The sequence below is a fragment of the Amphibalanus amphitrite genome, unplaced genomic scaffold, assembly GCF_019059575.1.
Source record: "Amphibalanus amphitrite isolate SeventyFive unplaced genomic scaffold, NRLGWU_Aamphi_draft 000093F_arrow, whole genome shotgun sequence".
Classification (NCBI taxonomy): domain Eukaryota; kingdom Metazoa; phylum Arthropoda; class Thecostraca; order Balanomorpha; family Balanidae; genus Amphibalanus; species Amphibalanus amphitrite.
In genome coordinates, this window is record NW_024881589.1 from 1 (window position 1) to 144,179 (window position 144,179).

General features: G+C 50.2%; 5 protein-coding genes across 5 annotated transcripts in view; 4 read left to right on the forward strand and 1 right to left on the reverse strand.

Moving 5' to 3' along the window:
* Nucleotides 1-1,828: 1,828 nt before the first annotated feature.
* LOC122380192 lies at nt 1,829-44,151 on the forward strand (the record flags this gene model as incomplete). Its single annotated transcript, XM_043363148.1, has 36 exons — nt 1,829-1,917; nt 3,293-3,358; nt 7,505-7,735; nt 8,042-8,235; nt 8,618-8,789; nt 8,993-9,135; nt 9,526-9,768; nt 10,027-10,173; nt 10,576-10,741; nt 11,203-11,423; nt 11,835-11,973; nt 12,259-12,398; nt 12,658-12,780; nt 13,090-13,192; nt 13,636-13,807; nt 15,124-15,230; nt 15,428-15,463; nt 15,738-15,901; nt 16,221-16,512; nt 16,949-17,172; nt 17,555-17,619; nt 17,946-18,009; nt 18,383-18,519; nt 19,022-19,257; nt 31,460-31,596; nt 32,350-32,554; nt 33,172-33,311; nt 33,654-33,778; nt 34,139-34,316; nt 34,682-34,880; nt 35,039-35,149; nt 35,550-35,725; nt 36,434-36,552; nt 36,886-37,091; nt 41,693-41,905; nt 43,384-44,151. Coding segments are annotated over 36 exons (5,548 nt in total), but the record flags the coding sequence as incomplete, so codon positions are not given.
* Nucleotides 20,173-22,214, reverse strand: LOC122380190. Its single transcript, XM_043363146.1, has 2 exons — nt 21,702-22,214; nt 20,173-21,359 (listed from the first exon to the last, which is right to left on the reverse strand). Exons 1-2 carry the CDS (start codon nt 22,023-22,025, stop codon nt 20,274-20,276), a joined length of 1,410 nt encoding a protein of 469 aa, XP_043219081.1. The 5' UTR covers nt 22,026-22,214; the 3' UTR covers nt 20,173-20,273.
* Nucleotides 44,152-44,572: 421 nt separating the features above from the next.
* On the forward strand, nt 44,573-83,477 carry LOC122380191 (spondin-2-like). Its single transcript, XM_043363147.1, has 6 exons — nt 44,573-44,951; nt 70,777-70,985; nt 76,496-76,600; nt 80,450-80,629; nt 81,737-82,127; nt 82,543-83,477. Exons 1-6 carry the CDS (start codon nt 44,753-44,755, stop codon nt 82,737-82,739), a joined length of 1,281 nt encoding a protein of 426 aa, XP_043219082.1. The 5' UTR covers nt 44,573-44,752; the 3' UTR covers nt 82,740-83,477.
* A 20,705-nt stretch (nt 83,478-104,182) lies between these two features.
* Nucleotides 104,183-119,828, forward strand: LOC122380239. The gene is made up of 6 exons (XM_043363224.1): nt 104,183-104,392; nt 108,501-108,647; nt 117,059-117,567; nt 117,946-118,173; nt 118,499-118,653; nt 119,053-119,828. The coding sequence occupies exons 1-6, from the start codon at nt 104,305-104,307 to the stop codon at nt 119,384-119,386; spliced, it is 1,461 nt and encodes a 486-aa protein (XP_043219159.1). The 5' UTR covers nt 104,183-104,304; the 3' UTR covers nt 119,387-119,828.
* A 16,901-nt stretch (nt 119,829-136,729) lies between these two features.
* LOC122380230 (homeobox protein Nkx-6.2-like) overlaps nt 136,730-144,179 on the forward strand; it is a 16,086-nt gene continuing 8,636 nt past the window's right edge. The window contains exons 1-2 of the mRNA XM_043363215.1: nt 136,730-136,769; nt 141,436-142,191. Of these exons, the coding sequence (XP_043219150.1) occupies nt 136,730-136,769; nt 141,436-142,191 (796 nt within the window). The remainder of the gene's footprint in view (nt 136,770-141,435; nt 142,192-144,179) is intronic.

Genomic DNA, 144,179 nt, shown 5'->3' on the forward strand with positions numbered 1-144,179 from the left:
GGAGACAGAGAGACAGAGACGAGAGACAGGAAGACAGAGAGGAGACAGAGAGACAGAGAGACAGAGAGACAGAGAGACAGAGAGACAGAGCCAGAGACAGAGACAGGACAGAGGACAGAGACAGAGGACAGAGACAGAGACAGAGACAGAGACAGAGACAGAGACAGAAGAGAGAGAGGGAGAGAGAGAGAGAGGAGGAGAGAGAGAGAGAGAGAGAGAGAGGAGAGAGAGAGAGAGAGAGAGAGAGGAGAGAGAGGGAGAGAGAGAGAGACAGAGAGAGAGGAGCGAGGAGCCGAAGAGATCGAAAGTGGAGAGAGGAAAAGAGGTGAGGCGTGAGATGCAGGAGTGGGAAGACGGGGCAGGGTTAATGGTGATGAGAGAATGCGGGATAAGTGCCATGGCACCGATCGGTAATTAGTCCGAGATGAGCGTAGCGCTTGTAGTTATTGGTGCTTCACCACCATATAAACGATGCATTAGACACTAATTTGCCGGTAAGGTTTGACAACTGGATAATAACTATCAGCGGGGTCTTTTTCACTGGGTAATTTATCTCACTGTGCATTTAGCAACAGCAGTTGTGTTGATGTGGCATATGTGGATTTACACCTTTTGCAATGAAATAATGCACCATATATGCACCACATGCATCACCGCAGCGTTTGGTCTATGCCACAGATCAGGGTCCTGGCATTCTAAATTGACGTGAATTCAAGACAACCTAATTTGTAGGACGTTTTATTCAATTACTCACGGGCCCTTACACCTCTCTGAACGTGGCTGTCTCGCAACAGCGGTAGATGCCTTGAAATATTGATCATTGCTCGTGGCAGTTGGCTTTAACGTTTTTTAAACGGTAAATACTTCAGCTCAGTATTGGATAGATAAACATTATAAAATTTGGTCATTGGTCAACATAAAGTACCTTTGCATAGCACATACACCTATCCATGCATCTGGGGTATGTGAGACAAGTCAAGTGGCCACATGGACGGTAGACCGATATGTTAGCCTACTGCACTGCCCTCTCGGTAAATCGAATTAGCGCACGTGGCGCCCGTCCTCGATCGAGCTTTGTTCTTTTTCTCCGCCGTTCATACACATCTTCCACCGTCATCATCACATCACCGTCAAAACCCGTAACCACAGCTGTCTATCAGTGCAGTGCAGCAACGTGCCTTCAAATCAACCCCCCCCCCCCCGCCCCCGCCGCGCTGTCGTCGCCGCGGCCATGTCCGCTCGCTGCATTTGACCGGGCGACGTCCCTGGTCGCTGCCCGGCGGCTCCCAGCTGCATCGGCTGCCGGTCCATCCATCTCCCAGCCGCGGCGACCGGGTGGCTAATCTGCGGCATCTTCCAGCTAACCGGCCGTATCCATTTCGGCGACAGCCGGGCGCTCAGCCGGGGATCGGCGGTCCGCTGGGCGTTACTCATACCGTGCGTGGGAGAGGGGGATCAATCGACATGACGGGTTAGGGGTGTGATGAATGCTGCAGGGAAATGAAGATTAAGTGTGCTGCATAACTGGTGAGGAGAAAACGGAATAAAGGCTAGAAAGTGATACAGCAAAGGAAGAACGGTGCAACAACTCTATCCGCTTACATGATTACTATGGATATGAACGTTGGAATTCACTACCTTGCTGTGAATTCCAACGTTCTTTCTTCTTCAACCCAAGCATTTTACTTCAGTCACATATGGTACGCTGTGACCAGGATATATTGCGCTGTGACCAGGATATATTGAGAGGCACTGTGCCAGCCATTCCAAACTACCCAACCACCATGACCTGCACTGACGTGCGTGCCCATCACTCATTGTTTCACAGGAAGCGTGTGTGTCGGCACGGCTCGTGTGACCAGAACTACGGCTGTGTCTGTGACCCCTGCTGGGCTGGAGACTCCTGCAATGAATACGGTAAGACCCATACCTACTACTGTGTCTGTGATCCATACTACTGTGTCTGTGACCCCTGCTGGGCCGGAGACTCCTGCAATGAATACGGTAAAATCCGTACAACTGCATCACAATTGTAAGTGCACTAGACTCCTGCGATGAATACGGTAAGACCCATACTACATACTGTGTCTGTGATCCCTGCTGGAGCGGAGACACCTGCAATGGATACGGTAAGTTACGAACTAGGACTGTATCTGTGACCCCTGCTCGGTCGGAGACTCCTGCAATGAATACGGTAAGTTACGAACTAGGACTGTATCTGTGACCCCTGCTGGAGCGGAGACACCTGCAACGAATACATAAGACCCGTCCTAATGTGTGACCCCTGCTGGATCCAAGATTCCTGCAATGAGCCCGAACTAAGACTATATCTGTGACGGACACTCCAGCAATGCATACGGTAAGACCCGAACTTCTGCTACATCCGTGTTCCCTCCTGCAGATAAGAATGAATACGGTACGTCGCCGAGGGAAATTATAAAGTTATTCTGAATAATGCATAATTGGATACCCGTGTACTCGTCCCTGTTGACCAAGGAAGTGTATATGAACAGAAGTGGCAGTGTTACCAGGATGAAACATGTTTAACGTGCATCCCATCGGGTCTTTCCCTGCAGCTCACACTGCTGCCTTTGGTGTCAGGAAAACAGCGCTTCGGGCCACAGCAAACCGTGTACTATCTGCTCTGAAATACCACTGCCTTTTACAACCCTGTGCGGCTCTCACACTGCCGTATGACAGGCGCGGATACAAGGGGGGGCCATGGGGGCCATGGCCCCCCCCCTTGGCCGATTTTTTTCAAAAATAAAATAAAAAGTTAAAAAGTTAAAAAGCTGAAAAGGGGGCCTCCTGAAAATAAAGTGGCCGAAATCCGATGAGTTTTTTTTTAACCTACCCACTTAGTTATTTCTTAGAAGACTAGCTGAGAAGACTTCTTTGTTAGAAGATTGGTAAAGCTTTTCATAACTTGGAGGTCTCTTATACTCACAGAGATGACCACTTTTACAGGGCCTCCTAACCTGCACAGAGGGCCTCCAAGCCTGCACAGATGTTGAGATGTTGCCTGAACAGCTAGATAAGCTCAATAGACGCAGTTTTTTTTGGGGGGGGGGCCCAACAAGTGGGAAGATGGGGCCTCCAACAGGTGGGATTATGGGGGGGGTCTCCTGGTTTCTAATGGCCCCTCCCTTGGAGATTTTCTGGATCCGCCCCTGCCGTATGATTTAATTTGTTCCGTCGGCCAGTGACCGTAACAGAGAGCAGTCGGCTCGCCCACCTCGTGTGCCGCGAGTGTCCACATGACCGCTCACATGTGTCCACACACCGTCCACAGTGGACCAGTTCGGGCCGACATTCGCCACCAGGGAGGCGTTCCACAAGGTCTCCGACACGCCTGAAGGTGAGCCAAGTGGTCGAGAGGAGCATATCCAGTGTGTGCTCGAGCCCTGACCTGTGTTATGTGGGTAGAGGTCTTTGTTATGGAAGTACGAGTAGATAAACGGCTGAACTATTCAGACTAACATGGAGTCTTTCAAAACAACTCACCTGATAACTACGCAGCATCCTACGACGTCCACAAACTCAGCACAAAGTCAGTTAAGTCAGCCTCCTATATAGGACGTTGCGTCGCCATCTTCTGGGTCCATGCAGCGGCAGTAGAGCGATGCATTCTCACCTTGAGTTTCTTATTCTGTCAGTGCACCTGGCAGGCTATCAGCACCGGGATATGAGCTCACAGCCTCACTGAGAAACACTCAAGCCTATCCATGGTTCTCGGAGACCATGCAGGGGTCGTTCTGGTCTTGTATGAGAGCCTCAATTGGGGAGAACTTTGTTTACAGTTGTTGGTCTCCAGTTTGGTAAAGTTCTCAGGTTTTTTTCCCGTAACGTTCTCGAGTGAGAATGGTGTGCTATCTTGAACGAGAACTTTGCCCGGATAAGGTACTCTTATACTGCGGGATGATCTCCCATGAGAACCTTTACCAGGTCATGAGATCATAAACGAACACAATTCCCGCTCATAATATGATCCTGTATGGTCTTCGAGAACTTTACAACTTAAGAGCGCCGGCTTTCCTGGCACGGCATTCGCGCTCACGACCCATCCCCCCCCCCTCCCCTCCCTGTAGAGCGCCAGCTTTTTATGGCACAGCATCCGCGTTCTCGATCCTTCCCATTCCCTCCATGCACAAACAAGGTAAAGAACAGACATGTATATTTATTGTGTCAGATGTCAAAAAACTCACTCTGGAACAGAACATGCGATGCAGTCATTCGATGCGAACATTTTGTTTCAAAAGCTGCCCAAACCCTTTCGCTTGCCGCCCCAGTCAGTACCGACCGGCGTGCTGAGTTTCAACTGAGTCGTTTAGCAAGAGACCATAATATCTCCCGGTGCACGACAGCTCAGTCCCTTTACTTTACTTTTAACACGGAATGCAGGTAAGTGCAAAAATGCATGTCAAGCGGCGCTCCCCACGGTCCACAGACTGTGCGAACGATGTACAATTCAAACGCTGTTAAGTACAGGCACGTACAATAGTTACACAGGCACAGACATTACAAAGTTAATACAGGTAAAATGTATGGGCTGGCATGTGAACACTACCGACGGGAGTCCATGCGAGACCGAAGTCTAGCCATAGGAGCGGCGGAGGCGACGACAGCCGGTTGGCCGCTCTAGACAGTTTGCGCAGCTGGTAGCTGCATCTGGCTGGGGAGGAGCTACTCCAGCATGGCAGCCTGCTGACTGCTGAGCCATGGAGCGCCATCAGACGCTCCAGCTGCTCGTTGTCTCCCATCACTGCACCGGTACGAGCGATCCGACACGACGGTGTTAACTTATGTGCGTCTCTGAATCGGTGTCGCGCACAGGGTCAATCTCACTCGCGTACTGGCCACGCATATTATCGATTACACCGCTATTTCACAAAATTTTCACTGTGGCCGGACCGTCTCGGCGAACACGCCTCACCTCACCTCGCGGCACTCAGCTGTGTTGACACCAGCGCCGCTCGGACGATACTGACCCTCGGCCGCTCGGCCCGGCCCGGCCGGTCAAGGTCGTTCAAGGTCACGGCTGTCAAGGCGCGACACGCGTGACCCAGGAGCAGGACACAACAGGGACATTTTGGCGTCGTGCCCGATGAGTTGCCTCACTTCGGTGTCCAACATTGAGAGCATTGTCTCTACGGCTTCTTGCTCTGAAAGGGAGAGTAAGACAAATATTAGAGAAACGGCAGAAACGCTTAATTTCTGAGCCATATCCTCAAAGCACACGAATTGGTATTTAAGCAGATTTTGCTAACACTGGCAAACAGATGGCAATCGCAACCTATATCCCAAAAATGGGCAATGGCACACAGATTTTGCCACCTCCCAGAGTAGGTAATTACCTTTGCTGTGGTTACTTTCAAGCTGTTAAGTGCACACAAAGACATACAGAAAACAAACTCACCATGAGACGTTCGCGCTGTGCGCCAGACACCAACTCGCCAAAGGAACAACCACGCTGCCGGCAGCCGTCGCAGTGCTTTCGAGAAAGGAAGGACCGGAAGCACTGAGGCATTATAGAGATGCTCCTTAGGGATATCCATTTAAAGTGCTTTGAACTGTTAAAATCGATAAACATCGTGTCATATACTAAGGCTCTTTTTCATTAAAAATTATTTCTTCTACTGAAAAATACATGTTTCATTTTTATCAATAATTGCTATTTTCCTAAGCGAAAATGGTATCGCAGCAATTCAAACTGCTCTACTCTTAACACAACGCCACCTACGCCTTTAGTTTCCTTCTGTGCTGACATCTGTCGTCAAAACACGTCAGCTGCGAGAACTATAAGGAAAAAAGTGAGAAGTTTACCATCCTTTCTGACCGAATGACTGCTGGTTCGAATCTCACCGCAGACCGACTGTTTGCGTTACACGGGTAGCTAGACAACTTCCAGTACTAAACTATCTCGGTCAAGACCAAATCCACTCCTGAAACCGAAGTGGAGACCATGCACAGTTCTCGGGAAAGACCAATTCCTCAAAGCGGCAAAATGGAAACCATCGAAGGTACTCAGGTGAGTACTATCAGTATAAGTTCTAAAATGTGTTTCTCAGTGCTGTGAGCCGTAACAGAGACAGCCGGGAAGGGTAATCCCATCCAGACCAGCCTGTCAGTCATGAGGTGTGGGCTGGCGTGGGCTGTCACAGACAGCAGGCGAGCGTTATCAGCTCAGCCAGTCACCCGCGGAGACATGGGTCTGTTCATGCATACATCGGCAACCCGGACATGGTGCTGCGTCCCTACGATCGTGAAATTGTCATGGGCCAATCAGCAATACACTTCCTGATGTCAATGCTCGGAACCGTTGGTAAATCAAATATGTGCAAAGGAGTCATGGAGGCCGGCAATAGATAACGAATCTACATTTGCAAAAGGGATGAAACTGCCCCTTTGGTGCATGCCTGGCCATCTACCAATGCCTACAAATGGATTAACAAAAGTCCCCAGACATCAAACTCTGAAATTCGTCGTCTGTTTGATCTCAATCAAGTTGAACTCCATGCCCGTTTTGGGTCAATACCAGTTGGAAAACAAAGGCGTTCCTAATACAAAATACATCGCCGACATTAGCCCGGTGTATAGCCGCTCGATACGTGTCCAGTGCACGGCGGACGGGTCACCGTCGTAACGACATCGGGCCGCGAACCTGCTGCGGCGCCGACCCGTGCCTTCGATCGGGGCACCGGCCGGGCTCTGTCCGACCAACAGCCGCGCTGTCCGGCCTAGTCCTGTCCGACAGTCGCTGTCTGGTGGCAGCCGAACCCTGTCCGGCCGCCTGGTCCTGTCCGACAGTCGCCGTCTGGTGGCGGCTGGACCCTGGCCGACAGCTACTGCCCAGTGGCAGTGGTCGGGCATGTCCGGCAGCCCCTGTCGACAGCAAGTGCCCCCCCCACCCCCCCCCCCCCCACCCAACCCGGGCCGGCAAGGCCAGCTCACGAGGCCGACACGGGACACCAGAAGGGTCAATGTTACCACAGTTACAGGCATACCACCAGTTTCAACCCCGGTCGTAAGGCAGTGGCAAATGGGCATAAGCGGACTCGCATTGTGTGGCTGGCGGAGTTTATTACTGGGCACTGACCACCCAAGGGTGACATTAGCTTTATGGTTACCTGCGAACCACATGGAAAACAGGACAATGCAAAGTACCCGACCTCAAATATTACACGTAGCGGGTCATCCACGTAGATGTTCAGCTTTGAAAGAATCACTCGTAATTTGCTCTGTATAACATAACGGACTGCAGAAAAGCAATAGATCATTGCAATATAAGTATCATCGACCTGAAAACAACACACCATTGCATGCTAATCAGCAACATTAATATCTATGTCATCTCTTTTACGTCATAATTTGGCGCTTATGTCCACACTCTACTAAGATGCCTAAAATGAAAAATACCCACGAAGCTGCCAAACACTGCCTCCATAATACCCCGCTATCTCTGCGCACACTGACTCGTGCCGCCTCGCGCCGCGCTCCGCGGCAGGCCTGTCCTACTCCCTGCAGGTGAATGACGAGGACCTGGGGCTGACCTGCCCGCTGGGCGTGTCGGGACCGCCGGCCCGCTGTCCGTGCTCGGTGGTCGAGTACCGGCTCATCAGCTCTGAGCTGGGCACGGACGCCGTCCACCTGGACCCCGAGACGGGCGTGGTGACCATCACCGACCGCACCAAACTCGACTGCTCGCGCCGATACCGGCTGCACATCGAGGCGCACGGTGAGGACTATGAGTACGGTTGGGTCAGCTCATACGGCGGGGTGTTGGCTGGGGTACAGTTGGGTTAGGCATATGGTGAGGTGTTGGGTAGGGTACGGATGGTGGGTCTGATGATAAATGGGGTTCGGGTCAGACGACATGGAACGTTTTTGGGAACAACCTTATAATGAAGAAGGGACGAGCTTCTTTTAAGGCATCATCAAGTGCATAGGCACTGTCGTCGGTACACAAAAACAACGCTTCTGAGTGTGGTCCCACCTTTGCACCACTCGACCCTGACCTCCCCGGCCGTCCGGCTGACGGCAGCTACACCTCCGGTGGACGCCGACGTCCGACCGCGCCGAGACGCCATGAACCTGACCCTGTACTGCGCCTCTGACCTGGACGCCGAGCTGCGCCGAGCCATGGAGGAGGCCGCCAGCCTGGAGCAGGCTCCATCCGACGCGCTGCTACTGCCGCCCGAGAACGCCCTCGAGGAACTCGACCGACACAAACGAGACGTGAGTGGCGACATCGGACCGGTCTCCTTCGGGTTCAATAGGCCGGTGACAGGTGGATGTTAGTGTGACAGGCTAAGTACCTACATACTACGTAGGCAAAGAGGCCAAACAAGTATTTCCATTTTTCAGCAATGCGTGTCTTTGCCAGAGGTATGAGCGAAGCCATGCGCTAAGGACCACGACCTCTGTTCTTTTGATTTTTTTTTGTTTATTGTCATTGGCTTTGTTCAAGGCTTTGGTTTTCTGTTATCTGCTCTGCTTTCGTTCCATCATGTCTTATTTCCTCCACCAATGACCTCTGCCCTCAGAACATGTCGCCTTTGTAGTCCCGTGGCATCTCTCTATCCTTCGCTCGTGACCTCTGCGCTCTGCCCGGCTCCAGGCGGCTGGAGCGAACCCGGAGGACACGGCCATGAGCCTGGTGCGCACCATGGGGGTGGGTGTGACCTCGCCCAAGATCGGCGCCGTGCTCTCCTGGGAGTTCACCATCCAGCTACCGACCATCACCGACATGGACATGATCGTCGAGGCGTTTGTCGCCAACCTCGACTCCGGTAGGTGGCACCTCCATGCTGCGGCGGCATGGTACGATGATGCTGAGGTAGCATAAGATCTGTGGTAGTAGGTCATGCATTGTCTTGCACGCTCGCTGAAAGTTCAAGTTCAATTTTATTGACTCTGCGTTTCTGATTGGGACAAACACTATGCCGATTTCACGGTTCAATCCAAGTGATCAAGCCCCTTTCCACTTTCGCAGGTCGTTCCGTGTTCAAAATTACCGACATGTCCGTGACGTCCTTCGGCTCCGGCGTCACCAGCTCTATCGCCGCCGCCAGCACCGCCAATGCCTTCACGGGCGTCAGCGGAGAGACCTTCAAGAACAGCTTCAACAGTGATGTTGTGAGTTGTTGTGTTTGTGTTCATCCGTCACTTCTAGATCGGAACGATAGCTGGCTCTAAAAACGAGTGATCGGAACTTGATCACGGCCCTCCAGTGAAACCCGTGTGACTTCTGCTCTGTTCTCCCTGCAGACCGTGCGATCCAGCTAAGCCCTGCTCTCCTCGAGACTGTGTCAACCGACTGCTCTCTGTTGGCAGCCCCTGTTTTCGACCAGCCTCTGTAGCCCTGAAGGCTTTGTGATCTAACTGATGCATGTTCCCTCTCCCGCAGACGGGAGAGGGATCCAGCTGGGCTCCCTGCTGCTCTCTGTTGGCAGCCCCTGTTTTCGACCAGCCGCTGTAGCCCTGAAGGCTTTGTGATCTAACTGATGCATGTTCCCTCTCCCGCAGACGGACAGGGCGGTGATCCAGCTGGGCTCCCTCAGCAACACGGACACGGCCGGCAGCGGCGTGGCCGATGCCAGCAACATCAAGATCAGCCTCAGCGCCATGGTGATCCACAACCCAGACGTGGTGCCCGATCCGACGGAGACGGAGAAGGAGTACGTCACCATCGGCGCCGAATACAGTGGCTCCAACTACATCCTGATCTCGAATGACGCCTTCTCGCCCAACTCCCAGGCCACCGACATTGTACGTGGCGCCGGTGGTATCGCTGGGACTTCGTGAGAGCGTTAGAAGACTAGGATTGCGTGGAACTACTTTGTCGTAGTTGTACCGCACTGAGACTTACGCTAGCCATCTGTCCCAATAAGTTTTGTTTTTCATATGCATTATTTCTATTTAAGCTACGACATTGATGTGACCATTGATCTCATTGAGCGGAAACGTCAGGCGCTCTTGGTGGACGATCTGGACTCGTGTTGGTCACCATCCCGTCCGTGTCTACAGGTAACCGGCATGGGCACCCTGACAGCGGTGACGGCCGCCGTCTCGGTGAACCAGTACTCTGGCGGGTGGGCAGAGGTGTCGCTGCCGGTAGTAGCCGCCATGGGCACCGTCCAGGTGGAGGCTCACATCGCAGGAGTCGCGGACGAGGTGAGGAATGAGAGCTATGAACTTAATGACATCTTGGTGAAAAGCCTCCAGACAAGACCATAGGTAAATAATTGTGCCGAATTATGGGTGCTCGGACGCAACCAATCAGCCACCGCCATAGCGGTGACCTTGACCCGCGCCGTCTGCCGCGACTACAAAGCCAAGACGGCGCGGAATTGGGAGCGCTCGAGCACCCACAGTCCAGCAGTTCTCCACCTATGGACAAGACGACTAAAGAACGTAAAAATGCTTAATTCGAGAAACGAAGCATTGCGAGCTATCAGCAGACTGAAACCTAGATACACACAGCTCCTCGTGTCTTTTGAGTTCACCGTTAAAGACGTTTCACCCGTTCTCGTGAAGCCGAGTACTGAGCGACCTCTATCATATTATCCCTTACAGGACGCCCTCAGCATCGGCGGCTCGTGGGTGGAACTGGGCGCGGATTTTGCCGAACCCAGTGGAGCCTTCAACGGTGACGAGTACCGCACCAACCAGGTGATGAGCAGGAGCGGCGGCGCCCGCCGGCTCTCCAGCTTCGAGTTCGACTTCCTGCAGACGGGCGACAGTGAGTGGACTAGGAACTGCAGGGGCTGAGATCCACTGACGTATAAGGCCAGACGGACCAAGACCTCGAGTAGACATGATGAACGGGGATCAGTTGGCTCATTGCAATCTGCAGCATAGGCCAAGCGTGTAATCTGCGGAACTTATCTCTCCATGGTTGGGGTGACACTTGACATCCTATCACCGGTAATATCACACTCCACAGGTTTGGACTGGAAAACACGCCCATGGGTCATCATGTGAAACGCACGTAACCTTCGATCCCCTCCCAGTCCTCGAATGACCCATGGTAACCATCACGAATACTTCTGGTGATCGCCAGATCCCGTGCTCCGTGACCTTCAAATCCCGTTCAACCGTGATCCTCAGGTCCCGCCTTCATGACCATTAGATCCCGTTTGACCGCCAGACCCTCAGAGCCCGTCTCCTTTGAACCTCAACTCCCGTCCCTTTGACCCCCAGGCGCCGCATCCAGCGCCGATGCGGGCCGCGCGATGACCATCAAGATTCCGGTGTACGCCACAAAGAATGCCCTGGTCGGCTCCAGCGGCCTCCTAGTCGTGTTCGTCCGCGTCAAGGATCGTCTCACAGGCGCGTTCGTGGACGCGGGCGCTTCGGTGAACATGCCGGTCACAGTGCTGGCCGGCACCGCGCCCACCGCCGCCGGATCCATGACGCTTATCGTGAGTTGGACGTGCCAAGAGTTGGGTGTCAGAGTCAGTTGTCGTGAGCTGGGTGTCGAGAGCTACTCATGTCACAAGTTGGATGCCGCGAGCTGTATGCCGAGAGAATGTAAGTTGTCACACCATAAAAAATTAAATATATTTGATTGTTTCTAACTTACTGTGCGGGCCGAGCGCCAATCGTACCCTACTAACATGCCTCACATGTTATAGGTAAGTATATGTATATAGATTGACAATTGTTGATAAGCGTTCAGGAATGCCTTTTGACAAATGCATATCTAACTTTAAAGGCCTTCCTAAACGCTTATGTCTCACATCCACGGTCCACCTACATTGCCTAGCAGTACACTGCCCCTCAATCGCAGCGCCCAGCGTTCGCTCCGCGTGACCCTATGTCCTCACCCCCAGGACCGGAGCACCGTGGTCAGCACCGGCCTGGACGTCCCGCTCCGGAGCGTGGTGGAATACAACGTGGTGGCCACCGTCAGCACGGGGGACTCGTACATCGCCAGCGAGACGCTCACCCTGGACACCTCCGCTGCTGCTGGTCAGTGACGAAGGGGAGGGTGAGGAGTAGGGAACGGGGTGCAATGAGTTAGAGACGGGGAGTGTAAGGAGTGAGAGACGAGGAGTGTAGTGTCCACGAGGAGAAGCAGTGGGAGATAAGTATGAAAGGGAGGCATATTGCAACCTATTTTTGCTCAACCAACAAGTCCTTCATCAGTCATCACTCTTAACAAATATTTTAGGGAAGTTTTAAAATGTTTTCTTTTCTGTGCAACAAAACTGAACTAGCGGGGCGATCTGTTTTGACCGTGCTCCTGATCACCAGGTCTGCGCGCCTGCGACGTCGAGGTTCTCGCCCTGGGTACCAACATCCTGCACATCGAATCGGCCACGATCGCCTTCACGCCTGAGAACGGAGACACCTCGGCTGTACTCACCATCACCGGACTGAGAGGCACCGAACTGGTGAGGGCGGGGGATGTGTTCCAAAGAAACCAGGCGGCTGGTCGTTAGTTTTATTTTTTTTTCTGTAAACAAAGCACGGTGGTGTGACCTAGCTAAATTTCGGTGAGTTCAAGTCGCTGAACAGGGCGTCAAGCTCATGATGTTTCTGAGGCATTGTGATGAAGCCTGAAGGCAAAGATCACTTTTTCCAAAACTAGGGTATGTACCCTTATCCCCATTCAAGGATAGTCCCAACTTCACCTGACGTTTCTCGCTGCAGACCACGAACCCCAAGGGTTACGAGGTGACGTTCCGTGTGGCTGTGAGGGCAGACGTTAGCGGGGCCGGCACCTACACCCTCGGAGGCACCTCCTTCACCCTGGACAGCGTCAACGCCACGGGGGTGAGTCGGCAACGTGAAACCGCCTTCGAAGTCCTCACTGAATGTGAGATGGATCTGATATGCGGAGGTGAAGCAAATATAGACTAGAGCGCAAAATCCTTGAACCTCTGTGGCGGCAACCCATGCATGCATTAAATATGGCGTTTTCCTGTTTAAAAACGCTTTCAAAGATTGCAGGAATGTTTTTAAAAGCTTTCAAAGTTTGCAGGAATGTTTTTAACACTTAGAACGATCGAAAGCTGCAAGCATGCACCAAATCTCGGCAACACCCTGTATTCATAGCCAGTAACACGCCGGCACCTTTTTCAGGAGCCGACGGGCACCCAGCCGACGGTGACAGTGGCGGCGGCCGGTGGCACTGCCGCCTACATCGGCAGCCAGTTCGGCATCGAGCTCACTGTGGAGTACCCAGGTCAACGAACGGTAACGGGATGGGACTGGGACGGACACGGAATAGGAACGGGACATAAATGGGATAGGAAGAGATCAGGAGGAGGAACTGCATGTACTCGTAAAGCGCTAAGGCGAGCTACTTCCATAGTTTCATGTTTGATAGCTATCCGCTTGTTGAGACCAGAGGCGGATCCAGCTCAGAGGTTGGGGGGGGGGGGCAAACCATAACAATTTATCGATTCTTTCCATGCATCGTCCATAGGCGTAATGTTAGAATTATGCCGTTTGGGGGGGGGGGGGGGCAAATGCCCATTTTGCCCCCTGGATCCGCCACTGGTTGAGACCATGCAAACAGCAATGAAAGACGTCATAGATATCTGAACCGTCTATAAACGATGGTGCTTTCTTTGCATGTGCCCGCACCTTTAGTTCAGCGAACGCTGACCTTTTCATGTGCCACAGTGGAGGACCTGGCCTCCACCGGCGACGCCGACTTCCAGGTGGAGTTCGTCAACGACCTGCGCCTCTCGTACGAGGTGCGCATGTGCTCGGTGCACGTGGTATACGTGGGCCGTGACCTGCCCTGCGCGCGCAGCAAACTCACCGGAGACCTCCCGCTCACCTTCTCACTGTCGTAAGTGTGGAAGTAGTAGCTATAGGCTCACCTTCTCACTGTTGTAAGTGTGAGGAGTAGTGGCTATAGTCTCAACTTCTCAAGGTCGTTAGTGTCAGAGTAGCCGTTTTCACGAAAGGTACTTTGGCAAGTGCACGAAACTGGAACAAATCCGACCAAGTCTTTTTTCATTAAATATCATCACATCATTCACATTAACCCGCGCACCGACGGGGGTCTGCGCCAACTTCGCACCGACGGGGGGGGGGGGCGGATAACCGCCCCCCCTGAGATCTCGAGAACGAAGCAAGATAGCGACAAGCGGTAAACGGCATCGGATACGCACGGCCAAGATCTACAATTTTTACTAAGATCATTTTCAGGTCAGGTCAAAGATGACGTCACAGGGGTCGAAAAAGTCAAAATGGCGGCGCTAGATATGGAGAGAGTTTTTCTCGAATAACTTTCGAATTAGTCAAGATAGGAACAAACTAAGGGCATCATCGTGATCCTCTCGTCAATCCGCATCGAATGATATATATGTTGACCTCGAAAGGTCAAGGTCAAAGGTTGACCTCAGGTCACGTGACCTCGAGGTCATCATGTATATCATTCGATGCGTCTTGACGAGCTGAACACAATGAGACCATCCACGCGTCTGTATCTTGTTCCTGTACGGAGTTATTGGCCAAAAACCTTTGGTGACCTTTGATGACGTCACATGACCTCACAGCTGCCCAACAGCAAAACAGACCTCAAGGTAGTGAAGGTTGATCATATATGAAGTCATGTATGGTATATGGGGCCATTCCGACCCGTTTTAGTGGTAAAAACAGGGAGTTGATTTTTCCCCCATTGACTTATAATGGGGAGGTCGCGAAATTGACCTGACCTTAGGTCACCGATATCAAAATTCCGAGATATACAAATTGTAGCTACTAATAACCTAATAATATCCTGCGACTTTCAAAGGCCTCCGACATCTACTGTAGCTCTTGCACGGTGACAAAGTTGCAAAAAAGTGACTTGAGGTTGGGTCATTCAAAGTGACCTGGTGACCTGACCTTAAAAGGTAGGAGGTTCAAACTTGCACACCATGTGTAAAATTGATGAGGTTATAGTCATACCAAATTTCGCGGCGCTACGCGTCGCGGTTTTCCCGCTATTCGCGAAAAACCTCAGGGGGGCGGATATCCGCCCCCCCCCCCCGTCGGTGCGCGGGTTAATATTGGACCCTTTTCATCCATCGCAAAACATCATACCAATATTAAAGTTGCCACCACGCATAGGCTGTGTGTGATCGCGTTGTCTGAGCAATCCCTCGGCCCTTACTACAGGAACACCACGCGAACCAACAACGATGTGGTGGCCACCACCCTGCCGCTGACGTGCGCCACCCGCCGCAACTCGCAGGAGGCCCTCCACCGCTCCGTAGTGCTCAGAGGTCAGTGACCTGAGACCTCTTTTGGATGGCATTCCCTTTGGTCGCTCTACGCCAGGGGCAGCAATGCTATGGTCTTTGCGTCTAGAAGTGAAGTGTATACATTTTTGATATATATATTTATTGGTGAAGATCTTCCGCTGAAGACTTGTATCGGGCATCGATCCACAATAGTGACGAACTGACGGCTCCTGTTTCAGCTGTCGGAGAGGTCGTCGCTGGACAGACACTGTCAGGTAATCCAACAATATGCTCACCCCCGCGTGGGGTCGACAATAAAGTTTTTGAGAATGTGTATTCACATTTATGCTTATCAATGAGGAGCTAACCACGTCTTATTGCGTGCCTACACAATAATATAATGCAATCACGTGTAGGCCTATTGACGGCGTCTATTGGTCGTTAGCCGCTGATAATCTCTCGGGGCTATTTTTGAAGCAGTGTTCGATTATAAATTCGTATTTCTCCTGGTCCAGTATCGGTGACCTCCATGACGCCCCATGGCGACAGAGACGGCGTTCAACCCGGGCGCCGGCCTGGTGTTTGACGACAGCACACTGTACGCCGGTCTGGTGAGCGACATGACGCTGGCTGCCGCGCTCACCGCCTACACAAGCACTGCCGGCGACCCGACCGTCAGCATCAGCAGCCCGGGCACCCTGACCTACGGCAAGGTCAGTCATGGCGGCCGGCGGATGAGGGGGTGATTGGGGGAAGAGAATCGACTTTATTTTGATGGTGGAATCATGATATTTCTAAAACATGGAAAGTCGTTAACTCATACACCCTAGGAAAAATGAGTGTAAAAGCGTTGTTATATTTATTCCTTAATGACGCGACACCATTCTTTCTTGTAGTCCACGCGTAAAAAAGGGTGCTTCATTGGCTTCGAAGGGAACCTAGCCAACAACATACATTTGGCATATGTAAGCTTTCTGCGTAGCCCCGAATGACATCGTCCTCGCTACGTCCCTCCGCCCCTTCCTCCGTCAGGTCCACATGGTGAACGTGATCGTGTACGTGCCTCCGGGGGCGCACAGTCCCATGCTGAGCATCACAGCCACCTCCTCGAACCCGGCCGCCTTCCGCGTGGATCGTATCTACCTGAGCCGCGTGGGGCGCAACTTCGGCTGCCTGAGCACCTCCAACCGGCTGGTGAACCTGGACCAGCTGAGGGAGACCGACCCGGCCGCCGTGCCTGAAACCTATCCGGCCTTCTCCGTGGACTCGGACGAAGTGCTGGGCAGCAGCGTCACCATCACACTGGGCCCCGTCAGCAACGTCGGTACGTGAGGAGAGGACAACCAGTGTGATACCAAGGGGGGGGGGTGTCGTTGATACGTAGGGAGGGCCAGAATCGGTACGCCAAGACGGCGTGACGTCGATGCGTGTGGGGTAGCGTCGAATCGATACGTGAGGTGGCAATGGGGTAACGTTGGTAAGTACGTGACGAAAAAGCAGCGTCTATTCATGAGGAAGGTGAAATGTAGCGTCGGTACCTGAGGAGGGGTGACGGCACGTGAGGACGGGAACGGGGTAGCGTGAGGAGGGATACCATCGCTAGCTTCATGACAAGGGGTGGTGGGAAGCGTCGGTGCACGAAGAACGTTGTAAGAAGCGTCGGTGCTCGAAAACTCGTTTATATCCTTGCGGGCAGCCCATACCGCCACCACAGGCACCTACCCGACCCATGACACGGACCGACCCGACATCATCTGCAGGTCCGGCCGCCAGTGTAGGCATTCTGAACACGGTCGACACGACCAACGTGATGGAGGGCGACAACCACATCGTGCTGGCGGTGGCCGTGCAGGGCATCATCGGCGCCGACGGCGTCGTGCCCGCCGACGGCGCCTTCGACCTGACCGTGTCGGGCATGAAGGACTCGGCGGGCACCATCGCCGCCACCACCGGCACCATCACCCTGTCCGGCTCGGACACCCAGGTAAGGCTGCGGGCGACCGTCGATACAGGGGAGGTCGAGGGACTGCCAGCCGTTTGGATAGCGTGCACGTAGTTTTCCCAGTGGTGGCTGCGTCTCTCAGCGGAGCCCTCTCCCAAGCATGTGACATCCAAAGTAAACTAAACCAGACATCATGGAAGAGTGCATGTTTGGTCCATGTTTCCTTTCACTGACCTGCCATTTTTATAACAGCATTTTGCATTATCTTGCAGCCATTCATCTGCTCAGGACGCCAATACATGACTTTTTTACTGAGCCCACGCATTAGACGACCACTTACAAGGAGCGTAGGCCCGCTCAAGGCTAGGCCCGTCCTTATCACACGGAATGCAATCTGACGGTCGCCGTATGCGTGTGTTGACAGTACCTGGCCACCGATGGAGCTCTGAGTTCAACGTTCACACCCCGCAACGGCAGCACCGTCTACAGGTAAGCACCAAGTAACGGTGTCTACAGGTAAGATCCAAGTAGCGGTGTCTACAGGTAAGATCCATCCAAGTAGCGCCGTCTATAGGCAGCAGTAGGCGAAGTCTTCGTAAGGGCTGCGATCGGCATACACATCAGCATTCACCTTTTTGCGTCACTTTCAAACAAAGCACGTAAAGGCGGAAGATGTGGCACATGATAAGTGTCTCTCTGATATATCAAGTCTGTATAGTTATTTTTTCCTCGGCGCCGTCGCTTTGCTGTTGACTGACATGTGCCTATCGAGGGAATAGAGTGACCAGGCATAAATGGATTTTATTTTCCCCCAGAGGAATTCCGAAGGTTGTTGATCTGGTGACCACTCTACCGGAGGGCTTCTACGGCACACTGAAGGTAACATCCGCTGGGGTGGGGCATTCGACACTCACCAACACGCAGTGATAGTTGAAGATCCCACTTTAAGGTTTCACGCTAATAATCCATCCAGCGCAGGGCTTATCTTATCAAGAATATATCCTAATCTAGGCTCTAGCCCGGCCAAATGAATGATAAGCCTAGATCGCCTAAATGATCCTACTAATTAGTTATTAGTATAATAATAATAATAATAAGCGAGAAACCGCGCATGAACTATCTAAATTGCAAGCTTCTGGTTGAAAGAAGCACAATTGTTGCATCACTATCAACACATGACATCCCGCATGTCCGTCAAGTTAGGATCGCATTCGTATTCGTATTCAGCGTCATCGCGCCGCGCTTTCCTCAGGTACAATGTCTGCACGGTGCTGCCGACACAACTCAGTGGGAGGTGAAGGGGGCGGCAGCCGTGCGGCACGGCCAGAACGTGCACGGCGTGTGGTCGGCGGAGGCCAAGGCCACCATCACCCCCGGCACTCTTGGAGGGTGAGAAACCGGGACGCGCGGAGGGAAGGAAAGGGAGACAAAGGGAGAGAAGAGGGAGGTGAGGGAAGGGACATGAGGGAAAAGGTGGTAGCGAGAGAAAATGATTGGGGGACTAATGGAAGAGGACCAAGGGGATAGAGAGGGAGGGAGATGGAGAGAAATACGGAAAGGAGAGGAAGAGAGAGGGACAAGAGGAAGAAGGAGAGAGAGAGAGAGAGAGAGAGAGAGAGAGAGAGAGAGAGAGAGAGAGAGAGAGAGAGAGAGAGAGAGAGAGAGAGAGAGAGAGAGAGAGAGAGAGAGAGAGAGAGAGAGAGAGGGAGGGCGAATGGACGGAGAGAAAGGAAAGGAGGGCATGTAAAACTATAAAAACCGAGGAGGAAAGGAGAGGTGAGCATCGGTCTATATATCTAACTGTCTGTCTGTCTTTATCAGCCTGAGTCTGTCTATCTGTCTGTATGTGTCATTCTCGCTCCCCCAACCTCCCTCCCTCCACTCCCGCCAGTATGGAGCTGAGCGCTCAGGCTGACCTGGTGCTGCGTGATGTGACCCGACTGGAGACGGTGCCCACCGCCACCACCGAGGACAACCAGCTGCGGGTGGCCTGCGTAGCGCTGGTGCCGGCAGTCTCGGACGTCGGCAGCTCCATCACCATGCAGGCGGTGCTGATGGACAGCGCGGACGCCGCCATCGGAACACCGCTGGAGGCGACGCTCACCGTGTCGTCAGATAGCCCGCCAGGTGAGAGGAATCTCTCACCGACAGCCCGCTAGGTGAGAGACGGCTCTCACCAACAGCTCGCATGTGAGAGGAGACGTTCACCGTGTCGGCAGACAGTCCGCCAGGTGAGAGGACACGCCCAACGAGAGCCCGCCAGGTGAGAGGAATCTCTCACCTGGTGAGAGACGGCTCTCACCAACAGCTCGCATGTGAGAGTAGACTCTCACCGTGTCGGCAGACAGCCTGCCAGGTGAGAGACGGCTCTCACCAACAGCTCACCATGTGAGAGGAGACTCTCACCGTGCATCTGCAAACAACCCGCCAGGTGAGAGACGGCTCTCACCGTGTCTGCAGGCAGACCGCCAGGTGAGAGGCAGCTCTCACCGACAGCCCGCCAGGTGAGAGGATAGGAGACTCTCACCGACAGCCGCCAGGTGAGACCAGATGACAGCCCGCTAGGTGAGGGGTGACTCTCACCGACAGCCCGCTAGGTGAGATGGGACTCTCACCGTGTCGGCAGACAGTCCGCCAGGTGAGAGGAACTCACAGTGTTGGCAGACAGCCCGCCAGGTGAGAGACACCCACCGTGTCGGGTGAGAGGAGACAATCATCGTGTCGCGACTCTTCTCACAATTTGGTTGCTCACTGCGAGTTGTAGGTTACGCAGGTGATATGTCGCCGGCGCAGTGGATGGAAAATGTGTATCGTTTTCAGGTCGGACTGATAATCCCGGGACTTTTTGGCAATCCCGGGATCCCGGGATTTTAGAAATGCAATCCCGGGATATCCCGGGATCCCGGGATTGAGCAGTTTTTATTTTAACCTGTCTACAAAGCAGAATTTTCTTGCAATATCGTATGTATATGGCGCATCCTTACCATCATAAACACAATACCAGGCATACACCTTCACCCCGAACAAATATAAGAGCATGAATGACATTGATCATTGTATTTCTTGTTTATATTTCGAGTCAGGATACAGTAGACGTGCCTACGGATTGTGGTCGTCTGACCAGCAGCATGTCCTGGTCACATTCACTTGTTACGGTAGTAACACTTGAGGAAGCAAAGTGCATCAACGACTTCGTCGCCGAGACTCGACCGCACTTTTGTGACGATATTCCCGACAGTGGAAAACACTCGTTCCGATTCAACGCTCGTAGGAACTATGCCCTTCAGCCAGTTGTAGGACAGCGCTTCCATGCCTGTCCTTCCTGAGATAGGTAAATTTTCCAATTCTTTCCTTATGGCCTTCGTCATCATCAGAGAAGATTGCGAAAAGTTAATCCCAGACGGGCATGAACTGGTGCCTTGCTCTGGAGCTCTAACCTCATCTAGAGCTTGTTGAAGCATCGACTGAAGAGACGGCGCTGATTCAGGATCATCAGCGTCCATCACTTCTGTATCTACACCTACTTCGGTATCATGCATCTGTTCTCCCAATCTTTCCATCATGTGGACAACTAAGTCCTGTGCTTCCTTGCGAGAGGCACTAGGAAAAATATCTTTCCAGTCTCTGTCTGCCGACATTTTGTTATGGAGCGATTGTAGGACTTTAGCCGCACGTGACCGTCTCTGTCGGATGCGCTGTTTCAACGCATCAGACAGTTTACATGCAATCGCGCAGTCCTCCTTGTAGTTGTCAAGCGCGCTTAACATAAACTTTAGAGCAGCTTCAGCCTCCAATAGTCCACTTTCTCTCCTGCATAGCGCTTCTGCTCCGAGTTTCATGATTCTCAGGCAGCGAATGAGCGCAGGTATGGCGGCGTATTCATAATCATCGATCATTTTCATACGTTTGTCTCCTATGTCAATGAGTGCTTTGTGGACAGCTGCTTTGAGGTTATCAAATCGTTCTAGCATGTCATACAAACTATTCCATCGGGTTTTACAGTCTAGCACTAGCATCAGTTCCTGCCCACGCTCCTCTCTGACGTATTTCTGAAGGACTTCATTTCGTACGGGCGATTTTCTAAACCAGCGGACAATGTTTCTAATGCTTTTAACGACTGGAGAGAGCGAACTATGTAGTTCGTGGTGACCAGTAGCACCAGTAGTGTTTTCTTCCACGTTGTCGTCCTCATCCTCGTCATCACCGTCGGATTCATCTGACGAGTTCACCTGCAAGGCGACAATATCCTTACCTTATTAATCTATATAAGATGTACATATATTAAGGGGTCATCCTGCTGTGTTGGCTCCTCGGATTACTTGTAGATGAAGATTTACGACTCTTTATGCTTTAAGGAGAGTAATTGCGCGATGCGGATGAAACTGAGCTCGATGCTCTTAAGCCTTGTTCTCTGGGTGAAATGTTGTTTGTTCTTTGACTCTTATTAAGTGAAATCGCACAGTAAATGATACGAACTTTGGTGCACAATTTTCTACCATTTCGTCACTGTTATTCTATTTTCACGCTAGGTGCCTATATCAGATGTATGCATAATTGTATACTAAGCTCACCTGGTTAGGTCCACCACCACCACGGTCGTCATCTGCTTGTTCAGAGGTCTGCCCGGCGTCACCCGAGTACAGAGCGTCGACAACGGCGAGGTGAACACCGTGTGCGAAGCAGAGTTGGTGCTCACATGGCAGTGACTTCCCGAATTTCACCATCACCGAAGCTCCGTCGGTTGTGACGCAGGTGACGTGCTTACTGAGTTCAAGGCCAAATTCTGCCAGCTTGCCCTGCAGAAGATCCAGACATTTCTCTGCTGGCATCGATCCGTGACAACGCGCGACACCGAGACCCCACATGTTACCTTCGCAGTGGACAGTCACGCTCATATAGCGACGGTTTTTCAGGGACGTATACTCGTCGATCGTAAGTGAGAACCGTTTGCCATTTGACAATTCTTCGGCCAGCTTCGCCTTCACGTCACACTTCAGGCGAGCACAGTGTTTGAGGACACGCCGGCGGATCGTGTTGTGATGGGTTGGAAGGTTTTTATATCCTTTAGCAGCCAAAAGTCCGCGTAGGTCCGGTGAGGTACAGAAAGCTGTAAAAGGTATCCCATCTCTCGCGCACATTCTAGCTAGGATAGCATCCTGGGCCTCGTTTCATAAAAGGAATTACTTACGGCGTTCCGTCAATTATGCCAGATTTGGCGTATTTGATGCCAATTCGGTTTCATAAAGCCGGAGACCGGAGTAATTCACGCCATCGAAAGTACGGAGCTTCATTTACGGCAAATGCTCGATTCCGGACCAATTGATGCCATTTGGGTTTCATAAAACGACGTAATTAACGCCAAATATTTTATCAAGCTCTTGATATCAGTGGTGTAAACTACGCACAAAAATGTTGCGTGATTTTGAATTAATGTGAAGATTCGAAGCTAATTTTTAATATACATTCGCGAATCCTCGTATCTGTGGAGTTACGATTGTGGAGCTGAGCCGTCCTCTTATAACGATAATTGGCTGCTACATGCCGTACTGGAATTCATCTGCCGTAAATTTTGAAGAGTACACAATCCTGACGGGGAAGCTTGATGCATTATTCTCTTCGCTAAGACCCTCAGCTCCAGTGGTGCTTGTAGGCGATTTTAACTGTGCTCTGCCACCACTGTCACCAGAACTGCGCCCACCGGGCTGGCACCGTCTTCGGGGTTTCTCTCCGCTGAGTCTTCTAATGCAAGACTTATTGGACGACCACGGACTGACAGTCGCCGAGTTCCGGTTCTCGCAACCAGTGGCGTACACCTATGCTCGAGCTGACGGCCAATCGCACATCGATCACATCGCTGTACCGCAATGTCTGGTGCCTCAAGTTCATGATTGTCGCATCGTAGTCCCCTGTGTGGACAACCTGAGCCCACATCTTCCGGTCCTTTGCAGCGTGGTGCTGCCGTCTGCTTCAGCTGGCACCAGTCTCGATGTCTCCAGCCCTCCACTGAATATGGGTTCCATCCATTCAGAAGTACTAGATTGGAGTTGTCCAGAAAAACTGCAGATATATTTGTCTTCTCTGGACGAGCTTATTGGTGCTTGTCAGCTCACCAACGGTGCCACCCCGGATGAGATTGACGAAGCAATTACACGATGCATACATACCGCTGCGCGAATCGCCGGATGCTCCAAGTCGCGACGTCCCCCGAAGCCCTGGTGGTCGCCTGATGTGGCAGTGGCGCGGGATCGCACTCGTTTCTGGCATCAGATATGGGTAAACTGTGGCCGTCCTACCCTCTCAGCAGTGGCACAGTGCTATCAGGCTGCAAGATCTGCTTACCGTCACGCCCGCAGACGTGCAGCAGTGACGCGGATCGAGAGCGAGGCCCACACTCTCCGACTGCTCCGCCGTGACAAAAATCTGACAGCCTTCTGGCGACGTGTGCAACAGATACGGCGTAATGGACTCAAGTCGGCCTCTGATCTATCCGCCGCCGACTTCCGCACCCACTTCCAGACTGTGCACCAAGATAGTCACAGGCAACTGACTCTGGACCAGCTCCAAATTGCTGAACATGTAGATTCTCGACTAAGGAGAATCCGTAACGATGCATCCGAAAGAACGGTTTCAGCTGGACAAGTAGCAGGCCTCATTCACCGGTTACAGCGTGGGAAGGCACCTGGTATAGACGGCATCACGGCGGAGCACCTTCTCTATGGTCAGTCGCCTTGTCTCCTGTCAGCCCTGGCGCACCTTCTCTCTGTCTGCCTGTCCACGTGTAGCGTGCCAGCTACCTTCGCTGACAGCGTTATTGTACCCGTGTTGAAGAAATCTCAATCGGACCCTAACTGCTTGGACAACTATCGACCGATTTCAATCACAACCTGCGCATCTAAGCTGCTCGAGCTGTTAGTGCTAGACGAACTGAACGCCTCATTTGAACCTCATCATCTGCAGTTTGGTTTTATCTCCAATCGGGGCACCATGCAAGCGTCTCTGTTGGCTGGAGAGACCATACAGCAGAATCGAGCCAGGGGTCTTCCTGTTTTTGTCGCAAACCTTGACGCGAGGAAATGCTTTGACCGAATATGGCATGACGGTCTGTTCTTCCGTCTGGAAGATTATCTTAGCGACCACTGCTGGTGCCTCATGGTCACCTGGTACCGCCACCTCTCTGCAAGGGTGACTTTTGGTGGCGCCACATCTGAAGCGTTCCTGGTCTGCAGGGGCACCAGACAAGGGGCCATCTTATCGCCAACCCTTGCAAACATCTTCCTCTTACCTCTTATTGAGGTCCTAGATCGCAGCGGTCGTGGAGCATATCTACACAGCCAGCACGTACCCGCTATCTGCTACGCTGACGATATTCTCCTTATATCTGCGAACGCGCGTGACCTCGGTGCAATGCTGCAGATGGTGGGAGAATTCGCGGCTACTTGGCGCCTCGACTTCGTTCACCCTGAACCGGGAAAAACCAAGAGCCATTGTATTATATTTGGACAGGAACTATTCACGAGCACACCGAGGTGGACACTGTCAGGACAGCAGCTGCAGATCCGGCAGACGACCGAGCACCTCGGTACGGTGCTTGATGACAACCTCAGCACAGACAGCCACGTGGCTCAGCGCATCAGGCGTGCTTGTGCATCATTCTATGGCCTCACACCCCTGGGCAATTTCACCAACCGCCTGACTGCTGCTGACAAAATCTTCCTCTGGAAGACAGTAGTGCTGCCGGCACTGATCTTCGGCTGTGAGACGGCTCCCCTCAGTTCCGCCGACATTGAGCGTCTAGACTCGCGACAGGCTTCGCTGATCAAGGCAGCGCTGGGTCTGCCGCGTTCTGCGCACCATACGGCTCTTTTGATTGCTGCTGGGGTGCCTCGCATCGGTGAGGTGCTGCGAGGTGATGCCCTTCGCGCATTCCGTAATGCTTTCCGCGCTGACCACCGTCTTCGCCAAGCCTACGTCACTGGACTGGCCAGACTTGCTACGTACCCCGAGCAGTTGGATGGGTCGTTTATTGGCCACGTATATAATCTGTGTGGTGGGAATTTCGCCACTATCATGCACATCGCTGCTGGGTACGTCGATCACGACATAGTCCGGGCACCACTCCAAGAAAGCGGTCTTATAGACAGTTTGAAGATGGTTTTGGCAAGCAACTGTCAGGCCTCGCGGCGCCTGTTAAGACTACTAACCTCCTGAGTTCTGATTAACTGTGTGTGTGGGTGGGTGGGGGGTGGGGGGGTATGTATCTTTTTGTCGCATGACGATGCTGAATAAACAATAATAATAATAATAATTATAATGTTGAGCCCGGTGAGGAAGAAAGAACAGCCAAAATGAGAAAAAGAAACTGCAAATCTTCTGTACCAGTCGCTTTTTGTGGCCACTATCGGAATTTTGTTTATTCGCCGCGCCGCGCCACTTTCGTAGTTAGGCACTTCTGCTTAGCTGGCTTTCTGCCACGACACGTGCCCCGTCCCCAACCCCGTCAGAGGGGATGAAGACCAGAGCCGCAGCGGCGGCTGCTCGTGAAAAATCTGTTTAACACTCAACACACATAAAACATGCATCGATCTGATGAATTCGTCCTCCAGTGGAACACTTCCTCTCTAGTGAGCCACTGGGGCGAATTCAAGAACTATATATTAAATAAAAAACCGTTGATAGCCGCCATTCAGGAGACCCATTTTCTGGACTCAGATTCCTCTAATTACAACTTTAACATACGTGGATATACTTTATATACAAATAACGTAAATGAAAAACCCCGCCGAGGCGGCTCGGCCCTTTATATTGCTAATAACCTCTTGCACCACGAAATCCAGCTCCGCACCACGCTTAACGCGGTCGCAGCTCAAGTCAAAATAGCGCAACATGACCTTGCCATCCTTTCCCTGTACCTTTCCCCAAGCCACCGCTTTTCCTCCTCTGAACTCCGCCAATTGTTTGTCCAGCTTCCCCACCCCTGCCTAATACTAGGAGATTTTAATGCCCACCACAGATCCTGGGGCTCAACAACGAACAACGCGCGCGGAACACTAATTGATAAGATAATGGATTCACTTGATCTCATTTGCATTAACAACCGCACACCCACTTTCACCAGACGCAACCAAGGTCAAGTCATACACTCCGTCATCGACTTGGCCTTCACAGACACTAACACCGCGACACTTTTCACTCAACACGTCGGAGATGATACATTGTTTAGCGACCATTATCCCATTCACTATCAACTTAATGTCCCTTCAGGACAAGCCAATTTTACATTTCTTCCTCGTTGGAACTTTAAGAAAGCTGATTGGGCCTCCTTTCAAAAACATATAGATGAACACACTCCCACCCCTCCCCCTGACATCAACACCTTTTTAAACGTGATTCTCGCTGCTGCTCACCAAAATATTCCCCATACCCACCCCCCACGTGAAAACAAAGCTGCCCCTTGGTGGAACGCTGACTGCAATCGAGCTGTAGCTCTGCGGAAGCGTGCCTTACGAGTCTTCAACAAATGTATTTGCGATTACCATGAAAATGCCCTCCGGAAGGCCCGATATGATGCTTCACAAATAATACTTAAAGCAAAACAAGAAGGATGGCACTCCTTCTCTAACAGCTTTAATAGATTTACTCCCCTTTCTAAAATCTGGTCGCTAATTAGAGTTTTTTCGACAAGGCGCAGCACAACTTACAAAATTCCTCATCTCTACATTAACAACACCCACTACACCACTCCCCTTCAAGTTGCGACACAATTCGCCCAACATTACGCACGAATATCTTCTGCTCAACAATACACACAAGTACAACATGACAGCTTTAACACAACACTCGACACCCTCTCCTTCGACTCAGCAAATACTGAAAATTATAACAAGCACTTTGACTTGTTCGAACTTAGACACGCCATATCTCGATGTGGTGAAACGTCGGTAGGGCCGGATCAGATAGCCTATCCTTTCTTCAAAAACCTTTCTGAATCCGGCCTTGAAAACCTTTTGATAGTAATCAATAATCTATGGGAAAACAATTTGTACCCCGAGAGCTGGAGAAACAGTACCATCGTCCCCATCCTTAAACCCTCCAAACCACCCTCCTCCCCCTCTAGTTATAGACCTATATCCCTAACCAGTTGCGCTGCTAAATTGACAGAACATATGGTCAATGGACGGATTAGGGCATATCTAGAAGGTAACTACCTCCTCTCTCCACATCAAACAGGATTTAGGTCCGGCCGCTCCACGGCAGACAATATAGTCCACCTCATTGATGACATCCAGAAGGGCTTCCAAAATGACATGTATACATTTGCAGTTTTCATTGATTTTCAAAACGCCTTTGATAAAGTAAATAAACAAGCCCTTCTGATCAAACTTCATAAGACAGGTATTCGCGGCCACATGGCCCATTATATCTCTAATTTCCTCAAAGATAGAACATTTAACGTACGATGCGGTAACACATTTTCTCCCAATCTTAATCAGGATCACGGCCTCCCTCAGGGCAGTGTCCTCTCCCCAACCCTCTTCCTTATTATGATTAACGACCTTTTTCAAAACCCACCTAGTAGCCTTAAGCATTCTATTTTTGCCGATGATGTGGCCATTTGGGTAACGCGAAGAAACATTGACTCGGCTTTTGCCTCCGTTCAAAACGCAATGGAGGATATTCATAGCTGGTGCGATAAATGGGGCCTAGTCTTGTCGCCCAGCAAAACAGTAGCACTTATATTCTCCCATAAGTCCCGTTTTAAATTTGATACCGAACTTAAAGTAAAGAACCAAACTATCAAATACGTTAAAACGTTCAAATATCTCGGCATCACACTAGATAGTAGACTCTCCTTTAAACATCACTTTGAAGACGTTAAAATGCGTTGCACTAGGCGCCTCAACATACTTAAGTGTATAGCAGGAAAGGATTGGGGTGCTGATCGCAGCACCCTCCTTAACCTATACACTTCCCTAATCCGTCCTATCCTGGATTACAACAGTTTTCTATTTGATGATATAGCTTCTAATCAGATCGAATCACTTCAAGTTATACAAAATAAGGCCCTGCGTATAGTTACAGGAGCCCAATGCACCACAAATATCAAGGCTCTCCACGCAGAATGTAATATTCCTCTTCTCTCTCACCGCCGTAAACTCCAACTCCTTCGCTTCTATGCGCGCACTTTCTTGTCCCCTTATTCGCCTTCGCACCGCATTGTCTCCAATCGATATACGGACGACCCTCCCACAACGGCCCAACTCAAATACCCGATAATCGCCTATCGCATAGAAAGGACACTCAGTGATTTCCAGTTGGATTTTCCATCTATTTTTCATCGGCCACCCATCTCTTCTTTCTTTCTGCCAGCCATAGAGAATATTGCATTCCTGTACGCAGAGGCAAAATCAAAAGTCACAAAAGAAGAAAGCATTCAACTTTTCTATGAGCATAAAGAAGAACATAAAGACTATGCATACATATATACAGATGGTTCAGTTTGTGACGGGAGGACGGCAGCCGCTGTCACATCTGACCATCATAACAAAACAAGTAGGCTACACGACGACCATAGCATATTTAGTGCTGAGTTGATAGCCATTCACTCAGCACTCAAATATGTCTCATCGAAAAACATAGAAAAGGCTGTGATCTGCACAGACTCAGCTTCATCGGTAAAGGCAATAGCTCACAGAAAAATGGAAAAAAAAACGAAATCGTTTATAAAATAAAAAAGATGATTATTGGCTTTACCGATGAAAACAAACACGTCATTCTCCTGTGGATTCCGTCCCACGTTGGAATACAGGGGAATGAAAAAGCGGACAAGCTAGCCAAAGAAGGTCTTCATCTCCCATCTCGAAATCATCTCGCTCTCCCCCTTCCGGATTTTCTGTCTTCGCTCTTCCGTGCCTTCCAGAGATACCGCCAAAAATGCTGGATAGATGATCATACACCACATCTCTTCTCCATTAAACCGAAACTTTGCCATTTCTACTCTTCCCATCAAAACACAAGGATCAAAGAGAGAGTCCTAGCCAGGCTCCGGCTCGGCCACACACAACTCACCCACAACTACATCCTGGACAGAGCACCTCCACCCATATGTCACCACTGCCGCGACCACCCACGCTACACCATCTCACACTTCCTCCTCCACTGCCCACACCTACACCAACACCGCAGACATATAGTACAATACATTAACACACATGGGCTCTCTCTCGACCTTCCGACTCTCCTGGGCGACACTCATCCGGATATCCACGACCTTCTGTTCGTCTTTCTCGCCGACGCTCGGATCATCAAGAGCCTTTAGCGTGTTAGGGCCGCGGCTGCCGCCCCTAAAACGCTAATCAGAGCCCTCGTCTCCCGGCTCACCCCCAAACTCACACATTAATTAATCGCGGTTACAGGGCTTTTTCCCTTGCGCCGTTTTGGCTTAGGTGCGAGGTTTTTGCCCTTTGCGTTAGGCGTCGGGTTTTTTTATTATTTAGGACTTTTTCTCCCGACCATTACACCCCACAACAAGGCCCCGCCGGGGGGCTGGAGCCTAGAAGGTCTTATACCTTCTGTCAGTGCGATGAAAGCTTCCCGGCTCCATTACACTGACACCAGCTCACAAGTGTTCATGTCTATTATGTATTGTTAATAAAAGTCATTCCCACTGTTGTGTTTGCGACTCTAGACATCTCGACTCTTTGGCTATACACGTAAGTACCTCCCTTAGCTTTGATTCCACATTAAGATAGGATCCCACGTTGTTTTTGCTACCGGGTTCACATAAACCGGTTTAACGTAAGACTTGCTGCCCGGCGAAAATTGCCGGAGTAACTGCCCCCTGCTCGGGTATGGCACTAGGCCGACCGAGCAAAAAAAAAAAAAAAGAATGGCTTTCTGCTGTTTTTAATATATTGTTTTAATAAAGGATGGTCATCAATATCAATTTTGTTTTTTCATACATAATTTTTAAGATTTAAATTCAACATAATTGTTTTATAAATTCTCGTAAAAAAATAAGTGTTGACATGAAATTGTAATTTGTAGGACGCTTGATAAATTACGGTAACTACGCAAATGTGCTTAGTTACGGAGGTGTAAACAATTCCAGTTGTGGCTTTGTGAAACGGATTTATTTGCGCTCCGTAGTTTGAAAGGGTGTGAATTACGGAAAGGTGTAAGTTACGGCAGAGTTTTATGAAACGAGGCCCTGGTCGTCGTCCGTTTTGGAAACATAGAAACAATCTAAGGTCTTCATTCCTTTTAGATGCGGTGCCGTGGTTTAAAGCGCTCTCACCTTGACCTTCGCCGGACACGTTTTGCGGCGTCTCTCCGAATCGGGATGGTCCAGCAACACTCATACCACCATGCTTGCTCCTGAGGTGGACGTGAAGTCCTTTGGTGGAACCTCCAGATATTTTCAGTACCTTTTTACAAAGACGACACTTTGCTGTGTGGCCATCTTGACTTCTTAGATAATGTTCCCACACCGCACTGCCTTTAAATTCAGCAAAATCCGACATTTTGGCAAAGTTAGCTATAGCTTATCACAAAGGCACGTAATTAATAATTATTCACTAACGGTAACCATGCCCAGGGCGCCCGGCCAGCCTCATGGATCGTCCAGCCACGGGGCGCTGACAGTAACTGAGCCACTAGACGTGCTCCCACAGTCACACAGAGAAGACGGCCGACCTCCTCCCACTCGATGGACTCGAATTCGATAGTCGGCATAGTATGTCATCGTGCAAAATGATCTGTTAAACCGAGTACGCGAGGGACGTCGCGGGGAGCGAGAGATGAGCCGAGAGAGAGCTCGTCTCTCGCCACATTGTGAAGGCTGAGACGGTGTGAAACAATGTCAATTAGGTATATATGTAACCAATACTTGTGCATAACGACTTTGCACGGCGTAATTATGATCTTTGGACATAAAACTGCACTGTAATGCGTTGTTACTCACTTACCTTTTTTTACATACCTACTATCAGCTACACTTTATGAACGATGTTTCTGTACGGAAAATATCGGGATCCCGAAATCCCGATGCTTCTAATCCCGGGATTCGGGATTAATACAATCCCGGGATCCCGGGATCCCGATCCCGGGATTATCAGCCCTAGGTCGGACGTACTCGTAATGTCGTAATCTATGTGAGATATCCACGACCACGCAATTGGTGGCAATTTACAGTAAATGCTTTCGCAGAACATGACTTGTGAAGTTCACCTGTCCTGAGTCCAACAACGGAAGGCAATACTGCTTATCCACTACCAGATTTGTCCCCTCTACACTTCTCAGCCTGACTGACCTCTGTCTATATTCCCCACAGCCACCGACGCTGCGTCCTTCAACACCAACCAGACCGTCGACCTGAGCGGCAACACGGTCACGCCGTCTGCCAGCATCGGCCAGTACATGTGGGTGCCCTTCCGGCTCATCGTACCGCCCGGCATCCACGACTCCGAGGTGAGGGGCAGTCAGGGACTTGGGTGAGAAGGGAGGATATTGGAGACAGGAAAATGGAATATTTTTAGGTGTACAGTGCTTGCATAAAGTAAAACGTAACTTATTACAATGCATTTGCAAATACTACATCCGCGAAATATTGAGATGTTGAATGAAAATTTCGCTGGTTATTTGATAGCTTCGCTCAACTACAGTTAGTACATACAAGATCTCGCAGAGAAAGCTTTTATTGAAAATTTTACAGTTGTTTGCGACTCCGGTTGTGCTTCCTGTGATAAGCCCGGACGCCACTGGCTCCGGCTGCGGTGACGCGGTCCCTGGTGACGGACTACTGACACCCCTCTGCGGACCACTGACACCCTCTGCGGACCACTGACACCCTCTGCGGACCACTGACACCCTCTGCGGACCACTGACACCCCTCTGCGGACCACTGACACCCCTCTGCGGACCACTGACGCCCCTCTGCGGACCACTGACACCCCTCTGCGGACCACTGACACTCCTCTGCGGACCACTGACACCCTCTGCGGACCACTGACACTCCTCTGCGGACCACTGACACTCCTCTGCGGACCACTGACACCCCTCTGCGGACCACTGACACCCCTCTGCGGACCTCTGATACCCTCTGCGGACCTCTGACACCCCTCTGCGGACCTCTGATACCCCTCTGCGGACCACTGACACCCCTCTGCGGACCACTGACACCCCTCTGCGGACCACTGACACCGGCCGTCCCTCGTGCCTCAGCTGGCCATCGTGACGGCCACGGACACCGCCCGTGCCTTCTACACGGTGCACGGAATCCGCTACGGTGCCAACATGGGCGCCGACGTGTTGGGGGCGCCGCTGCTCACCGAGGAGCTGCTCAACTTCACCCACACCAACCGCAACCTCACCCACAAGAGCCAGTTCGACTCGCTGCTGGTCAGCCTGGGCCACATCACCAACCTCGGTAGGTGGCCCGCCCCGGGGGATCCTGGAGGATCTGTGTCAGCGGTCGGAGGAGACAGGGATATAGGTGTCCGGCGGGTGACAGGGCTCTTTCCGCCGCCCCGGGGACCCTGAGGACCCTGTGTCCGCGGGAAGGAGACAGGGATAGAGGTGCCCGGAGGGAGACTGCAGGCTCTTCCCGCCGCCCCGGGGACTGAGGCCTGTAATGGCGGGAGGGGACGGGGCTATAGGTGTCTGTAGAAGAGGAAATAAACCCCAGTCGCTTCGTACAGTCGAGTTGGTGATGAATGGGTTATGATGAAGCATCCATTCTTACTTCTTTCCAATTTACAATATTTCAAATTTCCTGGCCTTTTCAACAAGCTGTTTAGCTCAGCGAGGTTTTCACTCGTAACATAATCTGTGCAATCCGTAACAAGAAGCAACTGTGCTAATCAAAGCAAGGGATCAAATAGCCCGGTGCTCCTTTTGAGGTCTGGTATCTTCACCCCTTTTCGGGTTTGTTACGCAGTACGCTACTCCCTGTTGATCTCAAGCCCTGTTTTGACAGGGTACACCTCTCTCTCAGGTCTGGGCGGTGAGCGCCCGCTGTCTGACCGGGTGCACCTCTCTCCCCAGGTCTGAGCAGCGAGATTTACCGCGGAAAGGGCAGCGATGCCGAGTGGGGTATGGAGCTCGAGGTGCAGATCCAGGTCACGGACCATCCCCAGCTGCGCGCGACTAGCACGGCCACCAAGCCGCTCTACATCTCATTCAAGGTGAGGTCGCCTCTCTCGACCTCTCCTGTAACAGTTCATCGTACATCGGCGAAACGTACATTTCTCACATTAATTCTAACATTGTTAGCATCTTCAGTCTTTACTGGTACCGGTATCACCTAATGGCACCATGGTCTCTGTTGAACCGTACTTGCCTGACTTAGGTATAGCGTTGCCGTTGGAGCGTCTGGCAATGACCGGGGATATATGAGCAGAGGGGATATAATGCATGCTGAAAACGGATCGCAATGCTGAGTGAATAGAAAAATCCGTTCCCGATACGCATTTACCTACTCGACATGTATTCGGGGTTCATGGTCTCGTCTACCTCGTGTGCCGCAGCTGGGCGACATTATCGTGGTGGAGACCCAGGACGTGACGGCGACACTGGCCGGCTCTGAGAAGGTGGACCTGCAGACCAACCTGACACTCAAACAGCCGGAAAAGACGCAGTACGATAAGGAGATGTAAGCACGGTGGCGGTTCCAGGGGGACTTTGCGCCTGTTCTGTGCTAACGATGACAAAGTGCAACGAAATGTTGATGATTAGTTCATATATAACTATATGCACCTAGTCTTTTATCCTTTCTAGTTTATTCTGGTCTGTCTGTAGCTCAATCTGTCTGTAGGTACTGAGATCAAAAAGTGGCAAGTAGTGAAAAACACAGTGCTGCAATTATTGACAGCTATGACTCTCCCCTCTCTCTCCTCTCTCTCTCTCTCTCTCTCTCTCTCTCTCTCTCTCTCTCTCTCTCTCTCTCTCTCTCTCTCTCTCTCTCTCTCTCTCTCTCTCTCTCTCTCTCTCTCTCTCTCTCTCACACCGACAGTGACCAGAAGGTCGGTATGACGGTGATGGTAAGCCACAGCAACACATCCACTCTGGAGGCCATCGACGCGCGAGTCGTCATCATCTTCCCTCCCTACATGAACTACACCGAGGGCGACGTGGAGACCAACGCCTCGTCCATCACCGTGCTCTTCAAGGGCTCCAGCGTGGCGCTCGTGGTGGGTAGACGAGAGCTGATGTTGGCATACGGATTCCGGAGAGAATATTGGCATACGGATTCCACAAGCAGAATTACAGTAGGTAACTTAAGGACACGAAGGTTAGACTGAAGAAAGACACCTAAATTTTTATTTGAAACAATGTACGTAACGAGTGACAACACATACGGATTCTTATTTTCTAGCAACAGGTTATTGCGTCTAGATAGAAACTGTCTTCGACGCATTTCTATTTCTGATTTCCTGCGAAATGAAGTAAAAAAGCAGTGATTACTGATTTACAATGATACTGGATAAGTGTGAAAACAGAGTGCGTAGGAACGCTCCAACCCTCAGCCGAAAACTCTCCGATCCAATGCCGACAGGTGGGCGACATCTACTTCACCGACATTTTCACCGTCGACTTCAACGCGTCCATCGACCCGAACTACGTGCGAGGTCGCGGCTCGGGCTGGGCCAACGCCACCACCCTGGCCCGTCCCATCTGTAAACCAACGCTGGACACCAACGCGTACGCCCGCTGCGGCCCAATGACCTACACCATGTACGAGGTCAGCAATCCGGGTGAGTGATTAGGGGGGATAACACTGCTCACATAGTCAACTGGTATAAACAAATGGAAACTAAAGCAGACAATACGAGCTAGACAATCGTACCTTAGCCTATTTATCGTTTATCTGACCCCGGTTGTCTAAATGTACGGCCTGTCTTTTCACGCGCAGAATGTTTCGAGCCGCTGCTGGCGACGCTCGTTGACTGCAAGTTCTCAGTGTCGGCAGCCATCGAGAGGAGCACCTCGTACGGTCCGCCCGCCATCAAAACCACCGGGCTCGGTACGTAAACGCTGAGCAGCTCATAGGATCGCGTTCCAGTAAAACCATCAGTCCAGGGCTAGGCAAGTGAGCAGCTCCTATGATAACGACTCCAACGCCAACAAATACACCGACATTGTTATGCATATGCGTGATGCACACGTCCGCTAACTCTTTTGGTTTCATCGACCCGAAGTTTGAGTCATTCCTGTAAAAATATACGTAAGTCTCAGAAATGCGTACCGTTCATTGTTCATATGCACAGTTGTAGCAACACAACCCAGCCGGTGTCAGGTGTGACCAATGATCCGATCAATCTTGACCGCTGAAGCACCACTCGCTGCGTCACACCCTCCACTCTTTATGACGTCACCACTCCCTGAGACGACCACACACTGTAACAGCACCGTCACGTCGCCAGGCTGGCGGCCGCCGGTGCGGGACGATCCCTCCTGGACCAGTCAGTACGTGGAGGTGCGCTTCGGCGTTCCCACGCGGGTCTCCGGATGGAAAGTCATCAACGACGGCATCCGCAAGGTCACCCAGGTCAAGCTGATGGCCAGCGACGACGGCCTCTTCTTTCAGGAGAAGTATACGGTGAGTTTCGAGGGTGCGAGGGAAGGGTGACCTGAGGACCAGTCGAGTGTGTTGGTTACGGGGTGATGACGCCACCGTTATATCAACGGGCGGAGTGAGTCATGGCCGTAGTTTCTCACGGGTGAGAGGGACCAATGGAATCCGGATTCACACCTCATACAGCACACCGACGTAAAAACGCAGCAAGTAACCGCAGGTTGTTTGAAAATCAGACAAACACTATTCGTACCAGCTGGCGGTGATAAACCACCAAACTTTAAATAGCTCCTGGCAGGGCTGCGGAGTCGGAGTCGGAGTCGGAGTCGGAGTCGGTCGGAGTCGACAGTTGTGACCGGAGTCGGAGTCGGAGTCGGAGTCGATTTTAGAAACCCGAGCCGGAGTCGGAGTCGGAGTCACCGAAAATCTGTCGACTCCGCAGCCCTGCTAGGTCTGTGGAGTCGGAGTCGGGAGTTGGAGTCGGTCGGAGTCGACAATTCTGCCCGGAGTCGGGGTCGGAGTCGGAGCTGGTTTTTGAAAGCCGGAGTCGGAGTCGGAGTCGGAGTCGCCGAAAATCCATCGACTCCGCAGCCCTGGCTCCTGGTTCACTCTGCTATTTTTTACATTAAAATTCCGCTAATGCATCAATTACAATATTTTTAACTGATGCGCTCTTTTAGACGATGGGATACGAATCTAGCATCATTTCTTCACGGAATTATTTCTCACCAGGGCACGGTGACCGAGGGGATGGCCATGGAGGCCCTCGGGGACAGCAGCTTCCGCGCCAAGAACGTGCGTATCGTCATCAGCGCCGCCGACGCCGACGCCTCCAGCTACATCCAGATCAGGTGGGACATGGGACCAGTCCCCAGCTCAGGAAGACCCATTGCCTATGCCTTCAAAGTATAAGCCGAGCTGTTGGATGGTATGGAATACGGATGAACTCTCGAGAATCCAATTTATTCAAAGTAGTGAAGTGATTGCATATATTTTGTACGGTTTCATTATCGCTGACCAATGCCTTTCTAAAAACTTAATTGTAAACAGCAGGACGAATAAACTTATTACTAAAACGACGGCTCGCGAGAGTAGTATCATTAACCTTCCCCCTCTCCAGGCACCGTTTCCCCTACTCCCCCTCCCCCGCCCGACTGACTCTCCCCCCGCCCCCGCTCCGTCAGAGCCGAGCTGTACGGCTGCCATACTGACACCGTGGCGGACAGCACGTGTCCGGACATCACCGACAACACCATCTACAGCAGCGAACCCTATAAGTGGCGACACTTTGCCGTCGACACCACCAACAGCATCATTTACTACTGCGACTACGACATGGCCAAGGATGCTATGCTCTGCTTCGCCTCGCGAGATGACGTCGTCTGGATCGGTAGGTGGCGCTGGCGATAGCCGAAACGACGGTATAGATGACGACATGGGCGTGCAGCAGTGGAGATGGTCCGTACTTGCATACCACTGCACTGGCCCGTACTTACCTTTTTCAGGCTCCCGGGACCGATGGCACTAGGGCAATGCCTAAGGAAGGACAAGGCGCAAGGGCTCTCGCAAAATGATTGTCCAGCATTTTCTTTTTACGATATCACCGGATTTTTTTTTTTGTATCAAGAACAGAACTCCAAACCAGCAGAAGCCAGGTCACGTTATCAAGCAACGTCTTTGCTTGCACGATATTTTTTATCCGGTATTCGGGCTAGCCTATTATCGTTAGGATTCCGGGGTAACCGTCCAGAGGCCGGACTGGTCAGTAACTGTCCAGAACTCCGGCCCTCCGCGCTGACCCGCTGCCGCCCAGACAGACCCGTTAGGCGTTACCTCAGTATCCTGGTGCAGTCATACGGCGTCCTTCCAGCCCTGCCAGACGGCGACTGGAGAATGCATGAATCGCGCCGCGCCGGTCTGCGCCTTACGTTAGCCGTTCAGCCGTGCGGGCGGGGGCGGGGGCGGGTGCGGCCGATATTGAGGCCATGGACTGTCTGCTGACGGCGGTGTGGTGCGGCGCCGACTTTGCGCGCGGCTGTGACCAGACAGTAGGCAGACAGACGGTCGCACCCTCTCCCCTGACACACGTGCAGCAGCGCCGAGCGGACCAGCGGACAGGCGCCCACACTGGCCGTTTTCCTGGACAGCCCACGCTGGCTGGACGATCACAGCACGGTGATAGCATCGCGGGACTATCGGGGCAGCTGGGCAATGGGGCATGGGCATGTACTGCTACCACTGACATTGCCCTATCGCCACTGAGTTCCTTTGTTTTATAGTTTGTGCCATCTTGCATTATTAAATTTTTATTTTATTTTTTCAATTGTTAAAATGCTTGTGCTGCGAGAGTGCCCACTGCTTTTAAGTACATAAGTACCTATTAAAATTACAGACAAAACAGTAATAAAAGTCAAAAGATCTATACCAGTAAAACGCCTTTTGGGCGAAGGACGAGCGAGCGAGATAGTGAGCCCTGCACGTGCGGAAGGGCGAGAGAGTACTTCCAACGGGCTTGTGCAAAGCACCCTTCTAACCGGTCGCTAGCGGTGTGCCAAATTTGAACGCAATCGGCCCAGCCGTTCCTGAGATCTGGAAGCGGCATTCTGCACGTGCGCACGTGCAAACGGGGTCCAAAATGACTCTTGCACGGCACCCTACTAACCGGTCCCCAACCGTGTACCAAATTTGAGCGCAATCGGCCCAGCCGTTCTCGAGATCTGAAAACGCCCCCTGCACGTGCGCACGTGCAGTAGCACCCTAACCGCAACACATGGGAATGCATTGCCTGGTGGGTGCCTACCTGTATGCCAAGTTTCAGCGAAATCGCCCCAGTAATTACCGAGTTACTGAAATGGGAACAAATTTGGCACCTCTTCTTTTTGTATTTTGCACGTGCAGTGGGGGTCACTCACATAGATCAAGAGTATCCGACCTTTGGTAGAAGGGATGCAGCTTATACCCTATAAAAATTACCGCAAGACAATCGCTCAAGCCGCTGCTGAGATATGGGCCTCTCAAAATCACTACTTTTGCAAAACAGCTTAAACACCCTTGACTTTTCACGTGGCACGTGCCACGACGGTCACTGAGATGTGTCAAAAGTAGTCAATTACGGGGTAGAAGGGATGGGGCTACCCAACAAAAAAGACCGCAGGCCAATCGGTCCAGCGGTTGCTGAGATATAAGCCTCTTAAAAGCGTTACAGGCCGGGCCGGGCCGGGCCGGGCTGGGCCGGGCCGGGCCGGGCTGGGCCGGGCCGGGCCGGGCCGCTCATACTGAGATTTTTCCGTTATATTGAAAAGACTTCGCTTCGCTCGCTGCGCTCGCTCGCTCGTAAAAAGTGCGCAAAGAAAGAATTGCAGGCCAAAAAGTTGCTGTGTCTCCATCACATTCTATACCCGACAAAATCTTAATAAATTATTATGTTTCTAATCAGCCTAAACGATCAGCAGCCTGCAATACGTCCGTAAGTTCAAAACTACAAGAACATCGTAAAATCATCCTGACGTCTCTTTATACTTGAAGAAGAAAAAAAAAGTCTACGTGAACAAACGACTCATAGCGGTTTCCTAAAGCAAAGGCACCACAACTTAACGGTCAATTTGTTCAATCGTTAACACAGCACTTCATTCAGCTCCTTTATAGCTCGTTATCCTCTGCACTCATACCAAACGAGCATCTACCCCATTATGCTAAGGTAATGGTGCCGTTATGCAGATTACGAGTGGCCGCGCTCAGCCCTGCCCAGGTAGGCACTCCCGGTAGGCAGCTACTGTCAGTGGTTGGGTGGAGGCGGTGACTGCTGAGCTGTTTATACCCCCATCACTATGGCGGAAACTCGACTCCCTGTGGCAGGTGGGTATCACTGGCACAGGTGATGCTCGTCGCAGTTGAGGGGATGGCGCCGGTGGTTCGTCAGACTGGTGAGAGCTATTGCGGGCTGTTGCGATGGGGACAGTCCACACTCAAAGACACAGAAAGCCAGTGAACAAACCGAGCAATGTCACCTGAAGCTAAAACGACGGCCGACGAGAGTCACCTGAGGCTCAAAAAAGGACCGGTGACTGTCCCTCGTGGTGGCTATATATGCTCGTTAACTGCCGACCGACCCGGCCTACTGTTCACGGCGGCAGGTCCAACAACCTCTGTCAATTGAACGACCGTGACGGACAGGTGAGGTCGGCGGGTCAGACCAGGGTCAGACAGTGCTGCGTCGTCAGCTCTCATGAGCAAGCCGCGTGGCATGCAAGTTGCAACAAAGCCGAATGTTGACCGAACGAGGCAGCCTATTCAAGATCAGCCCCAGCATCGCCAGAACGCGAGGCTGGCTGATGGGTCTGCACTTTGAAGTGGGTGATCGGCCGACAGGTAGCCGCCAACCGTCTGAGAAGTCGGCGCCCCTGGGTGACGCCGGCGGCACCAGCCTGCCGTCAGGGGTAGTCATAGATGAGCAACGGTCTCGGCATGTCTGAAGCACTTCCAGGACCAAAACGGGCCCGGCTGCTGACTCTATTGACCACATACATATCAGTAGACAGTGCACACTCGACCACAACAGTTTGCAGGAGGGAGTTTCCCTCAGCCACTCAGCCAATGTTTGTAGGTGAATCAAAATCATGGACAGCTGAAGTTTTCAAGTCTTAATGACTATAAAAGTGAGTGAAGGGATTACTGCGGAATGCTTTATACCTCTGCGGTTCTGGACTTTTTGATTTAAATATTATTGATAAAAGTTTATATGCAGGAAATCATTTGTCGTGACGCAAAGCTTACAAATGGTTTTTCAAAGGTAGCTTCAAATGGTGCACTAACTTCTTGAGATTCAAATGTGTGTTTCTAAAAGAATGCCACCTTTTAAATATAAAGGAAATCATTCACGGTCTGTCCATAAGCAGGTCACCGATCATGAGCCGCCGAACCCGTTACAACGTCACCGACTTACCGGTCAACCAACGCCGTCATCTCCCCTGCATTGTAGTACAGCGAAAGGCCATTCATCAGACCACTGTGACACCATTTCCTAAACCATCCCGACCGCACCTGCTGTCGCCTCGACCGCGCATGACCCCCGGTGGCGTCCGCAGTGACCCCGTCTGCAGCCCCCTCCCCCCAGTCGGTGTGGGTGGTCCCCCCAGACTGACTCGGTGGTCCGAGATGAACCGTTCCACTATGGCCTCGTCGTGACAGCCAACACCGGTCACCTGTCCGAAACTGTTGATTCGCTTTGTTCTCAGGCACGCGGCCCGGTGTTCGGGAAGCGTTACTCATTGTTGTAGCTGAGCACTGCACGCCGCAATGCGGATGAAACTGGCCGGTTTGTTGTGGTAAACATCGCTTTTCCGGATCCGGACTCGCGTCGGCTATGTTCATCCGTCTGGGTGGCAGTAAATGATTCAATCGGCACATGCTAGGCTCAGAATAGACAAATAGAGTTCACTGGAAAACAAATAGCATCACAGGCTGGTGTTTGTTAATGCAGTCAGCGATCCTTGCCACCTGTCACTGAACAATCCAGCGTATAGAGGTATTCAGAGGAAGAGTTGTTGAATCTTGTCACAACAAGCGACGGGAATAAACTCCCGGGAGACACGTGTGGGAGCTGTCTGTATATAATGTCCAATGTCCCGGTGTGAGACATTTTTGTTGATATAAATTCGTTTGCTTTGTAGCTAGCAACTATTGCTAGACGGAAGACGTGAAGAGAAAGCAATCGTCAGAAAGTTGTTCTGTTTCTTCGAAGATTTCATTACGGAGTTCTTCCACACTTTTGTCATATTTGTAATTATACCAAAACTAGAGCTTGCGCTCTCAGTGCTATTTGCTTTCTCTATTCATCTTTCTCCCGTCTCTCTCTCTCTCTCTCTCTCTCTCTCTCTCTCTCTCTCTCTCTCTCTCTCTCTCTCTCTCTCTCTCTCTCTCTCTCTCTCTCTCTCTCTCTCTCTCTCTCTCCCCCTCCCTCCACTGACCACCTTCCACCCTTTTCTTCCATAGGTCAGCCCAAGTACATCGGTCAGCTGCTCGGCCACTCTGGCGGCAAGATGTACGCCCGGGACAGCAAGCTGACGTCGACGCTGGCCTCCAACGACGGCGAGCACTGGGAGACGGTGGCCGCCGCGGACGTGCCGGCCGCGCTCGACGACGTCATGGTGGTGAAGGGCACCACGTCCAGTGACTCGGAGACCGTCAGCCAGGGCGACTACCAAGGTCAGTAGCACGTTCACCGACTCACTACATACCAAGGTGTTTAAAAAGTGCATCACGTCCAGTGAAACTGTGACCATTTACCAGGGGTAGCCTCCAAACGCTGCTTTATCAAAAATAAGCCGAGCGAGCAAACTCGTCCGCTGGCGACCAAACGTCATTACATTAACGAGACAGACAGATTGCAGTGGAGTGTCTCTGCTCCTTGCCAAAACAGAGCCGCCGCGACAAAAATGGCTTGTGTTGACAGTTTTTCGGCACGCGATCCCAAAATACCAAGACAAATGACGTGTAACGAACTGACCTGTCCAAAGTAAAGACATTCCATTATCGCTCAGCGTCGTTTCATTATTTTAGTCGCGGGCATTAGTTTGAAGCCACCGCTGCCGCGCCGTGTGAGCTTTGGCCGCGACCGGACCCGCTGAAGGCAGACGCCGCGCTGCCGAGTGGGGATGAATCACCGGCCACCGTTGACCCATTCCGGGGGCCGGTGACATTGACACCGGTGGACCGGTGACCTATTGGTGTCACCGGTCACCCGCCACTCGGTGACAGGTCAGCACAGTTGGCACGGTGGCCCTCCACAAAACCGTGTGAGCCGGCAGCGTATATAACTAACGGCGCGCGCTGCTGACTCACAGGCTCGGTCCCGTTTCCGGGGGGGGGGGGGAGGGCGGGGGGACGGGTGATGACAGTAGAGTAGACATCGGCAGTCACCGCCAAGGTCCCCAAATCGCTAGCGTCATGACAGATCATTGCCGTGATCTCTTATTGAATTCCTCAAAACAAAGGTGTGTTCAGGCATCATAAATGGCAGAGACGGCTATAAATCAAAATACAATTGCTTCTTCGAACTGCTTCTATTGATTTAATTTAATTTATCGATCCACAACGATCTCCGTTGCTTTAATTCCCGATAACGACACACTGCGTATGGGCTGTTAGTGAGAGTAGTAAAGTAATCTTGGTTAGTGACTCTGTCCTTACGACACGGGTCACCGTTGGGTCATTTATGTATGCGCCATCAAAACACCGCTGTGCCCCAACCGACCCGTGACCCCGACGCGACCACGCATCAGGTGGCGACACGGTTGTTTGGACACGCACATGTTTCATTCAGAGTGCGTGCAGTCGAGAGCCTTACCGTGCCACCGTAACGGTTGAAGATGCTGTTTGTTACCGATCAAATCACGCTCCTGATTCCTGACAGGCCATCCGCATCAGATCGGGGATGCGTAATAGGAGAGTGGTAAAAATGTTGAGTACCTCGCCATCTGGCCTTTTTTGTTTAAGTCACACTTAATTAGTGCTCATATTTATGGACGGAACATTGACGACCGTCTCCAGAAATGTGTTTTCCTTTCTTGCATAGGCTCTTCTCAGCGAACTCTTCTCTTTGAATCTCCCGAGCGACAGCACAGCACAGCGCCAATATATCACGCTTGCCCCTGACCTAACAACGTTCGTTCTCTGTCCGTCAGGTGACTACTTTGGTATCCAGAAGGCCGGTACCTACCTGGTCAAGTGGGGCAAGTGCTGCAACTAGTCGCGCTACCCGAGCGCACCACTATACCCATGCCTCGCCCTACCCCGGGCGCTCTCAGCCAGCGAGAATGACCGCATCGACAGACGAGCTAGCAGAGGACCGTCAGAGCTTGTCGCAGAGGACATGGTTCTCCCTTACCCCATTGGATGTCGCCCCGTGTGCAATATGATCATTGTTCCTCGACAACGCGTACCTGTTACGTCAAATGCTTCGAAGATTTAGTTGCTTAGCATCAATGTTTTCAGCTACCGATAAGTGTTTTATTGCCTATACAAGAGCTTTAAATGGAAATCCCACCCGAGCTAGCCTGCCCTTCGTAAAGTATGGACGGACCCGCTGAAAAACTGCGGACTTGTTGGCATTATCCGGCCGGTACAATTGCTGTTAAGAACATTTAATAATTATATTTGCTCTAATAGCTACACTACCCCGAAAATAGCTTTTCTACCAAGTGAGAGCAGCAGCCACAAATGTTAGACTAGATATGGAGTTACAAATCTAGTAGATATGTGCAGAATAGTATATTGATACCACCGATGTGGGTGTATGCGCAGGATTCAGGCTAATATCAGAGACTCAGACGTTGGGCTGTCATCAGATACTAAAATGGAGAGCAGCTCACACGGTGGTGAAACAGTGCCTTATTCAGATTTAGTGATCTCATTTGTATCTAAAGTGGTTCTAATAAATGTTATTTCACGTCTGATGCGTGTCTCTGTCGAGTTCAGCGCGACAGCCTGGTGAGATGAAAGATTAAGTAGTTAAACACAAAAAGCTTATGTCAAATGCAAATTATGCTGTAAATGCACCCTTCATTAGAAGTCACCACATTCATTTTTGTTCGTTTTCATTGCTATTTTCAAACTTTGACAAAATTTGTAAGCGATGAGCTACAAGCCGGTTTAAAATGGATAAATATCGCAGAACTAACTGAAGAGCAGTAACTGTCATCACTCTCTGTGCGCGACAGTCGGCGACTGGGGGCGACAGTCGCTGCCGCCACGCAGTCTGCTACTGCCGGGGAGCCACCATTCGCCGCCGGCTCGACTCTGAGCACGGCACCGCGCGGTCAATGCCAGAGCCGGCCGGCGGGTGCGTCGGCGCGGCGTCCCGACTGTATAGCGAGCACCTGAGCGCGCTGCTCAGACGCTCCTCGTCGCTGGCAGACGATGAGCGCCCGGCCCGGCGGCTCCGAGCAGCAGTGAACCCGCCGGCCCCCGCTGACTGACCGTCCAGTGCTGGTCACTGCGACTGTCCCCGACCCGACCTGACCCGACCTGACCTGACCTGAGCCGGCCGTCGCCATGACCGTCGGTCATCTGCCCCTCGCCACTCTGGCGCTGCTCTGCGCTCTCGTTTCGGCCAGTCCGCACTCGCGCGACGCCTGTGCTCCCGGTAAATTGGTCGTATACAAGGCAGTCATCAAGACGTTCTGGTCCAAGGAGAGGTTCCCGAAGCAGTACCCGCTCTGGCGACCTCCAGCTCAGTTCTCCAAGTTCTTAGGTAAGTGCGCACCCGTGTGCTTCTCTGACTGTGTAGTGTGTATGGGATGTGTAAACTGTAAGGCGTATTAATTACTTTCTGGTGTAATATTTGTTTGCCTCATATATTTGGGCAAAAGAAAAGATGGCAGTGTCAAGCTCCAAAACACAACCATGCAAGAGAACAGAATCTCGACGGCTGGAGACTGAATCCTTGTAAGTTTGCTTCGTAAATAATATATAAAAAGAGTAATGTTATCAATTTCTACCGTCAGGAATACCTAGAAATAAAAATAGCACAATGCGCACAACTAGGTGAAATAAATACCTAACACGCAAATGTACCCAGGCTTCAAGGAAAATTATTATCAAAAGTATGAAAAAGTATCAAAACTTTATCAAAAAAGTATCAGAGTAAATAAAACTCTGATATTGCATTTGTTTCATTCAGTCATCAAACCAGCAGGCAACATACTACGACACTTGATCTCTCCTTTTACACTAAACTAGCCTTGGATCTATAGTTAAGTCTCTCTGTGAGACGTGCTCGGTAGTCGGCTTTAGTAGCCCGTCATCTATCAGCCATCAATTAACTGTTAATTACAGGCCCCTCCTGTCGATAACAAATGCGATATGGCCTCGCTCGGGCAGTGATTCGAACTATGCAAATCACTGCATGAATGTAATTTGACTTTGCCATTTGTCACGTTGCTAGTGCCATGCTTAATGGGCTTTTAGTTGAATATTCAGTGGTAATAAGTGATTAACACTCCCCAGCCACGGCGGGTGGTGTTATCCCTCAAACGTTGTTCACAATGCATTAATGTGGACGAAATTGAGAAAATATTATTATATCATTTTTATGCAAGCCAAGCAAGAACAAGTTAATTTCGGAAAAATGAGAATCCAACAGTAAGACCATCTAGCATGTATCCAGCCTGAAAGGTTTAATTACACTTAACATAATTTAATTTTGATCTGTCTCGTTCCTAGCATTCACATTTTCGTCACCTTCATTGCCTATTATCCGTTTCAAACTTCAATATTTGAGGCAGTCAGATATTTGCGTAACAAAGCGTCTTTACAGTTCGTTTCCCTTTCCCTTTGACGTTAGAAATGAGTTAGGATACTAAGAAGATAAGTTGTGGTACGTATATCTACTCATGAAGAATTCGCATCCCCCCTCACAAAAACATCAAATTGCGTTAGTTAAAACTAAACTGATGCACTTCCCCGAGCGTGGGTAAATTTGCCTGACTTACCCTACCCCTTTGACCTTTGCCTTGCTATTTTAGCTCTATCATTTTTATTTTGGGAACAAAAGGCAAAAGCAGCTACCTACTTCTTGTTTTCAGACACTTTTCAGGCTTAAATTTGTTTCAGATCACACAAGAAATATTGGTAAACAAAACAAGTAAACTAAGAAAAAAATACTTTGGCATTACTTCTTTTAAATATTTAATATTCAAAAAGCTAGGTACGTATAATTGAGCGTCAATAACACTGTCGGTTTTCATGCTGTTTCAAACAGAAAACTCAATCGAATACAACTCGACGTCACTTTTACGGCCTTGTATCCTGAATCTACATCAATAAAGTAAAAACAAAAATCCATTGTAACCGATATCAAGGGACCGGTCAATATCATTTTCAATGTGGTCGGTCACCATTCCTCACTTTCATTGAAACCTGGCGTGTCAGGAAGTGCCGTTCTGCAGAGTCGGCTTCAACAGACGAGAAATATTGGCCAGGAAGGCCCGGCACCCGATCAATTTGTTCTCGGGTCACGACGCGACTTTGGATAGCCGCCGAGACGCTGTCATGGGTGGAGATCCCCGACTAACCCACATAAGCACTAACTTATCGAATTCATGAATCGAGGGTTCAGTCTCTTGGACTGAGTCACCAGGCCCAATTTACCGATAAGAGACAGAAAGATCACCTACATGTCCGAGATTCCAATAATTTCCATGTTTATGGTTTGCAAAGCGAATCAGACAACGGTATGCAGCTGAACTGAAGTCGAAGTTTTCCAGGGCGAACTGTCATTACAGACTTCACGTGTTTCACAACACTGGAAACGCCTGTATCCAAACTGGCGTCTGGCTATGTGGATGAATTCCTCTGGTTTGTTGCTACAGGGTGCAGACCGGGCCAATGCCCGGGGTAGTCACGGCAGCCGGCCCCGGGCCAACTTTCAACAGCCCGAGCTGCGCGCTCCTCGCGTTCTGCGAATTGCCGGCGCGAGTGCTCTCAATGCGAACACCCCACGGGGCTGGGCTATCAGCCAGGCGGGCCGGGATCGGTCTGGGTCGGGCCTGAGTCAATCGACGCCCGTTGCTACCGGCCAGATCCGCAGTCGGAATGAAAACTAATGTCGGAGCAGTCGTGCAGCGGTCTCCGGTTCCTCACTACCACATGGCAATGATTACGGGTTCCCTAAGTAACGGTCAGATGTAGATATAGTTGCACTGCACATTGCAACTACAAACAGACCACGATTGGTGCTCCTCGGGCTCCTGGCCGTCTCGATTTATCTGGCTGCCCAAGTTCGGAGCTAACCGTGCAATCCTTTTAGACTGCCGCCGCGATTGCATTTTCCACTCCTAGTTGGGGATGAATACTGCAGGATTATGAAATATTCGTAAACAAAACTAGTGACGTAAAAACGTATTCCATCTCGTGGCGCTGCTTATGCACTAATAAAACATTAAACAAATCATCTATGAATGCATCGTGAGATGTTTCTCTTATGATTGTAGGCTTGCTTCGGTTTCGACCTGCAATGCATGAAAACATTTCGCTACCTCCTTGCATTTTACCCTTGTATTGCTTGCTAAAAACGTTTACATAAGATGACATCCTGATGTTAGTGATAAGATGACATACATTGCCAATGTACCGATAGATATGTATTTATGCACATTGAGACGTCATTTACCAATAATAAGAAGCATTAGATGCTAGGCAAGCCATTTATCATTCTGCCATACCTATCTGACAATGATTCAAAACTGTTCGCAAATAAATCCATCCACCTTCCTAAAATGGCTGCAAATATTTGTATGTGAGACGTTAGGGCGGTTTATTATAGCTTATATAAGAGACAAGATGCATGCTTTAGGAAGGCTTGACTTAATACATGTCTAAGTAGTTCGAGTTGCTTCGACAATCTTGCTCGAAGCTTAAACCGAATTGATGCATGCAATATTTAATGCTGACCTTGGCGGTAAGTAACTTTTGTATTTATCCTATGTATAATGCTTATGTAATTTGTACCCAATTTCGGCGTCTATTCATCATAGCTGTAGAGATTATGTTTTATAATACATAATTGATGACTAATATAGCCGTCGCCCATGACAACAAAGCAAAAAACTTCATATATTTCATGGCTAAAATGTAGCACAACGCCTTTACCAGCGCGGCAGTCTCGGTCCCTTTGCGCCACACCTTGCCGCTGACCTCTGCCTCTCTGTGGCGTCAGACCGTCTGCAGATGCCGCCCCACTCCCCGGGTCAGGGGAGGAGGGGGGAGGTGCAGCAGCACCCCACACGGCCAGGCAGCGGCGAGGGCAGTCGGCTGCCGCCGGCGCCCACCGCCCACCCCGTCGTCTATATTTATTATCCGTCTGCAATCGTGCATCGGTTGCCGACTGAGCACGGTTCCGTTATGTCCCCCCGCCGCCCCCAGGGCCGTCTGCGGGGGTCGGGGGTCGGCAGAGACACACGGCTCCTGTCTGGGTCGCGGGGTCGCCCGGGGACGTCCATTGACATTCAGCCGGCACCTCGTCTGACAATGAGACACAGTGCCGAATCACGGCCGGTCACAGAGTCCCTGAGGCGATAGTGTTGTTCATGATGTGCATTATCGTCATCAACAGCATGCAAGCACCACTGCCTAAGACAAGCAGTGTGTTAAGTAATGTTTCTTTTTACAGCATTTTCCTAAGGTTCTCTCGGAAGCATTATGCCAGATAGGGCAGCAAAAACTATGTATTTCATACGTTTAAAGTACTATATACTGATGCTGCAAAACGGGCGGTACAGGGACTGGAGCCGCGACTCGCAGTCAGCAACAGCTCAGACCATCTAGCTATAGTGACTGCAGATTACAGATTAACGTGCCAAATGATTTGCGACGTATCCAGTCTCTCCGGTCGATGGAGCGTCTGATTGTTCACTGAACCTTAATTAGCGGCCCGTGTATAGCGTCATTCATAGACTAATTAATGGCGCTATGCCTGTACAAGATCTTGTCTCGACAAGGTCGCAGCGTCTATTCAAATAATCACCGGCGTCTCGTTCATGTACGACATGAATTACGAGTCATTGGGAGGTCCAGACTGGTAACTTGGTAGCCAAATAAACTACACACCGTAACCTGTGATCAGAACAACACGGTGGCGAACAAGGGTTACTATCGGCCACTACAGGGCAGACCATCAAACTGGTGCATTTGCTTGCTCAATCACTCGAAGGCACGGACTTCTGCACACCTTTCTTTCAGACCCCAGCCGGCACTCACACAGATACGGTCGACCCCAGCTATCCATGTCGGTGGTGACTCAGGAGCCACCCCTGTCCCTGACCGGAGCCCGCGGTCACCCAGGGTCTCCAGGGGCCGCCGGGCCGCGCATGGGGCGCTCCGCGTGGGTGTCGGTGTCGAACACTGGCGACATGACGCAACCCTGAAGTACACCGCACGGTACCGCGTCCGGCCGGCCGGGCGGTGCCACAAACGGGCACCCGACACATGATTTATGGTCTGATTGGCCATCTGAACGGCCGCCGGCCCCGAGACATCGGTCCTGGACGCGGTCATGCTAACCTCCCTCCGAGGACACCGTGCCTAATGTCTACATCCTGATCTGGCATTGGCCGCTCGTCGTATTTCACCGGCCGACTCGGCGAGCACGGTCCAGCATGTGTTTGTACTTAAGTCGTGGCCATATACAGTCTCCGCTCCTTTGCGCTGCCGCCGCCGCCGCCGCGTATTCGTGATGACCGTCGTCGCTCCGGTTGGCTGGGACTTGGCCGGCTCCGCTTCCTCGGGGGCGGGCCGCGTCACGCCCACACCCGAGCCGGTCCCGCCCGTGACCCTGGTCCGGTGCGGCTCGTCTCCTGGCACGCGCACGGCACATCCCACGCCGCGGCGGCCGTCAGCACGTCCCAGCGCCTGGCGGGATCTCACACCGGCTCCGTCGGCACACGTCAGCCCGCATTCCAGCGTCTTCTGACAACAAAACTGTCCGTGCGCCGGCTCCTCCGACCTCGCGCGGCCTTCCCCGAGTAGCGGCACGTGCGCAACCACCGCGCCGGTTACGTCTCGATACACGGCGGCGGCGAGTATTTTTACCGCATCTCCCCAGGGGTGGGCCGCTTCTGACGGTGATTCAGAGTCGATACGCGGCGCTGATCGACGGAGACAAAGTGCTGCTCGGATTAGTGGGATGATTCAACCTCACAACCATGGTGAGACGGACCAGCTCGGCGAGCGTTCAGACCTGTCAGAAGCTCGATGCAGACTGGACCACCTGTCCAGCCTGAGCAGCTGAGTGGACTCACGGAGGCGCTTTGTTTGCAGCGCATCAATTAACCTGGTATGCGAAAGGGGTTTGTTTTCTTGACGTGCACTGCTGCGGTGTGGCACTGGTGTTTGGTGGTTGGTGGGTGATCAGGAGTCATGACATCAATTTACCGGCTATAGTCTATGAATGGCATGCACCCAAGGATGTTGCAAACGAATTAGTGGAAACTCTGGCAGGAAGAAGCTTTGGAAAATTCAAACCCACTCAATCAGACAAGTTTTTGCCCACCTATCCGTTAGCATTTTGCGTCAATATACATATTTTGTTATCATTCCGAGTGTTTATTGGTCAAACCTTGCCAATAATGAGTAATTTGTCAGAACAGATGAGACCAACGACGGGTGCCAGGCAAACAAGCAGACAAGATGCATGAAAAGAAGCGGAAAAATAAGTGCCCAGGCCAGCTCATTCATTAGCGCTGTCGCTTCCAACGTCAGGTCGTTAGGCAATAGACCGACAGGCGTATAGCAATGTGGTCGTAAGCCTTTAGACAAAATTGACGTGCACTTTTGTCTTTATGAAGAGAAAATGTTCAAAATATTTATTGAGACCAGGTTCTGTGTTGATTATAGGACCCAGGAGAACGGGATTTGGAGGACAAACGACGTGACCTACGGAGGCAGAGGTCACAGACTGCTTATGTTCGGATGGTTTACCGAACAGCTACGTCGCATCGACACTGTTGTCGTGAGACGGCGGCATTTCGGGCACAACTATCATTTTGTTTAGTCTCAGGAACTCACTGGACTGTAAATGTTGAGCTTCTGGCTTCTGCAACCTTGGGAGGACTGTTTGACATATCACGGTCCCAAAGCGGACAAAATCCAAACGCGACTGATTTTCAAACGCCCTTCCCAAGGTCCGCAAACAAACATAACACGTTTAGGCTGGTCTTAGACCGATGACAACGTGATGGAATTAAACGAAGAATAAAGGTCCAGGTGCAGTTGGCTTACTGCCGAAGTCTTCCTTTTTGAAGCTTCATGCATCCAAAATTGGCAAAACCCTGATAAAAGTTGCAGCACCAACTCTTCCGTATCTTTTCATTGAAGCCGAGCGCCCATGACGCGGCCATTCCACCCGTCGGCCCGATGACCTGACCCTCCCCTGCCGGCCGATGTGGCCCAGTTGGCCGTATCCCAGGGCAGGGGCAGGGGCGCAGGGCCACGAAATGGGCCGTCGCGCCCCCAGACGCTGAGTCAGTTAGGGGCGGCAGTCCAGTCCGGTCCCGTCCAGCCCTGCAGAGCCGCGCTGCTGGCCGCTCTCTGTTGCCACGGAGGGTTGCCGACAGACCACCCAGAGGAGCCCCCAATGACAGACGGGCCGCGGACCCGCCCCCAGACAGGGCAAGGCGCTGGACCGTGGCGGCGAATAGCTCCGAGCGGGCCACACCGGCCGTGCCCCGCCTTTAGTAACTCTGCGGTCCTCCCGGGCGGTCACTCCTGCGGTCCTAGTGTGTCACTCCATGCGTGGATTATGTCGCATCTCCGTCCAGCCGTGAGCTAGTGGTTTCCGCCCCCCTGCCTTCAACTGACGCACGGCGGAAGGATGCTCGCACGGGTGACCCTGGACTCCGGCCGGTGGAAGGTTGGCACCGCTCGGCGACAGTAGACACGGCTGACGCAAACCGGACTAATTGAAAATTCGCCGGCCCAGGGGAGAGTCCATGAATATCCGAGCTGGATCTGCCGCCGCGGAAGTTGCGCCCATTGTTGTTTTCTGCCGAGCTGTCAGATGGGTATCGGTAATCGCTGGTCAGCACTGTCGTCACCACCCGCGTCCCGCCGGTCACCAGTCGAGCCGATATGAGAATCCAGCCCCATGTGAATTCAACAGCCGCATCCCGCCCACTCATTTCATTCCAAACCATCCCACAGCATAGATTAGCATTACCTGACCCGGCTATACCCGGCTAGACCCGGTATATATCCTAAACATCTGTGTGTGATGATATACGGAGATCACCTTGGTCTTTCTTGCGCTAATCGCAACAGGCACGGCATTGTCTGCCAAAGCGGCAGCCTATTGGTCAGATACAGCTGCCTCCGTGTCACCGTCTGTGTCACCGCCGCAATCCGCACCTAACCCCGTGTCAACGGTCCTATCTGACACCTTGACACCGGCGCCATTGCACCGGGCGACCTGTCGACATGCCGGCTCCCCATGCCACGGGGCGGCCATCGTCCCGGGCGGTATGTCGACATGTCGGCTCTCTGTGTCACGACGGTGGGGACAGATTGTTTAGGCGGGGGTGACAGCGATCCCCCGATAAGTCGTCACGTGCCGTGCCGTGACCCGCCGAGTGCAGGGCCAGGAGTGCCGGCCGACGACACGAGTACCGACAACGGCTTAGCCCGGTCCGCTGCTGTAATGGGCAGATACCGGTCAAGTTCGGAGGACCACCATGGCGGCTCAGTATGCAGCGTTGACTGCTAGTGGATGCTTGAACGCAAGCAGTGGATGGTGAACGGCTGAATGGCGATGCAGATGTTGAAGGAAGACTGTCTGCTCTGCAGCTCTGGTGACGGTGACGCCGCAATGGTTTTATCCTCCATTAAAATGATCGTGTGCCCAGGTGAAACGGAATTCAAACATTTACCATGCATAACCATAATGTTAATTATTTGTTTTAAACATGTTTACGATAAAATTGACTCTCACTAATACAAGTATTATTAGTTGAGCGTGATGTGTGTAATTAAGTTTGTAATTAAGTGTTTTGTATCATTTCACAAAATAAACAAAACCCAACACCTAACTGATTCCATTCGAATTTTTTAGTAAGAACCTTACGAGTACACACGCTTGAAGATCGTTTAGAAACAAATGTAAACATCAGCGAACTCCACAAGAAGAACGGCCAAACCAGACACAAACAGCTTTAACTCCTTATACACTATGTTTGGACTTTGGACTTCCTTACATGTCAGCGTTTAACGTTGAGGAAAAAACAGCCGCACCCACGCGCCCCGTACCCGAACTTGCCCTTGACATCGTCACCGAATCCTGGCCGCTGTCTTCGCTACCACTTCCTCTCCACACACACTCCACACAAAATATTTTCACCGCCGTGACCGTCCATTCGATTCGGTTAGTTTCTGTTTGTCAATCAGCGACCGTGACCAGTGTCCGTGCTCCGCGGTCCTCCCCTCCCCCTCAGCCCGTGTCGAGTTACGACACAGGCACTCTGAACCAGACAGAGGGGCGGACCCGTCATCACAGCGACCGCGGCAGTGCAGACTGCGCGGCGTCGCGCGCGACGGTCGTGACCTGTCTGCGGCGCTGGCGGCCGCGGCAGGTCACGGTCGTGGTCCGAGGTCAGGTCACGTTGCCATGGGAGCCGCGGCAGGTCACAGCCGTGACCCGAGGTCTGATCTTGCAGCCATAGGGGTCGCGACAGGTCACAGCCGTGACCCGAGGTCAGGTCTGCGCTGGGTTCCTGAGGGGGTCGAGCGGTCAGCTCGGCTCGTGACCGTTGGCGAGCCGTCTGATGCGGCCAGCCTCCAGACGCTCACGCCCGGGCCATTGAGAGGCAGTGGCGACCCGAGCGGTCCATGTCCAGCCAAAGGGACCTTGGCGGCGGCCGTCTGCGCCGCCCCCGCCCCCGCCCCCGACACCAGCTTCACTGCCGGCTCGGCCGAGACCCTGAGCTGCTTCCAGCCGCAGTTCCAAACCATCAGGAGCTTCTTCGCTCGGCATGCGGTCACACCGAGGTGTTTTTGAACACCCAATTCAAATGTCCTCTGAGTAGGTCTTCCTTGCACTTGTGCTGCCCGGCAGTGACACAGGTGACGCCAGCCGACAGCCGGGTCTCCTCTGCCCCCCCCCCCCTCGGGGCTCCTGTTTGGGGGTGACCTTCAGTGACCTTACCGAACGCACCGGGACTCCATTTAGAGGTGAGCTGCCTGTGTGGCTTCCCGTCCCTCCGGCTTCTCGCCAGAAATGGTGCGAGTCATGAATGTATGATTGAAACGAATGAATGGCTTTCGGTAGGTTATTTAGGTAGTTATGTGAGAAAGGAGGCAGGTGTTTAACATTCGCTGTTTGTTGTGTACTGTGTGTGCTGTGTTGTCTCATTGCTTCAAGTCAGCATTGAATTATTCAAATGAACTCAATCGAATTCAGCCAATCACGTCCTTCCGTCCAGCTACCTTGCCCTCCTTGGCTCATGCATTCAAAGAAATCACTCATTGTGGGCTGTATAAGGTAAGCGGCCTGATTGCCTGACTCGACGCTCTCACTGCCGGGACCCATTCGTTCATATGCTATATTTACCGGCGGTGACTTGCACCGACGGCTGGCATTGTGCAGCGCCTGGGCACCTGGCTGGTCAGTGGTCACCGGTGCCACCCATTGGGGTCAGCCCAAACCGCCCTCCCCCACCTGGTCCATATGCGTCTCCGGCCGCCACTCCAATTCGGCACGCGTCCATTTCGGACGGTGAGCCGTGGCTACCCGGCAGTTGGCACTGACATTGATCTGTTCCGGTCAGCGACAGTAGGTGGGTGGCTCCAGGGGCACCTATAGCACTCCCCTGATGCACCCATAGACCGGCCCTAGACCTGGTCCACCTTCTATTCCGGAGGTCGGTCGGGACTGCGGACCAGTACCACGCGAAACGTGAGCCATCCGTTATTCCGATACATTTTCTCGTCTTGATGGCTGCATTTTTTTGGTCTTCACCACGACAGTAACAGCCCTTTCGTGTCACCCTGCCCGGTCGCCACGGCCATACCTCCCCTGTATTTCCTCCCCCGTCGGATCACGGTAGCTGGTCGCAACGTCAGCAAACGGGTGTCAGCAACCCGACCTCCTCCGAACAGCAAACATCGCCGGGTTCAATGGCTGGGAAATTCGAGAGCACGACACGAACTGTATAGTGCACGCCGGGTGCACTAACACTGATTGTGAAAGGTGAGAACACATCACCGACGGAACAGTGTACACTCTGTGCACGTGAACTGAGATGAACATTGCACAATGCACAAGTGCATTGCAAAGCATTAACCATTCAGACGTGCTGAGCAGGCACCCTGCAGTCCACAGCTGCTTGCGTTGCTGCTGTGCTTAGTAAGTTCGATTTGTTGGTAGCTTGTGTCATACCTATAAAGAGCGATCATTCAACTATGAGACCTGTGTATAAACTGGGGGCATTGATCGTGCCAATCATGGTCAGTTTCTCTACATCTGGTTTGAAGATTTGACTTCGCTTCGCGCCAGCCTAACACAGTAACACATGAAGAAGCGATGACGGATTTCCGACACCCACCGTCGTTTATACCAAGGCCGCCCGTACTTCCGGTGACAAGGACACATGGACCCCTCCGTGCCCGCGACCTCTGGGTCGCTGTCGTGTGTTTGGGCTTCCTCCGGGACGGGCTGTTTACTGAGCGTGCCTCAGAATGGGGTAGACAAGGACTGACAGTGACATCCAGACTCTCGGTGTCTCGCTGTCTGGATGGCCGACGGTCAGTGCCTGACTGTGACGGTCACCAGGTCACGGTTACTGGGCCACTGTCAGTAGGTCAAGGTCACCAGTTCACGGTTATTGGGTCAGTGTCAATAGTTAGGTCACAGTCAGCGGAGTTATTAAAGGGAATAGTTCACTTCACTTTCCTCAAATTAGTTTTTTTTTGCAATGGATTTATGACTTTTGTGTTTATAATGATAAGAAAATAAAATAAAACCTTTTCATAAAAAGGATTGTTTTCTATATTTCAATGTAGGAAGAACCATATACTATATACCTAAAATAACGTTTGACGCGGAGCCTTATTATGCGTTGACCAATCACATTGCGTAGTTCCTGTTCAAACCTACCTACGCATGCTGCATTTGCTGCAAGCAATAAGCTGATCGGCTGACGATGACGTGGCTGCATTCCTCAGCAAGGCACGCATTTCTCTGCAAGGCACTCTTTTCGGAACGAAAAATGGAATATCTTCATCTAGGGTGATCGTTGGGCCATAGAATCTTCTGATTTGTGCCAGTCTCAGCTCAAGCTACAAAACTGCTATTCCAGCTCAAAACCCCACGTTAAAAGTGAACTATTTCCTTTAAGAGGGTAAAATATGCGGCAAGTTTGGAAGACAAAGTACACAGGGGCGAACCTGAATAAAACAAATACAAAATTGGCAGTTTAAAACCCAGTTTAAAGCGTAGAGCAAGTTATCTTTGATGCCTGAAAGCAGAATAACAGCCGTGAGAATCTTAGTATAGGAGTCTCATATCTGTACGAGTAGGCATAACGGTTCTTTCGAAACTGGCAGTTGTGACGCTTCTTGCACGCGAACGGCGCACCAAGTCTTTTGATTGACAAGCGGTCTTTACTGAAAGGTAACCCCATCTGATCAACGTTGCAAAACATTTCAAAAATGGGACTGCTTCATTCAAAGTTCGCGTGTGAATCTTTACGGCAATGCCCTTTATTGGTGACCAGAGCGCAAGGCGTAAATCCGTTATGAGGGGTTTATGTGGAAATCTGTGCATCGAACACAGAACGCTGTTGGCTGATATGAGGGTATATCCTTGGGTTTAATTTGAGCTCTATTTATGATATGTCTCATGTCAAAACAGAAGCATTCTCCCACCTTTTGCCGCTATAAAGGTGCGTTACTTTCGTCCTCGTTTTTGTTTACAGACATGCAAGAACAGTGAAGTGATAAAAGATACAAATGAGTTCAATGCAATAACAGCCACATGTGCCAATAAATCAAGGAAATAAATATGAATATTGATAGCAGCCATAGTCTAGTTAGATTTCACTTCCAGTCGCTGGCATCCTCCACCGTATCCAGCCAAGATGTATTTCTCCCACAACACAGTAAATATCATCGCGGGAGGCATACATTAGAGCCGTCAGGAGTTCGTGCCTCAAACGGCACAACATGCGCCGTTACCGCCGCATGCGCCACCCACGCCTCGGTGAGTGATAGCCGCCGCCACCAGTGGGAATCCTCGCCGCATTAACTGCGGTAATGGACATGCTGTAGTTAGCATACTATCTACATGTTATGCAGAGGTACTGAAAAGAGCACACGTATACTGTAAATGACACAGAGGGCAGCTCATCCAGCATCTTATATCCGCTGTTTGGCGGCGGGGCTGGGTGCTGTCCTGGCCGTGGCATCGTCGCGCCCTGGCCGGGCGCAGCTCTGCACGTAAGGAGGTCGAGTTCAGGCTTAGTTTGGGCGGTCAGCAAGATCGTCATCAGTCGCTGAGATAAATATGCCACGGGTCCTGATGGTGGATTGGTCCTTTTGTCTCCGTCGAGAGCCTCCGGTACTCAACTGCACCCATCCCCGTTCCCGGGGCACTCCGGCACTCCCTCGGCACTCCTGGGGGCTTCCGAAACTCTCCCCGGCCTGGGCAAGTCTGACCAGCATTCCGCTTCTGCCAGCGACATGAGGATACTGTTTGTTTACGAATTCAACCCGTCTGTAGGGCTACCATCAAAACCCGTATAGCAGCAACGATAAATGGCAGGTTACCATATAACTTGGCCCGCCGGTACCCAAAAATTATAGGATAATTGAAAAACGCGCGTCCCACTTGTTTGGTTTTGGGTAATACCACGGATTTCTCCGCATTTGTCTTCGACGCCAATTCAATGAGTCACGTCCCCAGTCCCAGTGCTGTCTGGAGCACTATGATGCCTTTATCGGTCGTCTCTCATTTCAGCCGTTTACGTTTCAATGGTAATGTTAACGCCAATTCATAACTGTAGGTGTAATACCTATTCTTCAATTGATATGATGATTTCACCACCACAATCACCCATTTCAATTTATGCAATTGCAATATCTACGCTCTTTACGAACATCAGTTCACATTTAGCTATAGTGTTACGGCTCTTCCATTTATAAGGGCTACATTAAATCAGGCATATATGACCAATTTCATGCAACCAAATGAGCAGCCATGGCCCATGCACTGCAAAGAAACAGGTAAGCGGTTCCGCGTCAGTCAACTGGAACGATGCTGCTATATTCTGTCTTATCACCTCGTAATAATAAACAAAACAAGATGGGCGATAGAGCAGTTGCTATAAATTTATGGCGGCCAGTTTGGGTAGCCAGTAGCAGCATATGGTCGTTCGCTGAACGGACCCCTATTAACGCTACCGTGTCTAACTAACAGTACAATCTTCCGTGTGATTTAGTACCGTGATCGGATCGCTGAGCTGCTCCCGTCGACCGTGGCGGGACCACCACCGGAGTCTCCGAGCCCCGGGGTGGGTAAGGCGAGACGACTCCGGCCCTTCTTCTTCTTCTGCGCGGTCGCGGACCGCGCCTTAAGGCGCGGCCGGCGGGGGCGGGTCGGTGGCGACCTGCACCCGCCCCACTCTCTTCAGATAACTGATGATGTGTTGGGCCGGCCCCGAGAGCACTTCCGCCAGGGTCGGACAGTGCCCCCAGAAGCCGGCCCTCGCCGCCACGTGTGCAGGGCACCCGGCCAGGAGGTGCTCCACGTCCTCCTCCTCCTCGCCGCAGGCTCGGCAGGTCGGGTCTTCGACCAGGCCGAGGCGATGAGCTGTGGCTCGCACCAGTGGGCAGTAGCCGGTGCGAAGCTGGGACAGGGTGGCCTGGCCCCACCTGTCCAGCTCATCGTGGCTCGGAGTAGGTTCTCGATGTGGGTGCCGCTGCGCCCTTGCGGAGGCCAGCTCCGATGTCCAGCGACGGATGGCTGTCCGCGCGCTGGAGAGGTCGATCGGGGCCTCCTCTTGAGCGCAGTCGGCGGCGGCTTGATTGGCGAGGCGGTCGGCTGCCTCGTTGCCGGCGAGGTCGGCGTGGCCCGGGACCCAGTGCAGGGTGATATCCTTCCCTGCGGCTGTCAGCGCGTCTATTAGGCCCCAGACGCGCTGACCGATGGCCGACTGTTGGTCGTCCGGGCCGCGGCTAAGTAGCTGGAGCCCCGACCGGGAGTCTGTGCAGAGCAGCACTCTCTTGATGAGTGCTTTAGAGGGGGCCGGTAGCTCATGGAGACACGTCAGGGCCTCCGTCATTGCCACCAGCTCCGCCCTCATACTGCTGCACACTCGACCGGCCGGTGCCACGCACTCTATTGTGCGTCCCTCGCGGTGAAGCTCCAGGATCGCTCCACCGCCGCCTTGGATGGTGCCTTCCTTGGCGGATCCGTCCGACCAGATGGTACAGTCTGGATCGGGGACGAGGGCCAGCGCCGCTAACGCCGCCTCCTTTCTCTTTTCCGGCAGGTCTGTCCTCCTTGTGGGCTGCGGCAGGTCCAGCACGAAACGGACGGCGTCTCCACAGTGGTGCCAGGGTGGTGCGCCCTGGTAAAGTGCCAGGGGCTCCACTGGGAGGTCGCTCAAGCCCGCCCTGTCGCAGACCCACCTACCGACCCGACGGAAGCATGGCTTGAATGAGAGGGTCGCGTCTTCGTCTGCCGGTGGCGGCGGTGGCAGACCCGCCTCTTCGGCAGACGTCACCGCGCGCCTCCATGCCTCGTGGGCCCGGTAGCGGAGTCTCGGTGGTGGTGTCTTGTCCAGTAGGTTGCGAGCGGGGTCTCCCGGAGGTAGACGGACTATGCGCGCGTACTCGCCGGCTGCTAGCTCCTTGGCACGGAGTGATAGCGGAGGGAGGCCTGCCTCCGCCACCAGGGTCTCCTTATCCGTGAGCTTGATGCAGCCGGTAATCAGGCGCGCACATTTCCGCTGCTCTACCTCCAGGCGCTCGCGGACAGCCGGTGCCGCATGGGTGAAGTAGATGGCCGCCCCGTAGTCGAAGAGGGAGCGCACGTAGCTCTTGTAGGCGATGCGGAGTGTGCTACGGTGGCTTCCGTAGCTCCTTCCGGCAATCGCTGACAGGCAAGCACGGCGCTTTGCCATCTTCTCTCTGAGGGCGGCGATGTGGGCGGCGAAGGTCAGCTGGCAGTCCAACTTCAGGCCGAGGAAGGTGGGCGTCTCCTCGTAGCCTAGCGGATGGTCGCAGAAGCTGAGCTGGGGCTTGACCTTGCCGCCGCACTCCTTGGGGTCCAGCGTGAAGGTGGTCATCACGCACTTGGATGGACTAGGTTGGACCTTCCAAGTCTTCACCCAGCGGCTGACCTCGTCCAGGGCCGGTTGGAGCCTGTCCGCACACTCCTGCAGAGAGCGGCCCGTCGCGAGAAGGGCCACATCATCCGCGAAGAGGGAGACCGTTGGGCTCGAGTCTCCGGCCCGGAGTTGGTCGTCGATGTCGTTGCAGTAGATGAGCCAGAGGAGAGGGGCGAGCACGCTGCCCTGCGGCAGGCCCTCCTGGAAGACCCGCCACCGGGAGGCTGACGTGCCCCATCTCACTCTAGCGCGCCGGTCGCTGAGTAGGGCCCTGATCCAGCGTGTGGCGCAACCCGGCACACCCAGTCGCCGCATCTTAGCGTACAGCGCATCCCGCCACACCCGGTCGTACGCTCGCGCGTAGTCCAGGAGGACGAGGATGGCTCGCTGCGGTTTCTTGGACTCGAAACCGTCAAAGATGGTCTGGGTGACTCGGGCTAGCTGGTCCAGTGTAGAGTGGCCCCTCCGAAAACCGGCCTGGTTTCGGTTCAGCTTTCCGGCGCGCTCGAGCCAGTGTTGGAGGCGATGCTGCACGAGTCGTTCAGCGAGCTTTCCGATACAGCTTAGCAAGCTGATCGGTCTGTAGCTGCCGGTCTCGTTGGGCGGTTTCCCTTTCTTGGGAATAGCGACTATTTCCGCCGCCCTCCATGACGCGGGAACCTCCCCGGTGCGCCAGCTCCAGTTCAGCACCTCCAGCAGATGGCGTTCCGCTGAAGGGCTGAGTTGGTGGAGCATGTCGTTGGTCACTTGATCGACCCCGGGGCTGCGTCCCTTCCGCAGTTTCCTGATGCCGAGCAGGAGCTCTCTGCGGGAGAAGGGCGAGCAGAAGGCGTCACGACCGCCGTTGCAGCACGTCTGGCTCGTGGCTCGTCTAGCCTCGATCTTGATGGAATGATCTGAGGTCTTGTCCTTGGGCAGGCGGGACACCTGCGCGTAGGCCTGGCAAAAGAGATCTGCCTTCTCTTTGTCAGTGACGGCTGGTCTCGTCGGTTGCGCAGGTTGTCCCTCCGTGCCCGGTCTTGAGATGGCTACGGCCGGCTTAGCTGGAGGACGCCGGCCGTCCATGGTGCGGATCAGGTGCCACATGTCTCCGTCCGGCTTGAGGTCTGCCGCCTTTTGACGGAAGAAGGCGGTCTTCTCGTTGTCCACGACTTTGTCGGCCGCTGCCCGCTCCTCCTGGTAGCGCAGGACGTCCGCGCGAGAGCGGCTACGGGATGCAGCTACCCGTGCCTCTTCCCGTCGATCGGTTGCGTCCTGGCAGGCTTGGTTCCAGAAGGGCGGGCGTCGCCCTCGGCCGCTTCCGAAGGGGATGCTGGCCCTGGCCGCCCGCAGGATAGTGGCTGCTAGCCTGCTGGCGGCCTCGTTCAGGGAGGTTGGCTGGGCCGACCAGGCGTTGATCAGCTGATCCAGCTCCTCCCGAAACTTGGGCCAGTCCGCACTCCGGTGGGAGAACCGGCCTCGGCCTTCCCGTCGTGGACGTTGCACAGACGAAGACAGTGTGACGAGGATCGGCAGATGGTCAGAGCCGATTCCTCGCTGCGTCACCCAGGTGACGTCTCTTGATCGCAGGAGGTCCCTGGAGGCCAGTGAGACGTCTGGTGCAGAGACTCCGCCGGTGCTGGGATTTTGCCTGGTACACCCGCCGTCATTGAGGATGGTCATGCCGTTGTCGACGGCCCAGTCCTCAATGGCCTCTCCGAGTGCTGTCTCGGGCTGGTAGGTGTCCCAGCTGAGGCTGTGTGCGTTGAAGTCACCGCACACCACGGCGGGGTGCTCCAGTCTGATCCCGTCCGGCTGGAATCCCTGCTCCTGGGTGCCCTGGCCTGTTGTCCAACGCGCTGGAGGTGCGTAGATGTTGTAGACCGACAGGCCAAGGGTCTTTGACGCATGCACCGTCACCGAGACACAGTAGGTGTTGGGGTCTGGTCGGGTGGGGCGGTACGGAGAGGGGTTGACACTGTACGGGATATCGTCCCTCACCAGTGTCAGAACACCCCCTTGACCCTTGGGGGCGGGTGGCGGTCCGGCTACAGGACGTTGCCGCGTCGCTGCGCCTGTTGGTGCCGACCCCGACCCCCCTCCGGGTCCCGCCTCCGTTTCGCCGTCTCGCACCCCGGCGTCTCTTCTCTCCGGGCTTGCTGTGCCAGCGGAGGACGCCACTTGCTCAGGGTGGGCAGCGACTGGAGGGGGTTTCGCACCGGCCCTCACCTCGCACCGCCTCTTGCTGCGACAGCCGCGGCACCAGTTCTCGCGGTCGTTCTTAAAGCGAGTCCGACACGCGGCTAGTGCGGCGGCGGCAGGCTGTGCGGCGGGCGAAGCGCCGTCGGGTCGCTCCGGCCTGCTGCTGGCAGGTCTCGGTGCCGGGGGCCCTGGTCGCCCCGGCTCCGGTGCGTCCCGTTGGCGCACAACCAGACCGAAGATGCCGGTTGGGGCTCCAAGGGTGGCATTCGTTGGGGCGGCTGTCTGTGATCCTCGTGGAGGTGGTGGTCCTCGTGGAGGCGGTGATCCTCGTGGAGGCGGTGGTCCCCTTGGACCCGTGGTAGTAGTGGCCAGGGAAGCGGGGGGCACTCTCGCCCCGCACCGCTTTTTCTGTAGGCATCCCCGGCACCACAGGTCCTTTTGCTGGGGACCAAGACGCGCCCGGCAGGTCTCGCCTCTTGGTGTGCCGCCCTCATCGTTGCCTCCCATGGAGCCCGTGTCTTCCTGCCGCCGCCGCCCTCCGATGACCGGGCTGGAGGTCGGGGCCCCTGGCGCCCCTCCCGCCGCCGCAGTCACATCGGGGGCGGCGACAGCTGTCGCCGATGGTCCGGTGGTCCATGTCCGGCGAAGGTCGCACCCCCTGTGGCTCCTGCACCCCCGGCACCACTGCGTGCGGTCCAGCAGTGATGTCCGGCATGCTCGGGGGAGCGCAGCTCTGGGGGGCAGGCTCGTCTTCTCCTGGGTTTCCCCCGTCTCGCAGGGCCTCTCGGGTCGGCCCGTGTGGACGGGGGGGGCCCGCCCCCAGGCCAGCAGTTCTGGTGCTGGCCTCTGCTCCCTCGAGCGTCTCCGCCGGTGCCTGTGGTGGTGGTGGGCACGGCGATAATACCGGCGTCGGGGGTGCTTCCGCCTCAGGGGGAGGGTCCTGAGCCGGCGTCCAGTCTTCGCGCGCGGCGATGTTGTAGCCGGGGAAGGCCGGCGTCTCTTGGCTCGCGCTGAGCTTGGTTTCCTGCAGGAGGACCAGGTGCGGGCGCTCTGAGGCTAGCCTTGCTCTGAGCTCGGTGAGCCGGGGGTAGATTCCGTTGCAGTTCAACTGCATGATCCTGAGTTCCCCCGGCCCACCTTCCCGCCCGGTCTCCGGCAGGTCGCGCTGAGCTGTCTGTCGGCGCCGGCTCCCCCGGCGTGCCGCGCGCGCTGAGGCATCGGCTTCCCCCCGGCCAGTGGGGCCAGGGTTCGACTCGATGTCACCGGCTCGGAGTCGTATGAGGGCGAGGTACGCCGGTCTACCTCGCCCCCCGGCCGAAAACCCTGGTTCCGGTCCGACTGCTGTTTGGTGTTCTGTCGTGGTGGCGGCAGCTGAAGAGAGTCCGCGTTTTGGAGGCACTTCGCCCCCTCCGTCGAGGGGGGCATCGACCCCACGGGCAGGGGGCCTCCATGTCGACACGACTCCGGCCCTCCCCCTCCCCCTTCTAGGAAGGGAGCATCGTCTGCTGTATACGTACCTAACGGGGATTGAATATATATGCGAACACAAATGTCTTCATGACCTGACTTGAAAGCCTCACTCCTGTCCAATAGGCATTTCATATGCATTGTGCAATAAGCATGAGCAATTTTGCACATATCATTTCATGACGTTTTAGCTGAGAAAAAAAAACTAGAAGATAGGCCCACAAACAAGGAACTGAACGTGTGGGTACGCCTAAATTTCAGCTGACGTAACGACCAATCTCCGGACGAATAATTGAGTCATGTTTCCTCCAAACAGCATGCAAGACATGTGATCATCAACCCTGGAAATAGACCCGCCTGATCTACCCACGGCGCCAGTGGCTGCCCACAGCAGAATGACGCGATGAAGGCGGCGGGCGCAGTGACTCCCCCCAACCGCAGGCGTTATGGGTCCGGGTGGCCGATTGGGTGGGAGGGTGATCATCACACCACAGGAGCGGTGATCTCAAAGTGCGATCAGTAGCGGGGCGACCCGGATGGCCAGAGGCGGGAGCGGCGTTTGTCACTGCCGGAAACGGCGGCACCAGCCCAGCTCCGTGGTCTCAGAGCGGTCGGTGATCTGATGACTACAGGGGAGGGGTGGCCGCCAGGGCCGGGGAAGGCTCGGCCGCGGAGGCAGCCGGAGCAGGGCGGATCTCAGTAGCGCCGGTGTGTGGGTAGAAGAGGTGTGAGCTCAGTGGCCTGGTATTTGTCGGCTTCTGGTCTGACGCCCCTGTAGGACACGGCTCCGCAATGCAGGAGTGGCCTCCGACACGGGGCCGGAAAGAGAAGACAGGTGCACCCGCCTGCCCATTGCAGGCTTCCCTGGTCAGAATGAGGAGAGATATAATCAGTCTGCCAAAGCCCTGGTCAATTGTGATGGGTTTCATGATTTTAGATTGCTGAGTCCCTGGTCTGGTCACATTGGTGGCCGGTCACTATCCAAACATATCGGTCCAGACGTCATTGTTGGCTGTCCACTTTGTTGAAGGCATCCGTCTCTGGATGATCAGAGATTTAATAGGATGACAGCGATAGTGCATTTTCTTCGATATTCTAGGCCAAGTACATACCTTGGAGATTGGATATTTTGAGGTAGGGAGTGTCAGCTGGCACATCAAATATGACGGCCTGGAACGCAGTGAGCTCATGCTGTTAAGTTTTCATTATGCCGCTGACAGTGCAACACAGCTTTCCGAAGATATAATTCCAGTGTGAATTTCTTGTTGACGCCTGACGGACTTTGAAACAGAGGAGCGAGTCAGAAGTTGTTTTTGTTTATAAAAGGGTCGACCATGACATGTAACATGTTTTCCTTAATCTTATCTCAAGATGTCTGGTAAATTAAAAACACTGCTTGATTCGATATCGTTCTGATTTGAATAGGATGTTGTTGCCCGTAGTTACAAGCAGCCTGGAATGCTTAGCTGACATTTGCAAACATGTTTCACTTTGTAGCTATGCTAAATAAACTGAACATGATATGTCGGGACGAACTTTCTACATACCTACATAAATGCTGAGAGTCCCCGAGCAAGAAACAGGTTATGCATTGACACTACATACATACGAGGGGGTATCGAAAAGTTCTGATCATCACCATGAATTAGATGTGATAGAATTTTGATTTTTTTACATGATGTTGATAACTCCTTTACAAGTCACCACACACGACCGCAAAACTATTGCATCGTTTCTTGAGCTGCCTCAGGCGGTCATTGTAGGACCCTCGCGCTGTCCCGTAAATCACTACTCCACCTGATCAATGACGTCATTTCTGTCCTTAAATCACCGGCCATACTGTGGATTCTTCATCTCCCGTAACAATCAAGAGTCAGTTAATACCCGGTCAGGCGAATTTCTTAGATGCGGTAGGATTTAATGTCCACATCATGTTGTTTCTTCAATCGCAGCTCAGGACGACTGGGCGGGGACGCTGTCAGTGCGGATAAAACATCTTTCTTGGGCTTTTTTGAGGCGATTCTGCTTGAGGCCATCTCACAACTTCTTGAAAAGTGTGCAGTAGTGCTTGCTTATCATTATCCGACCATCATCAAGACAGTCGGTAATGACTATCCTACGCCAGATCCAGAACACTGATAGCATTGACCTTCCATATCGGCTTCTGCATCTTCGCCTTTTAAGAAGGACAGATGTGCCTTGCTTAAACTTCTTGATCATCTTTTTGTCTCTGGATCATACATATAGATCCAGCATTCGTCACAAGTCATCAAATGATCGAAGATGTCTTCAATTTCCTAAAAAAGGCCTAGTTTTCATTTCGAAAGGCCAAGACGCATTTTTCTCTTGAACAAAGTAGACACACGAAATTGTAAGCGGGCTGACTCCTTTATCGTCTGTAGTTCTTCGCTGATAATATCTTCAGGCACTGCCAGCATTGAAACCTTTCTATTGCACAATCATCTGAAAGGTCACACGACGATCTGTAAGGATGAGGTCCTCCACTTCCTTCACAGTCACCACCTTGTCAGTCACTGGTAGTCACTCACTTCTTGACTCCCCTGCAAGGGCCATGCAACCAAGTAGAAAATCATTTCTTCATTTTCGGTAAGTGCATGAGATGGGCTTTCTTCGCCATAAACTAATTTCACGTTCTTGATGTATTTTCTCAGTGTGATACCGTTTCAAATGCATTAGTTGGATGACGGTTCGGTCCTCAATGGGCCCAATATTCATCTTTTTTAATTCTAAGTCTCTCCTACATAAGATAAAACCACTTCTCAGGATTTTCTTTGCGGGAACATTGTTCTTAAGTACCAAATATGATACCAACCAAAAATAATCAAAATCGGTCTATATCTTCTATGTGATGATCAGAACTTTTCGATACCCCCTCGTACATGGCTCTACACGACCTGACGATTAAAACACTTAGCCACGCTTATAAATGCAATTGCACAACTTCTTATGCACGGCGATTGTCAGCAAGCCAACGTAAAAATAGGCAATTGGATCATGTGATGATCTCCTGCCGAAAGAATCGCTTGATTACCACCACTCCTTAAAGATTCGTAACGATTTGCATTTTCCATTGACACAAAAGAGATGGCGCGGCGGTCATCTCTATTCTCTGTTGGACCTTCTTCAGTAAGCTACTGGCCAAACACTTCAGAAGCAGCTCCACTCCCACGCCAATGTATAGTGGACAGCGGTTGGTATAGAATGGCACCCTGTTTGCAATGGCTAACACCGGGAGCTCCATCGGGCGGACCCGTCAGCCGCGCTCCGTATGTGCGCGCCCGTCGCCGGCGGCCGAGCCGCCAACGGGTGGAGCTCAGTCCGTCCAGCCGCCGCTGTTTGACTGCATGAATGGACGGCCCACGCTAATCCGAGAGCTGCCAAGGTCCACGGTCCGGTGGGTGCGCCGTGCCGCCGCCGCGACCCGCGCCGTGACACGACGTCATCCGACCAGCCGAGACAGTCGCGGTCCCCGGCCGGTGCCCCGAGAGCTCTCACGGAGCTCCAATGAGCCACTCACGGAGTTCTAATGAACCACTCATGGCTCTCATGAGCCATTAATGAGCGGCTAAGGGGCCGGTAACGAGGCGCAGTTCCGTCACCGAGCTCACGGCGGCACTCCTCCCGCGTTGCCGCGTGATGTCTCGAGTTGGCCGGCGCGGCGGCGCGCCCACCTCAGGTTAGCACGACAGGGCGTCACCGGCCGGTGGGAAGTGCGGCGCCGGACCTAGCCGAGGGTGGGGTCGCGGCAGCGCCAGTCCGCACCCACCCGGCCGAGGTTACATGCGCGCGGTGCGTTATCGAACCACCCCCGCGCCGGCTGTCGCTGCTGAGTTGCTACTGTCGGCACTCGGCACCGACTGTTATCCGTTCTCATTACACTCAGCGCACATGGTCTGTCTACTAACGACGAGTTATTTCGCGCCACACGAGGTCACGTCAGTGAGTCGCTGTCCTGTCGGCGTGCAGGCGTCTGTGGCTGACGGATATACGGCTGTTCAGTGTCCACCGACACTAGCTCACCCCGCCCGTCAGTCGCTACCCCCGCGCCGCACCAAATGGTCGGCGGCCAACGCCCAGCGTCCTCGCAGCCATCTGATGGCACCGGACACCCGCCTGCGTGAGAGTCACAATAGAATTCCGCCGAGAAAGTGCCCACTCACTGCGGTGACAAAAAGTGAAAACGTCTTCCCATGAGGCGCGTCCTTGACCGTGGCACTACTGGCCTACTGCCCGATTGAGGTGGCATCCTCCGGCTGAGACGAACCGTTCAGAACTCGGAACTCTAAACAGGTGTGGAGGTCGCCACGCACATACCAGGGAAGCCTTTAAAGGCACCGCTCTCAAATCGTCTCACGGCCGGTCGGTCGAAATTGTCGCGGAGGCGGAAACCGGAGAGGCAGCCCTGAACTGGAAATGAGGCGCGCTCCCTCAGAAGCCAGTCTGCTGACGAATCGGCAGAGGTTCGGGCTGTGTGTGTGGGAGGAGGTGAACCAGCCGCTACCGCTTCCGGAGTCTAAACGGACACCGCCGCCGCACTCGGCAGCCCGTCCCAAATAGATGGATGGATGTGTCCCCGCCGAAAAAGGCCCGGCTGACCTCGTGGTGCCATATGCATTTATAGGGCACACCTGTGCCGTCCATTGGGTACCCAAGGGGTTTATGACCCATGAAACGGGCTCGGGTTCATTGATCTGACACGTCTGGTAGCTTTCATCAGTTCTGGTTGAAGTGCATCCCAATATGGAGTGGCAGGGATATGTAACTATCGACCATCTGGGATTTAGCGGATAAGCATGCATTTGCGTGAACATTTAGGTAGGGTGTGTTGACAAGTAGATGGCTGAATGCTTTATGGAAATAGCCGATGAATCAAAACGAGTATCTGCAAAACAAAGTACCAACAATGGACAATATGAATATACGAATGAGATGATAGTTCTCTTCTTTAGGGCTAGGGGCACTACTGCAATTCTTATTTTGAATCCTTAAAAAGAGGAACGATGTCATGACCGTTTGAAGTCCCATTTAGAAATTTAGATAAGCCTGTATTTCAGCAACAATGTGACCGTGTTACGACGCCACAAAATAAAACGAAACGAATATTAGATTAAATATAAATGGATAATAAATAGACGGATGTATAAATGAATGAATGAATGCATGAATGAATAAATGAATGCATGCATGCATGCATGAATGAATGAATGAATGAATGAATGAATGAATGACAATTTAGGTTAAGCTCACAATAACGGAATACCGTAAGTTAACCCGCGCCCTGCTGGGGAGGTTGAACACCCCCCCCCCCCTGTGGTTTTTCGCAAATATCTCATGCCGCCGTTTTTGGTACACCTTACCATACATCAATTCTACACATGTTGTGAAAATTTCAGACTAAGGTCATTCAAGGTCAGGTCACCAGGTCACTTGAAGTGACCTCACCTTATAAAAAGTTTCAATGTCTGCCATAGCTACACCGAATGACCGATCGCTTTGAAATTTTCAGCGATTGCTGAGAACAATGACATGTACAAAATGCATATCTCAGAATTTTGATATCGATGATCTAAGGCCAGGTCAATTTTGCGACCTCCCCATTATAAGTCAATTGTAGAAAATTGAAATGCGCCTCTTTTGGACGAAAGACATCATAAACACTCCCAAACACTGAATTACATATGGTTTAGACACACTAACATGAAAATGGTGTCCGTGACCCCTGTTTATGCCCCTGAGGACATCTTAGGTCACGAATGGTATCCAACAGTTTTTCGCAAATAACTTTTGATAGAGGCATGCTAGAGCGATGAAAACGCCTTAGATGTGTTCGGCTCGACGTTGCAGATCGACTGATATGCAACATGACCCTTTCCGGTCAGGTCATGACCTTGACCTGAGGTCAAATTTTCAAGTTGACCTTTCAAGATCAAGTTATAGTTCATTCGATGCGTCTTGACGAGAGGAACACGATGCCGGTAAAATTAAGCTCGTACAAGGCTTGAGTCGAAAGTTATTGCAGAAAACCTGTTTCCGAAAAAAATCGGCTATTTGTGCAGTTTTTGCTCCCTGCAGGCAAAACCGTTGACATTAGGTCACATCTGAGAGGATTACTCAGAAGGGGCGTTAATAGAGCTATCGAATGCGCTTTTCCGCGGAGCTGTAACTCTATTAGTTCCCGAGTTATGCGTTGGCTTCATGGAAATTGTCGACATTCGACCTGGAAATCGGCGAAATTTTGCCTTCAATGACCTCTGGTGACCTAACCTTTGACCTGACCAAAAAATTGACCGAAGTGATTTCGTCATTATTTTTGACGCTCTTTCGAACGCCGCCTTCCGCGTATCGCTACATGGCCCAGGAGCCGAGTTAGAAGGGGGTGTTCAAACACCCCCCCCCCCCCCCCCCAGCAAGGCTTGGAAATCCAGGACCCGCAGCCGGGCGCGGAGCTTGACAAAACCAATCATCTGTCAACTTAACCTTCTCTTTCACCCTCGTCCCAGGCATAGCTCCAATGTAACCCTCTCCTGCCGACAGGTGTAACGCACAATTCGAGCGTCTACCTGTACCGGGAGGGCCAGGAGGCCAGTCCGGCGCTGAAGCTGTTCGCTGAGCTGGGAGACGCGTCCGGACTCGAGTCCACGGCCCAGGGTGCCGAGGGCATCCTGGATCAGTTCACGGCGCCCAAGGTCCCCGGCGAGGGCTCCACGCAGACACACGTCTTCGTCGACGGCACCCACTCCAAGGTGAGGAGGAAAGGGGTAGGGAGGGGCGCCGGCGCGGCGGGAGGGACGCATCAGACAGGTTCAGAGGACCATGGGGTTATGTTTGTGAGGAATATGGTGAATTAGAGGAAACTAGAAGGAAACACTCTGAGGGAACAATTATCTTTCAAAAAAAAAAAAATGCTGGAACCATTAATGAGCCATGAAAATCAATGAGTAGGCATTTCAAGCGCCTTTGTAACAATAATCATTTATGGTGAATCAATGTGTTAATTTGACAAAATTTGTTTTTTTGGTACCTTTCAAAGGCAGTGTATCCACATAAAAACGTCGATTCAATCTAAAGCACCAAATGACAGCTGGCTTTCCTTCTAAGGACGTGTCAAATGCAATGCGTGGGCGCACAGTTACACAACATTGACGTGACCGAATTTATACGCACGTCAGCGTAATTGTGCGTGTCAGCACTCCAACCCCATTGTTTGCTAATGGGATTCCCTGCCCACGGCTTCGGTGACCCACGCCGCTCCGCTGTCAATCAGCCAACCCTAATAAAACCCACGCACGGTCACTAAGCCCTCAGAATAACACACGAGTTCGGACGCGTCAAACACCCGCGCCTACTGCCGGTCGTCAGTCGGGCTTTGTGTTACACCTGATGGGCAACTGGGCAGGGCCGGTAGAGCAGGCACTGTTCGAGTGACTGATAGACGAGCGGATCTTTGTCACAGGCGAGGGAGCTCGCAGCAAGGACCGAAACGAATTTTGACCACAGACTGAAGCAATTAAAATCTGGCAAAACACTCAAATATAACAATCCAGAAACACCTGAAGGGTGAAAAACATGAGGCTTTGGTTATGAAACAAATTCGCCATTTCAGATTTATATATGTTATATACGACACCAAGCAATTTTCCAGGCTATAATCAGATGCATTTACTATCTTTCCCACCAAGCGCTCGAGTAGATGTAGGAACAATAAGAACATCTCCAATTACCTAATTGATTTGTTTCCCGCATTTAGGTTCTGAAATCGGACAATATTCCTCCTAGGCGTTATAGCATTGCATAATGATACCGCTACACCTCCATTCCCGATCAACAAAACCGCATCCACGACAGTCCCATCCCTGCTTGCTCGGATGACGCCTGTGTACAAAGCCCGCCCTGTGTAATGGAGAGTTCACACCCACCACAACACCGTGTAGCCAGCTGTCCGCCATCCATCAGCTGACGGTCGTACACGGGGTGCGCCGCTGTTCGTTCCAACCGCGCCACAGACGCGCCGCGGTTACAGCACCGTCGGATCAGGGTGATGGTGTCACAGGCCGTTGGGGGGGGGGGGGGGTTAATGCCGGTGTGTGGGTGGTGCATGGGATGCCATGCAGGCAGCCAGCGTGCTTTGGGACTTACACGATGCAGAAGACTAGCTCATAAGTCCGGCGTCCAATCAGTTTGTGTTTGAATAGTTCTGATGAAATGCGTCTCTAAATGCTTTGCCGTAAGTCGTATGCGCCCCACAACAAAATGATGAGTGCATTCAAATTTCAAAAAGCCATGCTGTAACATGTATATGTAGGGGAGAGTGGGGCACATTCGTGCATGGAGCACATTCGTTTTTAGCAGTTTATGGGAAGACGAGTGACTGCACGAGCTAAAGGTAAATTATGAAAATACGTCTATCATTGCCGCCCTTCGTTCACTGTAAACGACAACACTGTACCTGCTGTCATGTTTGATTAAAACGCAAATTTGTCATATTCGTGCACTTTCCAAACTTTTCTCATATCATCCATTTTCGTGATCCTGACTCGGAAATGTGGTTTAACTTTTCAAAATTGGGGGCGAAGAAGCTCACTTTATTCCCGGAACTGCTTCAAACTTGTTTGTTGAAAAACTGTCATTTTTTCAATAAGAAATTTTGAAATATATTACAAATAACGTCGTGGGGCAGGTTCGTGTACGCACTGCCTAGGGCACATTCCTCCATATTTTTTTCCGTTTTTGCGATTTATGACTTTATCTGTAGTAGTGACGCTCGCCTGACTCAGTCTCGGCTGCTTGCGACGTCGTGACAAGTAATTCACGTGACCTTTGAGAGGTCATGGAGGCGGGTCGATGGCCGGCAGTTAACACATTCTTGTTGGCCAGCCCATTCTTTCTACATATGTTGAGCAATGCATTCTTGTCGAAAGGAATCAAGTGAAAGGACCCCCTGCCAATTTCTTTTGGTAAATTTCTGGCAATGTCCGGTAATTCCTCGAACTTTGCAGGGTGCACGGAAGTGCCCCACCCCTTGCACGAATGTGCCCCATACCTGGGGCAGTTTCGTGCAAACGTTCAGAGTTATTAAAAGTCATTTTTTCTAATGGAAGCGATAACTTTAGAGGATAACTTTTAAAGAGGAAAAATATCTGCAATAGTTCCTTCCCATACTACAATCAACAATTTTGCCATTGCACTAACCGACGAACAGATATATGGATTTATCCATTTTTTGCACGAATGTGCCCCACTCTCCCCTACCGCTATTGAACATTACTTAGGAGGGTACCTAGCCTGTAATCACGTAGATCACGTGATTATCTCCTCCAGTTATTATTGAAGTAGATGGTGCTGATTTAATGTTTTCTGCAATCAATAACTAAATAATAACGACATTAACGCCCCCAGTACCTACAATTCATGGCCGTGTGCATTTAGGGTAAGACGGCACCCATTAGTTTCATGTAATGTTTGATAATTAGATGAAACCACTGCCTAAAGCATACCTTGAGGCCCAGATCTGCATAACGCGATGGATTCTGCGCGGGGCCCTTCGTCATACAGCAAACCATTTGTCCGCCCCCTCCTGCATCATTCGTAACAGACCGCCCACTCCCATTCCCACACCCAGTCTGTCTGTCCGACCAGCGAAGAGGCCCGCTACCGTGGGCGACCCGTCAGCCCGACCCCCCCCCCCCCCACCTGTCCACCCCCGGCCGGTCGGTTTAGGGGGGGGGGGGCGCAGACAGCCCCGCGGCGACCACTCCCGTCGCGTCTGAGCGGCCACTCCCGGTCCGTCCCATTGACCGTCTCTCGGCTCTCCAGAGCCACCCCACTCCTCGTGTGTCAGTCAGACCGGGCATTATCCCGGCCGGGTCTGCCAAATACAGCGCGGCCGCACCCGTCTTCGGATAACTCCTCATGTCGTAGGTATCCCCGGCTGGGTGGCATTCCACGCGACATTGGCGGTCTGGTGGGAACCGACGACCCAGAGGCCTTGTACGGAAACTGGTGGTCAGGAACGGCGCAGTATCGGCTGACGTCTTTCGGGAGCGGTTCCATAACAATCGGAGATGGGTTCATTGTTACTGGAGTGCTCGTAAATATGATAGATAAGCGTCAGCTCCGGATCGAGCAAACCGAAAAAGATTAACTTAGTACGGCCAAGCAATGAAAGCTTCAGTAATCGGGCATCAATTTAATTCATCGGTGTCCGGCGGCGGACGGCAGACAGCACCCCAGCCCAGGGCTAATTGTCCAACACTTCTGTTTAAAGACGCCAAGCACAATTTATCCATTTCGGCGTGGTTTTGATTGATCATTTGTTTGATGCTTGTATTGATCATTTTCACTTGCCGATAAATGGCAAGCAACGAAACGCCATTCTCCTTTCGTCGGGAATGGGAATACATCAGAGTCATACCAACGCTGCGTGAACTGCTTAGACTAACTGTCAGAATACCTGACTGGGGCAAAGCGGTAAATGAGCAGCTCCCCGACCAGTTTAGGCAGACTGTCCGTCAATGGTTGAAACGAGGTCTTATGGGACTAGTGATCTATATAGTTAGTGGTGAAAGACCACAAGAGCAACAGCCTCGGAATCACCTGGTCTGAGTCCTGAGATGACCAAACGAAACTCACATCGGAGGACCGTAGTGCTGGCAAGCTGGTGAATTGAGCTTTGTCTGGAGCAGCCGGTGGCTTCACTTTGATCATGCTTAGATCTGGGACGAGCCGAGTGATGAGATGTATTTAGCTGGGTAGGTGATGACATTGTGTCTTTGTGTTCCCTTCCTGTAAATTCTACTTGACTATTTGCGCTAATTATGACATATCCTGTTCGAAAGCTGAACCGAGCTATGAAAATATTGCATTGCATATAGGTACGTTTTTCCCTCTGGTGTTGATTGTTATATCATATATGTCTGAAATTAAAAAGTGGCCAGTGTCAGTGACTATACTTAGGCAGCGCCATGTCATGAAACAAAAAAGACTCATTGTTCAAAAGCTTATTAGCTTCGTTCATTTGCATTTTACAAGCTCAAAATAAAGATGCGCATTATGTAGAAGACCTTTACATATTTGATGATCAGTCGATCAACAACATATCGCTGAAACACTCCAATGGCTGGCTATTTTTAGACTGTCCGAATGCCTCCCTCAATCACTCTAATTATCACTATGCATAGCTTCAGCATTCCATCGATGCGTGCTACGCTGCAAGCCACCGTTCCTGACCTCTGATGTCGGGTACATCGACCACCGCTCCTATCTGTCTGATGCCTCAGACATAACAGACACATGAAAAACGCCCACTGCGGCCCTGTCCATCAACATCAGCAATCAGAGAAATAATCACCTAACCGCAAACGTCATATCAGCTGCACCCTCAGCATTGTTTTCACGGTAAGCTTTGAATTCTTCCACCATGAGTCGCCAGTCGAGTTAAACTGGACTTGACCTTCCCGATTTACAATGAAGCTCCAGACAGCACCACGACTGCAGACAAATCGCTCCAAACAACAGATTGTTGATCACTACATCAACACCAGCACCACACACGGCGTCCAGACTGGGCGTCTCTTTTGCATCATCACCCCGTGCTGGCTCGCGCCAGGCCACCTGGACCTGAGTTTCATCAGCACCCACCAGTCGACTTCTCTCCGTGCCCTGCAAGATGTCACCTCTTGTCACCGCCCTGAGTGTCGTGTTTACCGGTCCCGTATCGTCGGTGACGGAGCCCGTATCGGTGACGGTGGCACCGCGCCTTGATCACCGGGCGACTGTCCGTTCACCGCCGATGATCCGTGTACTCTGAGCGTATCACCGACCGTGCTAGCAGTCGTGTTGTTTGTCCCTGGGTGTGACTGCTGATGATGGCGATCCACCCAGAAGGGAGAGGACAAGATTACTTGGAAAGGTCTAGCGCCGTTTTTCCTTCCCTCCCTTCTTCTGACACCTATCCATGTTTTTAAGAACTCTTTTCTCTTCCTTCTCTCTCCTGTCCCAGTTTTGCAAATTTTCAGGTCTCCCAGTATTTTTCTTCCTTCATCTCTCTTCTCCACTGACCACTGTTATCTGCCACTTCTCCCCTCCATTCCCCCGCTGATCACCGACGCTCCAACTGAACGCTGACGTCCCCATGACGTCCTCCCCCGCTGACCCACCCCCGCCAACCGCTGGCGCCCCCCCCCCCCCGACCGCTGACCTTCCCCTTCCCGGCTTACGCTCTCCGCTGACCGCTGACGCCCCCTCTACCCGCCAGGTGTCGCTGATATCAAAGATCGTCCCGTCGCCCGACTGGTTCATCGGCGTCGACAGTGTGGATCTGTGTGAGCACGGACACTGGGTCGACACGCTCGACATCCAGGTAGGCCCGCCGCCTGACATCTCGACATACGGGGGGGATGTCACCACCTGACCTCTCGACATAAATGTAGGCCCACCGCCTGATCCCGCGACATAAAGGTAGGGCCGCCGCCTGATCCCTCGACATACGGGGGGAAGGTCACCACCAGGCCTCTCGACATAAAGGAAGGGTCGCCATCTGACCTGTCGACATACAGGTAGAGCCGCCGCCTGGCTGTTCGACACACGGGTAAGGTCACCACCACCTGACATCTCGACATTCAGTTAGGCCCGCCGCCTGATCTCTCGACACACGGTAAGGCCGCCGTCTGACCTCCCGACGCGTCGCGACGTACGGGTGAGGCTGAGTGAGGGTGAGGTCGCCAACTCATTCCGAGATACGTTTTAGACCACCTGAGTGGACGACTTGCGACAGTTTGCCTATTAATGCGGGCATTGCTTGTTACCAACATTGTGAGAAAAATAGAATCTCCAAACTGAGGACGCGGGAGTACGGGCAGATATATCAAAAGAATCAAAAGAAAAAAAGTTAGTGTTGTTTTCTGATGAAGTATGAACGAGTAAACACTGATTTCAAGTTCGCATGTTAACCCGAATGCAGCTGGGCCAATTATTCACTAAGGGAAGGGAGGGGTCAATCATAAACAGGCGATTGATAGTTGATTTAAGCTAAATAAAGTAATTTGCAACAGTAAATGTCCGAGATTAGACATGATATATTTGACAGCATGCTCAATGGGGGCCGAACCGGTACATTTTTGGCTCAAGCCACATTCAACTTTAGACTGCAGAATCGCGTGTCTGTCATTGGTCGGCAAAATGTTTATAGTCATTTGTCCGACGATTTATGTGGAAATTAACTTCAACCACATTGGCTAGTTTATGCTTCGTATCCTAATCCTTAATGCTTTTTGCATATACCTTTCATCATAATTGGCATCAGCAATAAACATCAATCACATGCATCCTTCGTTTTTTATATTAAATTGCACATACGGTATGCTTACATGCAGTTCCATATTTTTATTCATTTAATATGGAGGCGAAGTGAACGTCAGTAGCAGCACGGATCAAACGAAATAGGGTTTATGATGATCAGGTTTCGTCCTCGTTCCTGGACTTGACAGGACGGTTCGGAGAGTCAACTGTGGCTGGTCATCACCAGTTAAATAGTACTGTAGAAGTGTAATCGAACTTCGGAGTGTAGAGACCCGCTAGGATTGAACGGCAGGACACCGATCTCTCAACAGACATACATGTGATTCCACGCATGTCGTCTCGCTGCACTCTGCAGTCTGCAGTAATATCTTCACGAACAATTACATAAAGTCGTTCTTCTTCAAAATCCTTCTGCAATTCAGAAACTGTTCATAAGATATTTGAATACGGCGGATCATGACGTCCAAATTGTGGGCAGATTGCCTACGAAATTTTGGGACATTGTCAACAACTGAAACCATAGCTTTTGCTCACATAAGGGTTCAAATTTCCTGAAACGTGTTAACGTTTCCGTTCGAGTTTGGTCCAGCCTCGGATCGGTCTTGGTCCGGGTACGGTCCGGGTAAAGTCCGGTCTCTGCCCGCTCCCGAAGGGCGGCAAGCAGCAGCTAACACCATTCCTGGAGCTCTTCACATGCCATCCGTGGGCTGGTGACCAGCCACCCAGCTCATTTTGGCGCGGACTGCTCAATCTGGCGCGTGGATCGCGCGCCCTCACGTGCAGCGATGTGTCGAAAACGGCGCCACAGCCACCTGATCGGCGACAATCGGTGCTGGGATTGACGCCGCCACCGCTACTGGGAGCTCAACAGACGAGCTAACTATGTAACGGAACCAAACGGGGCCTCATGCTCAATGTATGTAGTAAATTGTGTGACTGATAGATACCCTATGTTTACTGTTGGCGTAAAAGGAGCGGGTGAGGTAATTTGCTCGATTGCTGTTCTGATCAATCACTGGTTGGGTTGTTAGTGGGCCAGTGGCTGAACATGAACACGGATGGAATGTCGATCGTCTCAGCACCGGCTGAAAAAGGAACTCACGATGCAATCTTCATTCAAATTAATTGTCTGTGAAACCGTTTGTTTACCAACCAAATCATAATTATTAACTCGATAACAAAGTGCTGATGTAGGTATGTTTTGTTTAAATGTTTATCTGTTTCAGTCTTCCGCCAATTACGAATCTTCCTTCACCTCTAGCCTGTCTATTTGCCAGTCTGACGCAGACATACCTATCTATTGGCCATTTGCTACAAACGATGCCGATGGGTATCATCATACGGAAGGGATTCGGACTCGGCCTCAGTTTTTAAAAGGCAAACGATAAAATGTTTCTTTCCATGTAAAAGGTGATTGATGGCATATTCACTGCAGGAAAATCAATTACCGATATGCATGGCAAACAGAGTGGGTGTACACTGAGTGACTTATATAATGCCGGTTCCTTCTATCCCGGCAGTTGCTGGGGTATTTCGCCACCCACCATTTGCTGGGGGGGGGGGGGCGTTAAACGCCCCCAGCCGATAACTCGAGAACCAATAGGCGCAGCGAAACGCACGAGGCGGCAAACGAAAGAGCGCGACGAGACGCTTCAGATGAGTACTTTAAAGTTGAATTTTGAGGTCACAGGTCGGGTCAAGGTCAGGTCAAACACCTGAAATCGGGCTTTCAGTAGCATGGACTTCAGGGCTTCGCAATGGGCGCCTCTCGTCATAAACTCTGTCAAAACGGTGCACAATCCATCATATAAGGCCTACAAGAGTGTCAGCTCCATGTAGGGGTCAGTCAAGCATAGGTCAGGGTCAAGGTCAGGTCAACCGGGTAGGCACATATCCCCGAAAATCAAAGCTGATATTTGCAACCTGTGACACATGTTTTATAGGTAATTTGGGGCGCAGAACACGATGGTGACATTCATTTTATCATATGTGTACGTGTTTGCCTCAAAAAGTTGAATTTAAGAAATGCATGTATCATGGTCGTGAAGTAGTCACGAAAAATTGCCAAGATTCAGTTCAAGATTATGGAAAATGCGGAACGATAATCAATAATCGAAGATAGCCATTTGATTGATCATGGTATTGGCAGTCTAATGGCGTTTACGGCATGTCTGTATGTCTATTCTGTGATTTTATATGATTTTTTGAACATATGCCGTTTTTGGTCGAAAACTCAGAAATCATGACGTCACTAAAACCTCGATATCTCAAAAATTTTCCGACCGATTTTTTTGAAACTTTGTCACAATAAACTTCAATCAATTCCCTACAGGTACCCAAAATTTGGCGCGCCTGCGGCGCGCCGTTTTTATGCTATGGCCCGGCGAAAAAAGTGGGGGCGTTTAACGCCCCCCCCCCAGCAACTCGCGGGCTATAGTCAGCGGTAAGAGTGCAGACCAGACCGATCCTGAAATACGACCTTTATGTCTTTACCAACACCAGAAACGAACATGACGCATGCCCTTTGTTAGAGAATATAGGTGATGAGGAATCAAATTTGTTTGAGAGCAAATACGTCTTTCGAGCAAAATTATTTTGTAAAACGGTTCATAAGAAGTGAGAAAAAAAATCACAAATGGAAAGGTGCTTTAAATGTGCATATTTGAGCGTCTACGTATTGTAAAACTTTTTTTACAAAACTTTTACCATTCGTCCTGCTGTTGACAGACGTCACCCACTGGCTGAAAGCCAAAAGAAGTGACGTCACCGCTGACCCCCCAGTGACGACATCCACTGACCCCAGTGAACCAGTGACGTCAGTCACTGACCCTGGTGACCCAGTGACGTCAGTCACTGACCCCGGTGACTCAGTGACGTCACCCACTGACTCTAATGACGTCCCTGTCGGCAGCTGTACCCGATGGACGCCGGCACGGACCAGGGTCTGGCGTTCACCTCTCCCAACTGGGAGTCAGTGCCGGCCGAGCCCGTGTACCAGATCACTCCGCGGCGACCGAAGCACCCGGCGAGCAGCTTCCACTACCCGGAGCTGGACAGCTTGCCGCCCATCGCTGACGTCAAGCTGCACAGGGTCAGTAGGACACTCGGGATAGTCTAGCTAGAGTTGTAGTGTGTAGTGCTGGACAGTAGACACTCACGCTGGTACTGGAGTAAGAAGGTCGGGTAGGTCGAGGGTCGAGAAGTGGAGAACTTAAGAAAGGAGCCGGAGAGCCCATCCGCCGCACTAATATAAAATGACCAATGTCGCTGGTTCACAGTCGGTTTTGTACTTGAAGGAAGGACAGGATCGCCGGTGAAGCGAGGCACCCATTTTCGGAGGGGTGGGCTGGGGGTCACCGGTCAATGATCTGTCTGCAGAATTCCATGCATGGCGCCTCGGGCCGCCAGTCTGCAGACAGAAGTCTGTCTGTCTGTCTATCTGTCTCCCTGTCGGCTGGTCACGTTCTGCGTCACGGGGGCACCGGTCGTGGGTGGGAGGTCGGTCGCCTGTCGTGAGACCGCGCCTGTGGCCGAACCCAGGCTCAGCACGGCGACACGACGGCTGGACATCACAGTGACCTCATGCTGGCCTTGATGACACCGCCCTCCGCCCTCCCGTGCCGTCTGGGGTGCCAAGTGGCGACAACGGTCACGGCGGTGGCGGCTCGCTCTTTATGGAGCGCCCAATCCGTCCAGGTCGAAACACGAAAATCCCCTGATGCCATTCAAGGCAATGGAGACAAAAATCGGTTGAATAACGAGCCGACGGCCGTATTCATGCAGGCAATGCCGCTGGTCGGTCGTAGCGGTCGTTATTATCAGACTAGACGGCGGCGGCCCGAAGAAGGCCTGATAAAACACCGTTGATACGTGCAATTTAAAAGACTGCATTTTAAGAAAAGACCGTAACAATGCAGGTGCAGAACAATGCAGCAATTGTTACTTTTTAGTCCCAGATTAGGTAGGCATTCATGCATTTGAATCAAAACACAGGGTGCAGGAAGTCGACGATATCTACGGGCAATATAATGCTGAATATCGTAACATTTGTTTATCCTCACATCTCGACATGGTTTAAAGGCTAATAAACCATCAGTGAGGAACTGCCCGATGTCCGTGTACCGTTTTCACGAACATTTATAATTTCCATCGTTTCCATGTCATCACAGCACCATTGACAATCATCCTTCTCCGACAGGTGCGGTCGTACAAGCTGGCCCACGAGTTTGACCACCCGGACTCGATTGCGTACACGGTGGAGGCGGCTTCTCCCGACAACATCCAAATCGTCACAGCCACGAACGACATCCAGCTGCCCGGAATCCAGGTGAAGGCGCAGGGCGCCGACTCAGACCGCGAGGTGGCACTGCGGTCGGGCGACATTCGGAAGAAGGTGGCGCTGGCGTCGGACAGCCCGACAACAGAGATCGACGGCCTCCGACTGCGAGTGCTTCACAAGGCAGACGGGCTGACCGGCGTCAAAGTTCGCGCCGGCGACCGACAGGCCATCATAAAGAAGATCGCCAACCACTATCACGCGACCAGGCGCAAGACCCGCCGCCGCCGCCGCAAGCACTTCAAGCGGAAACGTCAGTTTCGCCGTCAGGGGACTCGGGAGAGGGATGGCCGCCGCCGCCGCCGTCTAGTGGCGACACCTAGTGACTAATGCTATTGACGCTGCCTTTGGTAGCGTCTGGAATATAGATTCCTGCATAGCGCATAGTGCATATTTGATAAATAATTAGTGTCTTTCAGAGTGGTGGTGTTGAGACGGCCACCCACAGCTGGTAATTCTCTTTTCGTAGATAAGCGATTCATAATTAGCAGGCTTATTCTTTAATAGTGCCTTAGTGAGTTCCTCACCCAAGCTAGAATACGCATTCACAATAATTTTAGTGCCAGTCCATAACTCCCCCCCCCCAGCCCCCTAACCCCTGTCGCTGTCTCACACCTGCACCCTGTGTGCGCCGCTAACGCTAATTCTCCGGCCGCGGCTGGTTACAGGTGCTCCGCGCAACTGCAAGGTGGGCGACTGGGGCGACTGGAGCGCCTGCACGCGCGCCTGCGGAATCGGCGAGATGACGCGCACGCGGCCGGTGGTGCGGCACCCGCGGCGCGGCGGAAAGCCGTGTCCGCCGCTCGAGGAGCGGCGATGGTGCGGCTCGGCGCGCAGTTGCGACAAACGGTACTTCAACTGGTGAGCGCCGCGGCCCGGTGCTCCGGCAGAGACGTCAGGGGAGCCCGCTGGACGTGACGAGATGTGTGATGTCGAGATGTGATCAGAGCCCGCTGTCCCAGCGAGGCGAGGTGATGAAATGTGCTGCGGAGGGGTCGGGGAGGTCCCGACGGTACCGCTGTTCGATCCGAGATTGACGAGCCGGTTGGAAACGATCGTCGTTCCGTGCTGGAAGCGATATGAGTCGTTAGCAGTGCGTGTTGGTGTCTCGCTGTACGATACGTCGCACCTCGTCGATGGTTGTGTCGGTGCCAAGGCGCTGCGCCTGACCACAAACACGGTAACTGATCTGAGCGACATCTATACGCGCGATTGTCGCGCCACCTGTGGTCACGTCGTCAGTCGTGATGTGTGGATCCGCAGCGTTTCACGCTGACGGTGTTGTCTCTCTCTCTTCTTCCGTCCTGTCGCTTCCAGCGGCCGCTGCTGGAGTAAGCGTGTCGGCCGCCGGAGCGGTGCCGAGCAGCGGGCTCGGCACGGTGCTAGCCCACGCGTGTCGCCATTTGAGCTGTCGTTCGTGTTTAATTTATTGCTGGCTCGCCGTCGGTCACCCGATAGCGGTGGCGCAGACGGCGCGGCGAGCCGTCTCGGTGGGGCCTCGAGTCCGTGCCTAATCCCTGCGGGCTGCGGCCCACGGAGTCATCGCTTCAGTCCCAGAGATGGTCTTTGTACTTGGTGGAAAATAAACGAGCTCTAAACATTGGCACAGTGTTTTAGTATGGAATCATTCCGATTGCTGACAGCTGAATCGCGGATATCACATTTGAATCTGACGGTCATGCCAATGTAGCACCAATGTTCGTATGGCGATTGCCGTTCTCATCAGTGTTTAAAACAGCTTCGCTCAGGGAGGCAGAATGCGAGCAGTTTTTGGAATCTGCCGCGGGCCTAAAGTGTTGGTGGTCTGAATTTTCCGAGGAGTGCTGGAGGTGGGGGGGGGGGCATTTATGCCACACCTAACTCGGCTCTGGCGCCACGTATCGTCACGCGGTAAGCGGCATTCGAAAGAGCGTTAAAATAATGACTGAAGTACTTCAATCGTTTTTTAGATAAGGTCAAAGGCCAGGTCACTAGAGGACTAGAGGTCATCAAAGGTCAAGTTTGCCTATTTCAGTTTTTTTTTTTAATCGGCACATATCTCGGAAATAACTGAGTCAGAGCTATTCGGCCGCGGAAAAGCGCATTCGATGGCTCTTTTAGCGTTCTTTCAGGGTGAAAGCTGACCGTTCTCAGATTTCACCCATGATGAGCGGTTTAGCTGCAGAGTCCAGAGGGCAAACAAATATTTTCTGCAAAAACTTTTGACTCAAAAGTGGAGCGACGTTTAATTTACCGGCACGGCATCGTGTCTCTCGTCCAGAACCGTCAAATAAACTATCATTTAACCTTCAAAAGGCTATTTTGAAACTTACTTTGGTCTATTTTGGTCATGACCTGACCGTAAAAGGTCATGCGCAATCAGACGAAAAGGTCATGTTGCGATCGTCGAGCTGAGCATATGCAAGGTCTTTTCATCACTCTAGCATATATCTCAATCAAAAGTTATTGTAACAGTTGCTGAAGACCTTTCATCATCTCAGGGGCGTAACGAGGCCAGAGGGGTTGCTGGTGCAGTTTTCCGATTCAGTGTCATGTTTACTTAATTTTCCGATGCTTGAGAATGTTTGGTATGACGTCCGTCCAGGATTTGTTAAATTTTCCCCCTTGGAAATAAAGGTGGCAAAATTGACCTCACTTCAGGTCACCGATATCGAAAATCTGAGATACACACTTTATCAATAGGTACTGATAAGCTCCTCGATCACCTGAAAGTTTCAAAGCAATCGGTCAGTCGGTGTCAGTGTGGCTATTCTTTATTCTTTATTCTTTATTTCAATTCAACACCAACGGGCAGCATACCCAGTAACAGGTGCAGTCATTTCATAAAACTCAATAAATAGACATACACATAACACAACACAGAAAATAATACAACCGCAAACACAGTAAAATCTGATGACTGATACCACCTTGAAGGACACGGTTACGAGAATTCAGTCATCTGTCAGACTCCCATCACATGCCGTTTCACTCTAGTTCTGAATTCCATTGCGCCACTCTCCCATATATCCACATCTCTGTTTACATCAAGAAAAGCGTTGCATGCCTTTGGTATGCGGTTGAAGGCGCAAGAACGAACCGTTTCAACTTTTGCAAATGACGCAGCGAACAAGGCCTGAGTACGTAGTTGGCGGGAGGGTACAGCGATGGGGAACTTCTCTACCAAAAACTGCGAATCTATCCGGTGCCTGTGGACATTTCGTATAAACATGATATCATGCTGCTTGTGTCGGGCAGCAATGGTGTTGACCTTAAAGTATGTGACGAGTTCACCATAGTCCAAAGAAACTGCTGCATCTACACGGCAACGGGCACAGAGCCAAACTAGAAACTTTTCCTGGACACGTTCGATCCTTTTCATATGTGTTTGAGCCGTTCCAGCCCACACCACGCTGCAATATTCCAGAATTGAACGGACATTTGCAAAGTAAGTTGACATGATGGCACGATGGTTCGCCAAACTGAAAGATCGACCGCGCTTTCCTGTCGCGTACGTGCGCATGAGTAGTCCCAGAGCCATGTTGGCCTTCCGAACAGTGCGGTCTACATGCTCGCCAAACGTGAGCTTCTGGTCTAAAAATACACCCAGATCTCGCATCACTGTAACGCGCTCAAGCACTACATCTCCCATCGCGTAAGCTGCCATTACAGGATTGCGCCTCAGTGTCAGACTCAGAACCTTACACTTGTCCGGGTTCAGAGTCAGTTTCCACATATCCGACCACGAGCATAGGGAGTTCAGCTGAGTCTGCAAGAAGTGCGCGTCCGTCAGACCATCAACTCTACTATACAGTTTTACATCATCCGCAAACATAAGGACATCGGTCTCAATCACATCGGGTAGATCGTTTATAAAACAAGCAAAGAGCAGAGGCGAAAGTAGACCGCCTTCTGGAGTTCCTGAGCTCACATTTACCCAGTCTGAACACTTCCCCTGAACCACCACTCTCTGCTTTCTTTCAGACAGGTATGAGGAAATCCAATTTAAAGCTTTGTCTGAAATTTGATACGATGATTTGAGCTTGTGAATCAGTAAACTGTGGTTGACGGATTGAAAGGCCGAACTATAGTCTGTATATATCACGTCTGTTTGTGATCCGGCAGAGATGTTGGTCCAGGCTGCGTGCAATAGCGTACAAAGATTGGTAGAACATGAACGGCCAGGCATGAAACCATGCTGCCGTTCAGACACGACCGGTTTCACATGTGCAAAAAGCTCGTTAAAAACGATCCGCTCCAATACTTTTCCAAAAAGTGGTAAAAGTGACACCGAACGGTAGTTGCTGGGACACGCTTTGGATCCCTTCTTGTGAACTGGAACGATGTTTGCACATTTCCAGGCTCGCGGGAAAGTTCCCTGTTCCAGTGACAGTTTACAGAGTAGGGTGACGGGCATCGCCAGCTCAGCCGCACATTCTCGTATCACTCGAGCACTGACGTTATCTGGGCCACACGCCTTATGCGGGTCGATGCTAGTCAACACGTTTCGAACAGTGTCCTCTCCAACGTGAAACGAGCGCAGCGGATCTAACTCATAGGCGGTGACTGGTGGAAAAAATGCCACGGAAGGATCACTGAACTTAGAAGTAAACGTTTTGTTCAAAAGGTTGGCCTTTTCCAGGTTATCAGTCACTTTTCTGTCTCTATCATACAGATGCGTCAGCTGGCCGTTTTTCCCCTTTATACATTTCACAAATGACCAGAATCGCTTTGGGTTAGTGTTAAGGTCGTCTACAAGACCAGTAAGGTACGAATAAAACTTATCACTGGCGAGACGCTTAAACACACGACGTTTTTCTCTGAACATCTGTTGGTTGTCGGCTGTTTCTGCTCTTCTCATCCTCCGGTGAGCCGCCTCCTGGCGAGCAGTGGAACTTCTTCTCAGGTAGGGTCATTTGACGTGACCTCGTGACCTGCCCTTTAACCCGCGCATGACTGGGGTATTTTCAATAACGCGAGTGACTGGGGGAGGGGCTCTCCAGAGCCCCCCTCCTATCTCCGAAACTACTGGGCCGATCGTGAAAATTCAAACGGCGTCTGATAGCCCTGGAAAAACTATCGAACGAAACCTATTTTCATTGACCTCGAGGTCACCGATGACGTCACAGGTCAGGTCAAAGTAAAAATTATCGACATTTTTGCTAGTTCACAATTTAGGCTCTGACCGCCGGACCGCCGGTCCCAGAGGTGAAAAAACCCGGCTACTCGCCTGCGTGCGTAGGTGACAGCCATAGGAATAAGGAGACAGATTCGAGCATCTTAGTTAATGCACCTAAAATTAATAACTAGGCCGTTTCCGCCAAAATCAGAGCTGTCCTCCCATAGAGAGCCACTATGGACCACGGCACAAAAATTTAACAGCGTCATCAGGGCGTATTTTAGCATGTTAACTGGGTCGGCAATTGCCGACCCAGTCACGGAGAATGCCGACCCAGTGACAGCCGTTTGCCGACCCAGTTGCCGCCCCTTCTAGGATGCAGCACGCACATGCAGGCTAGGTGCCGTCATTCATAGTGAGGCTGCTGCCCTCCGAAATGATAATGTCGCCTCTTAAAGTGAAGCAGTCGTCTATAGAAAGTGATGATCCCGCAACTCAATGTGACAGTGCCGCCCCTAAATCTGTTAGTAGCCCCACTCAATGTAATGGTGCCGCCCTTCTAAGCATCTGTGGAGCCCCTCAATGTGATGATACCGCCCCTCAAGAAGATGATGCCGCCCCTTTCAGTATCGGTGGCGCCCCTCAATGTGATGGTGCCGCCCTCAAAGTGCCGTTGGCGCCTCTGAATGTGATGGTGCTGCCCGCCAACGAGTCGGTGGCGCCCCTCAAAATGATGCTGCCGCCCCGTATAGTGTCAGTGACGCCCTTCGAAGTGTCGGAGGAACCCACCAATATAATGGTGCCGCCCCTCTAGGTATCCACATAGCCCCTTATTGTGATGGAGCCGCCCCTCAAGCAGATGATGCCGCCCCTCAAGAAGATGATGCCGCCCCTGAATGTGATGGTGCTGCCCGCCAACGAGTCGGTGGCGCCCCTCAAAATGATGCTGCCGCCCCTTAAAGTGTTAGTGCCGCCCCTTATAGTGTCAGTGACGCTCTTCGAAGTGTCAGAGGAACGCACCAATATAATGGTGCCGCCTCTCTAGGTATCCACATAGCCCCTCATTGTGATGGAGCTGCCCCTCAAGCAGATGATGCCGCCCCTCAAGAAGATGATGCCGCCCCTTTCAGTTATCGGTGGCGCCCCTCAATGTGATGGTGCCTCCCTCAAAGTGTCAGTGGCGCCCCTAAATGTGATGGTGTCTCCGTCGGTGGCGCCCCTCAAAATGATGCTGCCGCCCCTAAAAGTGCTGGTGCCGCCCCTTACAGTGTCAGTGGCGCCCTTCAAAGTTTTGGAGGAACTCATCAATACAATGTTGCCGTCCTCCAACTTTCTGTAGCGCCCCTCCATATACATAATGGTGCCGCTTCTCAAACCATCCGTGGCGCCCCTCAAAGTGATGGTGGCGCCCCTTACAGTGTCGGTGGTACTGGTGTCTCTTCAAAAGTCAAATCTGTTGTCCCGAGCTGTCGTACAAAACTGGAGGCTCCGGCGGCACTGTGAGACACAACATTCACATCACACACGTACGCATCTGGCGTCGTTGAACGACAAATATAAATTATAGCACAGCGCCCATCGCACAAAACTAAAAGTCAATTGCACAACATAGATTCTATTCTGTTCTCGTGTTTCAGTGAAGGTGCCGCCTCTCAAAGAAATGCTGGTGTCCCTCGAAGGGTCGGAGGCGCTCCTCAATGTCATGTTGCCGCCCCTCAAACCATCCGTAACGCCCCTCCACGTCATGGTGCCGCCCCCAATGTGCTCACGGCGCCCTTAAATGTGATAGTAACGCCGGTCAAAGTGCTCCTGGTAGTGTCGGTGGCGCCCCGAACAGTATCGGCGGTGCCCCTCAAAAGTCAAAGTGATGATGTCACCCTCAAACAAACGGTGGCGCCCTTCGAAGTATCGGAGTCCCTAAATATCATACCTATTGCCGTCCATTAACGATCTGTAGCGCCCCTCCATATGATGGAGCCGCCCCTTAAAGTATCTGCGGCGGTCCTTAAAGTTACAGTGCCGGCCCTTACAAAGTAGGTGGCGTCCTCAAAATAAAAGAGATGTTGCCCCCCCCCCCCGAGTAATGGTGGCGTCTCTTCTTTAAGTATCGGAGGCGCAATAAGTATCGGAGGCGCTCCTCATTGTCATTTTGCCCCACATCACTGCTCACATGGCGCCCTTCAATGTAATGGTGCCACCCCTCAACGCTCAACGAGATAATTGCGCTCCTCACAGTGTCGGTGGTGCCCCTCAAAGTGGTTAAAGTGCCCTTAAAAAAAATTGGTGGCGCGCCTCAAAATGATGTTGTCGTCCCTTAGCATATCTGCAGCGCCCCCAAAATGATAGTGCCTTCCCTTAATCGGCGCCGGGCTGAGGTTGTTTGAACCCCCCTCCCGACCCCTATAACTTGGCTACTTGGGCCACGTAGCGACACGCGGTAAGCGGTATTCGAAAGAGTGTCAAAAACTACTTGGGTTAGTTGGTTAACCGTACTTTGATTAGGTAAAGTCAAATGTCAAATATCAGGTGACCAGAGGTCATCAAAGGTGAAATGTGGGTGAAATGTTGTCTGTTTCAACATTTATTGACAAACTGGCGCATAACTCGGGGAAGAATAGAACTACAGCACCGCGAAAAAGCGCATTCGATAGCGTTCCTATATGTAAAGTCCTCAGACTTGACCTAACATCAACGGCTTAACCTCCAGAGCACAACTTGTTTAACCCGTGCCGGGCCGCGGAGGGTTGGAGGGGACAGTGGACCCCCTCCGCCCCTCTACTGAGCTGTTTTAATGAGGAACCTTTCTACTGTAATAATTATTGACTCACGAAAGTTATGACATTGTTTTTTTTAGTACTGTGCTCCTCTCGTCGAGATGCGTCGAATGAACTATAGTTTGACATTCAAATGCCATTTGGGAAATTTGAGCTCAGGTCCAGGGCATGACCTGACTGGTAAAGGTCATGTTGCATATCAGTCGATTTGTATCGTCAAACTGAAATCATCTAAGGTGTTTTCATCGCTCAGGCATGTCGCATGCCTCTATCAGAAGTTATTGGAAAAAACTGCTGGATGCCTTCCATGACCTGATATGACCTCAAGGGCATAACGAGGGGTCGTGGGTGGCAATTTTCCGATTAACCCTCGCCGGCCGAGGGGGGGGGGCGGGTGCCGCCCCCCATAGGTTTTTTTTTCGCGATAGCTCCGAACGCGCTGGCGATAGAGAGCTGAAACTTGGCATATCTGACCTTTGATTCAAGCCGGATCTTTTGACACCAACCGCATTTTTGGGTCAGGTCAGGTCACTGACCTATGACGTCATAAGTGAACCTCTGCACGGTCTTCAGATGTCGCAGCTTCGCAACGCCTCACTGCCGGAGGAGGTGTCACAGGGAAATGACACTTGCAGGATCTAGTATCCATTATGAGTCTCACAACTTGTATGTCTCGGATTTTTCCTAAAGGTCATATAAGGTCAGGTCATTTTCGTGACTCACCATTATAAGTCAATGGGGAAAAATGAAAACTGCTATTCTGGCGCCGGGAACGATCTCCAACTATCTCAAGCACACAGAATCGTGATTTGATGCACTCCTTGCAAGGTAAGATGCGTCGCTTTTGCAATGTTGACCTTGCGTGACGTCATTTATGACGTCATCAAGGTCATATTAGTTTTTCGTCAATAACTCCCGATCAAATTGAGCTAGCGAGTCGGGAAAGCCACCAATGGACTCAAGAAGACCTGCCGAGTCGAATGATATGCGACATGACCTCTTTCGACCAACTTCGTAACCTGGGGGTGCTGACCTGACCTTGACCTGAGGTCAAAACCCTAAGTTGACCTGACCCGAACAAAAAGTATATCATTGGACACACCTGAGCAAGGCGAACACAATGCTGCCAAAATCGCGGCTCTGCGGCCGTTTTTTTTGCGAAGTTATTCACCAAAAACTGAACCGTACCTTGAGGCACTTGACCTGACCTCAGAGGTCACCGGTTGACCTAGGACCTTAAAATCGGGTACCAATCTCTGCGTCTCGTAACGGCGCACACGCTCCTTTTTCCGCGAAGCGCTAGCCCCACCAGGGGCGAAACGGCGAGGGGGGTTGTACCCCCCCCCTTCGGCCGGCGCATATGTAGAAAACCAATAGGTCCGGCGAGGGTTTTGTGTGTCATTTTTAATTGTTTTCTGATGTTTAAATTCGTTAACTTTGACATTTGTCTACCTATAAAAAGAGGCACATGCCCTGATTTTCTCCCATTTCATTATACCTAATGGAAGGGTCGCAAAATTGTCCTTACCTTTGGTCAAAGACATCGCAATTTCGAGACTTACATTTTATATATACAGTTACACACTGTCTTATCAATCGCTGAAGTTATAAAGGGATCATTCAGTCGGTATATCTATGGTGAGCATTTGCCTGTTCCGTAGCTCAGTTAGTAGAGCACCGGACTCCCCGCATTGTCTTTGCTTGCGTTTTATCCGTCGGCCGAGCCGGAGAGAAAGTTACCGAGTGAAGGTCATTCAAATTTCAAAAACTCAATGACAATGTCACTGGGGTCACGAAAATGTTTGAGTAGGTAGGTATAACATTCATTAACTTGGGGGGGGGAATGAACGTATCGTTGCAATACGCTGTTCATTATGCGAGTAACTAATAAATAAAAAATGTATGAGTTCATCCTTACTCCACCCACTCTCCCTCTCCATAAAAAGAGAGTTAATTGTGTTGCATTTTATTTATACCTATGCAGAAAAATAGAGGCGTCAAAGGATATGGCCGAATATCAGCGACCCTTGCTGTGTAAGCAGTTGGGTATGACAAGTGGGGGTAATGGCCCCGTCCAGCGCCCATAAAGTGGGCACCACTCGTGCGACCTGCCGACCACTGCACTGTTCTAGACATAGGCGGCGGAACGGGGAGGGCACCGGGGCACCGTGCCCCCTTTTGATTTTGGCATTTTAACATTAGCCCTATGGGCGTTGCATGGAAAGAATGGGACCTAAAGTCGGCAGTGCCCCCCCCCCCCCTTAACCCGCGCACCGACGGGGGTCTGCGCCAACTTCGCACCGACGGGGGGGGGGGGCGGATGACCGCCCCCCCTGAGATCTCGAGAACGAAGCAAGATAGCGACAAGCGGTAAACGGCATCGGATACGCACGGTCAAGATCTATAATTTTTACTAAGGTCATTTTCAGGTCAGGTCAAAGATGACGTCACAGGGGTCGAAAAAGTCAAATTGGCGACGCTAGATATGGAGAGAGTTTTTCTCGAATAACTTTCGAATTAATCAAGATAGGAACAAACTAAGGGCATCATCGTAATCCTCTCGTCAATCCGCATCGAATGATATATATGTTGACCTCGAAAGGTCAAGGTCAAAGGTCGACCTCAGGTCACGTGACCTCGAGGTCATCATGTATATCATTCGATGCGTCTTGACGAGCTGAACACAATGAGACCATCCACGCGTCTGTATCTTGTTCCTGTACGGAGTTATTGGCCAAAAACCTTTGGTGACCTTTGATGACGTCACATGACCTCACAGCTGCCCAACAGCAAAACAGACCTCAAGGTAGTGAAGGTTGATCGTATATGAAGTCATGTATAGTATATGGGGCCATTCCGACCCGTTTTAGTGGTAAAAACAGGGAGTTGATTTTTCCCCCATTGACTTATAATGGGGAGGTCGCGAAATTGACCTGACCTTAGGTCACCGATATCAAAATTCCGAGATATACAAATTGTAGCTACTAATGATCTAATAACATCCTGCGACTTTCAAAGGCCTCCGACATCTACTGTAGCCCTGGCACGGTGACAAAGTTGCAAAAAAGTGACTTGAGGTTGGGTCATTCAAAGTGACCTGGTGACCTGACCTTGAAAGGTAGGAGGTTCAAACTTGCACACCATATGTAAAATTGATGAGGGAATAGTCATACCGGCGCTACGCGCGCGCCGCGGTTTTCCCGCTATTCGCGAAAAACCTCAGGGGGGGGGGGGCGGATATCCGCCCCCCCCCGTCGGTGCGCGGGTTAATTGAGGGTGTTCCGCCGCTACTGGTTCTAGATAGAGCCATAAAACACCGTGAATGTTTTAACCCGCGCGGGGCTGGGGGGGGGGGTAAATTTTACCCCCCCCCCCCCCCCTCGCGAATTTTTGCGATATCTCAAAAACGGCGGCGCGCAGCGCCGCCAAACTTTCAGTACCTTTTCTTACATCAATTTGACACGTTCCCTGAAAATTTGAGTGAAATCCGTCGGAAATTTTTTGAGAAATTGACGTTTTAGTGACGTCATGTTCGCCATTTTCGCCTCAAAAACGGCAAAAGTTCAAACGCCGCTAACATCTTCATTTTTAAAGGAATCAAGACCTAACAAAAAAGGTTATACGTAATTTTACTTTATCTATCAAATGGCTATCTCGGATTTTTGAAAATTTTGGATTTTGGCCTACATTTTAAAAAAAAACTGACTTTTTGGGAAAATCATTATAAAATCCAAAATTTTAAGTCTATCGAAAAAAACCGGAAGATATGTCAGAGAAGTGGTCTATGTGCACCTACATACCAAATTTTAGAAGAATCGGTTCAAAAATGTGGGAGTTATTCAAAATGTTATGACGTCACGACACACAAAATTTTTGAAAAATGACTTTTTTGGAAGTTCTAGACCTCGTACGGAAACAAAAATAGCACCATTCGATTCGCCATGAAAAACTGCGTCAGATAGACACCTTTTTAGGCCTTAACAACCAACTTCAAAATTTGGCCTCACTTGACCTGACCTTGACCTGACCTCCAGGGTTGTGCTTGACTCATGAGTCGAGTCAGAAATTTGACTCAACTCTGACTCAAATGAGTCAGATTTGAGTCGAGTCAGATAAAATGTTGAGCTGTTGAGTTGAGTCAGAGTTGAGTCGGACCAAAATATTAAGGTGTTGAGTTTAGTCAGAGTTGAGTCAGTAAAATAGCTTTTGACATTGAGTTGAGTCAAAAACATTTAGGAACATGAGTCAGCTGACTCAACTTTCTAGAAACAATATATAGTATAAGTTTTTGATTCTCCCCACTTAACAACTTAGGCCTGGCCCTGCTGCCGGATTTTTTCACCCCCCCCCCCCCCGCTCAACAACTTTTTTATCTGAGTCAATTTTGAGTCAGCACACTTGACTCAACAAAAATTTGAGTCAAGTTTGAGTCAACTCATATTTTCATTGAGCCGCTTGAGTCATGAGTCGAGTCAAGGGAAAAAATCAGCTCCTTGTTTGAGTCAGAGTTGAGTCAGGGCATTCTGAAGTTGAATGATGAGTCGAGTCGGCAAATTTTTTTTGAGTCGAGCACAACCCTGCTGACCTCGACCTGAAATTCATCCAGAGGTGGTCCATATCACTTATTGAGTGTGCCTATTGAATTCTTTGAGTAAAATGACCCATAAAACATGTGTCGCACATGCCCTTTTCTATATTTTGTTTTTTGGTGACCTGACCTGACCTGACCTGACCTTGACCTTGACCTCTGAATGATATTGTATGCAACGAATATTGTCTTGGTAGCCTAAGAACACGTTTTGGGCGATCAGTCTCAGTCCATGACTCCATTCTTCGGCAACTACGGTGCAAGGCCGATACTGTAGAAACTTGCAATTTGTACCCTTGACCTGACCTTGACCTTGACCTCAAACTTTAAATTAAGTACATGTTTTTAGTAGTTCGTGATGAGAGCTTTCGATTGGCGTTTGAATTTTCCAAATCGGACCATTAGTTCGGGAGATAACAGGGGGGGGGGTAAAATTTACCCCCCCCAGCCCCGCGCGTTCGGCTGGAGACCCCAGCCCCGCGCGGGTTAAGCTTGACGATACGGATCGACTGGTATGCAACATGTTTTATTTCTGGTGAGGTCATGAACTTGACCTCACAAAAATTAAAAAAGTTAAAATTTTAAAATTATTTTTTGTTAAGTCAAATTATAGTTCATTTATCGCATTATGATGAGAGAAATAATATATCCCGGAAAAATGACCGTAATACCGCTGAGCTTAGGTTGAATCTGAAATCATTACTTAGAAAGAGTTATAAAAGAACCGTCGAACATGTCTTATTTGGTCATTAAATATCAGTAGGTATGCCGCCCCCCTCAGATGCCAAGTGCCGCCCCTATGAGTGCAAAATGCCGCCCCTAATTGTGATTGCCGACCCAGTGAAAATCCCTTATAATACGCCCTGAGCGTCATCTCTTTGTAGACAGCTGGGGCTGAAAAATCCCGCCGGTGCGACAGCCGGTGCGTTGTGAATCGCCATAGACAACGCAGGAAAAACGGCGACAGCGCGACAGCTCGTCCCCGCTCGTCGCCGGTTGAGCGGTGGCGGGGACCGGCGCGGCCTTGGCCGCCGCTGGAGTAGGGGAGGACCGGACGACTGGGACGGGGGACGTCACATCTGGGCCACAACTGGGGTGAGGTCCATGACCATCGGTCCCAGAAACTTTGTAGGAGCGTTGATAATTGGTTCTGACTACTGAAGCAAAGGCAAGTGAATCAGTGACAAAACTGACAAGTGACAATCCTTTCGTGAGTTCTGATTGAACTGGATCTGGAAGCCAGGAACCAGGAGGAGCTAGAAAGTCGATCAGACCTTTAGGTAAGTTGGAAGAAAGTGATTGATTTTTTGTTGTTGTGTCACTGAAATGTGGTGATGCGTTGTAATGCCCAGAGGCCGAAATTTGGCCTTCAAAGGTGATGAGAAAACGTAAAAAAGGTATACTGTTTCAAGATGACTTGTAAAAAAATCGTGACAGCTAGACATCGCGTAGGTGACAGCTTTTGAGTTTTATTCACCTCTGGCCGGTCCTATCAGGCTCATTTTTGGTTTACGCACTCCTTGACGGATGCCTTAGATACCCTGAGGGTACCGAACTTTTACTTCGAATTTTTAAGGTCAAGGCCAGGTCATCCTAGGTCACGAAAATTGTATATCATGTATCGGTCACGTGACGCATGTTTTATGGTCCATTTTACTCGTAGATTTCGAAAATAGTGTCGTCTGTGTCATTTGAGGTTATTGTCAGCTGAATTTACCGGAGGTCAGGTCACTTTCAGGTCAGAAAAGGTCAAATTTTGAAAATGAATTTTTTTCAACAAAAAAGGTGCCTATCAGATGCAGTTTGAGCTCAGGAACACGATGGTGCCATTCATATTGCTGTACAACGTCAAAAACGTACTGAAAAATGGATTTGAAAAAAAAAAAAACATAAAATTGTAAAATTTTGACAATAGTGCGAATAGCTTGGCTATTTTTGAAGACATTGGGCTAAAACTTGCAAAGGTAGTTCATCAGTGTGTGTTCTATCACATATATTCCGGTTTTTGCGAAAAGTCAAAAAAAAATTGAAAAAAATAAAATATGTTTTTTGTAATTGTATGTACATGTTTTTCACATGTTTTTCAAAATTTTCAAAATTTCGAAAATTCGAGATAGCAGTTTGATAGCTACGTGTATTTGTAGTCCACTCATGCAAAGAAAATGGATCAAGCTTTAAAACTGAGCTCTTGAGAGCATTTGCCGTAATTCAGTATTTTGCATGAAAATCGGCCGACATGACGTCAATCTGACGTCATTTCCGGCTAAACTATGGTAGCTAGAAAGTTGAAATTTTGACACAACGTGTCAAATTGATGCCTCTGAGGGTACCGCAAGTTTCGTGTTGATCCGTCAAATGGTTTAGAGAATATTGCTGAAAAACGGGAGGGGGCTCTGTAGAGCCCCCCCCCCCCCCCCCCCCAGTCATGCGCGGGTTAACGATCTGAACCTGAAATTGTCACATGTGTAGGAAAAAACGCATCACAAGGTGTGCCAAAAACCGCGGCTCATAAATTCGCGAAACAAAAAACGAAGTCTAAAAGCGCTCAGAGGCACGGGGAGGGTTAACGCTTCTGAGAATTGAGGGCTGTGCTGTGCCCGTCTACCTCTCACTCCCCAGTCCCGACTTCGCAGCGTCCAAAGTCAAATCCCATATCTGGATCCACCCACGTATGACGTATCCCGGTGGGGCGTAATCAAAATCCAAACAGCAGCCAATCCCATCTCCCCTTTCACTTCGCGTGACATGAGAACTGTGTCTGTGTGTCATCGGGACAGTGATCTATCTACTCGCCTCTGTCCTCCATTGTGCGTCGTGGGGACAGGGGACTGACAACTGTTCGCCGATGTGCCGGCAAGTAGGTATATTGATATACAGGGTGCGGAAAAAGTTCTGTCATATGCATGCTAATCTCGCCTACGAGCGCTGCGGTTGAGTTCTGGGCAGCGAATAGCCGCAGGCGTGACCTTCGGTGACCTAGCCACCTGGCCGGAGGGCAGAAACTACCAGCTGTTCACGGTCAGTCGTGAAAAGGCAGGCTAAACGACGCCTCGTCGCTGGGTGCCTGCGCGCGGCGGCCAAATCGGGCATGACCGATAAGCAGGTTACGGCAAAATGTGGAGCCACCTGGCGAACAGTCATGCGCATTAAAGCCAAAATACGAGCAGAGGAGACCAAGGGGGAGACTGTCGATCCGATGGTTCGATTCAATCCGGTGAATAAACATCCACAGAAAGTGATGGTGCTCGGCGTGGTGGGTTCGGACGGCAAGAAGTGCCCGATGCTCTTCATTGATGCCAATGAGAAGGTGAAGAGGGTGGTGTACGAACGTCTGCTGAACAATGACGTCATTCCATGGATCCTGAAGACCTATCCACTCGGCAATTTTGTGCTCCAGCAGGACGGAGCGCCCGCGCACACTGCAAGTTCCACCCAGCAGAAGCTGACGGAAGAGCTCGAGGGGAGGCCCATTTCTGGCGCACGGAGATGTGGCCTCCTCAGTCACCCGACCTGAACTCCCTTGACTACGGCATCTGGAGCGTATTGCAGGAGGAGGTCCAGGGAGTATCCCATCCCAATGTCAGTCCCACGCACAAGGGGGAAAAGCTCAAAAAATTGAGCGCTCAAAAAATTGAGCGGGCCCCATTATGAAGGAATAGGCGAAACGATGGTATTTTACAATGCCTTTAGCGTCACACTACGGCAAATATCGTATCCAAATAAGGTATCAATGGCAAGAGAGAGCAACAAGGTTTCTTCTCGAACACTCGCCGTGACAATTTATATCGGTGTTTTTGGAAAGAAAATGCCCTACAGACGCTCAACTTTTTGAGCGCCACTTGTCGTTCGGGACCGCGATACTCAATAAATTGAGCGCCACGACAGACGTCAGTCAGCTGGCGCTCAAAAAATTGAGTGCCGGCCAGCATCTACACTCAATTTTTTGAGCGTTCTCCGTGACAGGTGAAGCCGGTACTGGCTGCCATTTTTTATGTTTGTTCGTTGAAATACGTTAAACTGAGTTGAAACAGAAATGCAGGAAGTTGAATGCTACGTGGTACCTAAACTTTTCACAAACCCATGGCATCATGTCACATTTTCCGCTAGTAGTTTTATCGGTCTTTCGGATTCGGCACACCTCAAATAATTATATAAGGCTTGAATAATCCGTATGAATACTGTAATTGATATTCTCTGACTGTACTGGGAGAAGGGAATACGTGAATACAGAGATATCCACCCACCCTTGAATATTGGAGAATTATAGCAGGAAAACTGTATTGCCACGGTTACAACTTACAAGGCCATCGGCCGCAAACAAACAAATATACTATACAATGTGGGTTAGATTCACAAACATCATCAAGTGTGGAACACAGAGACGAGCAAAACAACATCACATTATCGCATGCCAGCCCGACCACATTGGAACCGGGTCCGGGTGACCTGCGACCGGAACCTGCGTCTTGCCAGCATACATCACAAAAGCAGGAGGCAGTGTCGTACTGCTTTGATCCAAAATATGCCATATAACAAATGATATAAACGACCTAAGCTCGGACTAAGCTTATCATTATCAAATCCTTAACATGTAAAAGACGAATGGAAATATCGAGTCTCAGACCAGCAGTAGCAACGATCACAGTAGCAACATCACAAAGAACACGCGGCATTATCAGACAGCCGTTTTGTTATCGGGCTACAGGCGGCGACGGCGTGGTTGCAGACCAGCTGCGAGGTAGCGGCGTGCGGGCAAAAGGCGCGGGCACACCTCCATGTGGCCGTGCGGACAGTGCGCGGTCGGCGTCGCATAGTGGGCGGCATCGGGCTGTCCCGGGCCGCCGAAGCCGCACAGGTTGTCGGCGCATGTGGGCGCGCGCGGTCACCACGGCCAGCTGCTCACCGCCAGCACAGACTGCGCAGCGTCGCCGCTCCGCCGGCCAGAACATGCAGACAACCCTTCTTGCAGTCGCACAACACGTCGCCAAACTCATTCACCTGCTCCACCATGTTGTTGATGTCACCGAGTCGTTCGAGTTGTGGCTCGTGCCGTCGAGCATGACCTGCCCGATCGGACACGGGTCAGCGGCTTCTGCTCCAGCGAAGTCTTCATCTTAGTGACGTCTTGCTGATCTCCACAAAGGCTGAGCAGATGACCTTACCCACAGAGACGGCCGACGTCCTCGCCAGCGACCGCTTGGTTGTGCAGACCTGCCAGAAAAAGAAAAGCTGTTTGGTGATCTCAAACGATTTTTTTCTTTATGCAGTGGAACAAAACGGAAAATATGTCATACAACAGGAACTAAAAAAAGATGCAGCCTATGTTGTCTAAGAAATGGGTGCAACATTGATAAAATTCTTCATTGAATGAATTCTGCAAATGCTTTTGATAAAATGTGTGGTGATTATAAGGAGACCACTTTACTATAAAATTGCTCAGGATTCCCTATCTGGACCTGTCAAAAAATCCTGACTGCACATCAATAATGAGCATTAAATCCAAAACCTCTACCAGGTACCTAGGGATAATTAAATTCTGATTCAGGAAAATATTTCACATCATACAAATAAAAACCTTTACTATATTGAAACTGAAAATGTGATGCTGATCCAGTAACCTAAGGGTCTCAAAGTATAATAATGAATTAATCAATTATAAATTTGGTGGTGACTGCCGACTGGCGTCTGGCGGCCTAGACCTTGAGGCTTGAAAGTGGCCTTCCTTTTCCGTTGACTCCGATCCTCCAGATGGAAATGATATAAAGGATCATTTTTATCTTATTTCATATGAGCGAGCCAGTCAGCAAAGTGGATATCCTGTTTCAGCATTCACCCACACAATAGTTGACTGTCAGTCTGTCATGCTGTCAGTGTTGTGAAGTAATGAAGGAGTTGAGTTTTGTTGATTATAAATTGTGATGTTATGTAAAGGACTGGAAAATGAATGTGAAAACTATGGAAACATATTGGCAGAGTATTGTCACTTACTATCAGGACATATGGATAGAGAATACATTCAAATTAATAAGAAATGCCAAATATCAAGGTACTCAATCACTGATAGCAGTGGACTATCATATGTTTTAATGTCAATTATATGAAAGTTAAGACTGAAACTACCTTTTACCTCATCATAACTAATGAAAAATTGTGTGAAGAAAACATTCACAGCCTCTTTGAAGCACTTAGACCACTAAAAAACAAAAATTTTCACGTAAATATGTTGTGTCTCCTTCCTTCAAAACATCATATCGGATGGCGCCACTTTCGTCGACAGTTACTTATCTGCACGCAAATCGAGGAAAACGTGAATTGATTGACGTTTACGTGTTTCCAAATTTAAAATCACAGCATATTCAAACTTTTCAGTGTACCTTTTAACATCTAAGTACAACTAAAACGATAAAAACTTACCCTCAACACAATGACGACGACAACCACGCGACCGGAGACGTCGCGACGAAATAAACAAACGGCGCCGCCAAATGAAAAATATTCTCCGATATGGGTAATGTGAAATTGAATCGCAATCATTTTGGGTAGTATGAAAAATGCTCTTTCCAACAGAACCCTAGTAAAAAACGTGAATGGACAAAAAATAACTTTTATTTCGACATAAATATTGGCCTGTTTTTAAGTCATCCTGGTATGCCGTAAGATTTCGACCTATAAATTGGTGTTCCCCCAATCATTGAAGCTTGAGCAGTGAAAAATATGAAAGCCTAATCTGTTTTGCATCATTCGTGATTCTCCTAGGGTGTTGCCATTTCTCCCTAGGTGTTGCGAGTTGCTTTTGCAAAACGTGTTCCTGAAACGGCTCAATTTTTTGAGCCCTCAGCATTACGCCTATGGGAGCCTCTGACGTCACACGCTCAATATTTTGAGCGCTCAATAATTTGAGCTTTTCCCCCTTGTGCGTGGGACTGATGTGGAGGCTCTCAAGGCGCACATCGTGAAGACGTGGGAGGCGATGGACCCCGCCTACATCTTCAAGACATGCCAGTCTTTTCACCCCTGTGTGGAGAAGGTCATCACCGCTGAGGGGGGTTATATTGAGTGAGGGGGGAGTGAAAACATGTGGTAAGATGTGGCAAACCAGTGTTTGGTGGTTTTATTAAATATAGCTGCTCAGGTTGCATTTGTTTGTGGAAATGAGGAGATATGACAGAACTTTTTCCGCACCCTGTACGAGGTATATACCTGCCGGCACAATGTCCCCAAGGTATATACGAGGGTTGTCTGCCTGAATAAATACACGCTATAACAAAATACCCATCTCCCCACCCCTCGCGGTACGTTACCGGTGAAGAGTCCGATGATGGTGGCGGGGACCTCTGAGGTGGTGGCTTCTCGCGACTTCTTGGTCAGACACGTCTGATCTTGTCCAGCCAGACAGAAATGTCTGGCCTTGTCCGGTCAGACCCGGCTCTACTTTGACTTTAGCGTGAAAGCTGAGCCTGGAAAGGTCTGACGTTCGGCGACGGCGCCGAAGTTCACTCATCAGTGAGTTCACTCATTGTCATCACTCATCACTGAATGTGAAGACCGACAGCTCAGGCTATGAACCGTCATCACCAAAGACCGACACGGACCCACTCATCACTCGTCACGCACCCACTATCACTCGCAACACCAAAATAAATAACAATTGTCGGCAGTCAGCACGCGACTTCACACAATAAAAACAAACACGTGGAGCGCGCGGTTTCGACGCGGGCTGCGGTCAGCTGATTGTGCATCCGTCAGCTGAGCTGGCTGCTGATTGGTGGACGCCGTGACCGACTGGTCGCCGCGGGGGAGGGGGAGGACGGGGGGGGGGTGTCGGCTGGCGGGGCCCAGCGGCCGCCGACCAGCAGTCGAGGAGTACCTAAGCGACAACCGTCGGTCCTATCAGTCCAAGTCCTTAGACATACCTAATTATTAGAGATGTCAATCGGATACCCACTTTTTGGTATACCGATACCAAACCGATACCAACTTGGTATTTGGTATTTAAATCGTAATGTGTTTGGTATTTTGTCGGTATCATAAATCCTCACTAATGTTTAAGAGGCTAAGAAATCGGTAAAAAGTTGGTATTTCCCTCATTTTCCAAAGTTGGTTTGGTTTCGGTATTTTCCCGCGGTTTTGGTTGGTATTTGGTTTGGTATCGGTATTTCCGTAATTGACATCACTACTTATTATACCGCCATCCGAAAGATCTGCCTGCAATGATCTTGTCTCAAGTTACTCCCAACTCTAACAAACAGGATTAAACCTAAACCGCCCATGGCCGGAGCAGGGAGCTTTTCCAGGGAAGTTGGTTGGCGGGACAAAAAGTCTGCAAACCTACAACTTCATGGGTCAAGTTTGATAAAATGCCAGGCTGAAACAATTCATATCATTCCAGAGACAGCCGTTTGCATTATACACACATTCCAAAACTTCTCCAAGCGAAAAAAAAAATTGAGTTGCAAAACCACAAAGTCCTACAAATAAGCTAACACTGGTGGAGCAAAGCGCTTATTTTCGGGCGAAATGGCATGTTGGTGGGGCAGCCGCCCCACCAGCTGTGGGATATCGGCAAGGGTAGGGTATAGGAAGCTCCGCCCCCGAAACCGTCCCTACTCCCTCACTGAAGTTTTAATGCTCCATACCTATTATATTAGCTACACTCGGCCGGTCTTTGAAAATAAAAGAAAAACATTTAAAATGATAATGATTGGAGCACTTCCCGTATTACGTGATAACTGATAGGGAGAAATGTTTTATACCACCTTGACTTTGCCTTTATTGACCCCAAACCACCTTAATGACCATCGGATAAATCTAAATCATAAATGCGCCAACAAAGAAAAAACAGTCGCGTGCTGGCGAAACTCGTGGGCGACAAAATAACCGTAGCCGGTAATCTTTCCCATGGGCAGACCCAGAAACGCGGTTTCGGTCGTTGTGGATCGTTGTTTGTGGGTTGGCGTGGGATTTTTTTCCAAATGGCAAAAACTTCTCGGATTTGGATTCCAGTTTAATTAAAGTAAACTTTTCCAACACAAGTGTTTGGTTATCTTTCGATTCTAGAAAACGACAAATTTTCATTTAGCTTGGACGCTGCGAGGGAGATCCAAATGCCCCCCCCCCCCTGATCAGCCAGTGCACGTACTCTACTCCACAGTCCGCATATGTCTATAGGTGCATGCCAATTGCCAAGTGAATCTTCCACAGGTTGTACGGGCCCATCAGAAAAGAAACGAATTAAAGCCGATGCCGAAGTCTGAAAACAAAACACAATGCCAGTCGGCAATCACTGCACCATTCACTGGCGCGGAGTGTGTCTGTCTGTTGGGCCTTAGACCACCAGTGGACGCTTATTGACACAGCAAGGCAGTGCTGAATGGCGTCTTTAGCTGTCGACACTGCTGAGGTCTGCGCGGCTGTGTACCCAACCCTGCAATATCAACAGACATCGGGAGGGTACTGGGTAGACACGTTTACCAACGCCCCATACAGCAACACACACACCCATTCAGGAAATATAAGGACCACCGTGGGACCGTCTCCATTTCATCACGCCTAGTTCTGTCATGAGCTAGCTCCCATTGCATGTTTCTTATTCGCATCCGTCTGAATGTCTGATATGCCCCCCCCCCCCCGTCGTCCTGTCATGTCCCTCTGTCCCCTGCTCTCTGTCCCTCTGCTCCCCGAGCCTCTGTCCCTCTGTCCTCTGGATATCTCTCCTTCTTCTCTTCTCTCCCTCTGTCCTCTGTCCTCTCTGTCTCCTGCCCCCTCTCGCTCTGTGTCCCTTATGTCCCTCCTTATCCCTCCGTCCAGTACCGTCGAACCACAGCTAGCCTTACGCCGTCGGTCGTGCGCGCGTAGTCAGTACGTCACCGACCGTCCTAGCAGAAGGACCGCCGTGCGCCGGTCGCGGAGACCACTCAGTGCCCCGCTCGGTCCGCCGCGGGTCGGCGACCACCCTGCTGTCAGTCCGACCATGGACCAACCGCAGACCATCGTGGTCCTACTGGCGTGTTTGGTCCTCGCCGCCTCCACAACCAGCGCCGCCGAGACGGACTTATATGGTGAGTGACGGGCCCGATCTTACCCCCCCCCCCGCTGATGGAGGTTCAGGCACGGCATTGTTTCCGAGTCGCTAGCTGTGGGGATTGTGAGGTGGGCTGTGAGGCGTTATGGACCCTGTGGAGCTCCGAGGAACGTCGTGCAGCGCGATGCTGAGTGAGGAGTATTGTGAACGGGTGGGAAACCGTGAACGGCTGCTGTGCGACGCTACGGGGGACCGAAGATGCCAACGATAGTGTTCGACTGGACGGTGGGGTTTGAGGCGGCGTGATAAGCCGTAGGATAACGCCGTCGTACACTCGATTCCGTTGCGTAGCCTGAACATCAGTCATGTGGCAGATCTGTCAACTGCGCGAGCGGCGGTGACGGCTGACAGATGTCGGAGAGCAGTGGCAGATCAGCGGCGGTGACGGAATCTGACGTGATTCAATTCCTGAAGGATGAATGGTCGGCGCTGTCCGGAATGGTTGGCCGGAATGAATGGGCGGAGTGGCTGGATATATGGCTGGACGGAATGTATGGATGAACTGACTGGACGGATTGGCGAGGTGGAATGGTTAGACTTGGCTGGCTGAGTGGCTGGATGGAATGGCTAAACAGAATGGCTTAGCGGAATGGCTGAACGGAATGGCTGAGTGGAATTGCTGGACGGAGTGGCTGGGAATGGCTGGACGGAATGACTGGGAATGGCTGTGCGAAGTGGCTGGGCGGAGTGTCTCAAGGAAGGGCTGGGCGGAGTTACTGGACATAGTGGTTGACGCCTGACCAGAGTGGCTGGACGAAATACTGGACGGAACGACTGGCCGGAATGGCTGGACGGCTGGACGGACAGCCGGAAATATCTGCCTGGACGGACAGGAGCGTCAGGCCCACTCTGCGCCGTTGATCTATGACCACGCATGTCTGATGAGTTGCGACAGCACTCCACGCTTATGACGGCCCGAGATTGCTGATAGGTTTTCACCGTATGTAGGTATCGCTGGTGTTTCACCTGAAATATTCACCGGGGGAGAGGTCATGAGGCATGAGCTGTCGTACAGTGTGAATACAGATAGCACCTAAAATATGAGGTTTCATTTTGCTGCCACTTCAAGTGCTTTCGAATCAGCCGTTGGGAAAATGAGGTATGACGCCACCGTGCCTAGCTGCATAAATATAGAGCCATTTGTGCTGCCACGAGTGACTAATACGGCTCAGAGGCACGAGCCACGAGGATGTTCACGGTCATCTTTTGGAAGCATTCCATGTTATTTCAATGGTGCTGCCATTTGTTTCCTTATTTTGAGGGATGCGTGCATTGGCATTACGCCGCGAGGGGAGGCAGAGTCTGCCATATTAGATATAACTATTAATGTAGTAAAAATATAAAAAATACATATTTACGTATATCAATTGACACGCTGTCATGTTTTACTGCCTCTGACATGAACAAGCCCGCAATGATATCCGCCTGAACCATTGAAGCTTGAGCGACAAATAAATTATGATGGCATTTCCGATGTTGCGTGACTGGATTTCATGTACCAGAGAGACCGCAGCGTCCTTATAAGGAGCACTTTGGGGCACTTTGTGACTCATTTACAGCCAATACCAATGGAGCATGTCACAGCGATTGATCTAATCGGGCTTCATATGCCGCTACTCGGAGCTCGCGCTGCTATTGCACGAATGGCAAAACAAAAATAAACGTTTATAGGGCAGTATAGCTCGAGCGATGGAGTACAACGGCGTAAGCTCCCGTAAGGTGGTGCGACAAAGTTTTGAACTATTTATACATACAGATCCACTTATTTGAGGAGTCAAAAGAGCTCATCAAGGTTGATGTAGGGTTGGACTCAAGCAAGAATGTGAATAGTTTTGCTGGCATTTTGATTTGAGATGAGATGGTACAACTTATTACTAACTCACAATGGAACAAAATGTAGGTATATTGTTTCTTTGCTTGCATCCCCATAATCATAACCAACCCTTTCATAACCCCTATCATAACCCTTTCTTGGCATCTGCACCTAAATAAGACTTGTTGACAAGATGCTCATGGTCTTATGTCCTATAGCTGTCACATACAGGAAATGTCCCGGGTATAATTTTGGTCGTTAGCAGTTCATGCTATTTCATCCATTTCCGTTGATGCTGGAGAGTGCAGATTGCCAAACCAACATGACTGATGCCATATCATTAACGCTCCTGTGGTTTTGCGGTGGTTGGCCACGAATTTTGCAATTTTGCATGGCGTGGAATTGCCATACTCGCAGCTATGCTGTGGTAAACAGGAATTAGGTACAAGGATTGCGCAGCGCCGCAGAGCTTGCATTATTGCCACGGTGTTGGAATGTACATACAAGGGCCTCGTCTAAGGAATTTTCACTGGGGGGGGGGGGGGGCAGAGACTGAAGGAGACAAACCTAGAGTACCCCCAAATCCTGTTTTCTCACCGGATTTAGTTAGACCACTTATTTTTCATCTCAGCCCTGACACCATGAAAACAAAAAAGATCGGCCTTTTTGTGAAAAAAAACATTTGAACCATGCTTTCATATTAGTTTGTAGCCTCCTCACATTGCCCCATCGACTCTTCTGGCAAAGACTGTAGGGCTGGCTGACGGCTGTGTATTGTAAGGGTGGGCCTGCGCGCGTATCGATTGGCAAGTATGCATGGGATGCCTCTCTTCATACCGTGGTCTTTGTGCTCGAAACAATGACGGTGCATATGTGCACAATACGCGATGCCCAGTGTTTAGCAGGCAACATATGTACAATGGGTAATCTTGGCATGGCTGGTAGCCTATACAGTGCACAATATATATTCATAGAAGCTAAAGGCAATGCTCATCGTTGACGTTCAAGGTGAAATGTGTGTGTCACAGGTATCAAATAGCAAATAAAGTACCGTGTAGCAACTAGCAAGTGATGTTTCTTCATGAAGTGCGTTGAATTACGGTAGGTTCTGAACTCCATGTGTTATGTGCATCGTGCAAGCTGCACGCTGTACAGTGCACACTGTATTGCTGCACTCTACAAGGCCGGTGTTTGTATTGTGTGACGAGTGACGAGGCCTTTACAGTTCCGGCAGCTGTGGTGAGCTGCAGCTGCTACTTGGCTATCCCTGAAAGCTAACCGCTGCGCTATAAATGTAATATGAGCTCTGTGTGTTCCTATATGTAATATTGGTTGGTCGCAACACCAAACATAGTTAGGTCAGGTGAGTGCATCTTGCACGAGACAGCAGACAGCGTACCAGACAGCGCCGCTCACCTCTAAAACTGTCTGGAGTCAGACAGTGGTGGTACTCTGTCTGAGCTGCAAAAGCTCGATTGTGCTTACAAAGTACTAAGTGTACTATACAGTGTTCTATGCAAGACTATGCACCGTACAGGATTGTTCCATGCAAGGCTCTAGGCCCCTGGTTTCATATAAAGGCTTGGTTCTGCTTCATCAATTTCAGTACGATCTTCATAGCCCAGTCCGCCGGGTTGCAGCTCTTGAAATGCCTCACTGATCGTTGCAAATAAAATAAATCAGAGCCGTGTCGATAGGCACATCGAATAAACATCCTGTCGACTATAAACACGGAAGGTGAGACTGATGCCCCATTACCGACCGGGGGTGACCGGTATTGACAGCGGCGCTACAGGTCGCGTGCCATAAGCGGAGTCTGACGTGGGCTGAGAGGTGCTAAAACCAGGCGCAAAACCCCGCTGTATGCAGCCAAAGGGGTTTGGTGAGGACAGCTTGAGTGCGTAGCGATATTAGTGTCCATATATTAGGCCTAGTGGAACAGGTAATGGAGGGCTTACTTTTACCTTCGAACTAAAATGAAGACATATACAGCATACGCCGCTAAGTTGTTTCTCAAATATAATCAACAGCCGAGAGAAAAACATCAAGGCATAGCAGCGATATGTTCCCTATTATCATTCACTTTGGTACAGTACATTTTTTGATATTTCAATCAAATAAAAGATAGTCATCCTCAAAGATAATCAGGAAAGTCCTATGTGCCTTGTAGTAACATATTAGGTACAACAGTCGTAAATAATATTTAGCCTGAAACACGAGTCGTGATGATTGCAGCGTTTGTGAATGTCGCGTGTGTCTCTGACTGTTCCAGAGGAGCCGTCGCTGGCGGAGGTGCTGGCCGATCCGGAGGCGGACGGCTACGACCGCACCTTCAGCATGTGTCAAGTGGAGGCTAAGGAGTTTCAGGCCACGGTCCGCTCCACCGCCTACCGCGTCCTCAAGGGCGTCTGCAACCCAGGTGATACGGTGGTGTGGGTACCGGATGTGTGACTGCTGAGTGCAGGGACGGGACATGGATGAATGACCGACTACACTGAAAAAAGTTTTTACCATCAATTTACTAAGTTACTAGCTTTGGTAAATTTTACCATCAGCCTACCATCATATTACTACCAGCCTACTATGGTGCTGAATACTATCCTGCCTTGACATGTTGATATTACCATGGTTACGTTTATCAGGGGTGGTTTTGTACCCCAGTTTACAAGGTGGTAACCACCTGAGGCTAGTAGATACCCTCGTAAGCTAATATTCCCTACCATAGTAAAATCAACCTTTCCACGGGCGGATCCAGCATGTGAATTCGGCGATCAAGTCTCCTCCTTTCCATAGAGGTGTTTGCCAATTTTTGATATGTTGGAAGGAGCGTCATCCAAGGACTAGCTGAGACCCTGAGCAATTAATAGTTTTATGGACGAAAGGCCAGAAATTTCTTGCAACAGTTCCCTGGGTGTGCTTCTGCTGCTATGGTAAGGTATACCATGGCAACACCATGACAACACTACACCCTTACTAACAATCCACGTGCGTCTGACTCTGCTGCAGCGGCGCCGCCATGTCAGTTCCGGCCGCGCGCCGGCGTTGTGAAGGTGCTCCGTGGTTTTAAATATTTGAACGGTGATTGTGTGGGTGGTTAGCGTAGCTGACGGTGGAGGATACTCGGAAATAACAAGTAAGTCGTTGTATCTTCAGCATAATAATACTTATCTCACGAGTGCCATTTCCAGCAAAGATCGCAGCCTTTGTTTCGGTTCATGTTGTTGAATTTCCTTGAGACCCTGTTGGACCGGGTAGGGGGAGGGTGGTGGGGTGGGTATCATTGCGGGCATTTCCCAGCGTCGGAAATCAACGTGTTTTTTTATTTGTTAACCCACGCCTCACTGGGGTATGTGCTCTAACGCGCCCCACAGCACGTTACAGCACGTTACAGTGGGGGGGGGGGGGGCTCCTAACTCCGAAACTACTGGGCCGATTGTCAAAATTCAAACGGCCCCTGGTAGCCCTGGAAATATTGTTGAGCGAAGCCTAATGTCATTGACCTCGAGGTCATCGATGACGTCACAGGTCAGGTCAAAGTAAAAATATCAGCGTCTTGGCACTCTGGGCGCCGGCCAACAAATCAGATCAGGCTCATTTTTTGTTTGCACACTCGTGAATATATGCGTAACATAACCTGAGGGTACCGAACTTGTACTTCGAATTTTTCAGGTCAAGGCCATCTCATCCCAGGTCACGAAAGCTTTATATCGTGCATCGGTGACGTGAGACATGTTTTATGGTTCATGTAGGCCATATATATCGAAATCAGTGTTGTATGTGTCAGTTTAGGCCATTTTAGCTGAATATAGCTGAGGTCAGGTCAGGTCACTTTAGGTCAAAAATGGTCAAATTTTGAAGTTGACATTTTTCAACAAAAAAGGTGTTTGTCAGATGAAGTTCACATATATTCAACGCATATGTGTTCAAACACATATAGACCCCGTTTCCATGGGCATCACTGATCCGGATCAGCAAACTTAAATCGTATTATATTTCTCGAACTCTTCGTTACATGATATAATTCCAAGTGGATTAGGCTTATATAATCAGTTAATCCCTTATTTTCATTTTCATATATTGTCTAACTATACTGGATTAGCTAATCCATTTTTACTGATCCGGATCAGTGATGCCCATGGAAACGTGGTCATATTCTGCTTTTTTTCATTCAGAAACGTATATGTAAAAAAATAAAAAATACAATTTCTGAGTTTTTATATTTATAATTTTCAAAATATTCAACATTTCGAAAGTCCGAAATCAGTTTGGTAGCCCTGTAGAGTCCACCCATGCAAAAAAAAGGATCTAGCTTAACCCTCAAGGCGGTGGGGGGGGGGGGCATTTTTTGCATCCATCTTTAGTTTTTTTTTCGATATATCTCCAGAACCGCTGCGCCGATCTTCACCAAACTTTCAGTACCCTTTTGCACATTGTGACCAATTTTTTTTTCCAAAGGCTATGATAAGTTGGCCGCTACGTCGGAGTGACGTCATTTCTGCCATTGTCGACCAAAAAAAAAGCTTCGCGGGAAGAGCTGTCAGGTCTATAAATTTGATTATGCATAAAAATGTTCAAGACATGAAATGTGTAGAATTACCAGGGCTACTATACTGTTCTCTCGATTTTGTTTTTGAAGTTGACCCCAAAAATAAAAAGAAATAGATATAATAGCCAAAAAATCCCAAAAGTTTTTCGATTTTCGAAACAAACGGAATATATGTAATAGCCACTATGGACTTCTATTCACGTTCCAAGTATTAGATCGATAACTCCTTTTTGCCAAGTTATAACAAAAAAAACTGTTCAAAATTAATGACGTCAAATTTTCAAACTCGATTTTGGCAATTCTAGACCACAAAGCGCAAAACAAAGACCACCATTAGACTCGCCGTGACGAGTGGCATCGAATCAATACCAATTTTATGCGAAACTATCAACTTTGACCTGAAATTTGACCTTTTTGACCTGACATTGACCTGACCTCCACCAGAAAGTGACCAAAAAACCGTCCCTGATGGTCTTATAACCAACACCATTGAGGCGAATATGAAAAATTGGCCATAAAACATGCATCGCACAACCCTACTTAGTAAAGATAGGTTCATGTGCTGACCCTTGGTGATCGGACCTGGTATTATCAGTGACCTCCAATAGCAACATATGCTCGTATAATAGGCAACTCACGCCCTATCGCTGATTTTTGACAAAATGCCCTTTACTCGATGTTGCAGCGCATTCCTTAAAAGACCCGTGAACGGTGAAACATTTTATCTTTGACTTGGCCTGTGATGTCATCGGTGACCCCGAGGTCAATGAAATTGAAGTTCCCTCGACAAATTTAACAAGGCTATCGAACGCCATTTAAATTTTACCGATCCGTCATAGTAGCTTCGGAGATTCGGGGGGGGGGGGGTCAAAAATCCCCCCCCCCCTCCCACCGCGCGGAAGGTAGCCGGGAGGCCCACCGCTTGCCGGGTTAAAACTCAGATCTTGAGAGCGATTACCGTTGTTCAATGCTTTGCATCAAAATCGGCCGAACATGATGTCACTCTGGCGTCATTTCCGGCCGATCTATAGTAGCTACGAAAATTTTATTAGTGCACAAGGTGTCAAATAAATTGATGCAGCCGAAGGTCCTAAAAGCTTTGTTTTGATACGTCCAGCGGTTTTAAAGATATTGCGTAAACACGAGAGGGGCTATGAATAGCCCTCCCCACAGTAGGGTGGGGGTTAACCCTCGCCCGTATTGGTGTTTTTCCAGCCACGAACGTTTAAGGGGGGGTCCGTTGAACCCCCTCCTTGCCGTTTCGCCCCTGATTGAGCTAGAGCTTCGCGGAAAAAACGAGCGTGCTGCCCGTGACGAGAGAAAGCCGATGGTACCCAATTTTATCCTAGGTCGTCGGTCCTAGGTCATCGGTTGACCTTCCAGGTCAGGTCAATGACCCAAAAGTGGGGAAAACTGGGACCTGTTAGAACGTCGTAAAACGTGGCTGCTATTGGGTTTTTTAGGGAACTGATCACGAATATCATGTTAGCTATGATCATAGATGATGTCTTCATGCATTTAGGCCAGGTCGGGTCAGGTCAGGTCAGGTCAACCAGTAAGGGTTTTGCCGGGTATTCGTAGTAGGTGCACTAGGTGGCAACCGCCTCTGACAGCTTCGTAACATGTTACGAAGGCACCAAAACTACTTCGTAAATGTTCATATATGGTTGTTAAATTCGAAATCAGCTAAAAAAACTAGCCTAGAAAGATGCTGATAAAACTCGAAAAAGTAAACCGAGGTCATCAAAGGTCAATGAACTGACCTGACCTTCTGGTGACCTTGACATCCACCCTAATGCATGGGAGCAGCATCATATCCCATGTTTGAACGCTTGAAACCACGAAAGGACTGCAAACGCGCGGCAAATGCGAGCCGACATACGCCGAATCGCGATTCCGGCCAAACATGGTCTCGAAAAGTAGGTCACAGGTCAAAGGTCATTAGTCAGGGCCATTACATTTTTTAGGGTAGGTGTAAAATTGATTATAACTCGAGGGTACTGAAAGCTTCGTTGCGGTCGGCCGCTTTTTACGCGAGGTATTCGCGAAAAACCGAGGGGGAGTCCGTTCGACCCCCCCCCCCTATACGGGGGAGGGTTAACAAGCCAAAACGTTGCTAATTTTTATTTTGATCTGACCTGTGACGTCAACGGTGATCTCGAGGTCAATAAAATTAGGTTTTGCTCGACAGTTTTTCCAGGGCTATCAGACGCCGTTTCAGTTTTGACAATCGGCCCAGTAGTTTCGGAGTTGGAGCGGGGGGGGGGTTCTATAAATAGCCCCCGCCTCCCCCAGTGGAGTGCGTTACAGAACATACCCCAGTGGGGCGCTGGTTAAGAGTAGAATTTTTGAATTATTGCCAACACTCAACACTGCACCTCATGGCAATTAATTCATTATAGGGCATTTTACCTGAACCAGCCTCTGGCCTAATGTCCCAAATTTGCTAAATTCCTCACCCTACAAATCCCCTGTTCTATTAGATGCTGCCATTTTTTTAAAACAACTTATCTTAAATCCTTGTTTCATCAAACTGGGAGCTAGGTCACGGGACACTGCGAGTCAAGGTGGGAGGGGTAGGAGATAGAGTGTCACTGCAGCACACACAATCAATCTTTCCATTGGTTTATCTTATATCAATGCCTGCTCTTTTCCAGAGCTGGCTTTCGAAGTTCGAACCTTCGGTATATGGCTACCAATGCCCTTGGAGAAGGTGTTGCGTGATAAATCGCTGGAAGGGCGACATTCAACGATTGTGTGAAAAGAGACCGATTGCATTGTGATGATAAAGTGAACTGTAATAATTGTTGTTCATGCGCGTTGTTTGGTTATGTGCAGACGTAACTTTGTTTGTGGCCAAATGCTTTTTATGTGTGAAATATTTCATGTAGGTTACTAGGTAGATGCTTTGGAAAAGTGAAGAGCTGCTTTGTCGACTGCTAGGTAGATACTGTCATGCATGCTGTTGTGCATCAGTAAGTGGCTGTCGTAATGATAAACAAATTTGGCATGGATAGGCTAAAGCACAGCATATGAAGCATGCTGGTTGATGACTAGTAAGATCCTGTTAACCGACTGGTAATATCACAATAAATGTCACATAGTAAACTATTGTTTTACGATGGTTGGCCAGCAAAGCAAAGCTGGTATCCAGATGACAAAAGGATGGTTTTACCATGATAAGTCATTAGTAAGCATTACCAGGGAGTAGCTAACGATAGTAAAGTCCTAGTTTCGTGCTAGTATCACGTGGGTTTTTGGGCATGGTATGACGACATATAGTTACCGTGTTAATACCATGGTAATTTTTACTGGCATTGGTATTCACATGGTTTTACATTCATATTAGGCCTAGTATTTGGGTCGTAAGTTAGTTTACCATAGGTAAGAGGCTGTTCAAAATATGACCACCACTCGAAAACTAACTAGGGTGGTATTTTTCTTAGTAGGCGGTACCAGGATAATACTAGCGTTAGTAGAGCTTTGGTTTCTTATTAGTTATGCTTTAGTTTCAAGGTAGTATGATGAAAAAATATTACCGTACTAAGACCATGGTATTTTGATGAGCATTGGTAGTTGCATAGTATTCCTTTGATATTGGGCCTAGTATTTGGATCGTAAACTGGTTTACCATAAGTAAAAGGCTGTTCAAAATATGACCACCACCCAAAAACTAACTAGGGTGGTATTTTTTTCTTTCAGTGTAAGGGTATGTGACATGACCGCTTATAAAGGCCCGGCCGAGGCGGTTTGGTTGCAGGATGTGCAACTTTTCCTCCTCGTCCGCAAAAAAGAGCAATTTTTATTATAGTTCATAGGCAAGAATGTTGGTAGCTGAATGCTGTAACCTGCTCTGCTTCTATACCATGATTGAAGGCACACTCTCTAGTCTCTTGATTTCAAAACGAGTCTCCCACATTAATTGCATCTCCTCTTCCTCAATACCTGCCTGCCGTTCTCGCGCATTGTTTGACCATCCGTCCATCTGTCCTCAACCGTCCTCCATCATCGATGTTCGGTGCCTCCGTCCTCAATATTTGCTTCTCTTTCTTTGCTTCTCAGAGGTCCCTCTCCCGTCCTCCGGCCTCCGCCTCCCGTCTCCCTTCCTCCTGTCCTCCGTCTCCCGTCTCCCGTCCTCAAATCTTGCGTCCTCCGTTCTCAGATCTTCCCGTCTTCCGTCTAACGTCAGCTCAGATCGTCCGTCCTCCCGTCCTCAGATCCTCCGTCCTCCCGTCCTCAGATTCTCTGTCCTCTCGTCCTCAGATCCTCCGTCCTCCCGGCCGCCGGCCCTGCCGCTATCCATCTCGGGCAGACCCCCGCTGTCACGTGACCTTAATGACACACGCTCCGCGCCGTACATACCCCCCGGGCGCCGCGGTCGGACCGTCGCTCAGCTCCGGCGCTTCGGCGCTGCGGCCGCCGGTCCTGCCCCGTATATGGTGCACGGCTCGCGACCACGCGCCTTTGTCGGACAATTTGACAAATGACACTGTCAGCAGTCGGAAATGAAGGAAGGAATGTGTCAAGGACGACGGTGGTTTGTTTTGGAAAGTGGCCCATGCGTCTTACCGCATTTGTGCAAAGACGGTATTGTACTGTCGTTATGAATGAGTGTAATCTGAAAAGTGTCTGCGCTATGAGTTACCGTCATTTGTTTCATAGCTCCGTGAAAAGTGGGCCGTGATTACTGATTACCATTCCTGTTCAGCAGCTTCCTATTTTGGCTCATAGCTTCTAGACATTCATGGTGCAAGTTACACCAGCTGCCCTAAGCTGTAATGCACCTTATAAAAAAACTTCACCAATACCTTGCGATTCAATGCTGATTTTTGGATTAGACGCTCAAACATTCTAAAATTATCTTTGAAATGCCATTTTTTTATATTTTAAAGGGGTGACAGGCAAGCATTATGGTCAGGTCGGCAGCAGCCGAGAAACACATTGCAATTTCGTCCGCACTCTGCTCCTGCTCATCGCGATTCAAACAAAATAGTGATCCAATTGGACCCAGAATACTCACGAAGGGAAACGGTTATGCCAATTTGGCACCATGAGCAAGATATGACGAAGAAGTGAATAGTGTTGAACGTTAGACCTTGGTCTTTGAATGACTGAAATGTAAGAAAATAAACAAAATATCATAAATGCATTAGTCCAACCACCTCAGTTATTTTGACGGTCTGACTCATCTGATAACATGATGAAGCCGATAGGCCCAGAGATCATAATGTTTATGCCAGCTTGTGCATAAATATTCCGTAGGTAAAAGTCGGAAGTCACTCAGGTCACTTTGTTTACATTTAGTGTACGTTTAACGGTCGGCAATGGTCATAAATAATTGTCCTCATGATCGGGCTATCTCTTCACCAACCTACTTGCTACCCAGGTCTTATAAGACCACGTAACGCCGTGGGCGACTCTTTTAAATCGATTTTAAGATCTTTTTTAGTAGATTTCAAGATCGAATTTAAATCTACCGACAAGTGAATAAACGGCATCGATCTCACTCTGGTTTAAAAAGAGATCTCAGTTCTCAGTTCTCAGCCCATGTAAACACACATGGTGATCCCTAAAATGACCGATCGCGGTCAGAGTTGAAATAACCACTCTCTACTCCAGCTCTGATTGGATGACAGCGGCTCTCCAGCTGACTGTGATTGGTCTCAGTCGTGCCTACGTCACAGAGCCGCGGTCATCTCCGTGGCAATCACGACGAGGGATGAGTCGATCACTGTGGTGATTGTCAGCTGTTTATTTTTACTGTCCGGAGGTATCTGCGTGCACATACCCCGGACCAAGGTCACAGAGGTCACCGGGTCGGTGCGAGCCCGTGGCGAGACTGCCCTTCATTGCAACGGTTCGTCATTGCCAGCCGATCGAGAATGAGATGATGGAACCAACAGTAAATCTTCTTACTTTCAGATGTATGACCAATGTGACTCGAACGTGCTTGGGTCGACTTCCTCTTGACAAAAAAGACGTTTTTAATACCAGGGTGAGGTACATTTCTTTGTTATGTTTGAGTGGGCGTTTTTGGAAAGCGAGGCCACCGGATAAAATGATGTCGGGCTAGAATGGCTGATGTGTTCATGTTGTAAAGCGGGAGGAGATGCTCAAAGCAATGCCAGTTCTAACTTGCAAGACTTTTTCAGAATTAAGTGATACTGCAAGGGCGTATTATACTTATGAGGTCTGAGGTCACGTTTCGTGACGCTCGGCCCCAAGTTCCGTCCCGGACGTTTGGATCAAACCTGGCTGTATTTTGAAATCATTCTTCATTTCAGGTGAGCTTGAAAAATACCTGGACTCCATGGAAGAGAGGTTCAACCAGAAACTCGATGACTTTGTCGCCCAAATATCCAGCCTGATCAGACAAAACATTGGAACAGAGGGCAGCCTCGATACCAGCGCCGCCACCGGCGTCAAGGAGAACTACATCTCACCAGGTGGCGCTGTTCAGCCATCCACCTCCTGGAAGGCAGAAACGGCGAAGCAGCACGCATTCGGCAAGACGAAACGGTCACATTCCAAACACCTGAAGCACGCGACCCTCCAGAACGACAAGTGGTCTCGCTCACCGCTATCCGAGGCTGAGGAGCGTCGACTGGCCGTACAAAACCTCCTGCCGGGCGGCAGACACGGTTCGTCGGGCTCGACTCTGTTCAAGACGGCTCCCGGCGTGGCGCGTTCTCAGCGGGACTGGCCGGCGCTACGGACCAACAGCACTCCGACCGCTGTGGCGTGGGGATCATCGCAGGACGGCAGAAACTTCCAACACAAGGGCAGCCGTCAGGTAAGATCCAACTGTACTGGATTAGTTGCTCCTTATAGCAATCCGACAGTAATCGTCTGACCAATAGGGGGAGGACCGAATACGTTCGGGGTTCCGCCTGTCGAGACCCGTGGCTCAGAAGGATATGAGACACAATCAAGGCAAAGAGGGACACTAGGGACAGTTTAATCACGAAGCATGAACACCTCGTACCTAAAAAGCCTGAAGTTTGACAATGACGTCTGCCTTCCAATTTGCATCACAATCGTAAACCCTAAATGGTAATGAGCAACTCGAACTCTAGCGTGGTTTAGGAAGCATAGGTCTATCAGCATCATCATAACTAGATGTCAAATGTTCTCACGATGTTCTGAAACTATCATTCCGGGCTGTTTTCAGTTCAGCAAGAAAAGCAGCAGGATCCCCGATTCGTCCTCGTTTGGTGGCCAATACAGCACAGTACCTGTGCGCCACCTAGGCCGAGGACAGCATGTGACGGACACCATTAGTTACATCTCACCCCGACAGAGCGCACTGGCATCGCGGTACCCGGAGCTCCGGTCCTATAACGACACGGTGTATTACCGAAATGGGAAGAAGATTTTCACCTACTACTGGAAAATAGAGGTGAGAAGGAAAAATGCATAAGGAAGGCATGTCACCACAAACAGTCTGAAACATTAGAGAGGGTCCGACGCCCCACCTCGACAGTCGACTGATAAACCCTCGTACTCTGTTGACTTCAGTTCTTATTGAGAACTCGAATTTGTAAGCCGAAATAGATATTGACTCAGATAAAGTAAGTGCAGCTACCCAAAGCCGATCAGTGATCCATCTCATAGGCGAACGGCAGGCGCCAGGACAACGCTCAACCTCGACATAGAGATGAATAAATGCATTGAGTGTTGACTCCCATATAAAATCTCGGTCACACGAGTCTCTCGCTCCCCAGAATTTCGGCACTATGATGACCGACTGGAGCCCGGAGCAGTCTTTGCGCAGCCCGAGCTTCTACGTGTACCATGGCGGCTACCGCATGTTCCTGCGCCTGTTCCCCCGCTGGAACGGTGACAGCGTGCTGATCCGGGCGGCACTCACCTCCGGCAGGTCAGTGGGGTTAGGTCGGGTCAGGTCAGGTCAGGTCCAGTCAGAGGGTCGGTCGAGTCAGAGGGCCGGTCGGGTCAGGTGAGATCAGTTCAGGTCGAGATGAGAGTTGGTCGGCCAGGGCAGGGCAGGTCAGTAGCGGGATTTGGTCGGGTCATGTCAGGTCAGCAGGGCTTGGTCGGGTCTGGTCAGGTCAGAAGGTTAGTTAAGTCAGGTCAGGTCTGGCTATGTCAGGTCAGAGGTTCGGTCGGGTCAAATCAGGTTAGTAGGGTCGGTCGGGTCAGACAGTTCAGTAGGGCCGATCGGGTCAGGCCAGGTCAGGTCTGAAGGTCAGGTCAGTTCAGGTCAACCTGCAGTCTGCACATCCCATGCGGTGATCGCCCACCCCTCCCCTCATTTCAGACACGACCGCTCCCTGCCGTGGCCGTTCCGCCTGCCGCTGCGTGTCTCGGTGCTCGACCACTCCGCCCAACCGGACGACCTGCAGTCGCGCCTGTGGCGACCCCAGCGCGAGCCCTGCCCGCGGCGCACGTGGCACCGGCCGGCGCAGAGGCGGCGCCAGGGCCGACACCGGGGCGGGCACCGGGCGCTGCACGACGGCCACGCCTGCCTGGGCCTGAGCGTGCCGCACGCGCTGCTGAACCGGCGCCGCGCCCTGCTCGACGGCGCTCTGCTGGTGAAGCTGGATGTGTTTCTGGACGGGGACGGGGGCGCTAGGCGGAGGAGGGGTAGGTAGGGTGGAAGAATGTCTTGTGACAGTGTTAGCCGCTGGTCGTGACTGTTGTAACTAATAATGTTGTTAGAGAGAATGAATGGAACATAGACGGAATAAGGCATTATATGCATTATAGTTTGTGAGAACATGTCGCTAAATGATACCGTTAGGTGCGCTACAAAGGATACCTACCTTCCTACAACGATACTGCCATTTTTATTATTGTGACTAATGACTAACGCTTATTTGTTATAAGCAAAGATAGCAGCTAAATTTGCGATTTAAAGCTTCCCTAGACGCCCCATATGCATTATGCAATGCATCGACATGGGCCCATGGCTTATGTAGGCTGCTATTTGACATGTGTTTCTATAAACGAAGAGGTTTTCTTTGTTGACGTTTGTGCATGATTTAGATTTTAGATCGATCGGAATGGGAATACCGCAATAAAAATGCGAATGTGCCCATACCTACTATTGGCTAAGCGCCAATAGCTTATGGCTAAGTAGGTATACCCAGAACTTTCTATGCCCAGAACGCTAGACTTGTAAATGAAAGTATGCACAATGAAGGGTTCTGACATTCGTAATACATTGTGCTGCGCTCAATTGTACAATTGAGAGTTCTGACACGGAAGAAAGCTCAGAATTCAGTTGCATGTTTGAAGAACTTCAATCCGGGTCCATTCAGTTCATACCCATTACAAATATAATGCATACATGAACTGCATCGGTATTCACTGTTCAACTGCCTGCAAATTTAGATTTCACTGAAGTTCAACATCTTTTATGTAAGCAAATCCAGAGGCTATGCGTGTAACATCAACAAACTTTGAAGAATAAAATGTGTTTTTATTTTTAACCTGCAAAGCTAAATAAGTGATAAAGTACGCTGCCCATTCGGTTTCCTTCCGTTCCACTCTCCCACCATCCCCCACAATCGTATCTCCTGCACCCTATCCTGGCCGTCCTCCGTGAGCAATCACCGGGAGGATGCGGGTCGTCGGCGGGCTCTTCCGGCGGACACCACACCTCCCGCTCAGCGGATCGACGCCGCTCTGTCTTCGTCAGTGCCGCCTCTGTCCAGCGGAGCGGCTGGCCGGAGCGGTGGGCGGGACGGCGCCGGTGGACAGGCCTCCGTCCAGCGGGACGCCGGTGAAAACAGGGCGCCGGAGGGCATATTAGTCACGTGACGTTTGGAACTTCTGCCCCTCCGTGGGCCTTCTACATGCTAAACGTCACGTGTGAATTTCACGAACCTTGATCAAATCGCCCCAGGCGCCCTGTTTTCACCATCGTCCGTCCAGCAGCGTCCAGCGGCGACATCAGCACCGGCGGCCGATTGTCCAGCGGTGCCATCAGCGCCGGTCATTAGCCGTCCGTCGCCGGCGGCCGACCGCGCATAATGAATGGACCGACAAACGCCGCAGTGATGGCCGGTCAGCGCGGCCCGAGTGGCACACAATGCCGCCATAGATCTCCTGATCAGCTCGTGTCGTTAGCTGGACGAGTGGCCCAAGGGGACGGATGGTGGACGCACGGGGGATGGCCACAGGGGAGAGGGTAACCTGACTGGCACCAGACCAGACTGAGACGAAGCGGTGTAACGGTGTTAATGATGCTCCAAAAGTCCGCAAAATGTCCATGACATGCGTGAGGCCGGCGAATTGCACCTGAATAAAGCGTTTGCAATAATGGTAAGCACCGGCAAAGCTTCAACTGGTAAGTACCTACTACCTTATCTGGTAAGCAGCCAAATTAAAGAAATGTGAAGAAGAGGAAGCGTATCTACCATCTGCTCAAATCCTAGGATATCGATAGCCAAAAGGTGCGGAAAGAATGATACGTCAAGGATTTCACGAAGCTCTGAAATCCCGGCATGTTACCCAAAACAGGCCAGATGTAAATTGTGATGTAATGTAAACTGGTATTCTTAAAAAGCAGTGCAGCATGAATCATGAATTGTATCGCGCATGATTCCAACTGTATCTTGCTTTATCATATTCAATATGTTAATTAAAAATAAGTGCAATGTAACGCACGATTGAATTTAACGCTCTTTTGTCGCCCCGCTGCGAAATACCCATTACCCAGAGTTCATTTCCCGGTTAAATAAAATAGGATTACCCCTTCTCATCTCCATCGCCCCGTTACCTGTCGCCTCAAAAGCCCCCCCCCCCCCCCGTTCACTAATCCCTCCCCTCCAGTTTCACTGTAATCAATTGGGCCAGCATCTGTGGCGCAGTTATGGAAATCAGGATTAGCGACGGCATAAATTGAAATCATTGATTGGCGCAACCACGTCGCGACCGACGATAACACGCCGCGATCGACGGCCGACAGGAGGACGACTAATTAAACAGAGTGGCGGTATTAGTTCGATAGCCGCACGGTGGGCGATTTGAACAGCTATTCAGCCGCTATCTGGGCAGCAATAACGCCGTGTTGTCCGATGGTTGGGCCTGCAGGACAGCGTGTCGGATGTGTTGTCACAGGGTGATGTCAGGGTGGCAGGTGGCTACCGACGCGGGACACACGGCTACCGACAAAACACCGGGAGGCGGGAGGGCGGGAGGCGGAGAGAGGGATTAGAGGCGGTTGGGTGGGTGGAGAGAACTATAGTAACTAGTTGGATCGGAGAGAAAGGTTGAGAGGTGATGGGCTGATGAAGAATTGGATGATATTTAAATGACTTTTCCCGCCTCGACAATGTTGAAGAAAATCCTTTGAAATCGGAGGCGCCAGATGATAAATAAGGTCATGCAATGCTGAAGCAATGTTGAATATTTATGCACTAGTGCATAAATATTATTTAAACGACTTTGGGTTTGTTGACCCCTGGTATAGATTCAGATATGGCCTTATCATAGCTGTATATTGTATAGGTAATGATATTGTTTTATATCACCTTTATAGACCACTGACTTAAATGGATATTGGATGTCTTTGCTGATAGGTATCACAAGAAAATTCGTGCACATCGATCAATAGAAAGTTTTTTTTTTAACATATTGACGAATTGACCAGTTCTGCCGGTGATGGCATTTAAACAGCCCTACCAATTGCGTATTTTAGCAGGCACGCTCCAAAACTCTGATAATATTTTGTACCGTGCCTTATGCTCCCTGTTATGAGGAAGTGGGTGACAAATGACGAGACGTCGGACATTTTGGGACGAGAGTCGGACATCCAAGGCTCTGTAATCTTGACTGATATTCGCTGTTTTTTTGGAATATTCAGGCTTGAAAGTTATGTAGTTATGAAGCCCAATTAATTTTGAGTTCGAGGCCGGAAGACTGAATCCTGTACTATTGGGATTTGACAAATAGTAGGCTTATTATTTTGTCCTATTTTGGTATTTTCTGAAAATTTTGAGCTTGCTGAAAACCCGGATCGACACTTGATTTTTCATCTTGGCGCGTGCTAACTACCCAAGATGTCTTGAGTCAGAAGAAGTTGCAGAAGTTGAAAGACCTACAGGTGTGGAACTCATAGAACACCTCCAGGTAAAACTGGCCAGGTAGAACGTGACGTTCCTTGTAGTGCACCGCCAGCTAGTTCACCCTGGGCTTCAACTGAAGTACTGCCTGATAAATTGTCATCATCTTCGAATATCTACAGCAGAATGTTTGGCGTCGTCTGGAGGACAAGTGTCCTCGTCACAATCGTGGTGCATTGCGTGTTCATAAAGACAAGCCATCGTCAAGAGTACAATCCACTAAAGCCGACGTTGGTTGAACATATCAACATGCTGCCCATGGTTCCAAGGTCCAGCCCCGCTCCATCACATAGAAGATTTAAAAGGGTCAAGATGTACCTGACGGTGCTACTTCTGATGTTGTCGGGTGATATAGAGACAAACCCAGGGCCCGAAGAAATAGAGAAGGTTGAAAACAGCACAACTCCGGAAGAAGATCATGAAAAGACTACAACAGAATGCTTTGCTTTAAATCGCACGAAGGCTCTAAAGAAGCTGGAGAACAACCTGGGTCGCTCCTTCTACTCAATTGCTAGTCGTGACGGGCTTCAGGTAACAGTGAAACTTAACACGGCACTTTTTGAACTGTTTAAAACCGAGTGTGGGAAATTTGTAGAACACGGAACATTTTCGATTACAGAGAAGAAAGTATCCCATGACCGCACTAGACTGATCACGAAAGTGTTCATGAAAATCAAGTACGAACTCCGGACAGTGGCCATGACGTGTTATTACACCACATCCACAATACTGATCCAATCGAATCAGAAGGGCTCAGCTGGTGAGGGAGCAGCGATGATGTTTACGTCCTCGCTCCTTCTACCATTTCTTAATCAGTTGGCTGAGAAATTTAAACTTTCAGAAGTGCAGTCAGATATGAGGCAAGAAATTCGACGAGCGTTAACGGAACAAGAACAGGATACAATACTGTGTTGTGTGTGTCATCTACCGCTAACGTTCCGGAAGCTTAGAGGCAACACTATGGCAGGTGTACTTTCGTGTGTAAACAGCTCCTGTCAGAATCTTTCGCACACCAATTGCGTCAAGGAAAAATGGAGGAACTCGTGGCTCTGTGCGCATCACCATGGTGTTTCAGACATTGGTGCTTCAGACATTTTCAGTGCACCGTTACCAGGGTCAGTGCAGACAGGGAGATTGCCATGCCTCCCACTCTCTGAGTCGGCAGGAACGGCCTCTGGTAAGCGACACGGGAGTCTCGACCAACCCCTCTCTGCGGCACCGGGGCCGGCCTCCAGACAGGGAGACGGAGGGAGCAACCAGCCCCTCTCTGCAACATCGAGACCGACCTCTGGCCAGCGAGACGGGAGGCTCGACCAGCACCTCTCTGCGGCACCGGGGCCGGCCTCTGGTAAGCGAGACGGGAGTCTCGACCAACCCCTCTCTGCGGCACCGGGGCCGGCCTCCAGACAGGGAGACGGAGGGAGCAACCAGCCCCTCTCTGCAACATCGAGACCGACCTCTGGCCAGCGAGACGGGAGGCTCGACCAGCACCTCTCTGCGGCACCGGGGCCGGCCTCTGGTAAGCGAGACGGGAGTCTCGACCAGCCCCTCTCTGCGGCACCGGGGCCGGCCTCCAGACAGGGAGACGGAGGGAGCAACCAGCCCCTCTCTGCAACATCGAGACCGACCTCTGGCCAGCGAGACGGGAGGCTCGACCAGCACCTCTCTGCGGCACCGGGGCCGGCCTCTGGTAAGCGAGACGGGAGTCTCGACCAGCCCCTCTCTGCGGCACCGGGGCCGGCCTCCAGACAGGGAGACGGAGGGAGCAACCAGCCCCTCTCTGCAACATCGAGACCGACCTCTGGCCAGCGAGACGGGAGGCTCGACCAGCACCTCTCTGCGGCACCGGGGCCGGCCTCTGGTAAGCGAGACGGGAGTCTCGACCAGCCCCTCTCTGCGGCACCGGGGCCGGCCTCCAGACAGGGAGACGGAGGGAGCAACCAGCCCCTCTCTGCAACACCGGAACTGGGCATTGGTCAGCGAGACAGGAGGCTCGGCCAGCCCTCCCCTATGGCACCGGGACCGGCCTCTGGTAAGCGAGACGGGAGGACGAGTCATGACTCAACTGCGTTATTGAGGTCAAAAGCTGGACAGCGAGAGGGAGGAACAAAACTTCTCTTGCGTGACACGGTAGGGCAAACCCAAAATGGGCACGTGACATATGATGAGGCTAGCGGCCGCACTGGTCAAAGCTTTCCCGAAAGCTGTGACGACCCTCACTATGAGCCAATGGCTGGCCCATCATTTTTGGGTGTTACGATAATGGATGTTATGGAGGCAATCAGATTGATGCAGTTTAGTGTAGATCAGTTACGGCTGGAGGTGAATGATATCAAGAAGGGACAGGAGATACTTTCTCGGAACATTTTGAAGGAAACCCGCTCTGGAACTCGAAGGGAGGAGAGGTCATGCAGATCAGGTGAATTGAGCGGGGAGGGAAGGGTAGTGGGAGGAACGCAGGTCAATGTTACTGTTGACGAGACTCGAGCTGATAGGGATAATCCACCAAGTGATGACCAGTCACCTGTCGATGATCGGTCAGTACCCAAACCAATGCTTGGTAGACGTAATAGCATCTCAGGCTCGCTACAGGAAACAGAGATTATGATTTATGGTGACTCCCGAACAAGATTCTTGGACAGGGCATTTTGTGAGAAAAACAGGGAGAAACGTATGCGAGTGTGCTTACCAGGCGCCAAACTAAAAGATCTATCTGACAGGCTTGATGACGTGATCCGTGGTAGCAGGCCGGACAGTGTAGTCATTGTACATGGAGGTGTCAATGATGTTGGTAACACGCTCTCTGAAGAACTTTTTGGGACGTACAAAACGATGGTAGCGAAATTAGTAAAATCAAGAAGGAAATGCATTATCACTGGTATTTTACCAAAATATCATGCAGGCATGGAATGGTCTTCGAGAGCCCTTGGCATGAATGAAAGGGTAAGAAAACTATGTAAAGAAAATAACATCCAGTTTCTAGACTACTGGGGACGCTTTTGGGATAAAAAAGAACTCTACTCGATGGACGGGTACCATTTCAGCAGGAGTGGGGTTCTGATGCTGAGTGAGCTCTACGAGAAGGAGTTGACGCAGGGAAACTAAAGAGAGTTACATGCAAGGAAGACTCACTTAAAAAAGAGACCAAAATTTCATTGAAATGTTTTTATACAAATGCCAGAAGCATAAGAAACAAATTTGGAGAATTACAAGTTTATATAACTTCGGAAAAACTAGATGTAGTTGTCATAACAGAATCATGGATCAATGAAAACTTATTAGCGGATCGTATAATAGATTATGGTATTGACAATTATGATATCTTTGTGTATCAAAGAAAAACAAAGCTGGGTGGAGGCATCTTGGTTTACATTAAAAAGCATCTCAAACCAGTTGCGGTAATAAGTTGCAAATTGTGTGCAGATGTTGAATCAGTGTGGGTAGATTTATTTCCAGATGATCGTAGAAACAATAAAATAAGAATAGGGTCCTTCTATAGGCCACCAAACCAAAATAAGGAAATCGATCTTGCCATGATCGATGAGTTGGAGAGAGGAATAAGTAATAGTACTATTATTATAGGGGATTTCAACTTGCCGAATCTATATAAAGACGTACCAAAAAATAATACATGGGAGACATCCTTGTTTAGAGATAATTTCGATGAATTACTTTTGACTCAACATGTCCTTCTGCCTACCAGGCAAAGTGAAATATTAGATCTTATTTTAACCAACGATGAAAAGCTTATTGAAGATGTAGAACTAGGTGAGGCGATTGGAAACAGTGATCATGCAATTATTCGATTTAAAATTAAATGTAAGTTTAAGAGAACGAATGGCAGGATGTTTTGCACTCCAAATTTTGGCAAAGGCAACTATGACGCCATTAGGATGTTTCTATCACGTTTCGAATGGATGGAAATGTTTAAGGGTAAAACAGTTGATGAAATGTGGATCATTTTCAAATCGACGTTAGCTGAAGCTCAGGATCGGTTCATTCCGATGAGAAGGATGGGTGCAATAAAATCTCCAAAACCTTTATGGTTTAACCATGAAGTGCAACAAAATTTTGCTGAAAAGAAAAATGCATTTTATATCTTTAAAACAACTCCCTCGGCTAACAATAAGAGTAGCTACTTTGCAGCTCGAAAGAGATTTAAGAGAGTTATTAGGAAAGCTAAGCGAGCGGCGGAGATAAGATTGGCAGAAGAATGTAAAGGAGACCTAAAAAAGTTCTTCAGTTTTTATAAATTTAACAGAAATGATCCGCGAATCGGGACAATTGAAAATAATGGAGAAGTGTACCGTGATGATGTTCTGAAAGCCAAGGCTTTCAATGAGAAATTTTCATCGGTATTCACGGACGAACATCTCATAAACATTCCAAAGATAAAAAGTAATGGAAATGCACACGGAAAATTGGACACCATTACTCTAAACGTCGATGACGTGTTAAAACAATTGCTTACTGTCAAAGAAAATAAGGCATGTGGACCTGATAATATTCATGCCAGAATTATTAAAGAAGCAGCAAAAGAACTAGCACTGCCACTACAAATTATATTTGAACACTCTTTAAAGGTTGGGGTCATCCCTAACGACTGGAAGTGTGCAAATGTAGTACCAATATTTAAAGGAGGGGATAAAACAAGAATAGGTAACTATAGGCCAGTAAGTTTAACTTCTATAGTGTGTAAAGTATTGGAGAAAATAATTAAACACCACATTGTAATTTACTTAGAGCAAGAAGACTTATTGTTGCCTTCTCAGCATGGATTTAGGACTGGACGCTCATGCTTAACAAATTTAATAGAGTTCCTTGAGTTTGCTACAGATCATTTAGATAAAGGCAATAATATATCTGTCATATATTTAGATTTTTGTAAAGCCTTTGATAAAGTTCCGCATAGAAGACTGTTAGTTTCGCTCGAAAATCATGGGTTGGGTGGTTCTATCCTTCGATGGATAGAGACTTGGTTGCTGGGTCGAAGACAAAGAGTGGTGCTAAATGGTCAACAAGCTGCTTGGGTTGAAGTTAAAAGTGGCGTTCCACAAGGCACAGTTCTTGCTCCTTTATTGTTTATTATTTTTATAAACCAGATAGATTGTAATCTTACAAGCAAACTGTGGAAATTTGCTGATGACATTAAACTTGCAAAAGTAATCAAATCAGCTGATGACAAGGCACTGCTCCAAGCAGATTTAAATGCCCTTTCCAAGTGGACGGAAGAATGGCAGATGGAGTTTAACATTAATAAGTGCAAAGTTCTCAACTTAGGGGCGAAAGAATGCTACACGTATAATCTAAATGGAAATATCTTACAAGTCGTCCATGAGGAAAAAGATTTGGGTGTTTTGATAACGGACGATTTAAAATTTAGTCACCATTGCATGGAAGCACGAAAGAAAGCTCTGAAAATGTTGGGGGCAATACAAAGAAATGTTAGTTACAAAAGCAAAGATGTAATGAAAAGGCTTTACTGTGCATTCATACGACCACATTTGGAATATTGCAGGCAAGCGTGTTACTCTTCATTCAAAAAAGATGAAAGATCGTTAGAAAGAATCCAAAGAAGAGCAACTAAGATGATAGTTGGCTTAGAGAAAAAGAGTTATAAAGAAAGACTGATTTCGTTAAATATGTTTTCTCTGCATTATCGCAGAATTAGAGGCGATTTAATTGAACTTTTTAAGATATACGCTGGACTAGATAAATTAAACTTCACAAATATGTTTACAATTAATTCGAATCAAACTAGAGGTCATAATTGTAAATTAGTTAAAAAGTCAGCGAGAACAGCACTACGGCAATCATTTTTTACACACAGAGTTATTGACTTGTGGAATAATTTGCCATCCTGGGTCATTGCAAGTAATTCACTTAACGAGTTTAAACATTCTATTGACCTGTACTTCATAGAGCGTGGTACCATTTTTGACACAATTGACGATTAGATAAAATTGAAATGATAAGGTGTCCGTTGTGCATATGATCTGAAATGTGTACCTGTGAATGATACTGATGTGAAAGGAGATGAAGTCATGTCATGACGTTCTTACCATGACGCTAGTGTTCTTGTTTTGATGTATCGTATGTTGCAGCCATGTTGGGCACCAGTGGCCTGTTGTTGCAATCAATATATGTTATGTTATGTAAATGCATCCGCAAACCATATATCTTCTCAAATAAATTAAGGACAGCTGCTTCGTTTAGAGCAAAATGCCGACCAAGGAACAATGGACACTGGACAGTGTCCTACAACAGTCGGGTGACACGAATATAATCATTGACTGGGGCATTCCACGATAGATCGACCAAAGCTGTGCACCCTCATATTTTATTTTTCGCTCAAAATTCGTCTAGGGGGTTGTTTTGGGCCGGAAAGCCAGCTGTGGCGATGATTCTTTTTTCGACGAACGGTTAACGAGATATAGCCTCGGGCAATTTCTGGAGGTCACGCTTCAACCCTATGTTTGGCGGCTCATAACTCAAAAACTATTGACTTTTGTATAAGATAACTTTATGTCTTCCAACTCAAAATCAACCAAGGAAACTTTTGGCTATCTCGGATTTTCGATTTTCGAAAATTTTGGTCACGTGACCTCTTGACCTATTTTTTGAAGAGTGACCTTGACACTTTCCCACCTGAAAGTTAAAATTTGGTCTGATGACGATTCAAGCCTTATCAATGGTCGTTCATATGCGACAATAAAAAACATGGCTATCGGCCTGCATTGACCTCAGGTCAGGTCATCTTTGTGACCTGCCCATTATAAGTCAATGGCAAAAGTACCGGCTAGGCCACTAAAACGCATCGGACTGGTACAGTTACTTCATAATCATACCATATTAGGTTATTATTGATCACTCTGGTGCAATTTTGCATCAGTGACCCGCGGAAAGGTCATCCGAGGTCACATTATGACTCACGACATTCATATGCCTTTTATGTCTATATCTTTTGATAGAATAGGTATAGGGATTTGGGAAACACATCAATTAGTTCACTTTGGCCAGGCGCATCATGCCATACGCAGCCTTATATGTTAAGGTCATTTCGTGACCTTGACCTAGGGTCAAATTTTGGTCAAATTTCATATTTGACCTTTCGAAATAAAAACTTATACAATTCGATCCGACTGGAAAAAGCAAACACGATGGCGCTATTTTATACATCTGACTTCATAAACATAATAAGATATTGGCGAAAAACGTTTTTATTCCGTGAAAAATGTTTATTTTCAGCCAGATTAAATAACAATATTTTGGCGTGGTAAAGGCATTCGAGGTGCATAGACACGTTGGCGTAAGTACTTGTACCTAAGCAATTCACGCTCATATGACTCGGTGTTGCGGTCATTTCTACAGGTACCAATCTAAAAAAAAATAGCATAGGGAGATATGTGATGATCAGCAGTTTCGTACATTTGGCATGAATAATAATCACTCACATAAAACATTTTCCTATGTACACCCTAATCGGCACGCACGGCACACAGCAAACCGACAACATATTCACAACAACACAACACAACATTGGTCCGATCCAACAGTGCAACTTTCCAAGCTCGTCTACTTTGTATGTGCTTATCTAAGACACTTTGACTTCCTTGCCCTCCCGATCTTCTGAAAGCTCGTGGACGCGGACTGTGGTCAGGTCAACTGGACAGAATCTGTGGTACTGTCTCGTCCCCTTCACAGTTTTGGCCCTGGCGAAGCGAGCTTGTGAGTGATTTATGTGAGTGATTATTATTCATGCCAAATGTACGAAACTGCTGATCATCACATATCTACCTATGCTATTTTTTTTAGATTGGTACCTGTAGAAATGACCGCAACACCGAGTCATATGAGCGTGAATTGCTTAGGTACAAGTACTTACGCCAACGTGTCTATGCACCTCGAATGCCTTTACCACGCCAAAATATTGTTATTCAATCTGGCTGAAAATAAACATTTTTCACGGAATAAAAACGTTTTTCGCCAATATCTTATTATGTTTATGAAGTCAGATGTATAAAATAGCGCCATCGTGTTTGCTTTTTCCAGTCGGATCGAATTGTATAAGTTTTTATTTCGAAAGGTCAAATATGAAATTTGACCAAAATTTGACCCTAGGTCAAGGTCACGAAATGACCTTAACATATAAGGCTGCGTATGGCATGATGCGCCTGGCCAAAGTGAACTAATTGATGTGTTTCCCAAATCCCTATACCTATTCTATCAAAAGATATAGACATAAAAGGCATATGAATGTCGTGAGTCATAATGTGACCTCGGATGACCTTTCCGCGGGTCACTGATGCAAAATTGCACCAGAGTGATCAATAATAACCTAATATGGTATGATTATGAAGGAACTGTACCAGTCCGATGCGTTTTAGTGGCCTAGCCGGTACTTTTGCCATTGACTTATAATGGGCAGGTCACAAAGATGACCTGACCTGAGGTCAATGCAGGCCGATAGCCATGTTTTTTATTGTCGCATATGAACGACCATTGATAAGGCTTGAATCGTCATCAGACCAAATTTTAACTTTCAGGTGGGAAAGTGTCAAGGTCACTCTTCAAAAAATAGGTCAAGAGGTCACGTGACCAAAATTTTCGAAAATCGAAAATCCGAGATAGCCAAAAGTTTCCTTGGTTAATTTTGAGTTGGAAGACATAAAGTTATCCTTATACAAAAATCAATAGTTTCTGAGTTATGAGCCGCCAAACATAGGGTTGCTGCGTGACCTCCAGGAATTGCCCGAGGCTATATCTCGAAAACTGTAGGTCAAAAAAAATTATCCTTGCCACAGCTGGCTTTCCCGCCCATTTCTACCCTATACACCAATTTTGAGCGAAAAATAAAATATGAGGGTGTCAATTTAATTTTTTTTTTTGGTCGATCTATCGTGGAATGCCCCGACTATTAAATTATCACCATATCCGAGTCCTATCCGAGTCCTCTGTGATAAGTCAAGTATTTGACCGTGTTTGTATTCGTACTTGACACAAGGAGCACACAGAAATGGATGGTTATATGCTGATGGAATTGCGGCTCCTATTCAGCACATGTGTATAAATGTCCCCCCACCCATAACCCCGGTTTCCCACATTTTCCCCAAGTGTGAGGGGAAGGAAGAGGATGGAAAATTGTATGGTTTTCGTCTTACATTATAAGTTCTTTGTTTTTTCATTTACTAACAATGTTATTCTTCCTTTTGTACCGATCCGCTGCACCTACACAACTATTTTTCAAAGATAGTAAGACTTGATTGACGTATCGGCGGGAAAAATCATTTAAATATCTTTTATGCGACCTTTCCTCGTTGAAATGTATGTTATGTCACGCTCGACTTGTTTAAGTACTCGTTTATAAATGAACTCGTTTCACTCGTTCATTTATAAACTCGTGCTTAAACAAGTCGAGCGAGACATAAAATACATTTAAACGAGGTGAAGGTCGCATAAAGTACTATTTATGTGAGGCTAGCCGTCAGAGAGTCAATAAATGGGGTGGGTTCGTGAGCTGCAAGAGCTTTGTGAAAAGGTGTGTTGCTTACAAGCTGGTGAAATGGTGAGTTCGTTACAGCTGGTATTTGGTAAGCCACTCAGTTGGCTGAGTTTTTCAGTCAGTGTGTGGCTTGGTTAGGGTGTTGCCTTTCCAGTGAATTGATTGGGATTTGATTTGGTGGCTAAGTGAGCTTTTTAAAAAGCATGGGTCAGCGACTTGGTCAGGGATTTTACGAGTTCGTGATGTAACTATATAGTCAGATACAAATAACTTTTACATTATTCCATATCACATTGGCAGCCCGTGTCCGGTACCTTTTATTCATTCGGCTTAGAAAGGATGTTTTGACCTATATAATAGAAATATTAGTACAAACGGCTCAATGGCAGGCTAAGGCTCAGACTCATTGCCCTCAACGTGCCAGGAAGGAAGTGCACTGTCTCCTCACTTCCTGGAGAGCTGCTACAGACCGAACATCCCCAGGAAGCCGCACAAAGACCGGTGCGAGAAACATGAAAACGACGACCCGAGACGGCGAGGTCGCTGAAAAATGGCGGAAACGTGAGCCGACACTCATAACGGTCCCAGTGGCCCCAATTCATCGCAACTTTGCCTCGGAACGACTCGGACGGCACGAGAACAAGAGTTATGCTCGCCAATAACATTTGCCTGATACCGGCTCATTTGAATAATAGGGATATCTATATGCTTCAAATAGTGACAGGAACGGGAATGACATATGCTGCGAATGGCCGCGGTCGCGAGTGGCGGCTCCATAGCGCGTCTCTGTGGCGGGCCTGACACGGGCTCCATACGGTGGCATGCATCATGTTTAATAGTGGATTTTTCTGCTCCAGAACGGCCGGGGACATTGGCGCGGTGTCGGGCAGATCGTGTCCCGCGCCGCCAACTGAATCCGGCGACAAAGTTTGGCAATTAGAATTGGAAAACACTGCAATTCATTCTAAAAATTTTAATAAAAGCCATCAAATCATCATGGACCAGGCTCATTCATCTACGAAATTATTAAAAAGACAAGTTTTGAACGATGTGCCGCGCGGAGCAAATTACAGGCGACTAATCCTACAGCTCAACACGACGACGATATATCTGACTGAATGGGCCAAATTTCCATACTAGACATAAAATATGGTGGCGTTTATGAAAAATAAGTGCGCCAAAGTGGCCCAAGTGTGGGCAAGTGGCCTTCTTCGCCAGCAGATGTCGATGCATTTGCGACGCGAAATTCGCTAAGGGGACGTTGCGACGTGTTAGGATGCAACTCCGAGTAATTGTTCCACACTTGAATGGCACGACATGGAAAATGACGTGTAAAATATCCATGGATGGTCCGCAGTAGACCACGGCGAGAAACTATAGCAGCCACATTGAAGTAGTTTCCTACGGATAACTCGAAAAATTATAAACGAGCATTGCTTGCAACAAGCGAATGTTCGTAGTGTAAAATGTGCTGTTGTAAAATGTAGATTCAAGATTATTTAGAAGAATTTCTTGCAAGGTTTATCTGGGACAAGTCATGAGTAGAGTGACCATTTGAGACAAAGCCTTTTTCACAAATTATACAGGTCATGGGACCCTTATGACCCGTAAAGTATGGGTACAGGTGACCCGTATGGCCCGTAAAGCAAAAGCGTAAGCAGGCTATCGTCAGTTATGTATATGACATGAAAGAGTTAATGCGTCAAAAAGCGTTCAAACATTTAGGAATCCCTAATTTTAACACCAAAACATCTTCCATACTAAACAAGAACTGCCCTATTAAAGCAGCCTTGGTGCTGCACCGGACATATGAACAAAAATTCGTAGACTTCACACTATCTGGATATCCTTTGGGGAACTTTTGAGTGACGGTGCGTGTCATCTCTCCCTCATAGGACCATTTCTCCAATCATATCATCTTTCTATCACGCGATCTCTCTCATCAAACACTTCTCCCATCACCGTCTCTCCCAGCACCTTCTCTCTCATCATACCACTTCTCCCCTCATACTATCTCTCCAATCAAATCATCTCTCATAAGTCATAACATAACTAGTAACTACCTCATACACATCGTACAATCGTGATCGTCGCTCCCGTAGTAACTACAATCGTGATCGTCGCATGATCGTCGTTCCTTAGTACGATCGGGGGCGTCGTACCATCGTCGTTTCCGTCGTACATTCGTCGTTTCCGTCGTACCATCGTCGTTTCCGTCGCAGCAGCCTGGTGGTCAGCGCCTGCGGCATATTACCGATCGCCAGCCGACCGACGCCCATCAACAAGCCATTTCAATTCAGACCTGCGCAGATGAAATGGCTGCCAGCCGCCAATATGATGGATATAACGTTATTGGTCGGCGACATCTGCGACCAATGGTCAGCCAAAGAGTTTCGGCCGCCGGACGATGGGTTTCGGAGACGGTAAAAAACAAAGGGATGCTGCTCTCGGGACGGTGACCGCAGAGAACGGCGAACGCTGTTCATAAGATAGCCGGGCAGCAAGTGTGGGGAATGGGCCGACAGACCGGCAGCCCCCCCTCTCCGATGGGGAGGGGCGTGCATGCGGTGGGTGGGCGGTATTGTAATATGTCATGATTGGTCGAAATCTGGACTGGGCGGAGCAGTAAAGGGGTCAAGGATCTGTGAGTGTGTGTGTGTGGGGGGGTGTGGGGGTGTGGGAGTGGGGGGAGGAGGAGGAGGAGGAGGAAGATATTGACTGACGGGATCTGAGAATTGCACCATCATTGCCATGAAAGGCACATTGATTGGATTGGATAGCGATGAGATTAATGGAGGAATAGATGTCTCCGAGGGTGATATCATGGACTAATGGTATATGAAGATTAATATGCTGGTGAAAAGCAATACCAAACATCAATGTGCAGGTAACCTTCCTATCACCCCACTACAGGTTCAATATCGAGTCGGCCGTCATAATAACTAATATATCATATTGTGCCAACAGATTCGTCGGGATTTGGGAGCACCATGATGTTACGCAAAGGTAACGTTGTAAGTTGTTATGGTCAAAGTAGTTGTGATCTAATATTACGAGCATATGCCATTTAACCCGCGCCGTGCTGGTGGCCTGAACTTTCCGCCGAGTGCTGGGGGGGGGGCGTTTTCACGCCCCCCCGTCTAACTCGGCTCCTGGGCCACGTAGCGACACGCGGTAAGCGGCAATCGAAAGAGCGTCAAAAATAAGGACGAAAACACTTCGGTCATTTTTTGGGTCAGGTCAAAGGTCAGGTCACCAGAGGTCACCAAAGGTAAAATGTTGACTATTTCAACATTTTGGAAACTGCCAACGGCTATCTCGGGAACCGATAGAGCTACAGCGCCGCGGAAAAGCGCATTCGATAGCCCTTTTACAGACCTTTCTGAGTAATGTTCTCAGATTTGACCTCAGGTCAACGGTTTAGCCTCCAGAGGGCAAAAACTCCAAAAATAGCCGTTTTTACGAAAAACGTTTTTTCGTCAATAACTTTTGACTCATAAGCGCCATGACATTACTTTTGCCAGCATCGTGTTCCTCTCGTCGAGACGCGTCGAATGAACTATTCGTTGACCTTGAAAGGTCATTTTGAAAATTTGACCTCAGGTCAAGGTCATGACCTGACCGAAAAGGGTCATGTTGCATATCAGTCGATCCGTATCGTCGAGCTGAACACATCTGACGTGTTTTCACCGCTCTAGCACGTCTCTATCAAAAGTTATAGCCAAAAAACTGCTGGCGACCATTCATGACCTGAGATGACCTCAGGGGCACACAGAGGGGTCACAGGTGCATTTTTCCTATTCAGTGTGTCATGTTTACCTATGAACCGATGTTTGAGAGCGTTTTGAACGATATTCGTCCAAAAGAGGCGCATTTCAATTTTCTCCCATTGACTTATAATGGAGAGGTCGCAAAATTGACCTGACCTTAGGTCACAGATATCAAAAATCCGAGATATACATTTTATACATACTGTTACTCATATCAATCGCTGAAAGTTTCAAAGTGATCGTTCAGTCGGTGTAGCTATAGCGAGCCTTTGAACTTTTTCTGAGGTAAGGTCACTTGACGTGACCTGGTGACCTGACCTTGAACGGCCTAGGTCTGAAATTTTCACAACATGTGCGGAAATGATGTAGGAACACGTGTACCAAAAACGGCGGCGCTGCGCGCCGCCGTTTTTGAGATATTCGCGAAAAACCTGAGGGGGGGGGGCGTAAAAACGCCCCCCCCCAGCACGGCGCGGGTTAATACGCACTATTCAGTTCCTACTTATCCAGTATTTACACATTATCGTGGCGAATTACGCCGCTTTCGCAACTTCGCATGCGACTTCAGGTTCGCGACTTCGAACCTGAATAGCCATGGCGTTTGGCTACTCCAGACCCCTCTACCGTTACATCGGTTCGTCCATCATTCGGAATGATGGACGAACACAACAAACTGGTGGAATGATTCATTCCACCAGTTTGTCTGCACCGTCCCACTGGTCTGCTATCTGCCGGCTCTGCCCTGTCCAGTGTCCACCGCTCCACCGGTCTGTCCACCGTTCCACCGGTCTGTCCACCGTCCACCGGCTCTGTTTACCGGCGCCGATCGCTGGTGGCCGCATCGTGATCACTACCGCTGCAATCAATCACGTGACCAGCCGCCTCCCGGCTAATGGCATTACCCGGCGCGGCGCCTTTCACCGGCTGCGCTGTCACGTGACCGGCCGGCCGGCGGCGTTCCGGAACACTGGCGCCGGTCACGTGACGGGCGTCGGCGGCGCATCTGGCGCCCGTGCGGCGATGTCGATAGGGGATTTACGCTGAGTCGGGACGCCGGTGCGATCGGCAGCCCGCTGCACTGATGGCCTGTGTTAGAGGAGTGGACTGGGTGATGGAGGGACGGGTGAACAGCGCTCGGGGAGCGCGGACGTTCTTCCTACACAAAAATGTAGTTAAAGTACTGTATTGAAAGGTAAAAAAGCGCTTTATTAGTGGATAAATATTTGCCTTAAGTAAAGGTTAGATAGAATTAGATTAAGATAAGGCTCGAGTTATCAGAAATATCAATATAACACCTGATAGTTTAAGAAATTTGATTGCCACAGTTAACAGAAAACGGTTAGAAGCTCCGATAATACACACAGAAAAATATTAACACCGTTAGCGGTGTAATTGCACAGTACATATCTGAGCACTTGAGGAAAGTTAATTTAGTCCCTTCCCCGCTTAAATTACTCGCGCTTCCAAATGAACACCAGGAAGAAGGTAATAGAAAACTGTTAGGAGGGTTGGGTGTTTTGCTACATGTAGTCAAACACCCAACCCTCCTAACAGTGTTCTATTAGCTTCTTCCTGGTGTTCATTTAGAAGCGCGAGTAATTTAAGCGGGGAAGGGACTAAATTAACTTTCCTCAAGTGCTCAGATATGTACTGTGCAATTACACCGCTAACGGTGTTAATATTTTTCTGTGTGTATAATCAAGGACACACTTAAAACCAACTTACTTGGCACAATATCGAAGCATTTGCTGTCACAAAAGTAATCCGAGCTTAGTCACGTAAGAAATAATGCGTCCAAAATGCGTGCATCATGCGAGTGCAGTGAACCTGCGATCTATGCTCACCCGATCTAAGCAATGAGCTCTGATGGAGGCGATGAATGCACTTGTCTCACGTAAATACGCCACCCGTTATGAATGTGACCAAAGGTGACCCTGGAGTAAGCACCAAGTCACGCCACCCGCTCCTCCCCCTCAATGAACATTACACACCATTCTTACGAGTCAGAGCCATTCTCATAGTGCCTCCAAGGAAAGCTCCATCTCCTATCACATTTATATCGCACCGTTCTACCGTCAAGCGCAGACTCCAGCGGTGGCCGGCGGCCTCTGCCCGGCCTGGCCCGACCTCTCGACCGAGCGTCACTTTATGGATGTCCCGTGTCACTGTGTGAAATCCCACCTGCCTAATGCTTCCGATCTCTCTTTCATAGACAGCGGGAGTCATCATTTCTGGGTGCGGCTGTCGCTCGGCCGACGTTTGACACCGTTTGTACGGCTATTTAGCGGCGCGCATTGATACCCGTGACGGCTCCATGCCCGGCCAGTGTCTCTGCGCCGCTCTCGATAAGACCACTTCCTGCGCGCCATTGACTAGGTGCGGCCCGATCGCCGCCGCCGCCGCCGCTGCGTCAAAGACGGCCAGGCGGCATTCAGGTGACGCCGGCGGCGCGCCGGAACTGTCTACAAAGGCCCCCCGCGGCCGGCGGTGACAATGGCGGCGCGCAGAGTGCGGAACGCGCCGCGCAGAGAGCAGCACAGGTGGGAGGGGCGTCCGGCCCCCGGCGCACACTGCCGCCTCTTCACCGGCGCAGCATTAAACGTCCGTTAGGCCTTTTCGCTAATGTGCGAGTCAATTGCTAACACTTTCTAAGGCACGGCCCTTTTCGACCTTGTCCTAGAGAAACCATAGCAACGTCGCCCCAGTTTTTGGGGGGGGGGAGGGGGGAGCCGCGTTTGGTGACTCCATAGAAACAATAAATTCATTAATTTTCTTCGACGGCAGGAATGAGTGCCTTGGGCGTATGGAGTAGGCCAGTACCTGTTCAAGTGAGAAGTCGCTGGCATGCAAGCCACTGTACGCGGTAGAGCCGTAACACAATATCAGAAATGTCTGGAGTATCACTTACCTTCCAAACAACGGTCAGTTGGCTTGCAACGTCCTATTTCATTTTCAACCAGCGCGTTTAGGTCTACCGGTCATACATTTTTTGTCATGGAATTGAATAGACCATCATTTCCTTCTCCCCACAATAAGTCTCCACAAGTGAATACTCCTTTCAAACAAAATAATATTAAGTCATTTGTTTAGCTCTATGTTATACAGGTAGGTACTCGTCTCTCACTGTAGACGATAGAGAACAGCTATTTTCTTCCCTGTTCCAAACACTCCCCAGTTCAACTTCTCTCAGCGCGTGGGGTCACTGCGGGGCAATAATCTCTGACACACCCATCGTGACCGTTCCTCATCGGACGCACACCCCAGGTGCCGTAAATTCACACCAGCACCCCTGCACGGAGGGGCAGCCGCCGCCCGGGGCGAGATCGCCGCCGGAAGATGTCCACTTCCGGCGGAAATGCTCCCTTTCCGGCCGGTCAGCGCGCCGCTTCTCTTGCCGAATGACCGGTGGTGGGGAGGGCGGCACGACGCCTCCCTCCTGCCGGCCGCCGGTCAGACTTTAATGGCCAGGGGAGCTGAAAAAGCGCCTTATTGAAGTGACGGTATGAATACGTAAGACACTTTTGAGAGGACCAGAGGCGATTGTAAAGTATAAAAAGCGGCACCCTGAAGTGACTTAGATCCTGTATTTCATTGTTCAGCTGACGCTATAAAGTGAAACTGAGGACAAACATCCTAGATATTTTAGTGTCAGAGTCGTCAAAAATTATGCTCGATATAACCAAGTGGGATATTTCAGGAGCATCCATTTCTTAGAATTTGTGAAGAAAAAATAGGGAGGGGTTGCATCTATCCCGTACCTGGCCGAATGAGGTAAAACTGAGCATCAGAAATAAAGTCAAATGAGGTAATGAACGAGGTAAAACTGAAGATCATGAATTATAAATCGTGAACGGATCATGCAATTGCCGGCCCTACGGACTATGACTTATAGACTGAGTGATGAATAGATACAGTAATCAAATAGGTACCACGGCAGTGAAACGTAGATAGGTATTGATTAGAATGTGTGCAAATATCCACTGGGATAATAATCCAACAAATTGCACACCCAAGCTCAGCTGCAAAAATGTTGGCCGCTAAAAGTTTGAATTATTAATCACTCGGCAGTTGAAAGCAATGCACAATAGGTACCTCTTACACAATATCTATCAATGCTGCACATTGCACAACATCCAACCTATTCTGGTCATTAATTTGACGACTTGCAAAGGACAGCAGATAACTATTTTCTGTTGATAAAGCTACCAATTAAATTACCATGCACAATCCAAACAATGCATGATAACATAAACAGCCTATTAGGGTGAGCTGTCAGCTGATAGGTTGCTGTTACTCTAGCATAGTAAAAAATGGCGGTGCCCCCTGCACATTGCACACCCAAGGATTCGGCTGATACGCAGACTATATTCATTGGAGGCCAGAAAAATGACTTCAAATGTTAGGTGATCACAACGAAAACATTACGAAGGGTGATGAGGTGAGGTGAATGGTGATCGTAACTGGCAATGCATTGCTCAATTGCTCTCGAATCCATGTGAATTATTGTGTGCATGCCTGGTCCCATTCGTGCAAAAGCATTGTTGTTATTTGAAAAATCCTAGTACAAGTATGAGTATTTAAAGCACAAAAATAATTTGTGACTTGTAATGTCATATAATTGCATGCGATGACAAGTAAAGTAAAAGCTCAGGAACTATAGGTCAACATTTTTATTCTACCGGTATCGCTGGTTCTTAGCGCGTAGAACTAGTCATGTAGGTACATACTCTTTTTCTGTAATTGTTGATCAATCACTAGCCGGTTACATTATTGTAATGACTTTAACCAGCCAGTGCATAGTGCTATCCATCAATGCTATCTGATAGCACGTGAAAACGCCATTAGCGTCTCGTTAGTCGCTTTTCATAACAGTGAATGGCCCGGCGACGGAGGTCGGTTAGCCGGGCACATGTTCGCCGTTCGACACGCTGTCTATAGTTTGTCGTTCACAGGCGGGCCTCATCTATCAGTGGGTGTTGGTGCGGTGCGGGCCCCGCCCGGTTCATCCTAAAGCGACCAGCGCTCTGTTGTGTCTCCATTCTCCAAACAATTACCGGGCCGCGATGTGCTGCCGAGGCGGTCGACCAGATTCCCGCGCCAAACAACCATGTCATTACTTTCTATTGCAAAACCATCGGGCCGCATTAGCGTTGTCCGCCGGCTACTTCTCACGCCGCTGTCCCAGCCGACCAATCAGCGCGCTCCAGCCGCCGGCGACCGCCGCCGACGGCCAATCAGCGGGCGCGCTCGGCAACAGGTACCGCCCCATAAACCCATCAAACTCTCCTCTATTCATGTAGGGGGCGGCGCGGCCAGCCGACCGAGAGCCTCCATAATCGGCCGGACTGGAGCGGCGCGAGGCCCGCATACCTGGTCCAGTGAGGCGCGAGCGCGGCCGTGCCCGGAGAGCGGAGCGGCGCCGACACACGCTCGACCCCAGAGACCGCCCCGCGCCCCGTGCCGTGCTCGTGCTCGGCGCGCCGTGCCCGTGTCTGACGGCACGCTGTCGTCGGTCGAGGACCAGCCGGCGGCGCCCGAGTGGAGCGCGCCCTCGGAGCGCGGCCCGCTGCACGCCATGCTCGAGTTCAGCGCGGCGCCGGCCGTCTCCAGTTCCGGCTCAATGCTCTCCTTCTTCAACATGGACCCGACGCAGCAGGGCGCCTTCATGCTGGGCAGCCCGCCGCTGGCCGCGCTGCACTCCATGACGGAGATGAAGCAGGCCATGCTGCAATACAGCAAGGCCAGCGGCATCGGCAGTACCAGCATCAGCAGCTCGGCGGGCACCCACACGGGCGGCGGCAGCGTGACCCCGACCAGCAGTGGCACCACCTCACCAGTCGCCAGCTCCATCCCACACGGCATCGACAGCATCCTGAACCGACCCTCGCCGGGCCAGCTGGCGTTCGGGCCGCGGCTGGCTGCCGGCGGCGTCTACCTCAACAGCTCACCGCTCGGAAAACCACAGCTGGGAGAGTTCGGCCGGCCGTCGCCGCTGGCCTGGCCCGGCCTGCAGGGCATGATCCAGAACCCGGTCTTCTGGCGGGAGAGGTTCTCAGGTCAGTCGGCAGGTGTGTATCACTCCATATAGGCAGACGGGACGGGTGGTACGGTGTTAGAAGGGATGGGGTGGGGTGGAGAGGTTCTCAGGTCAGTCGGCAGGTGTGTATCACTCCATGGGGGAGATGTGGAGGGATGGTGGGGTGAGGAGGAGTAGGTTGGGACAGGTGGATTTCCCGTAGATATTATCTGATGGTTTGATGGCACAGGGATAATCTGCCGAGTGCCGAACCGTTGGATTTTCTGTTGGCCAGTGGCCGATGTAATTTCGCATATATTGCTCATCATGCTCTTCATGCTGACACCGGGCAAATTTCTGGAGCTAGGATTGAAACAATTTCGGTTTCTTCATTGAAAGAGCATTTTACCAAAAACACGCAATACAGATCAAATTGAATGCTAATAATGTCTCATACGTCACCGAGCTCTCATTCTCATACATCACCCGCCGCTCCGCGCTGAGTCGAGCTTCGACTCGGGGCCGACTTTCCCGACCGTCGCGCCCACAACCACCGACGGGCCGGGGGCTGCCGCAGCTCAGACCAGGCTGTCACAGCTCGAGGCGGGGTGCTGCAGCTCGGGCCGGGGACAACTTGGCGGGATAGTGCTCCTTATCGGGCCATGAGACCGGGTGGGAAGGGGTAGAGGGCAACTTCGGCTCCGGATGGGCCGTGACCGTCGCTGATTGTCTGCCGTGGGATGTGGTTACACAATACACATAGCATCATTCGCCGGATGCATTGTGGCTAGGACCTTACATTCAAGCCTTGGTGAATATAAAGCTTGGCGTCTGCAGACTGCAGGTCATCTTCAAACCACTATTTTACCCAGAAGGAAACAAATCGCTGCTTCATGCGGTTTAATTGGTTGAGATGAAAACGTGTGCAATGGCTCTAATAGATGCGGCTTTGACAAAACCTATTATTAAAATCTTAATAAGTTAGCCGACCATTCGAATAAAAATCTCCCACGTAAGTCAAGTAAATTTCACTCCCAATAGACGAATGTTATGAGTCTTTTTTGGGGGGAAGAAGTGATTAATTATTTAATTTGCGAATTCTATTCATGTAAAATTCAGCTCAATAGGTATGGCTGGTCCTCGTTTACAAAGCGCAGTTGGTTCATAGATTCAATAGTTGTTGTCATTTATGATTTAGAGAATTGCCTCATTTGATAAAGAAAACGCGGATAATTATTTCGAAAAGGTTTGAGCAAGTTTTAAATGTAATTCTGGATGACGTCTTCGATGGCTTCTCAACCAGCACCGAAACATCTCCAGAGCGTTTTCACGCACCGGCGTCCACCTGCCACCCGTTTGTCGTCGCACGGTCCGCGCCACACGCGGCCTGTTGGGCGCACGTGCTGCTCTCGCCACGGCACGGGCCCGGTTCGTCGGAGTCGACGACCGACGTTTTATGGCCCGCTTCACTGGCTCTCCTGTTTATTATTCGCTAATTCTGTGTGCCGTCGGCGCCGCGGTGTTTGAACGGCGAGCCGGGAATTAGGCTTTATTAGGCCAGTCGATACCGGGTATCGCCAGCGAACGACTGCAAGAGCAAAACGGCACCGGTGGGGCTGGGACGAGTGACGAGTGACGGCAGGGGCGGTCACTTTTAACGTTGAGGGGCTGTAAGGGGGACCGTTTAGGGTTGGGAGGACTTCCCTCCCACCTGACAGGTCTCTCGTTCTGAGAACCAGGGTGCAACGAGCGATAACGGCAGAGGGGTTGTGGGCCGCGGGGTGAATTATATTTGTAAATGAAAAGAAGGGGACGGCCAAGTGATTGCCGAGATCAACCAATTAAGGATATTGGATAATCCGTGCTGACACACAATGACTGTATTGGCCGCTATAGTGGGCAGTCATTAGTGATATGAGGCGTATTGTTCGGAGCCAATCAGCCTGTCCAATGTGTCATGCTCCTGTCGGATCAAATGTCACACATGTCTGACAGCACTGCTAGATGTCAATGCTGATTGAGAGCCGA

Bases quoted from the DNA above. Each gene is read 5' to 3' on its own strand.
- LOC122380191 (XM_043363147.1), top strand. From the start codon at position 44,753: ATGACCGTCGGTCATCTGCCCCTCGCCACTCTGGCGCTGCTCTGCGCT. The intron at 76,601-80,449 runs GTAGGCCCGCCG...CCCTGTCGGCAG, and splicing joins TCGACACGCTCGACATCCAG to CTGTACCCGATGGACGCCGG. The intron at 80,630-81,736 runs GTCAGTAGGACA...CTTCTCCGACAG, and splicing joins CTGACGTCAAGCTGCACAGG to GTGCGGTCGTACAAGCTGGC.
- LOC122380190 (XM_043363146.1), bottom strand. From the start codon at position 22,025: ATGAGCGTGACTGTCCACTGCGAAGGTAACATGTGGGGTCTCGGTGTC. The intron at 21,360-21,701 runs GTGAGCTTAGTA...GTCGCCTTGCAG, and splicing joins GTGGTGGTGGACCTAACCAG to GTGAACTCGTCAGATGAATC.
- LOC122380239 (XM_043363224.1), top strand. From the start codon at position 104,305: ATGGACCAACCGCAGACCATCGTGGTCCTACTGGCGTGTTTGGTCCTC. The intron at 117,568-117,945 runs GTAAGATCCAAC...GGCTGTTTTCAG, and splicing joins AACACAAGGGCAGCCGTCAG to TTCAGCAAGAAAAGCAGCAG. The intron at 118,174-118,498 runs GTGAGAAGGAAA...CTCGCTCCCCAG, and splicing joins CCTACTACTGGAAAATAGAG to AATTTCGGCACTATGATGAC.